Genomic DNA, 144,179 nt, shown 5'->3' with positions numbered 1-144,179 from the left:
AGAAGTTTATTTTCCGAAGGAATGCTTGTAGCTCTTTTATGTTTCTCGGATATGGGATTTGGAGGATGGCTTGTATTCTTTCAGGATCAATTCTAATCCCATCCTTTGATATGATGTGGCCAAGTAATTTTCCTTCTTCAAGGCCAAACAGAGACTTCTTGGGATTCAAGGAAATGTCGTATTTCCTACATGTCATGAAAATTTGCCTAAGATGCTTGAGGTGCTCTTCATCAGATTTGGAAAATGGGGTTAAGTCATCAAGGTAGACAACTAGGAAATCATGTATTTCTTTAGCAAACGCAATATCCATTGCTCTTTGAAAGGCTGCACCAGCGTTTTTAAGTCCGAATGGCATCTTTACATACTTAAATGTTCCCCACGGTGTGGTAAAGGTTGTCTTGTCTTGGTGATCCGGGTGAACAAGTATTTGGTTGAAACCTGAAAAGCCATCTAGCAAAGAGATTCTAGATGACCCCACTACTCTTTGTAGGATATGATCCATTTTGGGCAAAGGATAGTGGTCTTTTAAGGAGACTTGGTTTAAATTTCTCAGATCTATGCACAGTCTAATTTCACCTATCTTTTTTCTTGTGGGAACAAGATTGGACACCCATTCGGAAAATCTGATGGGTGCTATTATGCCTGCATCAAGCATCCTCTTTACTTCCTTCTCAATCAGGGGAAGAAGCATAGGGTTAATTCTTATAAGTTTCTGTTTGAAGGGTTTCTGGTTTGGTTTTAAGGGAATGGTGTGTTGGATCACTAAGGTGTCATAGGACTTCAAGTCCTCATAACTCCAAGCAAATACATCTTGGAATTCTTTGAACAAATCAATATACTTGGGCTTTTTATCAGGTGGCATATTTTTGGATAGTTTGATCATTTTTGGATTCTCTGCTGTCCCAATGTTGTGTTCTTCTATATCAGTGTTTATGGGCTGCAATTTTGGCTTTTTGGGAACATCATTAGCGTCAAACATATCTTCTAACGGAGTTAGGCCAGCAGGCAGAAAGTTATCTTTTAAGTCAATGATCTCTGCCTCTGCTTTGGCTGTTTCCTCCAAGTGCATTTGTTTCAGCTGTTATATGTTTGTTTTGTCAAAATCCATTGGGTTCAAGATTTTTTGGCTGTTGTAGCTGTCACAGCCTACCGATTTTCCTACTGATTTTTAGTTGTTTGTTGTTGGGAATCGTTCATAGCATCCATGTTAATGTTAATATTTGAAAACTCCTACTCTAGAGTAAGGAAATTATTAGTATGGGCATCACTTTCGAACACTTGCCAATCTCTAACGTTATTCGGGACAGCGGGCCTATGTTTTATTTCAGCTGTGAAGTGATGGTTTGGCTCAAAGGGAAGCTTGCATGTACTAGCGAAAGTGGCTAGGCTGTGTGCATGAATATTATGATTTCTTGAAATCTTGTCAAGCTCGAATTCAGTGAACGCATTGAGTATGTTAGTGGCAGTAGTCCTATAGGCCCTCATTCTATTGTCATTGGTAACAAAGTTACCTTTCATCTGTTGTATGATTAAATCAGAGTCACCTAGGATCGACACTTTTTCAGCTCCTAGAGTTTTGAACAGCTTGAGGCCTAAAAGCAGAGCCTCATACTCTGCCATGTTATTGGTGCATTTAAAGTTCAGTCTGTAGGCGTGACCTTCTGCATGATTATTATGTGTGTTGTGAATCCAGACACCAACCCCTGCTCCTAACTTGTTAACAGAGCCATCAAACTCTAAATACCATGTGATTTCTTGCTTGTGATTAGCACTAAGAGTTTCAGCCGTTTTAGGATTGGGCAGAATTGACATTTCTGTTTGGGGAGGTTCTTCTAGCATGCTGGTTGCATTAGCTGTTGAGACAGTCTCATCGGTATGGACAACCAATTCTTCATCGATGTGTGCTTGTTGTTCTAGAGCCAAAGGCTCATCATCAGTTGGAGGATTTGTATCATCATTAAACAAAATAAAGGAATCCATATCAGAATGGATTGAGTAAATGGGAAAATTTTCAGGCTTGCTCTCACTACTTACCACATATTTCATGAGTTTTTCTCTATACAGCCTCTTTGGTTGCCCAAAGATTGAAATAGTGGCATAGGAGAGGTCTAGTTGAAGGGATCCTTGGAGCTTTGCTCCCCATGATCTTGATAGGAGCATACCGTATTTTGGTGGGATGTCAGCCACCACCACATCCATGAGGATGGTCTTGTTGGGATATTGAACTAAGGAGACACACAAGTCTTTAATGAGGCCTAAACATTTGACTTGACTTGAGTCAAATGAAAATAGATCTTTGTAGGGTCTTGTAATATTGAGGTTCATCTTTTCCATAACTGCTTTGGGCATCAGATTGTGCGATGCCCCTGAATCAAACATAGCATTGTGCAAAATTTTGTCATGTATATGAAAACTGATATAAAAGGGAGGAACAGATCCATGTGTTGATTTCCCATTAACCTCTGGACCAAACAACAGTTCAGGGGAATCATCCAAAACATTTACATCATCCTTGTTTTCTGGGATTTGAAGTGATCTTTGAATTTGTTGCCTATACACATCATGTTTGGCAAGTTCTGAGAGAGGGACATATATCTTCAATTTAGCTATTTCTGCCTCTAGATTGAATGGCTTTTCCAATGGAGTCTTGGTGTTGAAAATGGTAGTTTTTTCTTTGTCATCTGAATTATCTGCGATTTGCTCTTGTTTATCAGCGTTTTGGGAATTGATTGTTTGCGGTTTTAGAGTTTCAGGAGGGATTTTTGGAACGCTGTTCGAGTTTTCTTTTGAGGAAGACGGTGGCAGAGGCTGATCAACAGAAGGCTGCGTGTCTGTTATGTCTTCTACAGTCACTTGGTGCGGGTTTGGGACAGGTATATTAGCTGGTTCTGTTATAACAACCTTGCTTTTAATCTTGTTGGGCTGCTTGCCATCCTTTGTTTTACTAGGTTCAGAAATGTCAATGGTCCTAGTTCTCAGCTTATATTGTTTGTGTACTTCATACACAGCAGTATCATAACCTTGTTTAAAATCAAAAGACTCACCAGATTTAGTGTGAAACTGATTACAGTCATGCTCGTCTTGGTCTTCTTGGGACAAAAAAGTTTGATGCTCACCCTTTAGATCCATCAAATTCATGTGAGTGTCCTCTATGGGTTCGCTAGAAGTGGATGCCTCAGCATAATTTTGTTGAAAAGGGGGTCTTATGTCATGGTCTGGGCTTAGCCTACCAGCATTGGTGTTCTGCATTTTCCTGAAATTTGGGTTCCTTATGGTATTGGACTATTGTCCTTCCCATGATGCTTTCCTCTCAACACTTTCTACTCTGTCTCCTAGCCTTTGCATGCCACTGATAATAGCGTCAAGCTTTTGTTCTAGGGATGAGGGTTCTTCCTTAAAGGTGGTTCTTCTTTCCATTCTGGCTCTGTTTCTCTTGGCAATTAGGTTGGCCTCCACGCTAACAGCAACATTTTGCATGTCAGCAAGGGTCTGAGGAGCTCTTTCTTTTAATTGGTATGCCATATCTGGGTCGAATCCATCAGGAAATTTGTACAAGGCAAGGTCAAGGGGAGGTCTTAAGTTCTATGGTATTGCATTGTAGACATTATTGAATCTTGCACAGTACTCCAAAACAGTCTCTTGAGGACCTCTTTTAATTGTATCGTATTCAGATAGTATGTGCAAGGGGTTTTTCTTTTTCTCCCATCTGTTGGTAAAGGATTGGTAAAGCTCATCCGGAGTGGTTATGGAATTCGCAGCAAGTGATCTGAACCAAGTTCTTACATCACCTGTCAAACTCTGAACAAAAATTATCATTCTCATGCTATCATCATCTATCTCGTAGTTTTCAAAATAGTCTTGCATCTTTTTGGTATGCTGAAGGGCTGTGAAAGGACCAGTGGAATCAAAATATGTGATTTTAGATTGGTAATCTTGAGGTAAAGCCCCAGGATTAGCAGTAGTTGCAGGGGTGCATATCTATTAGCCATATTGGCAGGGATAAATGGAACAACGGGGATAAATGGGACAACTGGGACAATAGGGATAACAGGGGTAACTGGAACGGTGGTAACAACAGTAGTGGTAATGGGAGTATGTGCAGTGGATGGAGGTGTGGAAGGAGTGCTATGAGATGTGGATGATGAACCAGGGGAAACAGGGGTTGAACGAAACAAAACCTTGACAGGAGTTGGAACACAGCTTGGGTGAGCTGTTTCAGGACTCAAATCAGCAAAATCTTCCTGTATTTCTTGCTTCCTAAGGATCTTTGGGATTAAGTTCGGATTTTTGAAAGCAGCTGGAGGGTCTGGATCTGGGTTTGATCTTGTATAACGAGTTTTCCTCTTTGGAGCCAGCTTACGAATTTGTTTTTTGGTATTTTTTGTGAACCTTTTTAGATTAGCAAGGAACCGATCAGACTTTGGAATGGCTATTTATAGCTTAAAACTAGCATGAAGATTGACTGAAGCAGCTTTTATTTACTCCTGTTAATGCAAAGCAAAGAACAGTTTCAAAGGCTTCCTGGCTGACATTCAGGCTTCATCTGTAGTTTTAAGGAATATACAACAATTAGAAAATCGATTTTTTCCCCAGTGGATTTTTCCAACCTATTTCATGAAATTAACTGAGGATGTTCCCCAGTTGAGTCGCCATTATGTTATCACTCAGGTTGTCCTTTTGGTCAGCAGCAAAAGGATACGGCCGAGGTAACCACAGACCAACTTTGGACTACAGGTTCTAGCCCACCTGCAATCAGAGAGGGCTCTTTCTTTCTGATTTAGCTTTGTTAAAATTGATTTTAGGCTAGGTATTTAGTTCAAGGGTTTTTTGTTATGTTTGTGGTGGGAAGACTGATGTTTTTCAAGTAGAGAGGCAAAGCATAGCCTGGTAAGTTTCAAACCATTGGGCATGGAGTTGAGGAGGAGGACTGCTAGTGCGTTTTCTTGGTCACAGGGAACGAGGTATGAAGCAAGATAGCTGCACATGAACAATGTTTCAGGTTTAAAAGATGGAATGACTGCTAAGGGACGAGAGGCAATTAAGAATCTCTCAATCAGATTTAGCAGAGGAAAGGGGAATGATCTGTATCTCGGGGCAGTGAAGAATCCCTAAACAACTGTCAAACAATGGTGAACTAGGGTAAATATGAGCCACAGGGAATTCATACTCATTACTAATTCAATTCAAATGAAAACATAAATAAACAGCAGAAACTGAGGATAGAGTGCATTTAAACAAATTCTAGGCTAATCTTTCTTTCTGCTATTTAGATGGTGATAAAAACAGAGATAAGACGCACTTATTGATTCATGTCGCAACACAAGAATTCTATATTCAGTTCTTCAAAACATTAATTCTCGACAAGCAGTCTGTTCTCCAAACTTTCAGCAATATTTGATTAAAGAAAACAACTCAGGTATACAGTGCGAGTCTCTAGTGAAAAACTATCAACCAACCAACCCTTAAAACAATACAGAGGGTGGTATATATAGGAAACATTCTCCAAAATTGTTTATTGTAGCTTGACCTAAACAGGTTTGAAAGAAAATGATTACTTTAACCTAATCCTATCAGAAATAAATGCAATAAGATATCTATGGGATGCGCTGAGGGTAGCCGTATCAAAACTGAATTAATGCGTTGTCCTCGGTGGCTTGGTGTAGTGCTTCTGCAATAACTGTGCATGGGTCTTTTATTTCTACTGTTCGGCGGCATTAAAAGCTTTAACTGTGATTTGAGAGCTGGGATGGGCTTACACCGCTTGATTTGACTTTGTTGGAGGCCATTCAATATTGACCTGCTTCGGGAACTGAAGATTTTCATTAAAATATTCAACTGATACTCTTTGACGCTCCATCTTTCCTCTGATACTCTTTGACAAATGAATCGGGCCGCTTCTCTCCTTTGCTGTGTATGAAACTGTCAAGTCAAAATTTAATGGCCGTTGTTCGGCCCTCTGTTTCTTTAGAACTGTCTTTGCTCTTTATTTGAACCTGTGTGAAGAAAAATCTGTTGAAATGCAGATTTTTGGGCGCTGCAGGTCACAGGGCCGTAAGGGGGCGCATCAAAAACTACCTCAGAAACTGAATCCAGGCCTCCAGAGCTGCGATTTCGCCTTTCGCACCAAAAATGATGATGACGTCAGCATGACGTCAGCGGGTGGGACCATGTACGGTGGTGACGTGGTAGACGACGTCAGCAAGATGACGTCAGCATGTACGGTGGATGACGTGGTAGGGACACGGTGGCAGTGACGTGGCAAGGGTGACTCGACAGGAGGTCGATGTGTGCAGATGACGTGGCAATGTCCTGGTGCAGTCGTCAGGGGGAAGGGCAGAAGGCGGTTTGTGGTTTCATCCGACCGCCTTCTGTACGAGGGCGGTAACTGTCAGAGCGGCTCCGACATAATCACGGGCGGACACGCGTCTTTCTGTACGACGGGAAAACCGCCAGGCTATCGGACGCTAACGGTCGGGCAATGGGACAGCTCCGAAATCGCCGAGAGTCATCGGATCTGGGAGGGGCGGATCGGAGGGCTGACGGGAGGCGGAGCTGGCGGCAGGTTTATACGGGGGACTTGCTGGAATATTCGAATCTTCATGAAATGCCGCGGGGGGGGGGGGGGTAAACTTTGGTTTTGTGGGTTTTATGGGTTTATACAAGCGGGGGAAAACAAAACTTAATGTTTAATAAAACTTTTAAACATTAACTTTGTGCAAATGACTGCGGAGGGGTAGAATTACAGGGTTTTGAGGACAAAGAGGTGGGTAAAGGTTATTGGTCTAACTAGAAGTTTAGACCAATCCCAATTTCATGACACGGATGGGTTCATAATAGTCCCAGGTGGACTATTATGTCCCAGAACTGGTAAATACATAGCTATAGTGCTATCAGGTGGGATATGTACATAGGGGAGTTATTGACATAGATTTAGTAGGGGAAGGGGAAATAGATAGGGGGCTATATGATACAGTCAGTAGTTAGTATGACAAGTGATAAGAAAGCGCTAAGGTAAAGGACCTTAGGCTATTTTGGGGAAAAGTGACTCATAGAGGAAGGATGAAAATCCTTGAGTGAAGCAGATGTTCACTAAGGTAAATGATATGGAAAATGATGAAACTAAGAGGCATCAAGCAGATCTTGACCTCTTTGGGGAAATTAGTGAGTGATTTGGGGAATAAGAAGAAGGGGGAGTTAGTTATGTCCAGCTTGAGCTCCTCCAGATGAAAACTGCATCATGACTGTGATCTGAAAAGATATAACACTTTGAAACACAAAATTGATCATAAATCATCATTCTGCAACCTCAAAAACTACCTACCCAGCCTACTTTCCTAACATTTTTTCTTCTTTTTGGTTTGGGTGCACTTGAACTTGCAGACCCAGCTTTACAATTTTTCTTTTGAATGCCTTCCTGTCTAAATATACACTTATTTCTGCCAAGGGCCCAGATTAAACAGTTGGAATCCTTTGATCCTCTACCTATCTACAAATCTGCCAAGATTAAGCTGTTTGGACAGATATCATTCTCTATAATCTAAAACAGGAAATTGAAACCTAGGGAGGCCAAGGTTAAGCTGTTTGGCCTTCCCTTAACTGAAAAAACCTTCAAAAAGGAACAACTCATCAAAATTGGAATACAACAGTGGCATTTGGACTAGCAGACTTTCATGACTACTTCTTCGGTCTCTTTCTGGAAATATGGAACCTTGCAGCATGAAAGATGACATATTTGGCATGTAAAAAATGTCAATCATGAAAGATGAACACCTGTTGCAACAGGAGGCTAACAGGTAAAACATTGGTTTGTTTGGAGAGTAAGCTTGAAGAAGGTAGTGAAAATGTTTTTAAGATCCTTTCTTCATGGTCAAAATTCACTAATGCATTAAAGAAATAGTTTATCCTTTAGCATACACCTATAAAGAAATCATGGAATGGAAAAAATTGAGACAAGGAAAAGGACAAAGCATGCAAAGCTTTACTAAATAATTTAGGAAGAAGGCATTGGATTTAAATATTTCATTATATAATCTAGAAACTCTTTTAAAATATATCGGTGTATTGCATAGTTACAATCACCATATTATTCTCTTATTTAATCCCACTAATTTGGATGAAGTATGTGTCTAAGCTACTCATCTTGAGTCTAGGTGTTTTCGGGAAAACTAGTGTCTTTTCGATTTGCTAGCCCTCTAGGATTGGCAACTATCCTAGAAACAAACAATCAAAGCAATTTGTTATTTCCTCTATGTATGATAGATAAGAAAGAGGCAAAGGAACCAACGTGGGTCTTCCACTTAACTCCTTGCTTGATCTCTCTCCCCCTTGACAGAGCTTGCAACTCCTCTCTGTACTTATCCCGCTTGGAGAGTACCTGTAGAAACACAGTAACAAAGAATTATCAAAGCATCTTGATCTATTATATCATAAACAATGTAGAATCAGAAATACATTGAACATACAATTGCATTCACAAATACACGATTGTATGGAGGAAAACTCAAAGAACTTTATTAAAGTATAAGGGAGAATTACAACCTAGTTGTCTGATCCAACATCATCCTCCCAGCATCAAAGCTCTCTTCACCTCATGAAAATCAAGATCACCCAACAATACAATGATTCTTCTCAAAGACAAACTATCAACACTTCCTTAAAAATTACAAAATTCCAGCCTCCAGATCTCTCAGAAGAGGGATCCATTTATAGATGTCTGCAAGGGTGTGAGTCATCTCTGGGTTTTTGATTAGTTTCATTCCACTTGTTGTTCTTGGTTCCACTTGGAGATTTCTTGGATCTCTTACTCATCCCTGGGCGAATTCGGAGAGGCAAGTGTCATAGGATAAGTTTCTAGAAGATTCCATGAGCATCCACTTAGCAAACTATCTCAGACATTTGTCCATTCTTGCTCATCGCACCCCACAGAAGGCCTCTTCAGTATGCATCACACCTGGCTAGTGTAGAATTCAGTATGCATCACACCCTGATAGTGGAGCAGTTAGTATGGTCCAGTTTTGGCCAGTTCTGAGTGGTTTTTCAAGTGGAACTTCTGGGGAATGATGTAATCGGTTGACCATGATCCTTTAGGGTATGAAACAAAACTTTTAGGGGTTAAAGAGCCCTTGGTTTATCAACATATAAGGTTGGGGTTGCAGTGCCCAAATATGTCTATAATAGTTGCCCCCTAAAGCATGAAGTCATAAATCTTTTGATGTCGGGTGAAATGCTTTATCATGAGGATCCGAGGTATTCGAACTAGAAGGTGACCTATATAAGATACAATACAATACATCATCATCATATCATTTTCATGATCTAGCTGAGGCGAGCATTCCCATGCTCAGCTTTATAAATTCATTTTCATGTACATAGAGCAAATAATCGTCTGCGGTTGCAGACTAGTGATTCTTTATATGTAGAGTCATCATCCCTAGTTTGGATGATCATCTGTGTAGCTTTTGTGTACATTTGATGTCTTTATATTCTTTAATATATCGTAGCCCGGATGGATGAAACGATATCCGGGGTCTTCAAACTCATTTAATCTTTGCCCGATGTACAAGTCGTTCCATGTGAAAAGATGTCCTGAAGTCGAACATGGAAAGACATCACCTGATTACCAGCCAATAATGTAAGTTGTTAACAGACGTGAGAGGAATCACCGATAATGATAATGACCCTCAAGGTACTATAGTACAATTCACATGGTGTGAATATATGATCCGATGTCGAACACTACACAAAATATTTTGGTTGAAGGCCATTGATGTCAACTTGTTAACGGAAGTGAGAAACTTTCCATTGAGGCATGCAAGCTTCAAAGTACTGAAAGGGTTGTTTCTAATTCAACTTCTTGGATAATGAGCTGATGTCGAAAAGAAGTCACTTGTCGTAGGAGGGCCTTAATGTATCCCACATCTACGACACGAAATGAAGCAAATGATTTTCTGGAGGTGAAAACGATCTAACGACACAAGGTTCAGGAATGGCGGTCATGAAAAATGGGGGGTGAGGGTATTGCAGTGGATGAGGCATTAAATGGATGGTGAATTCTCTGAATGACTTCTCTTGAACATATCAGCGACACTGAGATGGATTGGTAGCGTTAACCCCAAAATATGGATGGTATGGAGGACCAATGGTGATATGATTGGTGAACGGAATAACCCAACCCGACTCAATCATGGTGATGGAGTGTAAGTGTCATCTTCAAGAGACCTGCTACCAATAAAATTCTTCAAGTTTTATTCCCTTTTTCCCCAGTCATTGCTAACCAGTACCTCTTTATTTTTGTTAAGCTTGAGGAGGATAACATATGCTTGTTCTATAATTTGCCCTTCGGGCAAACCTGTTGCTATGTTTTAGTGATCCTAGCGACAGTGAAAGTCGTTGTTGTCTGGGTGGACAAATTTGTCGCTATTGTTTTAACGAGTTTAATGACAAGGATAACTCGGTCCTTTTCATGTTTAGAGAGTTTGAAAAGGGACGAAAAGGAAACTCCAACAGTTCTTTTTCATAGCATAATCCCTTAAGTCCGAAAAAGGATAAAATAATACAAAAGGGATGATTTTTCGATCACTTTAGCGAGCCGAAAAGACAAGCGCTCGAACTTTTTCATGAGATAATCCCTTAGGTCTAAAAAATATTAAAATATACAGGAGGGATGACACTTCCAATCACTTTATAAGCTAGAAAGGCCAATAGCTCGACAATCTTTTCATATTTAACGAGTCTGAAAATAGTTTAAAGGAGACTCGTTTTTTAGGAATGAGTGGCGTTTAGGGTAGCAACTAGTTCTGGGTAAGCTTGGAACTTCTCAAAACATGGTGATGTGAAGAGGGTGGCTAATAGGACCACTCATTGCAGCTGCTCCGCAAAAAGGTAAACAATCAAGTGGAAGCGTATGATCGGCCAAAATGGAGGTGATGGCAAGAACACAACCAAAGTTCAAAAGGCTGATGTTATGGCAATCACAAAGGTTATTTACTGAAGGTGGGTTCATTTTTTAATGAGCTTGAACTCTGGGGGAGCATATGCTTAGTGGCGGGTTTATTTTTTAACGAGCTTGAACCTTGTGGAAACATTGCTCATTGGCGGGTTTATTTTTTAACGAGCTTGAACCTTGCGGAAACATTGCTCATTATAGTGGTCAAAATGTTCAATTCACCATTTAGCACATTAGATTCTTTCATCAGTCGTTCAACCTGCTCAATCACTCCATCAAATTGATTAGAAATACATACATATGCATGAAAAATGAATTAAAACTAACATTTTACTTGAAGTACGTGAATAGTAACATAAAAAGTAGTTTTACCTTTCATTTTCATCATTTCATTTTCAAATTTGGGATTTTGGAGCTCTGGAGTGGTTTCCCACCTCAAATTTCATCAGTTGATTTCGGGAGATCTAGTGGACTATTCTCTGTGCCGTCAGGACTGGGTAGGAGCTAACCTTGAGCTCTTCATTTTCATTCCATCCTTTCTTGATTCTGAGCAAGTTTTTCCATTTTTCTGGGCCCCTGGGGTTTGAAGAACTCATTCTCCTACCATCACACCTAGCCTATATCAAAAGGTGCGATTCATATAGAGATGTACACTGTCCAGTCAGTATGCATCTCACCTTGCTCAAAGGCAAGGTGCGATGGGCATAGAAGGGAAACTTTACACAGTGATTTTTCATGAAATGTTTCCCTGTTTTTGCTCAAGTTTGGATCCTAACTTATCTTTTATTTGTGTTTCAGATATTTGTTGGATCAAGATGGTTGTCACATGGCGTGAACGCAAACATGAAGAAGAGGACATGATTTCCTTACACGACCAGGGTACAGTTACTGCATTACGAAACTGTGGCTAGCTCAAATTCTTCCGCATATCTAGCATGAGGCAACAAATTAGTTTGTTGTAGTATTTTCTCGATGCTTGGGATCTAATCAACCAGGTATTCCAAATCAGAGGCAAATCTATTCCATTGACAGTTGAGGATATTTACTTTCTGACGGGGTTATCGAGGCGTGGTTCCCCTCTTTCTCTATCAGGATCCACCCGTGGGGGTGAATCTGTGAGAGATTATATTCGTCAGTTCTGCAGAGATGGCAAGATCAATATCCGGGATGTCACTGATTGGCCCTTGAGGACCATTTTATTTACCTTTGCTAGATTGGCTGGCAGCGCGGCTCTTCATTTGGCAAACAGATCTTACATGCAGTATGCCCTGGAATGCTTGAAACCAAAGGTGTTCAACTGGTATGAGGCGGTACTTCCTATCATAAAAGAACAGCTCTCCAAATTAAAGAATGGAATATCCAAGAATTTTGGTTACGGTTCCATATAGACTGCTTTTGCCTTGGAGAGGATTCCACTGATGCAGCCTCAGTACATTTCATTAGGATTTCCAGCATCGAGGGTACCACAGATGCAGAGATGGGTTGATCTTATGGCCAGGCATGCTGGTCAGTCACAGATTTCCTTCTCTGATGCCTTCTTTGAGTGGTCCAACCATCAGGAGATGGTCTTTGTGGAGTATCCATACGTCGGGATGGATTTTCGAGACGATCTGGATTTGGCGTTTCCGACTGGCGAACAGTGGAGTGATATAGGTAAAATGATTCGACCACATATTTGTTTATTAGTTTTATAATGCTTTTTTGTTTTTAAATGTTATCAAGACTAATCAAACTCGTATGTGTGTGCATATATTGGGCCAGTGCGACCAGCGGCATGCCCACAAGCGACATCTGACGCTCCAGCAGGAGAGGCTGTAGGGAGGGCCATCCTTCGAGATCTGGACATATCGAAGACCCTGGCAGTGCTACAAGATCAGATCGAGGGCCTCAGTCTCAGTATTCAGGATGTTAGGACCGATGAGTTACCCTTGAGGTTACAACACCACACTACTGGTGTGCCGAGCCGATGGACCCAGCTCTTGCGCATGATTGCACAGGCGGTGACATGTTATCACCAGCATCATTAGCCTAGGACGCTTTTCTGCATTCATTTTGAGTTTCTGGGTCATGTGACCGATTTTGTCTTGGGCACAAAACATTTTGTAAAAAACATAAACCGTTATATATTTTTGATTTTCAGAGTTTTATATTGGTTAAGTTATGCAATCCTGATGCAAATGTTAATGTGAAATGCTTTCTTTACAAATGTTGCAAATGTCTATATAACACATAGTTTGCTAATGAATCAGTTAATGTGTTTAAGTTTATCGAAATATGTTGATATTGAATGGAATCAAACTGTCTTTCCAAAATACTGACTCTTAGTAACATGCGATAAATAGCTGGGTTCCAAACGAAATAAACGCCAGTAAGCTATAGAATGACAAGTTGCAAATCTAGCTTGACAACAAGTCGGCGTATGCCATGCGAAATGGCATCAAAGAGAAGCTCAATTAATGCACTATACTCAGCAATGTTGATCGTTGATCGACCAATACATATCCCCCTGAAACTCACTAACTCGCCGCTTGGAGAAAAAATGGCCCAGGCTGCACAAGATAGGTTCTGCATACTACGACTAGCTCCGTTGGCATACCCAACAAATGATTCCAAAAAGTCTGACATCTGCAACAAATGAAAAGTGGATTACCTGACCAAAATGACAACTCTAAAAGAAAACAAAAATGTAACAAAAGCATATATACAAAGATCGTACTACACTTAATCAAGCATAGTAATGTTTAAGACACAACCCGTTTCGGGGTTGCGACAGTGGAATCCCATCATAATCGACCAGCTTGTAGGCTCCTTTTGTCAATACTTGTTTAACAATGTAGGGGCCCATCCATAATGGTTTGAACTTACCTGCTCCCAATTTGTCAGAGTCTTGATCGTAAAGTAAGACCAGGTCACCTTCTGAGAAGATACGAGGCTTGACATTTTTGTCAAATTGCGCCTTGACACGTTTCTTATGTGCTTCGTTAGCTAGTGCGACATCACGAAGGGTTTCATCTAGGTGGATTAGTTCCAAGAAACGAGCCTCTTCCTCCGAAGTTTCGGGAAGCAGATCAATTGCGAGCTTGAGAGACGAAATTTCGCATTGAATTGGTAAGACAGCTTCCAGACTATATACCAACTGAAAGGGCGTAAATCTGGTCACATTTCTCACCGAAGTCCTGTATGCCCATAAAGCTGAGTAAAAGATTAAATGCCAATTCTATTTGTGGACTCCAATCATTCTCTGCAGCATGCGCTTAAGGACTTTGTTGATTGCCTCAACTTGTCCGTTAGCCTGTGGATAATATGGAGTAGAACTATCGTGGGATAGTCCTAATTTGGCAGTCAATTCAACCATCATGTGATTGTGAAAATGCGATCCATGATCTGTGACTATAGCCTGTGGAACACCAAATCTAGAGACTACATGATTAAAAAAGAAAAGAGCAGCTGTTTTGCCGCTATTGTTTAATGTAGGCATCGCTTCAGCCCATTTTGTAAAATAGTCGACAAGGACTATAATAAACACATGCCCCCCGGCCGAGGTGGGGTTACATGTCATGAAATCTATGCCCCATTTAGCGAATGTCCCAACAGCAACTAGTGGATGTAGTGATGCAGGTGGTAACTTGGTTTTGTGATAAAAAATCTGACAAGCATGGCAACTTCTGACTGCAATTATGTAATCTTTTAATATAGTGGGCTAGAAATAACCAACTCGTAAGATATTTTGTGCAGTTGCATAACCAAATAGATGCCCCCCACACGCTCCCGAATGACAATCATTCAGGACTTTTTCGGCCTCCTCATGTGTGAGGCACCGTCGCAGAACTGTATCGACACCACATCGGTAAAGTGTATTACCAATGATCATGTAGTCTTTGGCTTGGTATCGAGTACGTCGCTTTTCAGAGCGAGAGGTGTTTGGCCTAAAAGTTTGGGTTTGGAGATAGATCAGTATATCTCCATACCACGGATTGCTTGATGATATCAGAAACAGAGTCTCATTCACGATTGATGCTTTAGATGTTAAATCGTTGGATGACGATGGAAGGTCACAAGGTAACTCTGTGAAGACGAGAGACTTTTTTTATTTGGATTTGGTGAATTCCAGATCAAACTCTTGCAAAATGGCTATCCATTTGGCATATTTTCCCCGCAGTAATTGACGCGAAAAAAGGTAGGTCATAAGGTTGCAATCTGACACAATGGTAGTTTTGTGAAAGAGAATATAGTGTCGAAATCTCTGTACTGCTTGAATAGCTGCTAAAGCTAGCTTTTCAACATAGGAGTACTTTCTTTCTGTATCATTTAAGTTGCGACTTAAATAATATATAGGATGTTCTATTCCATTGTCTTCTTGCACTAAAACCATGGCAATGGTTGTATCTGCGGTGGCGAGATACAAGTTAAAGTCTTTTTGATAGTCAGGAGCATACATTAATGATGCTTTAACCAGGGAATCTTTTAAAGCATCAAAGGAAGCTTGCACAACCTGATCCCAGTTGAAGGGTACTTCTTTTTTCAAAAGACGTGTATAACCTTTAGCGAGTTTGGCGTAATGTGGAATGAACCTCCTCAAAAAGTTAGCTTTCCCTTGTAGTTTCTGAATTTGAAGCAAATTTGAAGGTGGAGGCATGTCAAGGATTTCCTGAACCTTAAATGGGTCGAGCTGAATTCCATCCTTAGAAACTACGAAACCAAGTAATCGACCAGAACCAACACAAAACACACACTTGTGCAGATTGAGCTGTATCTTGTAGTGTCGACAACATAGAAATATGGCTCTCAAATGCTCATCCCCAGTGAAGATTTTGGTCTACGAAACCAGAGATTCTGTGTTCAATCCCTAGCGGAGTCGCCATTTTGTCTCCAGGAAAACTAGTGTCTTTTCGATCTGCTAGCCCTCTAGGATTGGTAGCTATCCTAGAAACAAACAATCAAAGAAACTCCTTGCTTGATCTCTCTCCCCCTTGACAGAGCTTGCAACTCCTCTCCGTACTTATCCTGCTTGGAGAGTACCTGTAGAAACACAGTAACAAAGAACTATCAAAGCATCTTGATCTATTATATCATAAACAATGTAGAATCAGAAATACATTGAACATACAATTGCATTCACAAATAACAAGATTCACAAATACACGATTGTATGGAGGAAAACTCAAAGAACTTTATTAAAGTAGAAGGGAGAATTACAACCCAGTTGTCTAATCAGGCATCATCCTCCCAACATCAAAGCCCTCTTCACCTCATGAAAAGCAAGATCACCCAACAATACAATGCTTCTTCTCAATGACAAACTATCAACACTTCCTTACAAATTACAAAATTCCAACCCGCAGATCTCTCAGATGAGGGATCAATTTATAGATGTTTGCAAGGGTGTGAGTCATCTCTGGGTTTTTTATTAGTGTCATTCCACTTGTTGTTCTTGGTTCCACTTGGAGATTTCTTGGATCTCTTACTCATCCCTAGGCGAATTCATAAAGGTAAGTGTCACGGGAGAAGTTTCTAGAAGATTCCATGAGCATCCACTTAGAAAACTGTCTCAGACATTTGTCCATTCTCGCTCATCGCACCCCACAGAAGGCCTCTTCAGTATGCATCGCACCCTGACAGTGGAGCAGCCAGTACGGTCCAGTTTTGGCCAGTTCTGAGTGGTTTTTCATGTGGAACTTCTGGGGAATGATGTAATCAGTTGACCATGATCCTTTAGGGTATGAAACAACACTTTTTAGGGGTTAAAGAGCCCTTGGTTTATCGACATATAAGATTGGGGTTGCAGTGCCCAAATATGTCTATAACACTAGGGGAAAGAATGTGCAAAGTGATTTCAAACAGAAGTAAAAATCCAAGTTTTTAGAAGTCAAATTCAAAGGAAAAGGGAAAGGAAAGAAGGTTTCTACAATGAAGAAAGAAGAGACAAATCCTACATGCTCTCATTATAGAAAGGAAGGGTGTGATGAAGCTAATTTTTGGAAGTTACATCATAAACTAAGGCCAAAAATGTTTAGAGGCAAAGGAGATCAAAATACTCTTGCCATAGTGCAACAAAATTTGGGATCTATTTCAAGGGATGAGGCTTATATTAGAATTGTAGGAGTGTAAGGTAAAACATCTTCTCATGCTAGTTCTAATTCTTCTATTCCATCTCCTAGTCCTGAAAGTAGAAGTGAGTTTTTTCTCATAAGGGTGATAATTAAGCATATGAAAGTTGATAATATTTTTTATATTGGTTCCCAAGTAAATGTAATATCTGATGCAATTTTCAAGAAACTAGCATCAGAAACAACACCTCACAAGAAACCTTATCCTCTAAGTTGGGTACATGATGATGCAAAACTACAAGTAACCAAATAATGTAAGATTAAATTTTCTATCACTTCAAAACTTGTTGATGAGGCTCAATTAGATGTGGTTCCTCTTAATGTTTGTGGAATTGTATTGGGAATTCATTACTTGTATGAAATGAAAGCCATATTCTTTAGGGAGGAGAAAAAATATGACCTCACCAAAGACGGGGTTGAGTATATTGTAAGAGCACATAGCATGAAGACTAAATTATCACTTGTTAGTGCAAGGAAAATGAAGAGGATCATAAATGCTAGAAATAAATCTGTACTTATAGTTGTGAAAACAAAAGATGTTGAACAATATACTTCTTTTAAGGGTTGTGATCCTTCTCATAAGGGTGAATTAGTTAATCTTAGTTCTAACTATGATGAAATATTCCATGAACCTAAAGTATTGCCTCCCAAGAGGGAGATTCAACATGAGATTCAACTGCAAGAAAGTTCCCTTCTTCCTAATGTTGGTATGTATAAGATGTCCATAATTGAGAATGCAGAGATAAAAAGTAAGTTCAAGAATTGCTTGAAAAGGGAATCATCATGCCTAGTTCCTCTCCATGTGGGTATCCTATTGTGATAGTACCAAATGTTGATTTTTAGGTTATCCTCTAAACTGATAATTACCTCTTATGATTCCAGTTAGGTTAATGTTTTCTTGTATTCATTTATCATCATAAAGCAATTACACATAGGATATCAACAATAAAACAATATGCCAAAAGGATCATAAAGAGATAATTACACATGAACACAATCATTTACCCTAGGAAAACCCACATGGGAGAAAACCAAACAACCTTTTCCTTAGAGAAATTCTTATTTTCAACAAGAGATACATCTATACATCCTATTCATTTACAAGGTCAAACTGACCATCAAATAAAATTGGTCAAACATAGTCCAACTCAATCCTAGTCAAGTCATCTTCCCACAAAATTCGGTATGATAAGGTATGCTTAGAATTAGGCCTTCTTCCTTCCTCAGAATCCAATCCTTCCTTAGAATTTTGGTACAGATATTCATCTAACACAGAGGGCTACCACAAAGATTTAGTCTCATACAATAGAAATTCATCTAGCACAGAGGGATACCACAAATGTTTGGTCCTACACACTGGATATTCGTCTTGCATAAAGGGCTACCACAAAGATTTGGTTCTGTACAACAAAGGGAGAAATTCAATGTTCATCGTTCATCCTTCTTTCTTCTCTCCTTCACATGGATTAATAGAAGATATTATGTCTTTTATGATCAAATCCAAATTGGTGCTTGAGAAGAGGTCGAATATCTCTTATATATATAGATCCATTAGGCCAAATGGGTGCCTTTCTTAACAAAGCTGACTTGAACACTTGAAGGGGCCAATGTGACTAGGAGGAGGCTGACATGGCTTCCTTTGGAGCCAAAAATTATATATTTAAAAATTCAAATTTTCTTCTTTTGAAAAGAGCATGAAGAACATGCTTTACAAAATTTTTCTTTACAAATACATCATTGAGAAAAAATAATAATTATGAAGACCAACCATAGTTACAAAATTCAAACCAAAGAAGGATGGTACATGGAGAATGTGTGTTGACTTTCATGTAGTAAAAGAAATCTCGGTAAAGAATCGATACCCTATTCCTTGTATCAATGATTTGTTAGGTTAGTTAAAATATGTTAATTATTTTACTAATTTATATTGTGAAGTGGTTATCATCAGATTCAGATTGCAGAAGGTGATGTTTGGAAACCACTTTCAAAACAAAGAAGGGTTTGTTTGAATGGTTAGTGATTCCTTTTGGGCTTTAAAATGCCCCAACATTATGCATATGATGAATGATGTTTGTTGACCATTCATTGATGACTTTGTAATTTAATGATAGATTTTTCAGCGAAAATCACATGAGAAACCATTTGTTGACGTGTTTCGAACCAACCAGTGTGGTTCATCGTCAGGACAAGTTGAAAAACAGATCCAGCTTAGCCTGTTTAAATAGCTAGAGCAGAGACACCAACGGTTACCTAGGCAAAAAGTTGACTTAAGGAGCAAGGTCAAATTTAGTTATATTAGGTAAAAAATAAATATATATAAATATATAAAGAAAAATAAAATCAAAAAAATAATAAAATATAAATGGTAACATTAGTTAGGTAAAACTAAAGGGAAGTAGTTACGTAAGGGAACATCTCTTATAATAAATATGTAAACAAATTAATGGGTAAATTAGTTAGAATTAATAAATAAATAAATTAGAACCATAGAATAAATAAATTAATTAATCTAATAAATAAATAAATAAAAAGAGGAAATAGGGATTAGAAAATAAAATAAAATAATTATAGTAGGTTAGAGGTTATATAACGGATAAATAATAAAAATAAAAATGTAAGAATAATTAAAAAAATTTATTAGTTAAAAATTAAAGGTAATAACGGACCTTTATAATAAACAAATAAAGGGTTATTAAGATGAAAGAAGGTTGGAAATAATAAATAAATAAAACCAAAATAATAAAATAAGTTATTAAAGATAATACTAATAATAGTAATAATAATAATAATAATAATAATAATAATAATAATAATAATAATAATAGAATTAAGTTATAGAAAATAAATAAATAAATAAAATAAACAAATAAATAGTAATAATAATAAAATAAAAATAAAAATAAAATAAAATAAGAGACAAGAAAAACTATTAAATAATAGTATTTCGTAATTGTTTATTATATTACTAAATAATAGTATTTGGTAATAGTTTATAAAATTAAAAACAAATAATAATAAAATAATTAATAATTAAGTTATTAAATAAATAAATAATAGTAATAATAGTAAAAGTAATAATAATAGAATAAAATAAATAAATAAATAATAATAATAATAAAAATAAAAATAAAAATAAAATAAGAGACAAGACTAAATAATAGTATATAGTAATCGTTTATTATAAAATAGTATTTAGTAATAGTTTATTATAGTACTGTTTAATAAATAAAGTAATAGTTTAATAGTTTCTTATTTGCAATTTTTAATAGTAACTGTTTAATAAATAAAAGTAATGGATTAATAAATAATATAAATAATAATATAAATAATAGTAAGAGACAAGAAAAACGATCAAGAAGAAAGAGCTGGGACCCAGCACCTACTTATTTTCCAACCATCATCTCTATTGAGATTGTTGGGTCTCTTTTCAATCTCAATAGCTTCCCTAAATTTCCGATGATGGAAATGCGAAACCTTAGCGATAACACTAGCTTCCTCAATGCAAACATGATGATTAGTTTTTTCTACATGTTCAGCTAAAATAGAAGACTTAGCTCTTCTATGCTTAAGGTCAGCAGCGTGCTCACTAATCCTCTGATTAATGGAGCGACCGGTTTCACCAATATAAGGGGTCCCACAGGAGCAGGGGATAATATAAACCCCTTTCATATCTTTGGGGTCAATAGGATCCTTAACTGATCTGAGGGACGAACGAATGGTGCTAAGGGGCCTAAAGGTCACGGGGACACTATGCATCCTGAGAATCCTTGCAACCTTATCAGTGGTCCCTTGAACGTAAGGAAGATGGACACCTGGAATCCGTTCCTTCGGTTCCCTTTTTGCTAGAGAATTCTTGGCGGCTTTTCTGAAAGCCTTCTGACCCAAGTATCTACTATAACCATTCTCAACAAAGACATCAAGGAGATGGGATTTTTCTTTCTCAAAACTCTTATTATCCGAGATCCTTAGGGCTCGAGTGGCAAGGGTATTGAGAACACCCATCTTTTGAGTCGGGAAATGATGAGAACTGGCATGAAGATACTGCTCAGTATGATTTTTCTTTCGAAAAACCTGGTGGGCGATGGAACCATCATCATTCTTTGAAATAAGAATATCAAGGAATGGGAGGCACCCATCAACCTCCTGCTCCTTAGTGAACTTAATGGCAGAGGATTGATTGTTGAGATGCTCAAAGAAAAGATCTAATTCTTTTTGTCCATGAGACCAAATGACATTAGTATCATCCACATACCTTTTCCATAGCTTAGGCAAGAGACGGGAAGAATTCAGAGCCTTGGACTCAAAATCTTCCATAAAGAGATTGGCAACAACAGGGGACAGGGGGGAACCCATGGCTACACCACAGGTTTGCTCGAAGAACTCCCCCTCAAAACTGAAAAAGGTGGAAGTGAGGCAGATCTCAACCAACCTAACAGTGTCAGGGTCAGTTAGGCGGTAGATCACCTCCAAGGCCTCCTTAATAGGAATGCAAGTGAACAGGGATACAACATCAAAGCTAACAAGAATGTCCCCCGGGGCAAGCTTAATGTCCTTAAGTTCGTCAATAAAGGAAGCAGAGTCTTTAACGAAGGATTCCGTATGACCAACTAGGGGCTTAAGCTTTAACGCAAGAAACTTAGCGAGAAGGTAGGTAGGACCTCCAATAGTGTTGACGATGGGCCTCAAAGGAGCTCCTTCCTTATGAATCTTGGGGAGACCATAGATTCTCGGAGTAATAGGGACTTTGTAATTGTCTACTTAGATGATATTCTTTTCTTTAATAGAACTTGGGATAAACATGTCAAGCATGTTAGATAAGTATTATATACTTTAAAGGATAGGTTGTATGTGAAAATGTGTGTTAAACATACATGGATTGTAAACATCGAATGTGAAAGATAAGCATTGAATTGCAGATATTATTGCCATGATATACATTTTTAGTCCATTGATGTGACCCTTGGATTCATATTCCAAGTAGTATCTTGGACTCTAGTGGCTGTTCACATTCCACACCAACCCATAGAGGATTATGTGTCCAACATTCCCCTCTTAATCCGAAGGGGTATGTATGAGTCCAAGAAGAGAGTTGTAATACAAAATGTGCAAAAATATGGATGACAACACTAGGCTGAATGTTCTCTCTGAAATGTTGGTATGAGGGGGGTGGTTTAAGGATGAACACCAACACTAGAATGCTTAGTCTAGTTCCCAGAACTCTTCCAATTCTGGCAAGAAGCTGAAATATTTTGCAAGAGGAACTGTCCCTAATGCTTTGGAGATGGAGACATTCAACCTAAAAAAAGGGAGGTCTACAACGTGTAGTGGTTTAAGGATGACCACCAACTCTGGAATGCTTAATGCAATTCATAGAAATCTTCCAAAACTAGCAAGAAGATCATGTCTTGTGCTAGAGGAAGTGTCCCCAATTCTTTGAAGGGAAGTCTTAACCCCGCATAGATGGTTTAAGGCTGACCACCAACCGAAGGCATGCTTAATGGCATATCTGTCTCTGGTTACAACTCTGAATCTGGTATGGCAGGTTGTGGCCCAGGCTCGCTTGATGTGGATTTGAAACTTGTAGATGGCCATCACTTCCCCCCTGTTAGATACAAGGTGAGAATATGAAGAGATCTCAACTGCAATACTTTTCAATATTCGAGAACAAATCCTGTTGTTTGAGGGAAATATCTTCTTGGTTGTTGAAGCCCATTTCCAAGAAGCAATCCATCCAAGATGAATCTTTGTTCTTGTAGGAGGCTTATTTTTGAAGCATATGTGTGAAGAATGAGTACGCTGACCACAATGCTTACACGGATGAAGATCAAAACAATGTTATTTCATATGGCCAACTCAAAAGGTGAACTATCATGAAGAAGTCCAACACTCTTAAACAGGATGGGCTTTGAGTAATATTGAATATGAAAGGAAACCTCCTTATCATATCCAAGTCCTCTTATGTTCTTGTTGTGGACAAGCTCTTCTCAAGATCTAAAGATTTTCTTGGGAAGTGCAGGCTGAATTTATACTTTCGCATGCAATTTTGCTGCTTCATTAGGTATTGGATATGAATCAACTTGCTACTTATTGGAGTCTATTTCAATGTTCTGAACAGAAACAGGTTCAGAATGATGACTCCACTATTGTAATTCTGCTTACCAAAGTTGAGATTCAAGTTCCAAAAAAATTATTTTATCTTGTGCATTTTGTAGACAAGTCCAAATTTCTAAGAGAGAGCCTTTGTTGATTTGGATTGTGTCATAAACAATAGATTGTATCATGGTTTTCAAGAACTCCAATACTTCACCAATTTGAGTCATTTTCTACAATGTCAAACTTACACTTTAAAAAACTGATGACACCTATGGATCAATGAGGAAGGAGCAACACCCACTTACAATATCTAGTCACCCTTTTTCTCCAAAGTTGATTTGAAATTTACTTTAGGATGTTGATACATTTGATGAAATTTTTGCACTTCTAGTCAATAGAGTCAGATTCAGTTGATGTTCCCTGCTATAATAGGGGACTATACAGACTTCTTTACCTCTAAGTATCATACAATGAACTATGGAATTATATTTCGTGGTCCTGAAAATCCTCTTCCTCCAAATTGGTAAGCATACTTTCTTTTGAATAATGCTCACAGTGCATTGAATGTAAATAGTAAAGCTGGTTCCAACGCAGATAGAAAAAAACAACACAGTAATATATATGACCACAATACGTTGAAATAATTCATATGACACATACTTCAAAACATTATTCAATACTCATACACAACTCATGGTATTTGATTAAGGTTAATTCCATAGAATACCAGCGCACATAGGATTTCAACGCAAAGATACGATTAGTTTATAATGTAGCAATGACCAATGAACCAATGTCTTTACACATATAACATCACCATCAATGAACCAATGTTTTAAGTTTGTGGAACCACAAGAGGAACAAGGAATAGGTTGCAGTAAAGTACAAGACTGCAAATTGGGATCACCTGGTGTAGGGTTGCCTCATGCTACAAAAGCAAGACAATAGACAACAGTCAGTTCGTCTCCCTGTGATGAGTTACTTTGAAAATAAATCGACGGTTCTGTTGCTTCAAAGATCAATGCATGTATTGTACATTTTCTTCTAGAAATAGTAGAAACCATAATAATTATGGAGTCGACGACTTTCAAGAAGCTTGATGAGACTGGCTACCCATCATATTTTTAGGCACTTCCACAAATAATGGCAAAATGGTAATTAAACAGATCTACTGTCAATTAAAATAAATGACAATCAATCAGATATGCTTTCAATTAAAATACATCTTTAATGGTATATGGACAACTGAAGAAATGAATAAATGGCCCCAGCCACAACAGATGCTCTAAAATGGCTCCAAATGGGGTCTCTTCGATTTACTCAGCACGACGACCTTATAATACTTAATAGAGAAAGATTTGAACATGTTGGTGGGCAAGTTTCTCAAAATGATAGCAGAATACCCAATGTACAATCCTCGGATGTCATTGTGCTCTATAATGCCTAAAACAAATTACCAAGAAGTGACCAAATGATGGACTTTGATGTAGGAAACCCTAAAATTCGGGAAAGGGATGCCTAGAAATGAAGACCTGTATGAATAGTAGAACCAACACTTTCTCAAGAAGAAATAGACGTGAGAATAACACAATAGAGGTGTTGCAGATTTAGGCACTGGTGAAGTAATGAATCTGAAAAGAGGCAGAAGAAAGGACCACGGGAAGTTCCGGGCTTGATGGGGCGTATATTTGACAGACTCCTGAGAGTGCCCAGGTCTAGGGAAAAATATCCACTAGGATTTGAACATCAATGATAAATCGAAAGGTCTAAAATAATGCTATATTCTGCCAAAGAATAGACAGGGTGAAAGTCTTCTCATGGCGTGCGAATGGCAGACAATAAGAAATTAATGGTAAGATTATGGAATAATGCCTTGGTGCATGAGGACTACAAGAGACAGGAGGCAGTGTTTAAATGTTATTGGTACCAAAAACATTAGAGTAGGTGCAAATTTCAGAGTGTTAGACGAATTTTTGACAGATAGATTGGGGAAAGGAAGATATATTGGCAGATAGCTCGGTAAGTTTCACGCTGAGAGGTCAGATCGATAAGCGTGTGGCAAGGAAAATGGAGTGATGGGTATGCGTAGAGTAAAATTGTCTATAAGGTGGCAGTTTTGATCAAGGGAAAGGTAGAATTGACATGTATAGAGAGGCCACAAAACAAGTGGTTCAAATTGGAGTAGGGCAGGAGAATGCCCACTCTAATACCATGTTAAACATACATGGAATGTAAACAATGAATGTGCAAGATAAGCATTCAATTTCATGTATTATTGACATGATATACATTTATAGTACATTTATGTGACCCTTGGATTCACATTCCAAGTGGTCTCTTGGACTCTGGTCGTTGTTCACATTCCAGACCAACCCATAGAGGATTAGGTATCCAACAATGTGAAAGTGGGAATTTTACAAAACATCATTAGTGTACTTGGGTTATATAGTAGGGGTTGGTGAAGTGAAAATAGATCCCCCTAAAGTTGAAGTGATTGTAAACTGGCCCAAGCCTACATCAACAATAGAAGTTAGGAGCTTCTTAGGAGTAATCCAATATTGGAGAAAATTTGTTGCTAACTTCTCATTTATTGCATATCCTTTACATGCTTTAACTAGCGTGAAATAACTCTTTCAGTTAGGAGAAAAGCAACATAAGGCCTTTGATACATTGAAAGAAAAGATTATCACAACACTAGTGTTAGCATTTCCAAACTTACAACAACCATTTGAGATAGAGATCGATGCAAGTGGATTTTCCATGGGAGTAGTTTTGATGCATCAATCTAAGTCAATTTGTTATCACTCTGAGATCTTTTTTGTTAGGTCCCTATAATGATAGTGTATCCCCCTTATTGTTATTATTGTGCCCATGTATCCCCAGTATTGTTATTTTGGTGCCCCATAGAATCCCACTATTGTTATTGTTGTGCCCTTACATTATTATTGTTATGTAGGCTCTGACTATATTGTGACCCCTTAGACTCCTATATATACAAAGGAGGCCTTGTCATTTGTATCATCCAATAATTTTTCATTTATGTAATGTAAAGGAGGTTTCCCCCTCGAAGATGATACTTTTAAAGTCATTGATCTATATTTTTGTGAGTTGGAGCTTTGGATTCTAGGGTTTCACTGCTTCAAACAAGACATTGTGGCAATTCGCTATAAATTTTTTTCTATGAAGCTTCAGATATGGAAATTGTGAACACGTGGAGCCAAAATATTTGTGAACTTTGTGCCAAAGTTTCAGATCTTGGTTCTCTATATTTTCTGTGATATGGTATGAAGAAGTTAAGACTTTTGCGAGCTCCAAAATTCAGTCTCAAACATGTGACCAAGGGAAAATCATCATAACTTTCGTTTTATACATCGAATTTGAATTATGTAAAAATTAGTTCAAAGTGAATGGACTGTAGTTGTTCATGTAGAAATTTCAGGTCTGAAGGTTGAAACAATGACACATGGTATCATGTATAACTTCGCTCTACTGAACTAGTCCATAATCAGGTCCTCATGGTATATTTGACATAACCCTATATTGAAGAATCCAATATTGTTCTGAATTGTGACATTGGAAAGAATATACATAGGGTTATCATAATGATGAAGTTCAGACCTTAGAAATCCAAAATTACATTGATACAATGATTTCAATATCGAGCTCCTAAAAAGCAAGAAAAAAGTGTGTATTTTTTAAATTTTGCATAAATTTTGTTTGAAAAATCAGTTTGAATTGATTCAAAGAGCATATTGAAGCATAGATATGAGTATTTGGTCCTAAAATGCCTAAAAAAAAAAAAAAACTAAACCCATTAAGCCCTCAGAAGGCTCTACTATGATGCATGAAGAGGAAGAATTGCAACATGATATATCAAAATTATGAGATCAAGTGCAACAAATTTCGCTCTCACAAAGAGCAATCAAAGATGACATGGATGGCTTAAAAAGGGACATGTATGGATTAAAAGGTGACGTGGATGGATTAATAACATAAATAAAAGCTGACATGAATGGTTTAAAAGCAGACATGGAAGAAATGATGAATAGCAAGATGGAAGGATTGACAACGTTGTTGCAAGAAAGGCTTCCAGGTGGTGACAAGGTAATCCATGAAAATCATGATGAGTACAAAAGGAATATGAATTATGATTTTAGAGACTCCAATGTGGGACTTAAGAACCGTCACATTCCAAATATAGATATGAGGAAGTTTGATGGCAAGGATACGGTAACATGTATACTACATATGGAGCAATATTTTGATCTACAGTATGTGCAAACTTCATAAAAGGTACATATTGCATATCTATATTTAGAAACCAATCAGTTTGTATGGTATAGATGGATTTTGTAAACCACTTATCACATGGTCAATTTTTGTAGAGGAAATGATAGCACCTTATGAAGATACAAAGAGAAACACCTTCTTTAGCCAATTGATAAATCTCAAACAAAAGGGTTCAATGGCGGAGCACATTGAAGACTTCCAAAAATTGAATATTAGGGTAATTGATATTTTAGAGGAGCACATGATTGATCTCTTCATAGGGAATTTAAAATATAACATCAAACATGAGGTTCACTTTTGGGAACCTGATTCATTGGAGAAGGCATTCAGGGTGGCAAGAAAAATTTAAAGCAAAATTATGGCAACAAGGAAGTCTACCACTCACAACTATAAATATGGAAGTGTTGCTACTCCTAGTCTTCCACAAACTACAAGTTTGACACAACAATAATTGGAGGAAAAAAGAGAAAAAGGGCTTTTTTACAATTGTGATAGAAAATACAATAAAGGTCATAAATGTACTGAGAAGAAATTATTCTACATAGATTGTGAATAGGAGGAAGAAAAGGAACAAGAAGCATCAAAAGAGGAGGATATACACTAGGAACGAACCCCAGAGAAAGAAGAAATGAATTTGACCATATCTTGTAATGCATTGACAAGAATTACCACTCCTCAAACTCTCAATATAAAAGGATATATCAAGAGGAAAATGGTAATATTGTTGATTGATTCAGGTAGTACCCATAATTTTATTCATTGTAAGATAACCAAGGAATTGAATTTCTTCCTATATCCAACACTAGAGTGTCAAGTGATGGTTGAAAATGGAGGAACTATAAATTTCTTTGGAAAGTTCCATAATATCAAGCTAGCCATGGGGGAATATGTATTGAATAGTCCAATGCTTTCCATTCCAATGGGTGGTGTTGATGTTATATGGCAATGTCACCTTTGGTAATGATGCAACAAAGGAAGGGTCGACCGTGCGATTTTGAATAGGAGCTCCCGAGCCTTTGCAACCTTGCGTCCAGCTGCCCTCCGCAGGCCTCCTGCCTGGCAGCCCTTGCTATAGGGCCTCCTGCTGTAGGGCCTCCTGCCTTCCTCTACGACTCCCCCGTAGTCGGACCCCGCCCCCATCCTTCGGCCAGTGCTGCGCTTGGCTTCCTCCTGACCTTTCCATGGCTAGGAATGTTCCCTCCCAGATGCATGACAATGAAGACCAGGCTGAGATCTTTGCCTCTCTCATCTCTGAAAATGCAACCACTAGAAGCAAACCTATAGCTTCAAAGTTCGTTAAGAAACTGGCTGACATCCCAGAAATCTCCTTTCCTCCTAGTCTCCCAAGGAAGGCAGTGATATCTCTAGCAAAGAGAGGTCTGGTTGGAAAATTTACTGGCCTATGGTCCTCTCCCAGAGCTGTTCAGAAATGGGTGGAGCGCAACTGGAATGCGAACATCCAAGGAAAAATCGCCATAAGTTTCTGTGGAAGGGGTTACTATACATTCCTCTTTGAAACCAAAGAAGATCGGAATCTCATCTTCAGAAATGGTCCCTAATTCATGGATTCAAGAGGTCTTTACCTGAACAGATGGTCCCCTGACTTCGACCCAGAAATGGACATACCTAATGCAGTCCCAGTTTGGGTTCTCTTGCCCCATCTTCCTCTTCATTGCTGGGGAGATGAATCAGTTAAAGCCATTGGGAACGTTGTTGGAAAATACATCGACAAATGCAAACCAAAGGATAACATGCATGCTTGTGCAAGGTTCTGTGTTGAAGTCGACTTAGGAAAGGGCCTTCTAGAAGCAATCAAGATCAAAGTGGACCAATGGACCCATATTCAGTAGCTGGACTATGAAAAAATCTCGTTCAAATGTAAGGTATGCCATGAATATGGTCATTTTGCTAATAGGTGTAGTAAACTAAAAGAAAATGAAATGAATGAAAATGTTAAAGCTAGTGAAGACACATGGGAACAAGTCAAAAAAAAGAAATCAAACCCCAAACATTCTGGCCCTAAACCAAAGCCTCCCCCAGAATTCCAAGCTGCTCCCCTCCCCCCCCCTCCCATCTCGACTCAGCCTTTACCCTCTTCTTCAAACCCCTTCGAATCCCTGGAGGACGAAGATCCATCCTCCCCCCTTTCTCCACCTCTAGCCTCTGCTCTAGCTGTCATTCACTCCCCTTCTCAGATCCTCCCCTCACCCCCTCCCACCATAGACCATATCCTAACAAGAAACAAAGACAAAGAAGCAAGCAACAACTCAGAGCCACCAAGAAAAGCTGGCAGGAAGTTAAATAAAGAAATAAGAGACGAAACAGCAGCTAAAGAAATGGCCGCAGGTGTAATGCCTCACTTAAATCTTATCCTACAAATTTTGTTAATGTTTACATTATCTGAAAATATTGAGAAATATTGGTCTAATATAAAATTCATGATTTCCATTATTCAAATTCCCCACTTACCTTCTCAAATTGAATATTAGGTAGGATATGGTCTCCTTCCATTATTTCAAAAATATATGTATTCATTTCACATTCCCCAATGTACCCTCACATTTACTAAGGAGAAAACATGGTCCTCTCCATGTAATTACATCTCACATTCCCCAATGTACCCTCACATTTACTTGGGAGACGACATAGTCCTCTCCATTTAATTATCAATATATATATATATTCATCTCATATTCCCAAATGTACTTTTCAGATTTACTTGGGAGAAGACATGATCCTTTCCCATTAAATTCTCAATTTTATATTCATGTCACATTTCCAAATGTACTCCTAGCTTACTTGGGAGAAGAGAAGTCAACTGTAAGGATGGATGAGAAGTTAATGACATTAATGAGAGGTGGTTGAGATGGAGAAGGGAAGGAGGGTATAAAAAGGGAAGGGGGAAGGAAGAAAAAGGGGGAGGTTGGGGGTCTTGCTTATGATTGTGGGGTTGGTTGTGATTGTTTGGACTTGTTGTGTTTTTGGAGACCTTAGGAACCTGTGGAGGTTTCTTGGGTTGTTGAGAGGAGGGAAGTATTGTTATCTTGGTCTGGATCTTTCATTTGGACACACACACTACATCTGGTTGGACTTGGGCTCGGAGGGCTAGGGAACCTGTGGAGGTTTCCTGGGCTAGGGATTATTTCCTAGTTGGCTGGGAGGTAAATCCAGTTGGGTCCGTCAAGAGGAGCGTTCAGCAGGAGCAGCAGGACAAAGGTATCTCCATCAGCCACCGGTACAGGTATTCCTCCATAGACTACTCTTGTAAAGTTAATTAGAATGAAATATTCGCCCTAATTTATGTTGACTATAATGTAAATGATAAAATTTTATTTGTTTAAAAGCCGTGTAAGTAGGTAAGTTATCACCTCTTATCGCATTTAATTTCAGAAGAAATTAGATCTGTTAGTAGACCCTAGGATAGGGCTCTTACACATGGTATCAGAGCTTTGGTTCAAAATCTGGACCCAAAGCCCACTAAAACCCAAATGCCGCTAGAAGGAGGACTTGAACCTCCGACCTTATAGCTGTTAAGCTGTTGTGGTTAACAGCCTTTACCCATGAGAGCATCTAAATTTTGGTGCTCCGCAACCCGATTAGAGCATCTTAATTCTGGTGCATGTAATATTAAAGAAATGAAATAAAGAGCCAACTTATTGATCCCCTAATAATTGTCATAATGTTCAAAAGAAAAAACATGAAAAGTCATATTTTATTAAACAACAACAATCTTAACCTTAGTCTGTTTTATGGATCCACCTTAATACTGTTTAATGAAAAAAAAAAAAACCCCACCGCCCCACTCTCGAAATCCAGAGCTTTTCGGCTGAGCCAGCTGTGAAGAAGCAGAGCCTAGTATACAAAGCAAGGGCTGCCATGGCTGGCCTACAGGAGAATTGGGTCGATGTGGAGACAGATGATGAAACCCATTTAAGCGGGAGCTCAGATAGGAACGATGAGAAGGAGTTGGAGGAGTTTTCGGAGGAATGGAGGAGGAGGAAGATTGCCTGGCTCTGCAAGGAATTGCCTGCACATGACCCGGCTCCCATGATCAGAATCCTCAACCGACAATGGAAATGGATTCAGCAGGAGGATGTCAAATATATCATCATGCATCTTCTTCGAATACGCGAAAGCAATATCGGTCACAGAGTGTATAAATGGCTGATCCAACAAGATTGGTTTGAATTTGACCCTGAACTTGCTAGTAAACTAGCAGACATTCTGGCCAAGGACCTCAAGTTGTAAGATGTCGTGATGTGTTTGATGATATCATTAACCGAGGCTATGTGCCTTGTGAATCTACATTCAATTTCTCATTTTAGGCTTACAAATAAATTAAGTGCCCTTCAATCTTCTATATCCAGCACATTCAGATCATCTACTCGTGTCACACATCCATCATTGAATCCCATCATTCTTAATTGATCATGAACTGGAAGAAATGACATGCTCTTTCATGTCAGAATGTTCGATTCTCATCACTGTAGAGAGTATTCTCATGTCCTTGCAGCAAATGCAATCTGCATGCTAAGTTGTGTAGCCAAAAAGGTTCATTCTCTCTGTGCTTACTGTGTTAAAATTTCCGACTCTGTTTCAGTCTCTTTAATCCCTTCCTGAGAGTCAGAATCACTCATGGACTCAGAACTCCCCTCATTAAACTCGTCCTCTGAATAAAAATCAGTGTCTTCATTTCCTGCTCCATTTTCAATAACTCTAGCTTTAGGTTTCAAAAACTCTTTCAATGGATCCAATATGTAAGGCTCCATCAACTCCCAAACCCAGATTGCATCCTTACCTTGACATCGTATCTGAAACTACTTTCCCTTCCTTTTTATGACACAATTTATTGACTTCATTCTCAAGGCTTTCCCAACACATTCAACATCTTCAACTTTATAGTTTTGTGCATAAAATATAACATCTCCAGAGGTGCTCTTACGTCCACCATACATATACCAGTATGCTAGAACACCGGGGAGATAGCCACCGATGTATAAGCCGTGGCATTACCATCTGTCCCCCTGGTCTAAATTGATTTGCATAAAATCGAAAACTACCATGACTCACAGTAGAAAAATGAGGCGGTATGTCTTCAGCTTGAATTTTCAATCGATCAACTGGTTTCAGCCATTCATAAAATGTGTCGTATATGTGTGCTTTCAATACATCCTGTACCTCAAATTTTTCATTGAACTCAAAATGAACTTCAAAAGTCTTGTTCTCATCGTACGATTCTACCTTAGCACCAGACAAAAATATAGCAATTAAAATCTCACGCTGCTCTGCAACAAGTTTCAAGCTGAGACGCTTATTAACATTTTTGTCGCCCAAATTGAGCAACGGTTTTATTTGTAGCATCAATGTGGGCTCAACGTCATATTTCTTATGACACATTTCATCATACAATTGTTTGATCCTTTCTTCTTGACTAGCATTGAGATATCCCTCTAGCATTATGTTGCACATCTTGATTTAATACCAATTGCACCATCCCTTTGCAACTCTGCAAAAACCCCCTCAGCCCTCTCCAGCATGCCACATTTAATCAAGGATTCAAGATATATTTCATAAGCTGCCCGATTAGGTCGACACTTTGCCATACATCGAGAAAATGTGGATTCTACTTCACCATACATAGACAGGCACATATACATTTGCATCAAGTCCACATAGGATGGCTGCAGTGGCTTCAGACCACTATCCTCAAATTGCTTCATAAAATTTTCCGCATGTTCTTTTTCTTGGGCTTTTGACATTATCTCAATAATTTTCAGATAAGCAATCACACTCATGGAGACTCCTTCCTCCTGCATTTTTGTGAATATCTCCAAAGACTTCATAGGTTGTCCAGCCTTGGCATAAACTTCCATTTGATACACATAAGCCTGAGAAGTGAGACCTACAGCAGTGTCAACTAACTTTGCCCAAGTTCTTTCAGCCTCTTTTACATCTGCATGTCTTGAACAGACCCTGAGTATTGAGACAAGTAAGTCTCTACTTTCCTTAAATCCTGCTTGCTTCATCTCATTTCTTAGACAGACTATTCTTTCATGATCTATACAATCTTGGTAGCTGTGAAGCCATATTAAACCTTCATAAATATCCTCCTTTATCCTATGCCCTGCTGTTTTCAAATTCTGAAACACAGCTTCTGCTGGTCTTAAATGATGTTTCGCAGTCCCTCCTGTGCCACGTAATAGGGCCTTAAAAAGAGAATTTTGTAAGCTGAGACTTGGCTGATACCCTCCAAGTTGAATCATGCGATTGTATATGTCACAGGCTTCATCAACAAAACCTTTAACCGGTGCTTCAATGTAAGCCATAATGAGAAGAATGAATGCTAGTGAGCACACCTACAATCTTCAGTGAGAAATTATTTAATGATGATGGCAAGAACAAAGTTGATCCTATAGTGTAGAAGAGATCAAAGAATGAAGTTGATCCTATAGTGTCGAGGTCAATAATGAGGTTGATCCTATAGTGTAGAAGAGGTCAAGAACGAAATTGATGCTACAGTGTAGAAGAGATCAGTGGACAGTAATACATACCTCACCACCACTGCCTTGATGCAATGTATGCTATGAGTTTAGTTCAAGGTTTAAGCAGGATCCAAGTATATATATATTATAACAAAGAGTACACTGTGGTAAACCAATGGTACATGCAATTTTAGTATTTGTACATTCGTGAGCGCTCTGGCTTTGTTGGATACATGGATAACGATTGAGCAAGCTCCATTGCATAATATAATAGGAGCCAATATATCAACGTGAAAAGCACACAATGCACATCTCCCAGAACGATTAGGGCCTTTGTTTCCTTCACTGTTATATTTGTGTATCTTAGTACACCCAAAAGCAATGCATACCCACTAAATATAAAGGATATTTGTGGCAAAGGTGGCCTCATAATATTCTTGGAATACATAACCAGGGGTGCCCATCTTCATCTTAGAATTGTTTGCAAGGGGCCCAGTTTTCATGCTTCCAAAGCTAGAGATAATGGCCCAGTCCCTCTGAAAATATGTCTTCTCTGTACGCATGAGACATGTTTCAAACCCATCATCAGTTTTAACAGCAGGTTTCATCTCCCCTCCTTGGAAGCAACCTTCCCTGATCTTGCAACATCCTCAATATACCCAATAAACAATACTCATAGCATGTCTCCACAATCATGAGAACCATCTTGATAAGCATGAGAACCATCCTGATAAGCATGGCATCTCTATTCTTGAGGAATTTGGGTTGTTCTCAAAATTTTCACTAGACAGTCTGTCTGCCCCCTGCAAATTTAATGTGGTAGGTGACCAAACCAACGCAGGAGCATAGCCATATGCATTTGGAGTGGCTCAACCAATTCTCATAAAAATGGAAGCTGATCTGCCCAAGTGCATGTGATTATTTCTAGCATGTTCTCATGCATACGAGCCTTTGTTAGCATGATAAACTAAATGTTGGTCAAATAATGCATTTGACGAAGCGTTGAAATTCCGACATAGGTTGATTACAGATATCCTTCATTTTGGATGGCAATTGCAATAATGTACATGAGTACGAATGCATACCAAATGTCAGCCCAAGGAGTTGATGGCTTTATGAATCAATCCTTCTCTTCCAAACTTTTCTTCGCAAAATAGTATCTAAATGCAATAATGTTGATCAATTGTAAATTCAACAGTGTTGATCCATTGTAAAAACGACCAAGGTAACTTGTTTCTCCAACACCACAACCCTTTGCCTACTCCACTGTGCCATTAAAATCAATGTGCTCTAATAGGCAACACTTTACCCCAGAAAATCTCATAGCCAGCTTCAATCTGCATACTCTCTATATGCAACCTAAAGTTGTTAAGATTCTTTCATCTTGAGCATAGTTTGAATTGGCTAGTTGAGGCCCAAATTCAAGGTTACAGCCTTGCAGACTCAATGCTTTCTGGGTAAAGTGTTTGCCAACAGCATTGCATCAGATCAATGCTTCAAACCCAGAATATCAGTAATAGTGCAGATCACTATCACTTGGTAGAATAAAATGACAGAGCAGTCTTGAGCCCTAAACTTTACTAACTCAAAATTAAAACAAAAATCGTGGCCTAACTCGTTTCCATAACTGGTGAAATGGTTTTTAGTATCTGCTAGTTTATTTGTAATTAAAATTTCATATCATAGTATTTATCATCAGTTGTGATCTCTGTTTTAGAAACAGGTTTCAATTTTGTGGCTTTGTTGGTAATAGGATGGAGATGTAGTCACAATTACTATGATGTTGTTTCCTAATGGTGGAAAAACTATTGTCTGACCCATATCCCTTAGTCAGACATGCTCATGAAGATGTGTAGTGTGGTAGCAAGTTCTGGTTTAATTGTTATGATCATCAATGGATACAGTGGTCATGGCAAAACTTTTTTTTTCTTAAGCCCAGAAACTTGCAGAAAGCATCACTTTAGACAAACTGAATTCAGAAGCTTATTCTTCAATGGACTTTATTTCCCTGCGTGGTCTGTGTCTGTTTATGACTACCTGCATAAATATCAGGTTACTGTATTTTAATCTTTGGTTGATGTCCATCCTCTGCCTCCGGAACGTCAATAATGTGTGTTCTACTTATGGTGTTGTAGGGTGTTGTTCTCTGCAGCCTGCTTGATCTGTATTGGTGTATGGTTTTGGACCCTTTACCTGATCTTCGTCGTATGCTTCAGAGCCTCTGATGATTTACTTTACACTGATGTCTGTGTAGATCCTTTCCCTCTTTCATCTGCTTATCCTTGCAGGTTATTGTTTCTGAGCCTTTAACTGAGATCCATCCTTTGCTTCGGGGACAATGATGATGTACATTCTACTCGATATGTAGATTGTTGCCCTCTGCAATCTTCTTATCCTTATCAGGTTATAGTTTCTGAGCCATTTTTTGATATCCTTATCCTTTTGATGTGCAGTCCAATCACGAGTTTGTAACTTTGTGGAACATTGCCCTCTGCAATATGCTTATCCTTTGCTGAAGAACTGCCGAGATTTAGAGTGGGAGCACAGTTCTATCCTTTTTCCTTGGCCTGTTATCAAGCTCAGGGGGCCACATTTTTTCCTCTTTATAGTCCCTTTTTGCAACTTTCTGACATGAGGGATATCAATGATCATTCATATAGATAGTTCATTACCTCCTTTTATGTTTAAGATTAAATCATATTGCAGTAGCGACTGTAAAGTGTGCCTTGTTAGTGAAAGGGATTCAGACACAAACAATTTTCTAGTTTTCTAGAGCAGGAAGAAACTTAATATGCAAAATAGCACTTGGAAACTTGCACGTGATAGACCATAAAAGCTAAATAAAGAACCTGAGTACAGCCAAAGCTACATACAAATTGGATGGATATGTAGAGATTCATTGCCAAGCATTTTACTCCAGGCAACATTATTAGCTGACATAGTGTTTGGCCTCCCTAGTTAACGGATGGGACTTCATTCTGTTTCTGCTGTCAGGTCTATGTTGCTAGTAATAGTCCATGACAGAAAATAAATTGTTTCTTTGGGTCCAATCATGCTTTCCAGACTCTAGAGTCTCTCGGTTCTTCTTTCTCTAAGGGAACTGGAGCTAAAAGTAGTTCAATTTCTACTGAACGTTGTTAAGTGTTACTATCTATAGGAGCTTGCTCGCATTCTTGCAATTTTGAATATTATTGATTTTTATTGATTGTTTTTGACAAATTCTAGTTCAAACCTCCATCACCATGGGAGCAGTTGTCTTCCAGTTAATTAATCTCATCATTGGACAGTTCTTGCATGGTGACAATATCCTTACAAGATTATATTTATCTTCAAGTTGTTCTCCAAACAACCATCTTCAAGTGATTAACTGTCTTCATGTCATGAAAATAATTTGGTCTTTTGTTGGCTAGACTGAGACGATTACAGTTAGGGGATATCACCTAGGCTTGGACACATCTTCGGATCCGAGGAGTCTCCTGTAAATGGTATGTTATATTGACCCAATCGTCTAAGGCCGATCTTCAAAGAAGTTAGGGAGTCTTTTGTAGTTTTTCCAGCTTCTTTACATTTAAAAGCTCCCATATATAGTATGACTTGTTGACCCAACGCGCTTAGGCTCATCTCCAAAAAAATCTAGGAGTCCTTTGTGATTATCCCACCGTCATTACATTTGAAGATTGTTTCCCTCGTACCTTCATGGCTTCAAAAGTGAGAAAGAGGCTTTATATTAAAACAGATCTTCAACATACTTCTACTACAAGTTGGTTCTATGTTGATGTTATGCCTGCGTCAAATACATTTTACAAACAGAGCTAGATTCTCCCTTTGAATAATAATAATAATAATAATAATAATAATAATAATAATAATAATAATAATAATAAGGTCATGGCCAAGCCAGACATGAAATTGGTTTATGAGACCCCTTGTTTCTGGGACAAGGGATCCGCCTCCTTGCAGTGATTTGACTACTAAAGTCTGTGGAGGTTTACCTTCTCTACTCCCCTCTAGATTTGAATCTATGACCTCTTACAAAGAAATACATGTTCTTAACTATTAAGCCCACCAAGGCCATTATAAGCTTTATCTTTGTACAAATTTTAATCTTAACATTGCATGCTTTCTGTAGATGAATGATTATAGAAATAAGGAGATGAGGTTGTTAAGCTTCTTGGAACCTATAAATGGAGACACCAGATCTGCAATATAGTGAGGATGTCACAACGAAGACCTAAATTTAGTTTATGGTTGTAATGCTCATGACTTCCGTTGACTAGCACGTGTCATTTAAATACCCTCTACTTTAAACATGGGGATATAGTATAGAGTGGTTTGAGTTACTACGAAGCCCAAAACATGCCAAGAGTTTTCCCTAAGTGATCTAGTACTATACTTACCATTAGATAGTTTTTTTTAAGGCATGGTTAATTGGTTAAAGTGTTCTTAATTGAATTGAACTTGTCCAAAAATCGATTTTCGCTAGAATGCATCAATCTAGCATGGTGAGATTCAATGTAATGGTTTCTTCTAATACATACATATTAAGCCTAGTCTTGTAACTAAGTATGCTTTGTCATGTTGTTTGTTTATTAAGACAAAGAAATCTAGAAAGTAATCAAGAAATTAGTTAATAATGAATAGGTACAGGTAACAAGGAAAAACAATAAAACTAGCAGGCAAACAATCCAAAGAAAAATGGGCTGACATGATGTAACCTAAGGTTGAGGAAAAGAGGATGCCAACAATTATTGCATGGTGCATAACAGATGGAGGCCTGACAAAGATGGTCTAGTGGGGTAGAATTTTCTAGTGAAAACATAGATTGAATACTATGGACTTGTGTAAGGCTTACTGTGATAGTTATTTTTAATGATCTTAAATTAAATGAGAAGATCAATTCGTAGAGAATTTGGGATTTTAGAATGGAAGAAAAAATAATCTTAAATTAAATGAGAAGATCAATTCGTAGAGAATTTGGGATTTTAGAATGGAAGCAAAAATAATCTTAAATTAAATGAGAAGATCAATTCGTAGAGAATTTGGGATTTTAGAATGGAAGCTTATTTAGTCAATAAAAGACCAGTGAAAATATTAGGATACACTTTTACCCTTATTCTAGTGTTGAATAAAAATGTCGTGAAAAATAATGTGTCTCTAGTTTTGGATAAAAGGACCCTCAACTTTCTTCGCAACTTTTGTGGTCACTGGCCACTTATGAAAGGAGTAGGCATCTTTAGAAATGTGGTGCCACTTAGAGGGGAAATACTAATAGCAGCAGGGCAAAGGCAATTATTCCTTTCGTTTAATTATTTCTCATTTGTCTGGTCATATTGTGAGCTGCAGTATATATCATGAAATTGTTTTGGTACTAGTAAACAATGATTAAATATATAATAAATTTGAACCTTTTGACATTTAGAGGACATTTCTCTCAATTTACAAAAAAAAAATAAAGTATGAAAATCATGTTGGAAACAATTTTTGAAGTTTTGAGTCTTTTATTTTCAAGATTAACTAAATGGGTTTGGAAGATGAAAAACCATCAAATTGGAAGAGTGGGACTTTTATATTCACTAAGGTTTTAAAGAAATTATATGCATAAAACTTATACTAGCACCTTCTAGTGGAATTGATAGTGCACTAATCCGTTGCTTGCCATTATTTTGGTTTTGGTACCACCTTATAGCATATCCGAGTTCAAATGCTATTTTCCATGATGGACAGTTCAATCTGTTTCAACTTTAATTGTTATTGAGGGGTTCCACAAGGATGTCACATGAGCGTTTATGATGCCCATTTTAATGTAGATAGCCACCTATGTTAAGGTTCTATTTTGCAGTTCCATGTTGTTATTTATGAACATTATATACATTTGGTTGGACACGTGAAAATCAATTGATGGATTTGGTATTAATGATGGAAATGTTGGATGTATGACCAAATGTATGACTTACTTGGTTAAAATTTATCTAGCGCATGACTTGTCAGAGTTATTGTTGCATCATATAGGCTTATATAGATATGATTTATCTAATCGATGACTTAGTGAAACTATGATTTATCTGATGTAAGATTTATTTCCAGTATGAACAACAAAAATTGACACGTGGACACTAGGCTTAATAAACATGATGTTTAAGATCATGTATCTATATCTATTTTGTGGTTATGCATGGATGAGAACTAAACTACAGATTGGAAAGAACTGTATGATAACCAAGATCTACTATTCCATTGGGTAAGGTCGAGATGACCAACGAGGAAAGGTACGATGTACGTTGTCTATTACATTTGGTATCTACTTGATATGCACTCTTATGACATGAACATTGTCTATTACATTTGGTATCTACTTGATATGCACTCTTATGACATGAGTAAAATGCAAATGATAGGTGGTAAGACGACCTAACTGGATTATTCGATGACAAGTCCAAGCAGTTCTGTAGTGTGGTCTGTGTTAGGGCGTTGACCCTAGTTCTGAAGGAGGGGTGGAGGCATTTCCCACCGTGTATCCTCCGAAACCTAGAATCGTGGGAGGGCAGTGGTGGACACGCTCCCCTAGACATGTGATGACAATTGCCAGTTGCCTGCTGGGGAAGTTAGGTCGATGTATTCGACATTCCCACCATGTCGGTTTTATCAGTGGTTAGTATGGTCGTTGCCACTGATAAAGCAACAGAGGTCGAATAGGGTGGGAACGAAAGTAGGCCAGGGCAGATAGGAGGATATAGATCAGTTGGAGACTCTTGATGGGAAGAAATGTCATTGTCAGACTTATCCGATTTTATTGCTATAACTCTCTCTGGTTGCTATGCTTTCAAACTCCTTGCATCTTTTCATTCTAACTTCGGGACGAAGTTTTCTGAAGGAGGGGTGTATGTAATGCCCCACTTAAATCTTATCCTACAAATTTTGTTAATGTTTACATTATCTGAAAATATTGAGAAATATTGGTCTAATATAAAATTCATGATTTCCATTATTCAAATTCCCCACTTACCTTCTCAAATTGAATATTAGGTAGGATATGGTCTCCTTCCATTATTTCAAAAATATATGTATTCATTTCACATTCCCCAATGTACCCTCACATTTACTAAGGAGAAGACATGGTCCTCTCCATGTAATTACATCTCACATTCCCCAATGTACCCTCACATTTACTTGGGAGAAGACATAGTCCTCTCCATTTAATTATCAATATATATATATATATATATATATATATATATATATATTCACCTCACATTCCCAAATGTACTTTTCAGATTTACTTGGGAGAAGACATGATCCTTTCCCATTAAATTCTCAATTTTATATTCATGTCACATTTCCAAATGTACTCCTAGCTTACTTGGGAGAAGAGAAGTCAACTGTAAGGATGGATGAGAAATTAATGACATTAATGAGAGATGGTTGAGATGGAGAAGGGAAGGAGGGTATAAAAAGGGAAGGGGGAAGGAATAAAAAGGGGGAGGTTGGGGGTCTTGCTTATGATTGTGGGGGGTTGGTTGTGATTGTTTGGACTTGTTGTGTTTTTGGAGACCTTAGGAACCTGTGGAGGTTTCTTGGGTTGTTGAGAGGAGGGAAGTATTGTTATCTTGGTCTGGATCTTTCATTTGGACACACACACTACATCTGGTTGGACTTGGGCTCGGAGGGCTAGGGAACCTGTGGAGGTTTCCTGGGCTAGGGATTATTTCCTAGTTGGCTGGGAGGTAAATCCGGTTGGGTCCGTTAAGAGGAGTGTTCAGCAGGAGCAGCAGGACAAAGGTATCTCCATCAGCCACCGGTACAGGTATTCCTCCATAGACTACTCTGGTAAAGTTAATTAGAATGAAATATTCACCTTAATTTATGTTGATTATAATGTAAATGATAAAATTTTATTTGTTTAAAAGCCGTGTAAGTAGGTAAGTTATCACCTCTTATCGTATTTAATTTCAGAAGAAATTAGATCTGTTAGCAGACCCTAGGGTAGGGCTCTTACAACAGGTACTCAACAATTGATGGACTCTTTTTTGGCCAAGCAAAGAGGAAGCGGGGAAAAGGCAAAGGAGAAGAGCGGGGCTCACCAAAAATCCAGTAAGTAATGATTTTTGTCTCTTGGAATAGCAGGCGCTTGGGCTCCTCTCTAAAATCCAACGCAGCCCAGGATATAATCAACCAAGATCAACCAGATTTCTTTCTGATCCAAGAGACCAAAATGTCCAACCAAGACTTTCAAAAATTTACAAAAAGACATAAAAGCTTTACAGGAACAGCAACAGACTCACTGGGTGCCTCAGGAGGAATAGGCACATTGTGGAACAAGAGAAAATGGGACCTTATCAGACAAAAATCAACTTACTAGTGGGTCAAAACTGACCTCAAAAATAAAATCACAAAAGAATAATTTACCGTGCTCAACATTTATGCTCCAAACCATTACAGGGACAAAGCATACTGTTGGGATTCTATCAAATCAGAGTTGCAGGCATGTCAAAATAGGAAGGCAGTTTTGGGTGGTGACTTGAACTTAATAAGAAACATTGAAGAAAAGATAGGAGGAAAATATCTTGCTGACCCATCAAGAGATGCTCTGGAAGAAATAATAGAAACCCATAAACTCATCGACATTCCACCATGCAATGGGAAATTTACATGGAGCAATAAGAGAGCAGGAACACACAATATCAAAGAAAGACTTGACAGGATTTTAATCCATGAAAGTATAGCAGCAAGATTCTCCTCAATAAAAAGTAAGATCGTCCATGCCACAGCTTCAGATCATAAGCCAGTGGTCTTGATCCTAGATAGAATAGGAAATCTCAGCCCAATCCCATTCAAATACAATAAAATATGGGACAGCAAGGAGGATTTCCGCAAGATCATCAAAGAAAGTTGGGAGATGGAAGTCATTGGATCCCCCCACTATGTTTGGGAATCCAAATTAAAATTCCTAAGATCAACAATCAAAAAGTGGGCAAAAGAGAATGCAACAATAGAGAAAAATAAAAAAATCGAGCTACATAGAAAATTGGAAAAATGGAATCAGGAAAAGGAGGCTCAGTAAACATCAAAGGAAGAGAAAACTCAAGAAAATGAAATATTCAGGGAATTATATAGGCAGAACAGAGCTGAGGAAGAGGAGCTGAGACAAAAATCGAGGTGCCTCTGGCTCAGCGCGGGAGATAAAAACACATCTTTCTTCCATAATAATCTCAAGCTCAGAAGAGCTGGAAATCAAATAGATAAAATCACTGTTAAGGGTAAATAATTAAGAGAGCAAGAGGAAATCAAAGAGGTAGTCCACAACCACTTCAAATCTCTCTTAACTGTTGACTTTCAGCCTCTGGACAACGTGGATTTCCTCCTACCAGTAGAATGTAAAATCAATGAGCAGCAAAACAGCGAGTTGGAACAGGAAGTCTTGGAGAAAGAAATTAGAGAAGCCGTGTGCAGTATGCAGCTGGACAAGGCTCCCGGGCTTGATGGCTTCACAATTGCTTTTTATAAGACTCATTGGGATATAATAAAGAAATATTTCATTAGGATGGTCAAAAATATTTTCAAAAAAACCAAGATGGGAGAAAATACAAAAACTTCCCATTTGGCGCTTATCCCCAAGGAACCAAACCCCCTCTCCTTTGACCGCTTCAGACCCATCTCCCTCTGCAATGTCTCCTACAAAATAGTCACCAAAATCTTGGCAAATAGACTGAAAAAGCTCTTTCCCACTCTCATTTTAGAGAACCAAGGAGGATTTGTCCCTAAAAGACAAATAACGGATAATGTTATTTTGGTCCAAGAAGCAATACACAGCAGTTTGCATAGAAATAAAAAAGGTATGATCATAAAACTTCACATGGAAAATGCCTTTGATAGGGTCAATCACCAATTCTTAGTAGTTGTTCTCCGAAAGTTTGGAATATCTAACAAATTTATAAACATCATTATGGAATGCATATCAAATCCTTAGACAGCTCCCCTAATCAATGGAAGGCCTAGTCGCTACTTCCAAAGTTCCAGAGGACTGAGACAAGGTTGCCCCCTTTCACCCTTCCATTTCATCATCATGGCGGAAACCCTACGCATACATCTGGAAAATCTAAGGAAACAAAAGGAGATAACAGGCATAAGTATAGCGAGAGGAATAAAAGAAATAAATCACTCACTCTTTGCCGATGACACTCTCTTAATAGGAGGAGCCTCAAGCTTAATTGCAAGGAGATTCAAGAGAATCCTGGACACTTTCCTGGCTGTCTCGGGGGGACTGCTTAACAACAAAAAGTGCAGAATATATACTTGGAATGTCTCTCTTCAGGTAATGCAAAGAATCTCTCTAATCATGGACATCCTAGTCCAAAGAAACTGGAGCCACTTCTCCTATCTTGGCCTCCCTCTGGCAAAGGAAGTTGTCAAGTCTAAGATTTGGAATAAGCAGATTGAAAAAATGAGAGGGCTTCTCCAAAGTTGGGGACTGTCGTGGTTAAACCTAGCAGCTAGGACCATCCTCATTAAAGCTCTTCTTTCAGCCCTTCCTATTTATCAGTATGCTGTTACTTTGGCTCCAAAAATCATTCACAAACAATTGGAGCTAATTATGAGAGGCTTTCTCTGGCAAGGAGGGAAGCAAGATACAAAAATATTCAGTTTGGTCCGATGGGAATAGGTGATCCTCCCCTTCGGAAAAGGTGGCATATCCATCAAAATTCCAGGCCTAACTAATAAAGCGATGGGCTTCAGACTTGTGTGGAGAATGCTAATGGAAAAAGGCAGCTGGTGGGTTGAGGCTCTAAAAAAAACATACCTTAATGGGCAACACTCCAAAGTACTCACTGATTTGATCATGGAAATACCATGCACTCCAGCATGGAGACTTATCAAAAAAGTCATTCCCCAAATCAAAAATCATATCTCAAAGTCCCCTGGAAATGGAAAAGATATAAATCTTTGGACAGATAGAATTATGGGTTTGGAGCCAAGAAATCATCTCCAGCAGTTCAGACCCCTGAAAATATGGATGGAGGCTAAAAGCATTCATTCCTTATATGACATCTCAGTTTGGGACCACAATAGTTGGTCTACTTGGAGGGACCTCCCTCTCCCAAATCATCTCAAAAATCAGTAGGCAGATCTGAAGAGAATGCTGATGGGAGCTGCCCCAACAAATAAATCTGCTCAAGATAGCGTCGTTTGGGACCCAAGCGGAGGAAATTTCAATGTGAAAGATGGGTATCAACTCCTCCAATATAGAAACAACCTAGATAATTGGAACCTTCGGTCAGCAGTTTGGAAGAATGAATGCCTCCCAAAGATAATTTTTTTTGCTTGGACCCTCCTAAAAGGGAAGATCCTCACTGCTGAAAACCTCAAACAAAAAAGGGATTCAAGGTCCCTCAATGTGCTGCCTCTGCTGTTCGAAGGAGGAGAGCAGTCAACATCTATTCCTCGATTGCTCCTTTGCTCAACACTGCTGGCACCAAATTATCAGCCCTTTGAGGTCTCCTAGTGAAAACTTTGATCAGCTCACAACTCTTAACAGAAATTGGGAAAAATGCTACCCCAATGCAAGAAAAGGCAAAGCCATAATTACTCGAATCTGAAGATGCATTCCTTCCGCTCTCTGTTGGAAAATTTGGCTCTCCAGGAATAGCTTCATCTTCAAAAACCAAAAGCCAAACCCAGCTCTCACTCTGGTCAAAACTCCGGGCCTAGTCGCAGAAATGATAAGTGCCAAAACTGTAACAAAAACCGACCACACCAACTGGTAGAAAGAAGAGGAAGAATGGTATAATAAATTCCCGTTGGTCTACTCAAAGAATAAACAATCTCCAGTAAAGTTAGGCAAGGGAAAAAAAAATGGAAACTCAGGGGAACGCAAAATGAAATAGAACAGTGGATTCAAGAACAAAAGACTTTCACTCTTCAGTTTGATGGCACTTCCAAAAAAAATCTCGGACAAGCAGGAGCAGGGGGAATAATCACAGATCAAAATGGGCAAGTCATCACCACTTATGAATGGGGATTGGGAAATATGACAAACAACATGGCAGAGGCCTATAGCCTTTTACTAGGTACCTACATCTTGAAAATCCTTCAATCCTTCAATCCAGTCATAATTGGCGACTCGGAAATTATGATAGCAACTATGGAATCAGGGGGTGACTTCAAAAACTAAGCCCTCAATAGAATCAAGCATAGGATCGTGGATAACTCAAAACAGTTGGGGATCATTCAATTCAAACACATCATGAGAAATTATAATACCAAGGTAGATTCTCTAGCCAACAGTGCAGTCACCAGACCCATAGGGTAGGTTCGTGAGAACAACAACACATATGATAAATCAATCCCATAAGATGACCCTCCCCACAATTAGGCTCATGATCCAAGGCTCCAACAGTGATCTTAATAAAAAGTCTGCCTCTCTTTTCAGTTCATGCAGCTGGACATCCGATTCCCTCTCCACTGACAGTATCCTTTCCCACATCGTAAGCACTGTCAAGGAAATCTTCAGGCTAATGGAAAATCTGTACTGGAAAATGGATCGGGAAGAGTCCCGTTGAAATATCACTCAGAAGTTAGGCAACAGTCACTTCGCAATCCTCAGAGGCCGCTCTAGAAATATTTGAATTGACATCCAGGACAAGAACATCTCAGAGCAGTCCGATCCGCACCCAGAGGCTCTGAAGTTTGAGTGGGCTTATAAACAGCCCGTGGTGCATTGGTTCAGCCAGTTCAGTGTTGCGATTACGCTCTGCTCTCTCGGCAAAGGCTCGAGCTCCCGTCGTCCCTTCTCCAGATCGCCCCCCGTGCTCTCCAGTCGAAGAAGTTCCTCAAAGTCGGCTATGCGAGGTATAGATTCCGTCTGTCAGGATTGTATTTTCATTCTTTTCTCTAACACTCGTGTTGTTTTTGTGATCCAGCTCCATTCAACTTCGTTGGCCTCTGTTTCGCAACTCTCTATTCCTCATTCTCTCTGTTATCATCCTCACGCTCTCTCCTCTGTTCTTTATTCCCCCTTCAGAAGTTGCTTCCTCCCTCTTTCTGCGATACTTTGCTTCCTTCCCCCTCTTATCTCTGGAGCTTCGCTTAATATTCTCTCTCCCTGAACTGCTCCTCTGCCATCAACTCTCTAATCCGCCTACCTTCTTCCTCCAGAATCTCTGTTAACCTTCACTCTCATCTTTGTAGCAAGCTAATCAAGCTCTGCCTCAAGATATTCAAGATCACTCAAGACTCGCCAACAATGTCAGAAAATCCTTTGGAACGTGTCATCACCAACAACAGTTGCACCCTCTGCAAGGCGCATTGCTTCATGATTTCCCACTTCATCAAGCATTTCAACGAACTCAAAGAAGAAGTTCAGTCAAAGAACAAATCAAAGAAGAAAGAACTTGAAAAACAGAAGGCGGAAATTTAAGGCCTCAAAGAGAAATGCAATTAGTTGGAAGAAGCCATCAGTCACATAAGATCTATGAACCAAAGCTTGCAAGGGGAGGCCTCAACCAAGAACAACGATAAAAAAGAGAAGCCGCCTGATGATTCGGTTAATCAATTCTAGTGAAAATGTCTTATGCATTGTAAATATTGTTTGCTCCTAGGTCAGTTCATATGGCAATATAGCTGGTTTGCCTTCCAAGTCTTAAAAATTAAGCCTAGTGAATTGGATCAAGGGACTGTTGGCCCATTTTGGATCAATTCCACTTCGCTTCGCCTAGTATTTGTAATGGGACATGTCCCTCTAAAGAAGTTTTTATAATATAACAATATTCGACCGTGTTAAAAAAAAATGGGTGGTGTTGATGTTGTACTAGGAGTCCAATGGTTACAATCTTTGGGGACGCTAGCTTTCAAATTTCAAGAACTTTTCTTGAATATTTTTTGGGAAGGAAAGGAAGTTGAATTAAGGGGTATCACAGGGATACCAGGAAAGATAATAAACTCTAATGACATGAAAAATATTATGAACAAAGAACAATGGGTTGTAGTTGCACAATTATTCTCATTAGAGTTTTTAACATCGAAAGCATCTATTTCTCCAAATATCCAAAAAGTCTTGGACAATCATTCCAAGGTGTTTGAGACTCCCAAAGGTCTCCCACCTATTTGTGATCATGATCATTCTATTCATTTAATTCCAAGAATTGTTCCTCCAAACATCAGGCCTTACAAATATCCTTATGCCTAAAACAATGAAATTGAATGTATGGTTGCAGAAATGCTAGAGGCTAGTATAATTCAACCTAGTCAAAGTTATTTATCTGCTCCAGTAATATTGGTGCACAAGAAGGATGGATCATGGTGTATGTGTCTGGATTATAGGGAGCTCAACAAGCTCACTATTAAAGATAAATTTCCCATTCCTATCATTAATGAATTGTTGGATGAATTACAAGGAGCAATTTACTTCACCAAGCTAGATCTTCGTTTAGGATATCATCAAATTAGAATGAAGACTGAAGACATTCCGAAAACAACATTTAGAACTCATGAGGGTCATTATGAATTTTTGGTCATGCCTTTTGGCCTTACTAATGCACCTTCCACATTTCAAGGTTTGATGAATTACATTTTCAAACCCTTCCGTAGAAAATTAGTGTTAGTATTTTTTGATGATATACTAATTTACAACAAGTCTTGGAAGGATCATGTTCAACATGTTGACAGGGCACACAAACTATTGGAGGAGAAACAATTATATGTAAAAACCTCCAAATGTTGCTTTGGAGTAAAAGAGGTGGAATATTTGGGTCATATTGTATCTCATGAGGGTGTTAAGGTAGATCCTAACAAAATTAAGGCCATTAAGGAATGGAAAATCCCCACAACCATAAAGCATCTTCGAGGATTTCTCAGGTTGACAGGGTATTATCACAAGTTTGATAAGAGTTACGGGAGAATAACAACAACTCTAACATAATTACCAAAGAAAGATGCATTTTATTGGACTCTAGAAGAAATGAAGGCCTTTGAACATCTTAAAGAGGCAATGTGCCAAGCACCGGTCTTAGCTATGCCAGACTTCACAAAAACTTTTATTGTGGAATGTGGTGCCTCAGGAAATGGAATTGGTGTTATTTTAATGCAAGAAGGAAGACCCATTTCTTTTGAAAGTCATCCAATAAAAGGAAAGTATTTACACAAACCTATTTATGAGAAGGAAATGTTGGGAATACTACATGCACTAAAGCAATGGTGACCTTACCTAATGGGAAGACACTTCAAGGTAAAATAATATCATTATAGTCTTAAATAGTTTTTGGAACAAATATTATCTTTATAAGAGTAGAAAAAATAGGTGACAAAGATGTTGGGTTATGACTTTGAAATCATCTACAACAAAGGGAAGAAAAATGTTGATGCAGATGCACTCTCAAGAAAATATGAGGATGTGGAAGCATTGATTTGTGCCATTTCTATTATCCAACCTAAGTGGATAACCGAAGAAAGGGATGAATGGAAGAATGATGAAGAGGTGTGGTCACTTATTCAAAAGTTGCAGCAAGATACCAATACATCTGATACATTTAGCTGGAAAAATGATTCATTATGGTACAAAGATATCTTATATATTTGTAAGAATTCCCAACTCAAACAAAATATTCTTTTAGAATTGCACGCCTCTCCCTTAGGAGGGCACTCAGGATTTTAAAAACTTACCAGAGGGTCAAGAAGGATTTTTTTTTGGATGGCCTTAAATATGATATTCATAAGTTTGTGGCATAATTTTTGGTTTTCCAAAAAAATAAAGTTGAGACAATTAAGACCCTGGGTCTATTACAACCTTTATCCATTCCAAGTCAACGTTGGGAGGAGGTCTCAATGGATTTTATCATAGGTTTACCCAAGTCTGAAGGAAAGAGTGTCATCGTGGCGGCAGTTGATAGAATTACCAAGTATGCACACTTTTGTGCATTATCTCATCCTTTTAAATCCAATACAGTTGCTACTGCATTTATGGAAATAATTCAAAAGCATCATGGAAACCAAAAGATTATAGTAATTGACAAAGATCCCATTTTCATTGGAAATTTTTGGATGGAATTATTTTCTTGTCTTGGTACTCAATTAGCTCATAGCTCATCTTATCATCCTCAATCTGATGGGAAAACTGAGGTAGTGGACAAACGTTTGGAAGGATATCTTCATTGCTTTGTATCTGATAAACAAACACAATGGGTCAAGTGGTTACCTCTAGCTAAATGGTGGTATAACACTTCCTTCCATACTACAGCAAAAATGACCCCATCTATGGCCCTTTATGGATATAATCCACCATCCATCACATCATATTTAAGACAAAACTCTAAGGTTCAAGCAGTGGAAGATCACATCGAGCATCAACAATAAGTTCTCCAACTCTTAAAGGATAACCTGAATATGGCGCAGAATCGAATGAAACAATAGGTATATCAACATCATAGTGAAAGAAGTTTTCATGTAGATGACTGGGTATTTTTACGGCTACAACCATACAAACAAATGTCTCTCAAGCAAGCTATGAAGGATAATAAGTTATCACCCAAGTACTATGGTTCTTACGAGGTGTTGCAAAGTATTGATACTATGGCATACAAATTGGAGTTGCCTGCATCTTCCCGAGTACACTCATTTTTCCATGTTTCATGCTTAATGAAGCTTATCAGTGACAAGCTTCCAGTTCAAACAATGTTTCCAGAACTTGACGAAGAAGGAAAAGTCATATTTGAACCTGAAGCAGCCATGGAAACAATAACTCGACATCTATGGAATCGATTAATTTCAGAGTATCTCATTATGTGGAAGAACTTACCCATTGAAGATTGCACATGGGAGGATGAGAATTTTATATAGAAGCGTCCATAACTACTCAAGCATTGAGGACAACACTTTTTTGAAGGAGAGGGGCATGTTAGGTCCCTATAATACTAGTGTAGCCCCCTTATTGTTATTGTTAGTGTATCCCCTTTATTATTATTGTAATGCCCATGCAACCCCCATATTGTTGTTGTGGTGCCCCATAGGAGCCCACAATTGTTATTTTTGTGCCCTTACATTATTATTTTTATGTAGGCTCTAATTATATTGTGACCCCTTAGACTCCTATATATACAAAGGAGGTCTTGTAAATTGTATCATCCAAGAATTGTTCATTTATGTAATGTAGAGGAGGTTTCCCCCTCAAAGAGGATACTTTTTAAGTCATTGATCTATCTTTTTGTGAGATAGCTACATAACATTTTTTAAAGTTGTTGTTAATTATCTTACATATGATAAAGAGTTTCATGCATTGGTACAAAGTGTTAAAAAGTGGAAGCTTTACTTAATTGGAAAGAAATAATAATACACAAGGATCATCAACCATTACAGTACATGCAACCACTAACAAAGCTACAAAAATCAAGACATCAAATATAATAATTTCATTTGGTCAACAAATATAAGAAGGGTGTAAATATCAAAATGGTTAACATGCTATCTAGACCTCCTATCAATGCATCTATCGTCTTATATAATGATTCATTAGCACTTGATAGTTATGTTAAGAAGTATGTTAGGGATGATGAATTCAAAGATATATATGAGAGGTTAACTCATGGTTCACAAGTGGAGAATTATCATTTTCAAGGCAAGTTACTCTATCACGCTAACAAACTATGTGTTCCATAAGATGAAAGAATTCATGTAATGAAAGAAGCTCATACTTCTCGTATTTCAGCACATTTTGGGGTAGGAAAAACAATAGCTCATTTACAAATATTTTGTGATTGGACTTGAGCAAGAGAGATTGTAATCAAATATGTAAAAGGGTGTGTATTTTGTGCCACAAGTAAACCCACTAATAGAAAATTAGGTCTGTATACAACTATTCTAGTTCCTTCTCATCCATGGGAGAGCATCTCTATGGATTTTGTAAGGGGTTTTCTTATGTCTAAAAGAGGTCATGATTACTTGTATGTAGTTGTTGATATGTTTAGTAAAATGGGTATTTTTATGCCTTTTTAAAAGCAAGTGACAACTAAATATTAGAGGAAATTTCAGCCTAAAAGTGGTCTCCTAAGGAAAAATAATAAAATAGTAGTTAAAATAATAAAATAAGAGTTATGAATTTTGGAGGGAAAAGAAGAAAAATACTTTTTTTAATTGTATTTTTGGCTTATCTCCTTATAGTTTTACTCAAATTTCAAGTTTATAGACTTATTGGATGCAAAATTAAATTCCACATCCAACAAGTACCCATTATTCATACTTTTGTGAAGACCCACATTGATAAAAAATGAAGGTTCATTAAAAAAGAACACACTTTTTTAATGTATCTTTAATTTTTATCAATGTGGGTCTTCTCAAAATTATGCATAATGGGTACTCATTGGATGTGGAATTTAATTCCGCATCCAACGAGTGTCTAGACTTTAAATTTGAGTAAACATATAGGGATATAAGCCAAAAATACAATTAAAAAAAGTAGTTTTTCTTCTTTTCCCTGCAAAATATTTACATGTACCTCTTCTTAAATTTAAATGATTTTGATTGGTTTACATATTATGGCATGGAAATTACATGAAAATTTCATTGGCACTTTTAAGCTAAAATTTCCTTTAATGTAGACTACACACTTATTCTTCCAGCATGTTTAGGTTCACTTTGGATTGCCCACTTCCGTTATTTTAGATCAAGATTCCCACAGTTTGGGAATTTTGGTCGAGTTTGTGGAGATTGATAGACACAAAGTTGAATAGAGGTACTTATTTTCATCCGCAGACTAAAAGATAAAAAAATGTATTTAAGAGGATCAAGGTACATTTGGTCCAAGGATATTGTAGTAAGCATCCTAAGCTTTGGGATGAACAATTACACTATGTGCAACATGCCTACAACCAAACCTTGCATTCTTCTACATAGATCTCTCCATTCGAACATTGTTTTGGGTACCTTACAAAGTCTCCATTGAATTTCATTTTTGGGAAATATGTTGATTATGATGAGCGTAGAGATGAAAACAATGCCTGAAAATTCATTCAAAATATCTAAATGGTCCATAAGAGAGTACAAAAATAGTTGGAGAAGAGACAAGCCCAATACAAGGCTAGGCATAATAAACATAAGATGGAACATCACTTCCAATTTGGTGATTGTATTTGGTTGAATATCAACAAAGACAGGTTAAAAGGGGAAGGTAAAAAGAGCAAACCAATTTGATATGGACCATTTACTATTTTGGAGAAGAATGACACTAATTATTATTGCTTAGATCTACCACATTACATGCAGATGTATTTAATTGTAAATTTGGTGAACTTGAAACTATATGAGCCTCCAATGATCATAGATCAAGATGAGAGTATTCAAGTTCCCTCCATCAATTTCTCTTGAGTATTTGAACCAGTTGTAAGAAGATGCCATTCTAGACAGGAAGATGAGGACTTCATGATGAGGTAATGTGGAGTATCTTCGAGTGGGCCTTAATGGAATGCATCCAAGGAAAACACGATGGATCGAGATACTGAAAGTCAGGGATCAATACTCTCACCTATTTATTGAGTAATTCAACTTTTGGTGTTCCAAAAGCTTCCTAATGGGGATAATTGATTTGGGAGGATCTAAGAGGCCTCAAAATTCAGTAGTCACAAATCAATATTAAATTATCACCATGATGAGAGTTTGACGAGAGATTTCCAACACAACTTGAACAATCTCAAATGAACTTTGTATGAGAAATTTGTCACATTTTCAAGTTTTGTAAAAATAGGCAAAAGGAAGGACAAAGGTGACATGTGGTAGCTCCAGAGGGTGACATGTGGTAGGTTGTATGGAGGACACTTGGGAGACTCAAAAGAAGACACATAAAAAGAGGCTAACATGGCAGGTGACATGGAAACAATGGGAGAGGAAATGTGGTAAAGGAAATGATGTGGCATTTATGTGGAAACTAACTTAGCAGGTGATTATGAAACTAACAAAGTCTTGGGCGCTAACTATGTGACATATGGAACAATTAGCTGGTGCCAAATGGTAACCCAGGTTAGAAAAAAAATGATCCTTCCATCTGCATAAGAGTCAAGCAAGTGGTTTTAACTTGCAACCTCATCGACAAAAACCCAACTACTCATTGTTGCACCAACCATTGATGCTTACTATGTATAAGTGGAAATTTCTATTTGAAGTTATTGTAACCTACAACAAGCTTAAAATAGTGTTGGAGGCTTTTGAACCCGTGACATCTAACATGAAATAAAAGTATTAACCATAATGTCAATTGTGGTTCATATAAAACATATCAACAACGTTTATTTTTTAAAATTGTTACAACTACTTTCTAAATGGGAAAGGTCTGTCAGCTTGACCCTGTGACCTCCCCATAATGAATGGACCTATGAATACACCATGTGACAAATATTGTAATTGGATCGACCATAACTATTAATAAATTTTATGTGCTTGGAATAAAGAAATGATGGCAACAACCTGTGGGTTTGACTCCAGGTTTGTTGGCCCCAATGTTTTATAATTGGCCTAACTAGCCATTGCACCACAACTAGTTTTGTTGTATAGAGGTCCAAACCCCTAGCTTTTAAGGCACTAGTTCAAACTGTACATATTATAAAAATCAATCTTTTCCCCTTTTGGAGATCAAAAGGAGGGAGAGGATTTTGACAAAGGTTCTTAGGTTCAATAAGCAATTGCAGAGCAGAGAAATAGTATTTGAGATTGAGGATTTGATGTAAATTTGTCATTTTGTGTTGCAATTGAAGAGGCTAATCCATTGGAAGCAGAACCAAAGATGTATCTCACACTGGGTGAACTTTGTTATCAATCTCATTATGTTCTTCTTATTTCTTTGTAGTTATTTCTTTTTGTTCGTAATCCTTTTTTATCAAGTTTGGTATTCCACATTTTGTTTAATGAAGAGAAATCATTAGCTCATAAATGAAAGATCTAGATCATGAAGCGAATTTCATTTTCTTGTAGAATTGTGGTACAATACCACTTATCATGTTGCTACCAAAATGACATCATATAAAGTTTTTTATGGTCAAGAACCTCATATGAATTTGTCTATGCCTAGCAAATTCTAAGAAATGGCCTCATATTTACTTAGCACATCCAAGATTCAAGAAGCATATAACACACTTCATACCAAAGAATCCATTTGGTGTAACACACCCAACCTCCTTCTTTACAACTAAAGGAATGGGGTGTAAATTTTTTTTCTTTCTTCTTCCTGTTGTGACTGACTTTGGTTGGCACTCTTTGCCACCATTGGAATCAATCCTAGTGGTTTCTCAGAGTCACCGAGCGACCACCGAATAAGTGTATAGGCATCCATTCTTTTAATCCCTTTGTGGATTGAGTTCCCTTTTCGACTGGTGCAACGCTAATGGTCTTGTTTCTATGTGAAACGACCAAAGGCCATGTGTTAAGCCCCAGCCTCCTAGCCTCTCTTTACTTCCCTACGCCCTTGGTATGCTTCTACATGAAGTGAATGTTTAGTATCAATCCTCGTGCAAACATTACCATCCAAATCCAAACACATAAACACACAAACCACTCAAAGCATTGAAACACAGATGTACAAACCATTCAAGACAAACAACATATACTAAATTAAAGAAAAGAATGATATGATCATGCCAAACAAAAAAAATTTAATGTAAATTTTAAAGTTTATCTCAAATATATACATAATAATAATAATCTAAAAATTTAACATTGTTACTCTCAAATGATCTGTCATATGTAGAAAGATCAAATCCAAAAAAACAAACTTTACATATGAGAGATTTGATCTTCCGAGCATATACAAATCCAATATTAAATAAATCTAATCTGCTAATAATTTGACAACTACCAATCAAATATACTAACTCCACCAAGGGCATTTCATGCCATGTCAATATCATATGGGGTAAAATCTCGACACAATATCTAATAGTTCGTACAAAATCGAAATCGCAGGGTTGGCCTGTAATGAAGCGCGTTTCGAGCAATGGACCACACGTTGTGGCCATAAACCATGTGGGGTTCATTGTTGACCATCTGCGTAAATTCCACGCGGTGGATGCTTCGTGTGGGTTTCATTGTGGATGCCACGCGGAGGATGCTTTCCCTAAAGTAGAGTTGCACGCGATGGATTTTTCTTTTGAACTGATTTTTTTTTGAAGTGAATCATGAGTTATTTTGGTTGTGAACATACGTAGTCGTTTTCGAGTGAAGCCAATGCTTTCTCATTTGGGGTGGTCCATTTCGAGTTCGTGGAGTCTAAAGAATTGAATTTCAAACCATCGTTTTCCGAATTTTTAAATATGTTATAATAAAGAAAACGTGACAAAGATGGAAAATGAGCATTGACGGCCACTAATACGTGAAGCCAATGCTTTGTCATTTGGGGTGGTCCATTTTGAATTGGTGAGGGGACAAATGGATTGAATTTCAAACCATCGTTTTCTGAATTTTTAAATATGCAATAACAAAGAAGATGCGAAAAAGACAGAAAATGAGCATTGACGACGGCAACAAATAATACGGCCGTATTAGTGGCGGTGCACCCTACTCCTTTGCGGGCCCTACGCAGTGGCCACGGACTGACTTGTGGTGGAATAATTTGTAGGACCATTATCAACAACACTGTAGGACCCCACATTCACGCAATTGGCAATGGAGTAGTCTACCTGGGCGGAGGAATGGCCCGTTTTCCGGCACCGGCCGGAAAATCGTCCAGCTCCGGTTGCCGGCAATCCCTCCGCCCTTACAGAGAAATAATGCTTTAAATTTCATGACATGTCATCACCTAATCTCCCATGGTGAGTTATAAAATATGAACAGTCTAGATCTGTAAATATCCTCAAAATTTGATTCAGGAAATTCGAGTAGTTGGTATGTAGTAGAATGGACGGGTCATTAGTTCCGCTTTCGTGCATTGTTTTCATACGATTTCATCCAAAATCAGTACTAGTATTTGAGATCTGGACATCTTTTGACACTAGTTTCTTTTTTATTAATTTTAAACTACTATTTTTCTTTACTATTAATATAAATATACACACCCATGTATAGTAAAGTGCTTATTAATATACACCCCCCAATTGGAATGGAGTAGTCTACCTGGGCGGAGGAATGGCCCGTTTTTCGGCACCGGCCGGAAAATCGTTCGGCTCCGGCTGCCGGCAATCTCTGAGTGAGGGAGCAACCGCGGGATTTCGCACCTCCTCAATTCGAACTGGAGCGATCGAGACTCTCTGTTCCCGACATTCGAGCTCGTCCCCGATCTATCAGGGGATGTCAGGGTTTACAGCTGCGCCGAATCCATTGTCAGGCTCTGTCAGAATTGCCAGGGAAGGGTGGCAGCGAAGGAGGGTGGCGGAGCTAGGGAGGGTGGCAGCGAAGGAGGGTGGCGGAGTGAGGGGAAGGTGGCGGAGGGCAGAGGGATTGCCGGCAGTCGGAGCCGGACGATTTTCCGGCCGGTGCCGGAAAACGGGCCATTCCTCCGCCCAGGTAGACTACTCCATTCCAATTGGGGGGTGTATATTAATAAGCACTTTACTATACATGGGTGTGTATATTTATATTAATAATAAAGAAAAATAGTAGTTTAAAATTAATAAAAAAGAAACTAGTGTCGAAAGATGTCCAGATCTCAAATACTAGTACTAATTTTGGATGAAATCGTATGAAAACAATGCACGAAAGCGGAACTAATGACCCGTCCATTCTACTACATACCAACTACTCGAATTTCCTGAATCAAGTTTTGAGGATATTTACAGATCTAGACGGTTCATATTTTATAACTCACCATGGGAGATTAGGTGATGACATGTCATGAAATTTAAAGCATTATTTCTCTGTATCAAGATCTTGTCATGTTACATGTCGTTATCTTTGTTTGTTAATTGGCTACGGACCTATTTCCGACTATTTAATTTATATTAATCATCATATAAAACAAAAACCAGAATATTTTGATCGTAAGTAACAACATTTAATAAAAATTCGAATGTACAATATAATTATGATAAAATAAAAAGTGAAGCAATCATATTTGAAATAAATTTATTAAAAAATGATAAAACTTCATATCTAATCTTAAATTATGAAGAAAAGTGCAAATTGTTTTGTTCAACATCTCACTTTATGGGTTTCCACATATATCTGGTGTCAATATGTGTTATTATTATGTGTTGATATGATGTTTTAGTTTTCTTATTAATTGTTGTTCAAATATTCAATTTATTGGTCATCATTTGCTAAGTTTTTCATGTAATGGTTTCATTAGTTAGATTGAATAAAATAATTTAATGTCCATGAATATACTAAATTGATTCACCTCCCCCCTCTCATTTTTGTCAAGTTTTCATCAATTGGTATTAGCACCAGTTCCTTCGGTGTAAGCCTAACAGCTTGAAGGTAGTTCTAGTTGAGTCATGGATTATCAAATTGTACATGTTCTTAGTACATCAAACTTTCATGAATGGGGAGATAAGGTTAAAACCGAACTGATAACTTATGGACCTAGTGTATGGAAGATTGTATGTGAAGGTTACTGTAAAGACTCTCCCTTTGTGCAAGAAAAAAATGGAATGTTAAGGAAAAATGTGTTATATATAACAATCTTCATAATAAGGATCTTAATACAATAATAGACCTAAAATCTACAAAAGAAATTTGGGAAAGATTGGAGTTCATGCATGAAAGAGAGATTAGTAGAAACAGTGCAGAAAATGAAAGGGGAAAGAGGAAGAAGAAAAGTCTCTGTCAAAAGGAAAGTGTTTAGATAAATGAAACTTCTACTTGTGTGAATATGCCTCACTCTCATGAAGAAAAAACATATGAAAATCAAGCTAGGCTTGACTTATCATTGGCTAGTATAAAAAGATTGAAGAATGAAAACAAAGATTTGAAGAAACTGGTGCATATATGTGATGAGAAAGAGCATGAGTACAAGGAGGAAATTTTCTACTTCAAGACACAACTTGAAGAAGCAAGGAGACTAGAAGAAGTGATGAGCAGTAAATTCAAGGAGAGAGACCTACAGTGTAAAAGATTAGAAGCTGAAGTTGATTCAGCTAAAAGTAAGTTAGAAGAAAAGAATAGATTGTGTAAGAAGCTAGAAGAGGACTTGCCTCCATGAAAAACTCAACAAAGGAAACCATTACATATGATAACGAAGCAACTCTAAAAGGACCTACAGACGAAGAGTCTAACAGCAACATGTGTTGTAAAGAAAGAAAAAACAAGAAGCAATATCAAAACTCAATGAATGAGATAAAGAAATGGTTCACTAGAAGAAGATCATTCTCTCTTGAAAATGAGTTGAACAAGTTCAGAAGATCTCAAAGGAGATTATTTGCTTCTGGGAAAAACATCAAATGCTTTTCTTGCCATGAACATGGGCATGTGGTAGCAGATTGTAAGAACAAGAAGATCAAGACTATTCAGAAAAACATGCAACAAACAAGAAGGTAATATCCAGCAAGCAAACAAAGGAGAACATCAACAACCAGGTACATAAACTCTTTCTATGGTTATTGTTATATGTGTCATGAATTTGGACATAAAGTGTTTGAATGCAAAGTGTATATGAAGAAAAACATGAATGCAAAAAGAAACACATAATTTTCTATATTTATTGGCCACACAAGATGTTTTGTGTGTAATAATCTTGGCCACAAAGCCAAGGGTTGTAAGCTTCCATATATTCTAAAGAGAACTAGACAAAAGATGGAAGCAACTTCAAGAAGAGAAAACTATGAAAGAAATGCAAACAAGAGAAAGCAGTCTACAAAAGTGTGGAAGAAGAAGAGAAAGGAACAACCTGTTACTTCAATGACACAGTGCAGGCATCATGGTTTCAGGGGGAGCTGCTCTAAGCAGCAAGGTGGTCATCCAGTCAATATTAGAAGAGAAGCAACATCCCATGGGGGAGAGAAGCCCATAAAATGTGAGAAGATAATGGACATGGTGAGATCTTAAAATGTTAACAAAACAAATGCATATACATTCAGAGGAAACAATTAAATAAGTAACAGTGAGAAAGTCATAGGAGGGGTGGCAATATCATGAGGACAAACTCAATTGGAAAAAGGAGTTGGAGGTAGACTTCAATGATGAACAGGACAAAATTAATCCTGTTGAGGAAGATGTCAAAGACTGCAGGGAGGACTATGAAGCATTCAAGCTAGATGGGATGGAAAAGATGGTTCATCGTAAAAACTCATAGAGGAAAATTCATGGCCCAAAAATTGAAACAAGAAGAACTCCATGGCCCAAAAATTGAAACAAGAAGAACTTGTCGAAAGCAAGGGGCACCTAAGAATGAGGGTCATAAGAAGGACAACATAGATAAATCATCCAATGAGAAGAAAAGGCAATCTGGGTCTGACACTAATGTGAAGTAAACTACGCTTAATCAAGATTTATAGAGAAAGGTAGGAGTCTCTAAACCTCGAAAAATATGTGGAGACCAAGAGAGTGTTGACATTGAGTATCCTCCACAGGAAAAACTAAATGTAAAAGAAAGTCACTAGAAGGCCATGTCTTCATGTAGAACTATTATAAGAAGAGATATCAAGAAGCCTACAATGAGAGGAAGTCGGTCTGCAATTAATGGGGCTAACAAGAAGGTTGTAGCAAAGAAAGAGTGCAAGGGCCTTACTCCTGAAGATAAGAAAATTTTTCATGTAGAAGACATTTCCAAGTCAGTGTGATTAATATGAAAATAAACCTGAAAAACCTGTTGAGGATACTACTTCTGTGAAATATGGTCATCATATGAATGAGAGAACAAATATAGAGGATGAAGAGGAAGCAGATGCAGCTACCATTGAGTAATTGGTTTCAGTACCCATGGATGAGGAGACAATTTTTAAGGAATCCACAATTGAAATAGAAGAAATGAAAATTCATGATGAAGAGCAACTAGTCATCAAGCAGGTAGCACCCACAAATGAATGCACGTATGAAAGTCAGCTTTGAGATCTAAAGTATCTAGAAAAAGACTCAAAACTGTCAATTGAAGGTGGGAATTACATTAAACAACACCAATATGTGATTCAAATTCCCTCAAACATTCAAGTTGAAGATATACTTGACAATTTATCATTGACACAACAAACATAAAATGCAGAAACTCAACAGTTTGAGATTTTATCACATGTTAAATACTCTGGAGCTGAAAAAAAAGGATCCTCTATTGGGTTCGAAGAAGGAAGCCCAGTTATGGAGAGCTTGGAATATTTTCCTTCTCAATCTAGATTAGGTGCACTAGAAGTTCATGACCTAGAAGCTCATCTTCAAGCATCAAATATTGCATCTCTAAATGCTGAGAATGTGGAAGTACAAGAATCTGAATTTTTGGTTCATGTTGAGCATACTAACCAGGAAATCTTAACTTATGTGAGTCACATAGAAGGACACGTGGTTGAAGAGAGATTTGAAGTCTTGCGAGTTGATTCTCATTTTATATACAACCAGGAAATCCAAGACATCTTTTCCTGGCAGTGAAAATCCAAGACATTTTTTTGCAAATGATAATTTTAGAGGCATAGCTGTGAATAATGCATTTTCTCTAAGTGACTGTTTCAAAGGTAGTCACGGTGATGGCGAATTGAATCCTCCAAGGTAGGTTTTAAAAAGCAGGGATGAAGATGGTGAAGAATTTCGTCTGATCATGATTTCAAAAGTGTAGATGTTGGTAGTGAAGAATTTCCTTCAAGTGAGGATGGTAATGAATATTTTCCAAGCAACGATGGTGATGAATTTTTTAACTATGTTCATCAATATAATATTCCTCCTAATGATGATGAAAATGCTTATGTGGAGAATAATGAAATGAGGGATACGTTGCAAGAAAATATTGTATCTAGGAGTCGGAGTAGACCTTTTCATATCAATCCATAATATTCCAGTTGTATAAGGGTTAGGATAGAATATCTCACAAGTAGAAGTTCTATTGGTGATTTGATTTCAAGTGAATGTTTTCGAAAGGATTGCTTGAAACATATGGATTTCAAGTTTGCTTTGGATCAAAGGAAGAAATATTTTTCAATGAATAAAATCATGCAAAATTCATTTTTAGTGGGTTGCATGCAATCTACACTAGCAGGTTATGAGTATCATATTGGGAATGTATTGATCTGTAGAAACACTTTCAAAATGTTGCGTTCAATTGGTAATTTTCATTTGTCAAGAATCCAAGAAAGGCTGGAAAAATACCCTACATATTATTCAGAAGTACGTTATGAAAGAGAGGGTGAACCATCAACAATTACTGCAATGTCATGGATGAAAGACTTCTTTTCAAAGCATGGAGAGTGTATGCCAAATAAATACACAATACATATTCCAGATAATTTCTCAAGACAAGAAATCTACATCTTATATAGAGAATATAAAGAAGGTGTTGAAGGAGATGGTAATTTTATTACATATTCATATTTTACAAGGATATGGAAGAACGAAGTCAACAGTGTTCATATTCCTAAGAAGAGAAGGATGGTGGTTTGTAGTGCATGTGCTTCTCTTAAATCAAAAAGGGATAAATGTCAAGGGGAAGAAAGAGGTATGCATTCATAACATTATTTTTAAAATTTTTATAGCTATCAGCTATGAAAATATATTTATTTTATTTTATGTGCAGATTCCATTGTCAAAGCACTTCAAGAGCATTGCAATCAACAAACAAGTGAAAGACAAAAATTGTATAAGCATCGAAAAAAGTGTTATGATAATCCAAATAAATATTTGGGTTTGATAATTGATGGTATGGACCAAAAGAAAACACTTCTGCCACATTTTATTTGCACACTCAAAAATTTACAGGAAGAAAATTTTATTCAGTTTCACTTGGTTGGTTGTATGGTCTTTAATGGGAAGATGTTGCCAAGGGTTTACTTCACAGATCCAAATATTCATAATGATGCAAATCTTACCATAACTATAATCCATGATGTTCTTTCTCATTGGTCTGGTATTCTTCCTAAAGTTTTGTATCTGCAATTGGACAACACAAGCCATGAAAACAAAAATCAAGTTCTTTTTGGATATCTAAACATGTTTGTTCAATTGGGAATTTTTAAAAAGGTAAAGGTTGGTTTTCTTCTTGTTGGGCACACTCATGAACATATTAATAAGATGTTTAGTCGTTTTTTAGTAACATTGAGGAGGAATAATGTTGGGAGTCTGCCATCATTAATTGAATGTATTAAGAAATCATACATTCTAGAGCCTGTTTTTCATGTGCTGGAAGAAACTATTGACATGCTAAGGTTTATTATGGGATTGCATGGTGAGGAGAAATGCATTGAAATACTTAATGACATTAGCTTCCAACATCAATTTCGTAGAAAAAAATTGATGACAAAACACTTATATGGGGCAAGAAGTATTCAACTGTTGCAGAATGGGGGCCATCATCAGGTTTAGCATTTTTTAAGCTCATTCCAGATTATCTAATATTTGCATCAAAGATATTATTATTACAATCAGTTGTTGAACTCCATAATGCACGAAGGCATAAGTGAGAGATAAATTATTATGAATTCCTGGAAGAAATAAAAAGATGTATTAGAGATACATATGAGTACTTTGATGTAGCTGATTCAGTTTGGTGGGAGTCTTTTTTCAATGATCAAAGTGATATCATTTCAATATCAGAAAATGAATATACACTTTTGAAGACTCAATTTATTTGCCCTCAAAATATTCCAAATGAACAGGAGGAAAGACACATTGTTGAACTAGCTCTACCAATATTCTAACTCTAAATTTAGAGTTATACAAATAAATATAGAAACGAAATTCTAATTTTGGAAAAACATTAAGAAAATGACAAGATAGCTCAACTTACCCAGCATCGAGGCAAAGACCGACCCTGATGCAATACCACCGATTGTGACTACAATTTGCCACATCCACGTTAAAGAATTGAGAAAATATTGATCCTTCTAAGTCTCCATCTTCTCTTCTTCTCCCGCTGCAAATCACCGTCACCGTGGTATAAATAGCACCGAAACACAAACCAACCAAACCCTTGATGATAATATTTATATCATATATCATAACGATTGGCAACATATATTGGCCAGGGATTGGTATCTATCATTAATATAACATCACAACAGTGGTAAATATCCAGAACCACTCCAAAACATGCGTTGAGCTGCGTATCTAAATAAATGTATCAATACAACTTTCATTATGGTGGAGAGCATTGGTATCAACGTTCGAATCTTGGAGAATGTGTTTGAGATCATGGAAGCATTGATATATTACATGGTTGATATATTACAAATGAGGTGATATATTGGCATTGATATTATGGAGAAGATGCATTATATTATGGCATGGGATGGAGAGTGTTTTTTTTATGAAAACATTCATTTTTTATACAACACCCACTATCACAACATTATATACTCCAAAGGAGCATTACAATTTAAGAATGGAAAACATCTGCACATCATTGAAGTTTTATCGTTCCTCCAAAGTCGAAAGATTGATCTGTCTCAAGTCTCCTTTAATGTTGAAAAATAAATAAATTATGGTACATCTATAATATTATCAACTTTGTATTAGCAACATCTTCTAAGTAATTATATCATTAGTGAACTCAATGTTTATATCAACAAGCGGTTCTAAAGATCTCCTAAAGCATCAATTCCACATGTTTGGGGTAGAGTGGTGAAGCAACAACTGACTAATAGAGTTGTTATGTTAGGCATGCATGCACCTAAGACCTTGATGTTATGCTTGCTTCCCTTTCAAAGCAAAGAGGCCCATGACTATATTCTTAGGGATCAATTCTATGATGACCCTTGTATGCCTGCATGATATGAAAAATCCAGAAATAAGAGGTGCACTGTTATTATTGGTAGTCGAAGAAGTGGAGCTCTTGATCTTTGTTGTTTGGAGAGATGAGGGGACTGTAAACTTAAAATTTGTGTGGAAGATATATAAGAATTAGGTCTAAGTTGGATCTGAGAGAAAAGTAGAGAAAACAATGATATCATCAGTGCACAGGACGACGCAGAAAAATGGCACAGAAAATGAGGGGTTTGTCTCGGCATCAAAAACTACGATCTGAAAATGGCGTAGAAGACTTGGGGTTTGTCTCAGAAGGAGGCAAACATTTATATGATGCTTGTTGTTGATGTTCATCTCAGCACCAAAAAATGTGATCTGAAAATGGCACAGAAGACGGGGATTTGTCTCAAAAGGAGGTAGGAATTCAGATGATGCTTATTGTCGATGTTCATCTCAGCACTAAAAAACTGGATCTGAAATTGGCATAGAAGACAGGGAGCTGAGCAACAGTATCGGTAGTGGGAGTGGTAATGGAGGTTCTTCCACCGGCACGATAATAGATTCATACATTGGCAGTCTCATCAGCTTGACATCAAAGAACGAAATACATTATGAGGGCATTCTTTATACCATCTACACCCAAACTCCAACATTGCTTTACAAGATATGCGGTCCTTTGGGATGGTAGTATCAGGGGATGGTAGTCTCTTTTCAAGTTGAGGCTTGATAAATATCCAGTTGGATCTGGTTGAGGTAGGAGCCTCCTGTGGGTTTTCACCTACAAAAAACATATGGGAGTTGGAGATTCCTTGCATGTTGCAGCTTGCAGAAAATTGAGGTAGCAGCGTGTTGTAGGTTGGGGCCTACAAAAAAATCAGATGTAATAAGGAGTAGGAGCTTGCCTTTACATCACAACAATAATAAAATCGTGGTTTTCTCCCTTCATGGGTTTCCACATATATCTCGTGTCAATATGTGTTATTATTATGTGTAGATATGATGTTTTAGTTTGCTTATTAATTGTTGTTCACATATTCAATTTGTTGATCATCATTTTCTAAGCTACTCATGTGATGGTTTCATTAGTGAGATTGAAGAAAATAATTTAATGTTCATAAATATACTAAACCGATTCACCACCCCCCCGGTCGACCCTCGCCCGCCCAATTTAGTCAAGTTTTCATCATATTAATCATTATTGTTTAAGTTTATTTTAATGTGAATGTGTTTAGGATTTTTTACTATGAAAATTTTGTTTGTAATTTTATCAATAAAAATGAAATTACAATAATAACAAATTAAGTTGAATTGATTTATTATTTTTATTACTTTTTACAATTTACTATTATATCATGTTTTCTTATTATTAGTAGTAGTAGTTTATTTGATCCATTATTTTATGGACACTACATATCTCATATATTAAGCCAACATTTGAATGTTTACACTTATTTTTGGACAATACCATATCTCCCCCATACTGGATTGTAGATTTTGCATCCATCTTAATAAGAAAATAAGAGTATAGATGAGTGATTTGTTTGTAGATTTATATATATTGTGTTTTCTTACAACCGACATCACATTGTATTTTATTATTGTTTTTATTTATGTTAATTGAGTTGACATGTAAATGTTTACAAACAAGCGTTTACACCATTACAACATTGTCCCCATACTAGGTTGTAAAGCGCCTCTCAGAACAACAATTAAAGTTGCAACTTGCACATAAATAACATGTTAGCACCAAGTTTATACCTTTCCTAAAGGTCCAAAGGTTATGATTATCAGTTCATTGTGCAAGGGGTTATGTAATGGCATATGAATTATTTTTTATGGAAAGGTGACATAAAGCTTAGAAATATTTGAAAATATTTTATTTAATTTATATCTAATATTTCCCTAAGTTTTGCAGCAAATCATAGCCTATTGAATGCCTACAACTAGCGCTACAAAAATATTTTGTAGTGCGCTACGAAATTTTGAAAATATGAGTTTCCAAACTGATTTTCAAGCACCCAAACCATTTTTCAAGAAGATTTACCCTTATTAAACCTTGAAATGACATTTGGCAGAGTTTTCGAGCCTAAGAGAGGGATTTTAAATTAAACCCTAAAACAACAATTTGCCCTAAAATGACAGTTTCCAACAATTTTCTTGTTTTAGCCACTATGTTCAAACACATATTTCAAATAGGTGGTGATAAATTTTAAAAAACAAAAAGAGGTTTTTGTTGGGAACATGATAATTTAAAAAAAAAAATTCTTTCTGATTTTACCCAGACATCATGTTTTGGAAATTATAGAGGCATCTAAGAGGCTTATTTTTCCAATTTTGTAATTATGTTATTTTCCTGCTTTAGTTACTATTTTAAAATGCAGTTTCGAAACATATGGAGATGAATTTGTAAAACACAAAAGAGGTTTTTGTTGGTAACATACGAATTTAAATAAGACTCTATAATTTTTTACCCATATAGCATGGTTTGAAGGATATGAAGGAATATTTGTAGCTTAGCTTTCAGGATTTAGATATTTAATTATTTTCTATTTTAGTCATCTACTTTGGGTGAAGTTTTCAAGAAGATGAAGATGAATTTTCCAAATTGAAAAGAGGTTTTTGTGGGGAAGGGGCTGATTTAAAAAAAAAAAAATGTTTAAGTTTTTACACAACTATCACAGTTTGGGAGACAAAAATGCATCTTTGAAGCCTATTTTTTAGAAATTTGCCAGATTTTTCAAAATTTTGTTTCCTATAAAAATGCCAAGTCAACTGCTGAAGGCCACCTCATCAAATTCGACCTGGGGATCAGACTAAAGATGGGTGAAGATGTTTTTCAAATCCATTTATTTTGGATCTTGATGATCATTGTAATTAATAGTTTCCCAAATTTTATGGATCTCAGATTTATGTATTTTTCCAATATAATGAATGAAAAATAAGGAAGAAGGGTTGGATTTTCAAGTTTTTGAGAAGAAAATATTGCTCTGCTTCGTAATATTTTATGAGTGTTAATTATTTAAAGTGTAGAAGTACATAGTGCTTTCATACTAGAGATTCATGACAATGATGTTTTGAAGTTTGTCCCCTTTCTCATGTGTATGTGATTCCCTTCTCAGTTGTTCATTTATGTGTAAATCTTCTAAGTATTTAAACTGGAAGTAAATGTTGTAGAACTCATCCTTTGTTCGATGATCCATTTCATAAAGTTAAATACTCAAAAATTTCCTCTAAAATTACATTTGAAATTCATCCATTGCTAGATGCTTCAAATGTGATAGAATGTTAATATTTTTCTCCACTTTCATACTGCAACAATAATATTCACTGATAGAAATAATTTACCTTGCCTTTGTTTCCTGGAGCATTTTATCAGTCACTAATAATCTTTATAAACACTCAAATTTGACTCCATTTCCCAATAGTTGATATTTCTTTAACCCTACCTAACCACCACACTTCAAATCCAAAAACCCTACTAGATATCTAGCCATTATTTGAAAGCACAACCAGTTAAACTTAGTGATTGGGTTGTCAGGGAGAGCCCTCTCTATATTGAAGGGGGATAACCTTCAATCTACAATATTGGTTTGAAAAGGTCTCCTTAGGATTTCCTTTACCACATCCAATGAGATATTTCTGAGTGATAACATCTTGGAAACCATACAAGGGAATGAAAGGTTCATTTTTCCCAGAACTACGTTGAAAATTAGATCTACTATTTGAGGGTGAATATAAGGTTAGATAAAATCATTGACTTCTATATTTTCTTTGGCGACTCCAAAATATAAAGTTTGGGTTCATTTCATTAGAAATTTTGGCATATAGAAGGATCCATCCAGATCCTAATCTACCAGAAAACCTAACAAGCCTGAGAAATCTCTTTAGAAAAAGGAAGTTTGCAAAAGAAATAGGTACTGTTATTTTAGAAAAATATTTATCTCTATCTAAATATATAAAATATATTGAATGCATTCAATTTGATCTAAAATTTGAGCATAGTCTGTTCAGTTCAAAATCAGAGTCTAGTTTGTTAGAAACAATCCTTGATGAAACAAATCTAAAACCTTATATTCCTAGTATTCTTCAAGGAGTAAGTGTTTCAGAAGAGGATAAAGAAATTTGGTTATAATTTCTTAAATTAGAGAATTTGGTTCATCAACTTCAAACAATTGTTTCTAAATCTCCCACATTTCAGCATCATGTTCCATCATTTTCTGCTCCAACTGTTTCACCACCATGATACATTCCACTTTTTTTTGTTCCAACTATTCTTATTGGATCCATTACACCCATTCCATCAACTCGTAAAACAACAATTTCTCTTCTTCTGTCATCTGCATTATAGGTTCCTAGTGTTGGTTCAACCTCATCTCACACAACTATGGCTGCTAGATATGCCCCTATCAATCTTCAAGCTCCACTACATGACCTTCCCTTGAATTATGGACAATGTTTACTTCAATTTGATGTTACATGACCACTTACAACTCAACAACATGTGGAAAAACTGAATGATTTCGTGATCTAGAGGAGGTAGATCATGAAGATGTTAAACTAAGAATTTTTCCACAAAGTCTCTCAGGGGAGGTTAAGAAATGGTTCAAAACTTTACTAGCAACATGAATTGCCAATTTTCAATAGTTTGAACAACTCTCCCTTACTATGTGGAAGGTAAAGAAAAACCCTCTGCAAATATTGGTTGAATATGAGAATATGTAAATAAACCTAGGGGAGATAGTAAAGGAGCCTTCAACAAGGTTCAATAGGCTTTACAATTCAATCCCTTTTGATATTAAGCCCCCCTTGGTTTATCCTTGCTTCACTATCCTGATGGTTTTGATGTTGAGCTAGCCTATCGACTCAAAGAGAGGAATCCTACTACTTTGGAGGATATGCAAAACAATGTTATAGGAGTGGAAGAAAAATTGTTGGCAAAAAAAGAAAATATGAAGACTGAGAGAAGAGTAGTATTTAAGGAGGAACCATCTTGTTCATCATACACTAAATTTGATGTTATGTTAAAGAAAATGGATAAATTGGTCAATAAGTTTAACCCTCCCAGAGTGAGCCTCAATCTCAAGTGAGAAATCCCAATTTTAGAAGGCCACCTAGACCTCAGCCTCGCCAGAAGAATCCAGAAGATCAACAAACAGTCTGAGCTCCATTTCCTGAAAATTTTGTTGATGAAGATGATAATGAAGAGACAGAACAACAACAAATAAATTGTTTTGATGATGAAGAGACATAGGTATTTTTAACAAAAGAAGAGCATGATAGATCTTTTGAATGTTCATAAGAAAGAAATGGTGATCAGCTGATGTTTGATTCATAAATATATCAGCATGGGTATAATAATGTTGTTTCTTATTTCCAAAGGCAGTATAACCTTTGAGGTAGAAATGTGGTTGTTTCTAAGCCTCCTTCAGGGAAACTTACCATTGAGCAGAAACAGACCGAGCCCAAGAAAGTAGAAGAGCCTAAGAAAATAGTGGAATTAAAGAAAGATGCCTCTAAGAAAGGTGATGAAATCAAAAAGGAAGGAAATGTCAAAGATTTAAAAAAGGTCGAGTCTTTCCTAGTGGGTTAATGCCTCTGGAGAAATTATTTGACAACAATGATGTCGTTTTCAAACCAAGAATGAATCCTGGCAGTAATGAATCGCAGAATCTAGGCACAGAAAAGGAACCAAAGGTTGTTAAAATTTCAAATTATTTAAATGAGGAGTAGAGGGAACAATATATTGCTTTATTGAAAGAGTTTTATGATGTTTCTTCATGGAAGTATGAATATTTAAGAGTCTATGAAAAAAGCATAATTCAACATACTATAACCTTAAAATAAAATGAAAAGTCTTTCGAGCAAAAACTAAGAAGAATAAATCCTAAACTATTACCATTAATAGAGAAAGAGGTGAAAAGTTGTTGGATGCTAAAATTATAATTTCTCTGATATTTTCAAAGTGAGTTTCTAATCTTGTACAAGTAAGGAAAAAGAATGGGGAGATTTGACTGTGTGTAAATTTCAAAAATCTAAACAAAGTGTCATTAAAATATAATTCCTCGTTGCCTAAGATGGAGCACATTTTGCAAAGTGTTGTTGGATATGAGAGGATTTCAATGCTTGATGGTTTCTCAGGGTACAATCATATATTGGTGCATCCTGAAGACCAAGAAAAGGCAACCTTCACTACACCATGGGGAACATTCATGTATTCCAAAATTCCTGTTGGATTAATGAATGCAGGAGCTACATTTAAGAGGGCCATGGACATAGCCTTTGCAGACGAGAGGAATAAGTTTGTGGTAATATATTTAGTTGATATCATAGTATATTTAGTGGATGATTCAGAGCATCTAAAATGTCTTCGATAAGTGTTTTTGAAATGTAGAAAAAAATAAATAAATAAATAAATAAATTAAATAAATAAAAAAAATAAGAAATAAAAGAAATAAAAATAAATAAATAAATTAATTAAAAAAAAAAAAAAATTATTTCATTGAACCCCAAAAATCACATTTTTCTATAAATGAGGCTAAGATTTCAGGAAATATAATATCTAAGGATGGAATTAAAATTGATATAGAAAGAGTTGAAGTAATAAAGAAACTTGAGTTACCTAGAAGTAAAAAGGAGGTTCAGTCATTCTTAGGAAGACTAATTTTTTTGTGGAGGTTCATTCCAACTTTGCTGAAATTTTTAGGGTAATTAACAACATGTTGAAAAAGAACAACAAAATCAAGTGGACACTCACAGCCAAGCAATATTTTGAAGAAATCAAAACAAAAATCACTAAATCCCATGTTCTTATTAGCCCATACTTCTCCAAAGATTTCCTATTTTTTTCATTTGCTTAAGAACATACTATCCCAGGAGTCTTATAGCAGAAAAATAAGGAAAATCGGGAGCAACTAATTTCATTTTTTAGCAGAAATTTGAGAGAAGCAAAGCAAAAATACAACATTATGGAGAAACAGGCCATTGCATTGGTGAAAGCACTCAAGCATATCAAATTTTATGTTCTGCACTCTCATGTAACAACGTTTGTTCCTAATGTTATTGTAAAAGACATCATAAGTCAGCCTAACAATGATGGTCAGAGAGGTAAGTGGATTGCAAGATTATTGGAGTATTATCTAGAGATTAGATCAACAAAATTAATAAAAGGCCAAGGTCTAGGAACATTGATGACTGAAACCAATTATGATACTTTGGGCATAAAATTTTTCTCAAATTTTCCTTATGATTCTAAAGAAAGGTTGTTTCTTAAAGTATCTCATGAGCTTAGAAATCCACCCTGGTATAGTGACATGATCTATGTTTTGCAAAATTTGGAAGCCCCATGAGGGATGGATTAAACCAGAGCATGGTATTTGAAACTAAAAAGTGCTCATTTATGTTGTATGGATGGTTACTTGTTTTGGAAAGATCGAGCACTAATCCTTTTAAATTGTCTCATTGAATCTGAAGAGAAATAGGTGGTAAAATAATGTCATCAAGGAAAGCCACAACCGACAAATTCCTTAGGGAATGCTACTATTGGCCAACTCTTTTTGCAGATGTAAACAAAGAAGTAGTAACATGTTTTAAGTGTCAAATGTTTGAAGGAAAAACAAAGTTGCTATCATTAGCTTTGAAAACAATCTCAGTTGAAAGTACATTTCAGCAGTGGGGGTTGGATTTCATTGGAGAAATACATCCACACCCTTCAGGACATCATAAATGGGTATTAACTGCCATAGACTACTTTACCAAGTGGATTGAAGCTATTCCCACAAGAAAGGCTACTGATAGTGTAGTGATTCAGTTTTTAGAGAGTATTTTTTCAAGGTTTGGCTGCCCTAGAAAAATCATAACATATAATGCTCATTCTTTTAAATCTCAGAAAATGGTCAAATTTTGTGAGAGTTATCATGTTACATTAGGTCATTCAAAAACCTATTACCCCCAGGGTAATGGACCAACTGAGTCATCCAACAAAAGTTTAGTTAGAATTATCAAAAAAATGTTAGAAGAGCAAAATAAGGCTTGGTGTTATAGCTCCAAATCTCACTCGTATGGTTTGTGATGCTGGACTCATGGCCTAGGGCAACCCCTCCTTCCAAACCTAGTCCTAAAATTTAAAAAACAGTGTTTTATCCCTTATACGTGACATTTCCCTGAGTTAAACGCGTGTATACGCGGGTCTGTGTATATCCAACCCGCGTGTATGTATTAAAACACTTAAAAAAAATGCAAAATTCCTTCTTTTTGGGCGGAGATCGCGGGTTTTACCTGCTGATCACCTGTTAGTGCCCGTGGCCCAACTGTTCCCAACCAACTCCTAACTAAAAAACTAATTTGGAGATGGTATAAAAAGACCTCAAAGGGAAGGCCTAAGGGAGGAGAGAATAGAGAGAAAGGTTATTATGCTGAGATTTTTCCCTTGACCAGGTCTGAAGTCCCTTGTGCCTTCTGTACTTCCCCCATTTTGTACAGGAAACCTTTGTTTCCTTGTGTGTTGATGTTCATCCACCATTTATGACATCATGGAGAGAGTCATGGAAGGAGTTTTGTTAGAGGCTTGAGGCTGGAACGAATCCGAAAGGAAGCTTTGCTTGGAGCCTGCTGAAGGTGACTCAGGTGAACATATTCCTTTTTATGTACTTTATTTGTCTATAATAAAAGAAACGCATGTCTTGGTTCCCGAAATGAATCTTTTTTATGTTAATGATATTCATGTTTTGAATTCATGTGTAAATGGTTGTTTGGATTTCATAACTAACTACCTTTCTTTATAACATGAAGATGGTTTCTTTATAAGTTTTTGTCCATGTACTGCTGTGTTCTTTGAATTGTTTGTTTTGCAGGACAAAAGAGAAGAAGGGAACTCCAAGAAGGGTTTGGACCCTAAAGGCCTTCTCAAATGTAGGACCGAAGGTACGTACCCTTATCATAGAATTTTCTTATAATAGCATAATGGCTGTATGAATGCATGTTTCTTTGAATAGACAACTTTCAGTCTGCTAGGGTTTCACCCAAAAAGCCCTAGGGGAGTAATTCCCTCTACCAGAATTGGCGACTCTGCTGGGGACAACACTCTTGTTGTTCCTAGTTTGGGTGTTTTTCAAGCCAATCAGGGCTCAACTGCCTTGTCTGCTTGCTGTTACTGTCTGGTCTATTCTTGAACTTTAAGCTTTGCCAGTTTCTTCAGTTTGTCTTTTTTATTTTTCTTGAAGCTTTTCATATACGCTGTTTTTCTTAGATACATACGCTTGTTTCTTTGAGTGAACCCGCGTATACGCAGGTTTCCTCAAACACAGTCGCGTATACACGCAATCTGTACTACAGTACAGTCGCGTATATATTCCAATTTTCAAGATTTGTAAGTCTTTTTGGCTTCTGAAGGTTTGTCTGGTGGTTTGAGTCAGTCTGAAACAGTCATTTTCCAGTATCAGTTATTTGTTTTACAGCGAGCATCTCGTTCTGAATTCTCTCTGATTATAAGGAGTATTGGTCTTGTTTTTTGTTGATTGCAAGCGTCATCGTTTTTGGCTAAAGCACGCAAGATTTCTTGCTAGGAATCTTGGTTGCTCTGTTTCATCAGGGTAGGAAGATTGAATTCAATCTTTGTGTTAATCTTGCTTTTGGTGACTTTTTGTTTGCTTGACAAAATCACTTTTTGTGACCATCTACTTCTTTCTTTCATGAAAGTTGTTGTTTGACACTTTCTTGGAATTTGTCTTTTTGATCTTTTTGGTTTTCATTGCCAAGGCTTTCATTGCTTCTTTTGATTGTTAAGAGCGATTTCAAACACATTTATTTTTGTTGGGTTTTCATCCATTAAGTGGTGTTGATTCGCAAAAGTGTTTAATTGCCTATTCTTCAATCACAAGTTTCAGTGTTGTTGAGAGCATTTTTTGAAAAGACTTTCTTGTTTGTTTCTTTGAAGAAAATCTTTTGAAAATCTTAGTTTTGCTTTCTTGAACTTGCTTTTCATTTGGTTTCCTTTTAGAGAAGTGAAAGTGCTTTATGTTTGTCTTAGAACTTGTTTTTAGTGTTTAGATGAAATGAATGGTAACATCTCATATTCCATCTAGACATTTTAAGTGGCAAGATAAAGATTGATAAGCAAGCAACTTTCATTTTTTGTTGCATCAGCATATATTTGTTGCATTAGGATAGATTTGCATATCTTTTTAGGCATCCCTAGTTTTGTTAACTTTTGTGAGTGTGGAGGTTGAAAAGAAAAAGAAAATTTGTTTATTTCAAGTTCCTCTGAACCCTGTAGAGATTACTTTTCATCGAAAAACGCAAAAAATGCATGTGCATGTAGTTAAGTTTTTATTAATTTCTTTTGCGTCAAAAAAAACACCACTAGTTTCACTTTCGTTACCTTGTGACTTAAAGAACAGCCTAATAAAATCAAGCGCTAACTAAAATTCACCAGAACTTTTTGTTTTAGTCAGTTACACCAACAAGTTTGGGATTTTAGGGCCTTGGATTAGGCGAGTGGAGAGTTAACTCTCCAAGGCCATATAAACGTCAAACGTAGGAGTCTGAATAACGAGAGAAAATCCAATAGCGTTAGGAAGACCAGGAAAGCTCCGGATATGGGAGTTAAGCACGAGGGTTTGTAAAGAAAGGGAAGAGAGATACCCCCTCTCCTACTTGTCCGAACTTACCTCACGACTGTTCCACGTGGCTTCTGCAACGAGTTGGTATCCATAGTTGCTGCTCCTAGGGAACTACGCAGGTGGCTGCGGAGGGGAATCCCGTAGCACCTGAGGTTGACGTTGCATCACTCTCGACAGTACTACTGGAGAGCACCCTTGCGAAGCTTGGGGGCTTGCACCGGCGCAGGCTGTTGTTAGGAGGTCAGCGTAACTTCCTCTGTTACCTTCGCTGATAGGACTGGGCCGCCATTATCCCAGACTATCTTCAGAAGGCCCCTGACTCCACTTTCTTGTATTTTGGTGTCCGGTCCTCATCACCCGGAGCGGAAATACTTGGAAGTTGTTTGACTGGCTGATATCTTTAGGGACTCTATAGTGTGTGCTCTTTGCTCCTTGTATATAGTTGGCTTTAGGTATTGTTGTCTAGTCACGTTTGGACTTTGTGTTCTGAGTGACTAGCTTACCACTCTACCGGTCTTGAAAGGCTTTTGGTAGTTCTTTCGGAAGTTGTGGAGTTGCCTCCTCAAAGGGCAAAGGTTTTGATTGCCTATCTATATTCCTTGGAAAGTTATTTCTACATTCCCATAAGGGAAGGGTCTTTGGATCAGTTTGCTATGGCTAATGTTCCTATGGAAACCAACCAAGGTACCCTCCCAAAAGGGGATCCTTGTGCTTTTCCTTTCTTTGGAAACGTTGGTACTCCCTTGATGGCCACTTTGAATATTCCTGGGTTGAATGTTGGACTACCCGTTTGGCTGTGGTCCACTCCGAATATTCCAAATGCTCTTGAAGCTTCTCAGTTGAATGCTTTATTTCAAGGGCATCACATGGGTGCTAATTGTTCATCTTCTCTCAAAGAGAAATCTGGGGTTCCTTCTTCTCCTCCTTCTTGTCACAAGAAATCCAAAAAAAGGAGAAAGAGGAAGTCAAAGAAGAAGAATAATTCTACCCCTTCATCTTCAACCTCTGCAAGTAATGTTGGAGATGAGTCTTCAGCCGCTGCAAGTCATGCTGGGGGCACAAGTCTAGTCCCTGCAAGTCACACTAGCACTTCATCTTCAACCTCTGCGAGTCATGTTGGAGATGAGTCTTCAGCCACTGCAAGTCATGCTGGGGGCACAAGTCTAGTCATTGTAGATCATACTAGCACTTCATCATCAACCTCTGCGAGTCATGTTGAAGATGAGTCTTCAGCCACTGCAAGTCATGCTGGGGGCATGAGTCTAGTCACTACGAGTCATACTAGCAAAGAGTCACCGACCTCTGCAAGTCATGTTCAGGACTCTCCGCAAACCACTGCTAGTCATGTTGGCGGAATGGAGGTTGATAAGAAACCTAGACGTAGAAGTTTTAAACCTAAGTTCCCTTGTAAGATATGCAAGGGAGACCATCTTACTCATTTATGCCCTGGTATTCCAGAGGTTCAAAGGATATGGTCCGAGTCTGAAAGTACTTCTACTCCTAGATCTGATATGGTTTCTCATCAATCCCATCAACCATTGGTTGATAATGTGGTAAAGCCAGTGCAATCGCTGGCCGATTACACTCCTCTTTTGGGGGGTGAAGTGCCTAACAAAAGAGTCTGTTTTATCTCTAGTACAGAGTCTTCTAGTATAGGGGGCATTCTAGTTTCTTTGAATGTTCCCCCTCCAAGTTCTAAGAGTGTTTCCTTTGATTGGGATAGTCTTGTTGAGCCTCGTCTTCCTTCTGTTGTACCTTTCCAAATAAAGGTCAGAGTTAATTCCACAAATGTCTATCGATGTATGGTGGATGAAGGATCCTCTGCAAGTATTATATCCTCCTTGACTTGGAAAGCTTTGGGTTCCCCAAAGTTGTTGACAGCTCAGAGTCAGTTGTTAGCCTATGATAGAAGACCAGGTGAATCTATGGGTGTTCTTCCTCAATTGCCTATCACCTTAGGTGGGAAGACTGTCTTAATCGATATGATGGTGGTTGATAGCCCTTTAGACTTTAATATGCTACTTGGGTGTGATTATGTCTATGCTATGAATGCTGTGGTGTCTTCACTCTTTCGAGTAATGTGCTTTCCTCATAATGGGAATATTGTCACTATTGATCAGCTTGCATCTGATAATCACCACCCTAATTCGAATTTACTGCAGAATGCCCCTTGGTTTGTTCCAAGTGTTCAAGTAGACTCTACCCCGCCACAGGTCAATTATGTGGCATTGAATCCTCAATGTTCAATCGCTTCTAAGAAGGATCCTTTGACCTATTATTCTCCTTCTTGGGACTTGGTCCCGGCAGTTGACCGAGAGATTCTTTCTATAGGGACATGGGACCCTTTAATTCCCTCTTTTAATCCTTGTAGTTCTCATGATTTCCCAGATCTTGCTTTGCCTTCACAAGAGGAACTCTTTGAAGCCATGACTTATGACTACCAAAGGAGTCCTTGGTCCGATCCCTGCAAAGGGTTTGTCCAGAAGAACTATTATACGTAAGCCGCAAGGCTGCGTGGTCCCCTGTACCATATTGTACATATGAGGTACGCATTTTCAAGTTTTGTATTCTATAACACAAAGATTTTATATGAAGTTTATATGTGGGATGCATTAACTTCGTGTCTAGTGTTCCTATTTATGTTTACAGAACTTGGAAGATGTCTCCTTTGGAAGTTTATGGTTGGTCCGTTCTGACAGGTATTGGTTCTCGAAACTGGCATATAGGTTAGGTTTTTCCGCCTGCATTGTGCACTTATCAGTTTCCTTTACCATTTTGCCTTAGGATTGACCCCACCAAGTTATGGTGCGGAACCTTCTCATTGCTTAGAAGTATCATGACTTGTGTGGTAGAGCCTACCTTATCATGGGTGCCCTAGTTAGTACCTTGTTGTCACTTCGCACTCATGCAGATTTTCTGTCCTTATGCTCGGGAGTCCTCTTTAGTCCCACCATGACTTATGCGTTGAAGACTCATTCCTCTTAGCTTCTCCGCTTTGTTCTGGCCTTATACCCTAGAGGCTCCTTTGTGTTGAGTTGTACTACTGCATTGCATGTTGACCACTTGCACCTTTTGGCCTAGAGCCGACTTCACTTGGACTCGTGTTTAAGCCAACTTTTGACCATGGCGTCTGCAAAATCAACCTTGCATACCTTTGACTTCTGCAGCTTGACACACCTTGACCCATGGAAGGAACATACCTTTGAGTGTCACTGACCAGTTTTCACCTCCCTGCATTGAGCATAGGAACGTTCCTTTCCCAGGAACTAGATCATCTGTTTCACCGACACTCGTTCTTTCCACTGTACCATAGCATTCTTTTATTCTTTTTCCGGCTTATCAGAAAAAGACAAAAAAAATTAAATATTCCAAAAAGAGTGGGAATGAGACATTATTTCCATTTATTGTTGGCAGCTAGAGTCAGTCATGTCGCCCTTGAACAAAGCACTCAAAACAAAGTCTCCTCCGCATGGGTGGGATTTAGTTTGAATTAGGTACGCCTTAACCTTGTTATTGAGTCAGTTCTCCCCCGATTGGTTATCTCTTCCAATCATATGGAGGGTTCGTTCGTGCCTCCTGCATGACGAACTTATACAGAGTCATCATATGTTGCCACATAGTCACATTGAGTCGTGCTTTTGTTCAAGGGAAGTTAGCCTGAGTCGGCCTTTTTGCGGTGTCTCTTGACTCATTTTTTCAGTCGACCATCCCTGGTTGTCAGTGTCATGTCTATCATCACATCAGTTATATTGGTCCTTTACTCGTGCCGGTTTGAGAAGGTCCCCATTGACTTCTTGCTGGTGGGTCTTGTCCTTATCGATGACGATCCCTTGCTCTGAGGACAGGCCTAGAGCCGCACCCTGGCCCTATTTTCATTATTGATAGGTCATCTTGTGCTCAGCATCGATCAGTATCATGGGTCTTTGACTGAGTGGTTTCCCTTGTGTTCGACATCAGCTTACATTATCACACATTGGGATTCGTGCAGTACCTTGGTTTCCATTTGACCCTATTGGTGGATACCTTGCCTCTGCGTCAGCTTTCATTATTGGTTGGTTCAGAGGGTTTCTGCCGTGCGCTAGCTAAATCTTGTGTACGCCGGAAACGTACTTCGGTTGGGTTACTACATCTTTTTCATCTGATTCCTTCCACATTATTGGCCTATGGGTTACACTCGCGCTAGATTGATGAAGGATGCCTTAATGCCTTCCTTCTAGCGAATCTTTCCCTATCGACTCTGGCTCATTGCTATGGGCAAAGATCTAGAGTCCATTTGGCAGTACCTTAGGGTTTGCAGTCATTAGTGGCAGATCCTTCGCTATCGACAGTGGGAAACCATCATTGTCTCCTGATCGATATATTCTTACAGGTGTTCGACTCCAGCTCATCTATTCACACTTGCTAGATTGTACTGGGTACCTTGACGCTCATTATCATTATCGGTGAGTAGTCTCGCGTTTGTTAACGGTATACATTAATGACCGGTAATCAAACGATTTCTCACATGGTCGACTTCAGATCATTTATTCCCATGCTGTAGAAATGTACCACGGCGGTCAGTGAAGACCTCAGGTTGTATCAGCATTCATTGGTTCACTTGACAGTTGCTCATGTTGCTGCTAGTTGATACGACTCCACTTTATATGTTGCAGTCAGTCATGGCGACATTCTATATGCTGGAACCTGAGTTTGCAGTGTAGTACCATCCTATTCCATCATGTTCCGTTGGTACCTTTTGGGATCAGTCTTTGATATCAGTGATCCGTTGCATCTTTCAGCATCATTGACAGTCTTATATGTGATATTCAGACATGTACTTGTTCATTTTGATCAGATGATCCATTATGTATCTTTCAGTCATTTATACTTGTATACTTAGTGGATCCGCTTGTACTTGATATGCGGACATGCTTTACTTTTTCTGAGCATGGGTATGCCCGCCTCGGATAGTGTTTCTTTCTGATCTCCTTTGGTGGCTTGGCAGGCTGAATTCTGGTGAAGTCCTCCTCGGTTTTTGACAGACTTCCTTTCCATGTACTCGCATAATATATTTCGGCCATCATGTACCCCTTCTGACCTCATATATTAGGGGACATCTGTTATAGCTCCAAATCTCACTCTTATGGTTTTTGGTGCTGGACTCATGGCCTAGGGCAACCCCTCCTTCCAGACCTGGTCCTAAAATTTAAAAAACAGTGTTTTATCCCTTATACGCGACATTGCCCTGAGTTAAATGCGTGTATACGCGGGTCTGTGTATATCCAACCCGCGTGTATGTATTAAAACACTTAAAAAAATATATATAATTCCTTCTTTTTGGGCGGAGATCGCGGGTTTTACCTGCTGATCACCTATTAGTGCCCATGGCCCAACTGTTCCCAACCAACTCCTAACTAAAAAACTACTTTGGAGATGGTATAAAAAGACCTCAAAGGGAAGGCCTAAGGGAGGAGAGAATAGAGAGAAAGGTTATTATGCTGAGATTTTTCCCTTGACCAGGTCTGAAGTCCCTTGTGCCTTCTGCACTTCCCCCATTTTGTACAGGAAACCTTTGTTTCCTTGTGTGTTGATGTTCATCGACCATTTATGACATCATGGAGAGAGTCATGGAAGGAGTTTTGTTAGAGGCTTGAGGCTGGAACGGATCCGGAAGGAAGCTTTGCTTGGAGCCTGCTGAAGGTGACTCAGGTGAACATATTCCTTTTTATGTACTTTATTTGTCTATAATAAAAGAAACACATGTCTTGGTTCCCGAAATGAATCTTCTTTATGTTAATGATATTCATGTTTTGAATTCATGTGTAAATGGTTGTTTGGATTTCATAACTAACTACCTTTCTTTATAACATGAAGATGGTTTCTTTATAAGTTTTTGTCCATGTACTGCTGTGTTCTTTGAATTGTTTGTTTTGCAGGACAAAAGAGAAGAAGGGAACTCCAAGAAGGGTTTGGACCCTAAAGGCCTTCTCAAATGTAGGACCGAAGGTGCGTACCCTTATCATAGAATTTGCTTATAATAGCATAATGGCTGTATGAATGCATGTTTCTTTGAATAGACAACTTTCAGTCTGCTAGGGTTTCACCCAAAAAGCCCTAGGGGAGTAATTCCCTCTACCACTTGGCATGCCAAGTTCAAGTTTTCAATGTGGGAAGATAGGATCAACATCGAAAATTCCATTGGTACATCACCATTCCACTTAGTCTATGGCACATAAGTGTTTTTCCCAATTTCCTTAAGTTTACCCATGATGAGAATATTGCAGGAACATGAGGGAGAACTTGATGATTTTTAAATAAGGACTAATCATCTTACTGAAGTACAAGAGCTATGAGAGAAGGTATATCGGTAATCTCAATTATTTCAGGACAAAATCGAATAGATCCATTATAAGAAGGTCAAGGAGGATGATTTTAAGATTCGGGATTTAGTCCTAAAATGGAATGTCAAATTTTAAGAAAAGGGGAAGCATGGAAAATTTGATCATTTATGGAAGGGACCTTACATAATCACTGCTTCCAGAGGTAAGAATGCTTTCATTTTGGAATATCTAAATGGAGTGTTGTTGAGTGGAGGTCCGGTAAATGGATGCTTCCTAAAACATTTCCTGGTTTAAGATATATCAATCATTACAGTTCATTGTACATATCCATGTTAAAAGAAATTTGAAGGATTTCAAGCCCGAGGTGAAGGCCATAAGATTTTGATGAGGAGTTGTCACACTTTACAAAAATTACAGTTTTATGTTTCATTCAGTATAGAATGTTTACTTTTAAAAATAAAGCAGAGTGAAATTTTCAAAGTTTTTAGCTCAATGGATTAGGCACATGGTCAATGCGTTCTTACTTCCTCCTAGGGAAATGATATCCCCATTGGACCCAGTTTTTAGCATAAGGTTTGCACCTTTAGTTCAAGGCAATATTATCAGTTCATTTTTGCAAAATCATGGTGATGTAAAGGGGCTATTAAATGTCTGTATAATTTTCTATCTAAGCCTAGGGATATGTCTTATCAAATTTTTTAACCTAAACCTAAGCTTATCTTAAGTTTTTCACAACAAATTTGACCTATCACAAACCTATAGCTAGTGCTAGAAAATATTTTTGTAGCACGACACTATGAAATATTTTCGTAGCACGAGGCTATGAAATATTTTCGTAGTGCTCACTGAAATTTTTGAAAACTTGGCTTTTGAGCTGCCAACACCATTTTTTTGAGTGCCAAAGTGTTTGTTATAAATTTTTAGCCCTCTTTATCCATGATTTGACAACTAGCAGTGTTTTAAAGTCCAATAGAGTCGTTGAAAATCAAACCCTAATCTGCCCTGTTTACCACAAAACAACATTTTCTAGCAAACCCATATTTGTAATTTCAATGCACAGGAATATTTTTGAGCATTTTGCAACGTTTGACTACAGTTTTTTAAGGTTGGAAAAGGTGTTTTCAAAATCATTTTTTTTAATATGGGTTGATCCATTCATGTAAAGAGATTTGAACCTGATGGCATGTATTTCAAGGTCTATCCCAAGATGTTGGTTCTTTTCAGAAATGCAGGATGGGAGTCAGTGTTCCAATGCTTCAACAAACATAATCTAAATTGGTGCCATGATTTCATTTACTCCTTCGATGTCAGAACTGCGAGAATTAGGACCCTGCAATTCCCTGTGACAGAAGAATCCATTGCTAAAGCAATAGGTTTTCCAACTAAGGGTGAGAGGTGGTTCAAAAAATAGAGGTTGTAAAATGTAGATTTGAATGTTTTCCTAAAGGGGGATTGTTAGGATCAAGATTGGAATGTAGGGGTCCTCCAAAATATGTTGAAGCCTGACTGGTCTACTACACTTAGAACTATTTAGCTCTTCTTCACCTGTGAAGGCAAGTATTCTAAAGCCTACTTGTATCATATGCTGTTTCTTTGTCATTTGGCAAGTTTTAACAGGATGAACTTACCATTTTTCCTTCACTAAAGGAAGAACAAGACTTGAGCTACAACCCCATGATATTTGTCATCACGACCTAATTAAAATATTATACATTGATGAGTTAAATAAGTAGGTGGGGCATTTGAGGTAGTTGAGACAAAGAAACCTAAGATAGTCTATGCCTAGAAGATTAAGAGAGACCAAACCCTAGCTCAAGAAACCAAAGGAGAATCTAGTCACATCCATGTTGAAAAACATGATGAAAAATCCTTTAGAAAATGAAAAGATTAAAGTTTATGAAAGGAGGACTAAAAGTCAACAGAAACTGATAGTAGAAGAATAAGAGGCAAAGCAAAGAGAAGTACAAAGCAAAAAATGCAGGCAGAAAATAGAAACATAAGACGAATAAGATGAAATAGAACCTAGGGTTTATGGAAAAAGACCTCACACTTACCCTGCTAACAATATGAGTCTAAATTTCAAATCTAGAATGAAACCTAAGATTAAATAAATAATGATTATTGATGGAGAGGAGAAGACTATGAAAACTTCAAAGAATAGAAAGAGACAAAGGAAAATAGTGCATGTTGACAAAAAAGGAAAAAACCCTAAAGGCTGCGAAAATATCATAGAAACCTACTAGATGGGTGAAAAGGAGTCAGAATACACTAGATCTCCTTGTTCAAATTGTAAAAGCCATGGAGAAATGATCATTTTACTTCATGGGACAAAGAAATACACAAACCATAATTTTGTTTCACAAACCCTAATGGTGCCACAACATTTTGACCTACTCAGTTTAATATTTTTTACAGTAAATTATTTTAATATATTGTGGTAATATATCAGAGGTTTTTGTGACTGAGGGCATACAAGTCAACATGATGACATAGAGCCTTGAAAAGAGTAGGTGGTTACAGAGGTAATTACACAGTTTAGATATTATTTATGGGTTCATGCATCAATTGGCTACAAGGAAGGAAGACGAGTTTTAGCTCAAGATATCAAGCCTAAAAATAAGTAAACAATTCAAGATCCTATAATGTAGTATTGACGTCTCTCTTGTTCTAGGATACTAGCAGGAGATATGCACAACAGTCCTATATTCTGTTTTGACCAATGATATGTGCCATATTAGAGATCTGAGTAGCTAAGATTATAGGATTATTACTATTTTTGTTAATTAAATTCTTAGATTATGTACGTATATTGTAATAATTTCTACCATATTTTGAGGAACTAATTATCTCTGTTGTCTTTTTCCTATATATTACATGAGAAATATGGAAAATAGGCTAGTTTTTGAAGAAAATAATAGTCATTGTCTGTGTGTTAAAGGATTTATCAATATATAATTTTCCAAGATCAGTAGATTTTGACCAATGATACAAAGATTCATGTGATAGTATGCCTTATTATGTATTCTCTATATTTTTCAATGTTTTCTTCTCTATAATCTCATATGAATTTATTTTCTTCTGAGTATTTGAGTAAGAGTAATTAATTCAGAATTCATTCATGGTTTGATGCTCTGATTTTAAGATATTCAAGTATGCCCATCTCTATCCTCTTAAGCTACTCTAGGATTCATTTGATATGCCATAATGTAGTGGGCTATTTTCCTATTTTCTCCCTTCAGCTATAAAGATGACAAAGGTCTAGGATGTGCTATATACCTTGCCTTTACAAATCCTGATCAGACAACCAACATCTTGGTAAGTTTACATAAATCCTAGTTGCTTAACTCCATTTCCCATTGGACTATCTCCCTCAGAACCAACCAAATGCTACATATACACAATACAACTGCAAATCTAGCCACTGTGTAAAAGTACAGTCACTTTTTGATTCAGTGATTAGACTGTCAAAGAGAGAGCCCTCTCTAGATTGAAGGGGCTAGCCTTCAATCTGTAAGTTAGAGTGCAAAGGTTACCTTGGGAACTTATCTCCTACAGCTAAGAGAATTTTTTTAAGTGCTAACATCTTGGCGACCATAGTGGGGAAGAGAAACTCATCTTCCGATAACCTATTACTATTGTTTCATATATAATTCCTAATGGTGGAGAGAAATTAGGCACACAAGAGAGGTTGTACACCATTCACCTAGCAACTCCATAATAAAAATATGGCTTCCATGGAGGGTTACAGATATACAGGGTATGCTCCAATGAACCGTGAACATATACCATATTTCCGAATCATATTTCATGCATAAATTGGAAATTATATTTGCCAAAATTTAGAGATCAGAATGGGGATGATGTTGTGATTCATTTGATATAAATTTAATATGCATGTGTATAAGCTTGGGATTAAGTTTCATGAGGATTGTTTAATGAATATTTTTATGGCTACCTTGGTAGACAAAGCTAGCTCATGGTAAGAGGGCTTAAAACTAGGTAGATTATGCTCATTTAAATATTTCCACACAGTATTCATTGAGTATTATGGGGAGTCTCATCCTTCTTTGTCACTATTTCATTTTTTTGTGAATATTGTGAAGACTTGATTCAATAATTATAATATGTTTATGGTGATGAGGAGCTTATGGATGAGGATATCATAGAAACCCTTAATTAATTTTCATCCCCACAAAAAATAGTAGTTTCTTCTTTGTCTACAATAGACCAAGATCTAGAGTTTCAAATGAATTTTCCTCCTCTTAAAAATGATGAAGAGGTTCAGGTGATAAGTGACCAAGAGAGGGATTATGATGATCAATCAATAGTTTCTATTTTAGTCATATAAGAAGAGCAAATTGTTTCATATTCTTTGGAAATTGTAGAAAGTATTCAGGATCTCACATTTCTTGAAAACACAAAGTCAGAAAATTTAGAAGGTTAAGATGATGTTTTTGTTGAAGCATGTGAAGAAGAATCCTTAGTCACTCTTGTTCTAGAAGACATGGTTGTTCCATTTGTAGTGTTTAAGGAATACTTCTTTGACATAAATGATAAAAAAATAGTGTTGCAACCAACAACCTTTTCATGTCCAAAAAAATTTTGTTTGCAACATTATGATAACAATCAGATGGAGGTGTACAAGAAAGAAAATGCAGATGGAGTATTTTCATATCAGATTGACAAAAATTGGAAAAACAACTATATTAGTTTTTATTTTTTTGAGGGTCCTTTTGCAACATTTTTGGAGTCAGAAAGTAGACTCAAATTGTGCAATTTTTCCAATATCAGATTCAGATTTCAATTTGAGCTATTTGTTTTAAACATTTTCTTTCTGTTGGAAGCCCATGAGGATACAAAGAAATAAGATAGTCGCCTACTCAATTGTTTACATTTTAAATCTATAATTACTTGATTCAACAGTTGTATTCAATAGATTAGAGTAGTTTTGTTTTCAATAAGCTCACAATAGGAGCATTCTTTCAACAGTTTTATTTGGTTTTTAATTTTTCAACGTGTGTTCAATAAGGATTGACCTCAGTTAAAGAGAAGATTACAGGTTCAAGTTTAAACCTTGGGAGCAGACTGATATGTTGTTGAATGTTAGTTTTTCTATGCTAATTTCAACTTCAGAATTAAAAACAAATGCTTTTCCATTTCTTCATGTGCATAGGTTTCCTTATGGTGTTTGTGAATGTAAACAAGCAAATTTTATCAAGTTTTATGTGAAATTCATGAGAAAAATAGCATGAAAGTAAAGTGATGAATAGCAGAAGGTAAATGTACAACAAACCATCAAATTGAACACTTAACACAGTGTTTTGATGGAGGAGTTCACCCCTCGTAGGATACATCTCTTTGGTCCACCTTCCATGGCTTGGGCCTCTGTAGAAAAAGTGGTATTTACAATGCTCTATTGCCCCTGAAACCTGCTTCAATGTGCTCAGAATTCCAAATTCATCTAGGAACACCTTTTCCTAATCCCAATTTGGTCGAATTTTGCAAAAGTTATGGCAAAAACTATTTCCCCCAAGAAAACTCCAAAACTAGAGGAACTCCAGTTAATCCCACTAATTTTGGAATTCTCACCGAAATTGGAGGACCGTCGACATCTTAACTGCAAGTTTAATTAAGGGATAAGTGCATTTAATTAACAGATAAGTTAGATTAGCACTTAATATGTGGTTATGTTAAACCGTTAGTCTAGCGGTTATAATAGTGGACACATGATGATATTGAATGTCAAGTTAACTGATGGTTAGCGCAATATCCACATGGTTTCACAGACCATTAGCTGGATGTTAACATGGTGCGTTCACATGGGAGCACAAAATGCCGTAGTTTGTGGTTACAATTTGAGTTGTTTGCTAGCCATTACTGTCGGATGGAGTGTTCACATGGGAGGAGGTTGGCTAGTGGGATGGCTCCCTCCTAAACCCCAACCACAAAATGTTAACACATTAAAATCAACGTGAAACCATAGTCTTGTAAGAACTACTGAGGTGGTGTAATGGTATGTCATGCGGTTTGTTTGATGCAGTTCCCGAGCTCAACCCCCTAGCCTACCATAAAATTTTACTGTGCGCCGATATATGTGGTCCTTTGGGGAGGGACATGTGGCAGCCTCCGGGCTTGCCTCTTGTCCCCTCCTCATTGGTCCTTCATAAACCAATAAAATCGAGCCATGTCACCACACTTGTAGACCAGTAAAAACATGACACTTGGTGAAACAAAATTGGACGTTGACCATCCCGTTGACCTGCCCAGTCACTTGCCACATCAATAGTATGGACAGCTGATTGTGCAGTGACTATACTTTTTTTTGTAAAATTCCACTGTTTAGCAAAGCAGACAAAACACGAAATCTTCCTCATATGAGCTCGGTTTTTAGTGAAACTAGATGTGTTTGGATCGTATCATCGAGATGGACATGGTCATTCAAGTTTCAAGCAATTCTAAGAACTTTGATTTTTGAGCTAAATACTGAGCAGTTGATCATTCCTCCCTACTAGAATCCTTTTGGACCCCAAAAGATACTATCATTTTCTCAGCAGGTGAGGGTACAGCTCCATCACCTTCTCGATATGTAACCATTTGGCTTTAGAATACTTTTTTCCCTTCAGTCCCACTCGAAGGTATTCGACATTCCCTCTCTTTGAAGATCTGGTTCTTCGATCAAGTATGAGATCTTGCTTTAGCTCATCAAGATATTCTAGTGAGAAATCATCTGTTGATGGCAGATGAACATGCTCTCCTTGATCATCAATCAAAGGAGGCTCAAATAATCTCAAATTCTCAACATTAACAACATAGTATATTTGCATATAAGGAGGCAAATCTAGCTTAAATGCATTGTTACTAATCTTTTCTAGAATTTTTAGAGGACCATAACAGATTGGCTTCAGATTTTTACCTTCCCCTTGAAGTATATCTTTGCTAATATATAACCAAACTTCATCTCCAACTTGAAATCTATGATCGACACGGTGTTTGTCATGCCTTACCTTGTAGCTACTTTGACTTTTCTCAAGTTGTTCTTGCACTGTCTAATGTATCAATTGAATTTTCTCTATGAACTTCCTTGCCTTATCAATGTCGCTATGACCATCGATGGAAACATCTTTCTCAAAGATGAAGTCCAATTGCGATCTTGGCAAGTACCCAAAACATGCCTCAAATGGCGATGTGTCTGTGGAAGAATGCTTTACCCTGTTGTATGCATGTTGTATGTAATGCAACTGTTCATCCCACAACTTGGGATGTTTGCTGCAATATCCTCTAATAAGATGAATGATTTTTCTATTGACCACCTCAGTTTGTCCATCTCTTTGCGGATGAAAGGGTGTACTCTTCTTCAACTTAGTGTCCATCATGTCCCACAAATTAGACCAAAAATTCCCAACAAATCAAGAATCTCGACCACTTACAATGGAAGTAAGAAGACCAAAATGAACCCAAATATGTTGGAAGAAAAGATGAGTTGTTTGTTCAACTGTAATTTTCTTTTTACATGGTGTTAGAATACAAATCTTGTTGAACCTGTCTACAACTACATACAAGTAATCATGACCTTTCCTTGACAATGGAAGACCTCCTACAAAATCCATTAAGATACTCTCCCATGGACGTGAATGTACCAGATGTGGAGAGTACAATCCTAGTTTCCTATTGCTAGGCTTACTTGTTGAACACAAAGAACATCCTCTAATGAAATGAGATACATTATCAAACATGTGTGGCCAATAACAATACCTTTGGATATTCGCTAATGTCTTGCCTACACCAAAGTATCCAGCAATCAATGAAGTGTGCGCCTCCCTTTTGATATTGTTTCTTTCTCCCTATGGAATACATAACTTGCCCAAGTGATACAACAAAACGTTATGTACATGGTAATCTAACTCTTCAATTTGGTTTCCTTGCCTCAAGCTTACATACACATCTTGAAAGTCATTATCATATGCATGTTGCTCAATTTAACTTTCATGCAAAATAGAATTGTGCTCAAGTAAAATAGATGAATTTACAATAGGCCTAGAAATAATATCAGCTACCTTATTGTAGATTCCATTTTTGTACTTGATAACCAAATGAAACTATTGTAGAAAACCCATCCATATGAAGTGTCTTGATTGCTACAACTTTGACTGTGACTGTAAATACTGAAATGGTTGATGGTCAGTATGGATAATGGTCTCCTTCCCCATCAAGTAGTGTTTCCATTTTTTGACACTTTGTACCAATGCGTAAAGTTCTTTGTCATAAGTGGGATAGTTAGTCGCAGCACCATTAAAAATTTCAGGATGAAATGAAATGGGCTTACCATGCTGCATAAGAACTGCTCCCATGGCGTAATCACTAGCATCTGTTTGAATCTAAAATGGATGTCTAAGATCCAGAAGGGCCAAAACCAGTGTTGAAATGAAATTTTGTTTTAAGGCATCAAATTATTTCTGCTGTACATCTCCCCAATGAAATACTTTCTTAACACTAGTCAATGCATGTAGTGGTGTTGCAATGGAAGAAAAATTAGCAATAAATTTCCTCCAATATTGTGCTGCCCCTAGAAAGCTTCTTACCTCTGTAACTGTATTGGGCTTGGGCCAATTCAGAATGACTTCAACCCTAGAGGGATCTATCTTCAGCTCACTTCTTCCAACAATGTGTCCCAAATACACTAAAGAAGTCTTGCCAAATTCGCACTTTGACATCTTTAAAAACAATTTTTCTTTTCTCAAGACATCAAGTACTTTGTTCACATGCATGACATGTTCATCTCTAGATTTTTTGAATATGAGTATATCATCTAAGTAAACAATGACAAAGTATGGTGCAGGTAAAAATCTAAGTGCGGACACAAACAATTCCTCTAGCCCGAGAGCGGGTCTAGCCACAAACAAACAATCTATGGAAAATCTCCTTAGGCTAGAACCAAATAAGAGGGTCTACCTCTTAGTGCATTATTCTGCCTGGTGATGTTCCTGCTTCCTTGTCCCAGCTATCTCCCGTTTCCTTCTTTGGACACCTGAAACAAGTAAACAATAGCAAACAACAAACGTAATAACATACAACTTGTATTCAGCCTACTTAACAGGTCAAGAAACATTAAGCCATAAAGATGCAAATAAACACTTCATGTAGGAAATTAATCGATAGTTTCATTTATATTAGATCAAGAAGAGATTACAACCGATGTCTTGAAGTTTTCGTTCTCCTCCGACATATCCGGGTTCCCACACACTTCTTCTAGCATTCCATGGATGGCCCCAACAATGGTAGTCTTAAGGCTCTTCCCTTTAGTCTTCACACCAAACCAAACTCACAATTCTCCCTCATACACAACTAGAGAGCTACAAAGTATGGATAACTTGCTAATTACTCAAAAATCAAAACCTCAACCAAAACATAATTAGAACTAAAAGCTAGCTTATGCTTGGGAAGAAGAGAGGTTTATATAGCTTGGATGGAGGGGAGATGGTTCCTCTTCTCATGGGAGAAGGTCTTATCTCTTGAGGTAGTTCCATTCTAATAGGGTAAAGGAGCCCAAACTGACCTCCTCAGCTCCATCCAGCCTAACCATTTACCAAACTTCCGTTACGAAGCTTCTACAACTGGAAGCTTCGACTCCATATTTAAAAAAATTTCCAAAAGAGGATTGGCATGACTGGAAAAAGGCTTAGTAGCTCCGATCGGTGCTAGGGGCAGTTTTAATCCCTGCATATCGGCACGAGGAGGACACAGGTCATTAGCATCAGTCTTGTAAACTGGGAAAAACAGAAGATTTTTGGGAAATGATGCAAAAGGGAATTGTTCTGCTCATGAAGAGGGACACAATGGAAGTTTCTTTATGATGGGAAAGCATGTAGGGTTTGTTGGCCAGTAAAAAGGGTCTTTTTAACCTCTATTTACCCTACATTAATTATCAATCCAGGTACGATTTGTTATCTCAAGAGTGTACTAAGTCTGAGGCGGTCACTTGTTCAAGAGTACTGCTAGTAGTATAGTGTTTTTACAAAAGTAAATAAATTCTGGAAAAAAGCTCTCATTGTAATGGCAAGAAACTGAAATGCTTTGTAACTAAATCATTCATTTAAGAAGCTACAACAATCATCATTCAAGGATACAGTAATGATAACTCTTTCCTTTGTAAACTGATGCAAATGAAAATCAATCAAAGAGAAGATCACCAATCTGGGAAATAGACAACAATAGTCAATGTTCGCTACAGTTGCAAATCATTCTGTTCACACCAAAGCAAATACTTGAAATGACAATTCAATTAACAGAAAAAGGAACAACAACTAATCTATTGAAAAGATCAAACATCAAATCTTAACTTATAGGAATAAATTAAGCAGCAATCGTAACTAAAAGGAATTGAGCAGCAATCTTTAACTAGTAAATGAATTGAACAGCAAACCAAGAATGGAACAGCAAGCTTAAGTAATTCTACGAAATATTGAACAGCGAACTAAATCAATTGTAAACGCTCAGCGATGGAATTAGTAATCTGAGTTTAGCATAACAAGTATTAACCACAATTATAAGGGAACAACAATTTTTGTTGTAATGGAACGATAATCCGAATGAACAGCAATCACAATTATGGGTAAACAAAAGCTAAATGAACAACAATACCAATCTGTAAATGAACAGCAATGTTACTCTGTAAATGAACAGCAATGTTACTCTGTAATTGAACAGTAATGTCATTCTATAAATGAATAGCAAGAATTAGACAACGCGATATGATTTCAGAATGAACAGCATAACCTTTTCAGTTGTAAATAATAATCTTACCATTCAAATATGAATTAAATATAATAGAGCCAGTAAATGAAATGACAAGGAACAATAGATTACTGAATAAAGTAAGTAAAGGAAATCAAACCACACATGACTTGTAATCAGAAAATAATGATACAGGAAGCAAGTGATCCACTAGGGCCAGGCCCTTAGCCACCAGGGACGCACTGCTGCGGTTACTCCAGAATCAGATAACAGAACAACAACAAAGTTTATGTATTAATCATAAAAACAGAGTTATAGTGATTTCTCTTCTAAAGAGAGTCGATGATAAAAGTTCAAATTGGAACGAAAAATTCTATCAATCAACAATAATCTGCCCCTGGGCTTGCAACGCTGTCCCTTTTTATAGTGGCTAGGTGGAAATACCAAAAATATAGATAGCTTTGAGGTGGCGATCCCACAGGATCAAAGGATTCTGAGGGATTTTCCATATTGTTATTCTTCAGTTATCTCTTCGTCTTCTTGCGCTGATATGGCATTTCTTCTTCCTTTTCCCGGCCCATGCGCTCCGATCTCGATTGCCTCATCTGGATGCGGTTCCCTGTCAAAGGGACAACAGTTGGTTTTTCCTTGTCTTTTCCTCTGAAATGGCGATCTTCCATTTTCTTCATTTTCTACATAGAAAAAGGTAATAATTAGTCATTTTACATTAATCACAAATCCCCTTAACTTTATCATAATCCTTTATCATATACCCATCTTAGAATGTAAAGAAGTTATGAATTAAAGGAAAAGATAAAGAAATAAGTGGCAATTACATACCTTTTCTAATGCTCAACACACCCCCTTGCTTACCCTTTTTCATGCCCTCATGAAAACATTGTAATTGACATGCAAGGCAGTTAGGGAATAGGTTGGAGAAGGATTTTTAGTCAGTGGTCTAAAACCATGATTTCTAGCTAAGACTTCAAAAATATGCCCTATCTGACCTTCAGGAAATTCATATAATTTTCTATATCCTGGTGCAGGATACCAGATGATTGGATTTCGAAACCTACAGCTTAACCAAGATGGGACTTCTCTCAAGATGAGGTCACCATAGATAACCAAGCAGTCAGCAGTTAGCTTAAAATTCTCATAATTGAATGGCTCTTTATTTTGGATATTCCGATTGGAAGTCTGGTATCAGAATTTGGCTACTGCTATGGCAAGGTCTTTGATGGTTAGGAAGTATTCTACCCCTTGCTGGATGACTGTTATGTGAATAGGTTCCAATGTTTGGATCACACCCTGCGTTCTCATTAAGCTCCTATGTTTATTCCATAGTTGCAATGGGTTTCTAGGTTCACCCCTTACCCACAGATCTAACCCATTCTCCTGTCTCTGGAAGGTATTGTAGGCTTTAAGCCACTTTATCTGGTTGACAGCAAAAGAAATAAATGCCTGAAGCTGGATATCACCCACAAAAGGGCTAGGGTTATTTTCTGTTTCTCCACCTAACACAAGACTATGTAAATAAAGTTAACATAACAATCGTTGAACTTTCACCCCGTAATTCTTATAATAGTTTATGAAATCATCAATGGTTTTTATCTCTATAGGCACCCCTGCCTTGACAGCCTTAATTTTCAATTGTAAATATCTTTCCATAAAAAACAAAGCATAGTTTTTGGCGGGTGCCCTACACGCTAGAACATCAGTATACAGAGAACATAAGGTATCCATTTGATTCATAACTGTGTCTAGTCTATGGGTTACCTTTTTGACTTTTTCCTCTGCCCTTCGCCATCCATCGAAGGCCTGGCTTTCCGATGCATTGATGTTCTTTAGCTGCTATTGTAACTTCTAATATTTCTCTTGAGGAACAGTTTCCTCTGTGAGTTTTTCTATCGTTTGTTGGGCTTGTGCCAAATCTTTTTGCAGAGTTACTATCCTCGGGTCATTATCCATCATGACATTTTTGGGCTGGAGATCTACTTGGATCTCCTTATTGTGACATTTGGTTTTTATGGTCTGTGTTTCCTTCTCACGAACTATCCAGTTGTTCGTAATGCTAGAGGACACTGCCTCTGTCTGGACTTCCTTATCATAGACTGGTGTGTTTTCTATTTGTGTTTCTGCATTTGCAATAGCCACATGCTGTTCCTTGCAATTCTGAATAACAGGTTTGACTTGAGTCCTCTTGGTCTTCTTCTTATGGGGTTTTTCCTGGGTGGGTGCACGCTTTACCCCAGGGGTTCTTTTTGTGTTCTTCCCCATTTTTAAGACCCTTATTTGTTGGCGAAGTTGTTTAATTACATTAAGCAGTCTCTGCTGTTCCTTTCGCAACTTTTTAATTTCATTTTTTTTCTTAGAAGGAACGGCCATTTCTTTTCTTGGGCCTGGGCTTTGTACTTCAGGGATTATACCCTCTCCTTGGCCAATTTCCATGTTTCCTTCTTGGAACACTTCTTCACTGTCCTTTTGATCAGGTTTTTCGGGGGTAGAAACCTTGGTTTGTTCTACTCTCTCCTGGGCAGCTTCTTCTTCTACTTCTTCTTCATCGTGCATTTCTTCGGGTGTATTCTGACTGGGAACAGAGTGTCCCTGAGATTGTTCTTCTTCCTCCTCCTCATCACCCATCTCTCCAGATACACTCTTATCATGAGTAGAGTGTTCCTGGGACTGTTCTTCTTCCTCCTCCTCGTCGCACATCTCTTCAGATGCACTCTTATCATGAGCAGAGCGTTCTTGCAGCCCTTCTTCGGTATTGGGGTTGAGTGGGCTATGAGGTTGGACATATTTGCCCATATTGGCCAAAATTTGGGCCAATTCATCTTCTTGCAGAGGGTTTTGTAGTGGACTTTCACTGCGTTGCTCTGCTTCCTCCCCTTCTTCCTGACCGAATTGTTCAGTTTCCTCTTCCGGTTCTTCTTCTTCGTTTTCCTCTAATTCTTCTTCATTTTCCCCACCTTCAAGTTGTGGGGGTTGCTCGTCTTCTAAATCATGTATTTCCACAGGCTGGCTACTATTTCCCTGGGAATTTCCCAGCATTCCTCTGCTTCTTGCCAATCTGACAGATTGTCTTCATTTCGGTGGTCTAATTGATGTGCTGGCAATGTGTTTTCGTTTTGGGGCTAGCAAGGCCAATCCCCCATCTATCGAGAAAATCAATTCTTCCCAACTACTCTGCTATTGGGCAAGACTATAACTGACTATCAACTAATTAAACCATGATGGCTTACTACTAATTCTACATGGCGAGATTTTCTTATACTTCAGGCAACATCATGCAATAAAAATTTTAAGAACGCAGGAAAATTCACAACACATTTTTGTTTTAACATAGCTAACAGTTTGAGATGGCGTGGTCTTACCACGTCTTTTCTGCCATCGCAAGTGATGTAGCTTTGGATAATTCTTGCCAATTCTACCCAAGGCTCCCCCCAGGTTGCAGGCAGGACTCCTTTTCCTTTAACAGTAATGTTTTTCCCTTCATCCCGGAAAATGGTTATGACATCTAGCAGTCTCAACTTTTTCAGGGTCCATACAGGTCCAACGGCTGGAAGTCCCAAAACTTCAGCAATTATCTCATCTGTTACTGCTATTTGTCTCCCTCTCACCATGGAGTGATTTTCCTACAAATTCTGCAGAAATTCAATTGCCACCATCTCATTAGATTGTTGTAGACGGTTAAGGTAGGCTATCCATCCTGCCCTTGCTAAGATTTCGCGTGCAATGTCAGAGACCATTAACACCTGTGGCTCACTGCAAATTGATCTTCCTCCCATATTGTTCAAGCTTAGCACACTGTGAAAACACAGAGATAAGGATGGAACAACAAGCTGTTCAAATTTTTAACTCACTGTTAAAAAAACATAGAGAAGATGATGGAACAGCAAGCTGTTCAAACTTTAACTCACTGTTAATTTTTACAGAGCAAAACACGAAAATGGCATTTGAACAGCAAGCCATGCATATTGGGAAATACAATACCGTTAGACTTTCTATTCCCAAGTTTTGATGAAGTCATAATACCTCCAAATAATGAGCTGACACGTATGCCAGTGAATTATGGAGATCACCCGGCAACCCCCAGAAATGTGATAGGTCGTCCTCGGCCGTCAAATAAAGGAGCAACATGCTAAACTGCAATCGTACAGTGGAATAAAGGAACAACGTATAGATATATGACATGTTTACAAAAATGAGCGGATTACCAAAATCGAGGCTTATGATGGAAACCGTTAATAAATATGGAAATGCCGTAATATGGTGCGAAAAATAGAGGATAGGACAGCTGACATGAGTAAAAGTTCTTATGCGGTCATTATCCACTTCAACCATTATGATTGATTTACAAATGATTTTCATATATCAAAGATTCGAAAGGGTTATATGACATAATCTCATTTGAAATCACTATAAAGATATAAGAAGAAGGGTTTATAATGACTATTGGTGTATGAAAAATATGACTTCAATACCATCAGCAGAGTGTTGAAGCCCCGAAAATCAGGTCTACAACAAGGGGGATACCCACCCGGTCTGGACCTTGGTTAGCAGCTCCTTTTCCGTTTGGTATAGTGGGTCTGACTGGGGATATGGGACCAGTTTCCCAATTCATGTGTGTGTGTGTGAAGAATTGATATTTCCCTTCTAAAAGTTCCTAAGTGAGATGCTCTAATTCTAACTCTAATCTAACAACATGCAAATTTTATTCTAACAAATAGAAACATCTAATTCTACACTAACCTGGGGTGTAATCCTTCTGTTATGCAATCTAAAATGATTTCAAATAACAATTGGTAATAAAGATCATTCAACTGCTATGAGAAAAGAATTCAATAAAGATGAACCACTTCGTATAAAAAGTTAGACGAAACAGTTGTGAAAAACATATCGCATAATAAGCTATTCATACATTAAGCATAAATAAATAGCTATCACTGTACAAAAGTGCCAAATGATAACTCAAGCATTCACGCATAAATATATAAACAACTGAACTTGAATATCACTTTTAACACAAAGGCATAAATAGTTAAGAGATAGAAGTACCATTTATAACTAGTCCTACTCATGAGCTTCAAGTGATAATGATTTATCTCTTCATAACCCAACATCCACTAAGAGTACAGAAATGCAACATCAGTAGCAGATATTAAATATAGATATTGATAAATCCTGTTCCATTCATTCATCAAAACCTCCTCAGAGGGTACAAAAGTGCATGTTCTGGGGATAAGTTTTTGACAAATTTCAGGACCCTTCTCTAAATGCATGAGAAGGGTTTAAATACTACTAATTAAATCTAAAAATAACTTATTACAAAAATGTAGGATGCGGTTTAAATGACCGTCCTCACTTTGGGAAAAAATAAAACTAAATTAAAACTAAAACTGAATTTAAAATTAAAATTACTAACTATTTCTGTATCTGTTCTTTGAAGTTGCACGCGTTCAGCATCTGTTTGAGAAGAGTCAGCTGACTGATTTCTGATTTTCGTTGTGCTGCGAAAACAGAATCGGCAAGAGCTGGCACCATCTTCTCGGCAGAATTGATGATACACTTGAGACTTATCCACTGGCTGTGTGGCTTTAAGTTTTACTCTTTTTTACCTTTAGTGTTATTTTTTACAAATTTTTGAGCTTATAGGTAACTGAGTACTCAGAAGCTTTCCTTTTCAATACGTTTTCCTCAGCGATGCGTGATTAGCGCTAGGCGCTAATCGTGCATCGGAAACTACCTCCGTTTCTTGATCCGGGCTTCCTTGGTGCATTTTTCACCCTTTGGGTGTTTTCTTTTAGTAGATATAAAGCTCAATTTTTTTGAAAAGAATGAATTCGTAATTTCTCGACGTTGAGTCTTAAACTGTCTATCTCTGATATCCGTGTTGTCTAGTATCTATTTAATCATGTCTGTATATGGAAGAATTCTGGGTCTCGCCGCTATCCTGTGTAAGAATGAACAAGCCAGTTCTGTGATGGATGCCTCAGAAGAGCTATGTGAGCCTGCAGTAGCCTCGACTTCCATTACTCTGGGATTCTCTTCCTCAAGTAGATTGTACATGCCTTCCCAGATAGCAATACCAGGGTCTCTATTACAGGCGGTGTCTGTATACAAGGGCACCATTTCCTTCTCTTTAGAGCTCGAGGCTTTGCCTTTCTTCCCCATAGTATCGTGCGTACTGCTTTGTATCATTCTCTGTTCTTCGTTCCTACAATTTACAAGTGAAGTGAAAATAATGGTATGGAAAGGTGATGGGAAAGTCTTAAATGCTGAAAACTTATAAAATATACCACCTTACGTGAAATGACTTTTCGATAAGCATGAAACCATATTCCATTAATAACTAGCAACTAACTCATTAATTAGCATTAAAGCGCATAACCAGGTCTCGGTTTATGGAAAATACTTTTTCGAAAAACAAGCCCGAAAGATCTGCGATGAAACGATTTTGCGATTTGCTTCACAATATCACAGATTGCAACATCGTAGAATCGCAACATCGCATGGTTGCTATATTGCAAATTCATAATATCGCATTTATCGCATTATCGCATTGCCGCTCAATCGCAAAGTTGGAATATCACAATATTGGAGAAACGTAACATATGACCATTTTTGTTAATCTGTTTTTTGCAAAATGTGATTTGCGATATGCGCCATCGCATATCGGTGGTTTAAAGTTTTTGAGCATAAGCGGTCTTTGATGCATGCGATGCGACATATGTTTGTAGTCCCGTATCGTGATCTCGCAGTCTTGGAATTCAGTTTGCAAAGAGGTATCCTTTTATCCTTTTGCGATGCGATATTTCCTAAGGAATAATTCTAATTTATCATAAAACTTAGGTTTTTTCGTTTTTTCAAGGATATTCTCCTAAGTTTTCGACGGTATGTTTTATTGAAAAAGGAAATACAAGCACTAATTGATTTTTTTAAATTTTGACTAAGGCTCCCCACTTATTTAGTATTAGTAATAACACTAAATAAGAAGGGGGGTTGTTGTTGGCCACAACACAGAGCTATGTTGCCCATAGGTGTCCATAACCTTGACAGAGTTGCTTATTTCACCGTTGGAACCATAATCCTTTGCGTATGCCTAGGAAAGTTTTGTGCGATGTGTTACCAGGAAAAGTGTCTATTTAGAACTGCTCTATCCCACTAAGGTGTGACAGTTGCCTTAGAAACAAACAGAGAAAAACTACTTTTGTATTTCCTTTATGAACTATAGATAGAGAGGAATAGGAAGAACCAACCTGTGTCTTGCGCTAATCCTTTGATCCAATCTCTCTCTTCTTTGACAGCTTCCAGCTACCTGCTCCCTTACTTGCCCAGCTTCACCAAGTACCTGTAAGATCACAAAAGAAGAACACTATACAAAGACATGGATCTATATTCATAAACAACTTAGGATCAGATTTAAGTTAACCATACAAATGTAACAAGCATCAATGATACAAAAGCATGGAGGAAAAGCTCAAATAGTTTTTATTGATAAACAAGAAAAGATCCAGGAGGAGTTACAACCGATGATTCCTGACCCAGCATCAACCTCCCAGCAAAGAAGCCCCTCTTCACCTCCAACAAAGCATAGATCACCCAATACTCTGATTTTTGTCTCAAAACCAATAGCAATTCCTTACAATGTGCAAAATTCCAGCCTCTGGATCTCTGGGATGAGGGATCCATATATAGATATGTGTAAGGAGGATGAGTCAGCTTGTGATTTGATTAGCGTCTTCTCTCTGTCAGTTCTTGCTTCCACTTGGAGACTGAAGGCCTCTTACTCATCCTTGGTCGAATTTAGTGAGGCAAGTGTCATAGGAGAAGATTCTGGAAGCTTCCATTGTCTCTCCACCTCGCGGAATGACACTGCCATTTGTCATTTCTCGCCCAACGCACCCTCATAGTGCATTTAGGTGTGTTGCAACGCACCTAGCCAGTGTATTTAGGTGCAATGCAACGCACCTAGCCAGTGGAGCAGCTGAAATGATCCTGTTTTGACTTATTCTGAGCAGTTTCTGGTGGAGAACTTCTGGGAGAAGCTGTAATTTGTTGACCTTGTTCCTTTAGGGGTTAGAACAACACTTTTAGGGACTTAGGAGCCCTTGGTTTATGGAAATTTCATGCTTAGAGTTGCAAGGCACAAAAATGTCTATAACAGTTGCCCCCTAAAGTATGAGGCCGTTAACCTTTTGGTGTCGGGTGAAATGATTTATTATGAGGATCCGAAGTTCTTTCAATGCTGGGAGGAGACCTGTAATAAGATACAATACAATACATTATCTTCATACTGTTTTTCATGATCTAGCTGAGGCGGGCATTCCCATGCTCAACTTTATAAATTCATTCTCATGTACATAGGACAGACAATCGTCTGATTGTAGACTGATGATTCTGATAGAGCCATCATCCTTTGGTAGGATGATTATCTGTGCTGCAATGCTGTACATTTAATTTCTTTATTTCCCTGGATATATATCGCAGCCCGGATGGATGAAACTAGATCCGGGGTCTTCAATCTCGTCCGATCTTCACTCGAAGTACAAGTTGATCCATGTGAGAAATGTTCTGAAGTCGAACATGGAAATACATCACTTGATTACCAGTCAATGATGTAAACTGTTAACAAGCGCGAGAGGAATCACCGATAATGATAATGATCCTCAAGGTACTGCAGTACAATTCACGTGGTGTGAATAAAGGACTTGGCATCAAACACCACGCAAAATCGTTCGGTCGAAGGTCATTGATGTAAACCTGTCGCCGGAAGTGAGAAACTTGCCATTGAGGCATGCAAGCTTCAAAGTACTGAAGGGGGTGTTCCTAGACCAACTTCTTGGATAATGAGCTGATGTCGACAAGAAGTGATCCGTCACAGGAGGGCCTTAATGAATCCCACATCAATGACACGGAACGGAGCAAATGATTTTGATGGAGGTGAAAACGATCTGATGATATACGGTTCAGGGTGGCGGTCATGAAAAAATGGAGTATAATGTATGGTAGTGGGTGGGACACAGGTGGCTTCTCTGGATGACTTCTCTTGAACATGTCGGCGACACTGATGGTGATGGATTGGTAGCATTAACCCCAAATGTGGATGGTATGGTGTGACCATGGAAATGTGACCGGTGAATGAAACAACCCAACCCGAATCGGACACGGAGTGGAAGTGTCATGTTCAAGAGCGACTTGCTACCAATAAAGATTCTTTGAGTTTTCTTCCCAATTTTTCCCCAGTCATTGCTGACCAGTACCTCTTTATTTTTTTCAAGCTTGAGGAGGATAACATATGCTTGTTCTATAATTTTCCCTTCGGGAAAACCCATCGCTATGTTTTAATGAGCCTAGCGATAGTGAAACTCGTTCTCGTCTAAAGACAAGTTTGTCGCTATTAATCTTTTTAACAAGTTTAACGACAAAGATAACTCGGTCCTTTTCAATTTTAGAGAGTCTGAAAAGGTACGTAAAGGTAACTCCAAAATTCCTTTTTCGTCATCTAATTCCTTAAGTCCGAAAAAGTATAAAACAATACAGAAGGGATGAATTTTCGATAGTTTTAACGAGCCGAACAAAACAAGCGCTCGATCTTTTTATGCAATAATCCCTCAGGTCCAAAAAGATTAAAATCTAGATGAGGGATAGCACTTCCTGTCCCTTTAACGAGCTGGAAGGCCAAGGACTCGGCAATCTTTTCATATTTTACGAGTCAGTTGAAAAGAGCTTAAAGAAGACTCGTCTTTTGGGGAACGAGTGATAAAACGGGTAGCAGCTGATTCCAGGTAAGGTTTGGAATTTCCCAATCATGGCAGTGTCACAAGGATGGCTAGTGAAATCACTCTTCGTAGCTGTCCCTCAAAATGGGTAAACAATCAAGTGGAGGTGAATGATCGGCCAATGAAAAAGTGGAGGTGATGGTGCAAACATGACCAAGGCTTTAATGGCTGAAGTACTTCATTCACGGTGGTTATTTACCGGGGAATAGTTCATTTTTTAATGAGATTAAACGCGGGTGGAAACATTTGCTCGATGCGGGTTTATTTTTTAACGAGCTTGAACCTTGCGGTAACACTGCTCGATTAATCCAGTCATATGATAAGAATGTCTCATATAAAATGACAATTTTTAGAGTTTTTCCCCACATCCTTTCTTTATGCAAGTTAGGAAACGACTAATCCAAAAAATAGATAAATAATCGCTCTTTGCTTGCACTCCAAAAGGTTTGCATGCCCCCAGGTATAAAACAGAGTTTCAAGGTTACCTCTACTTCTTTCTGCCAAAACATTTGTTTTACCGAGAGAGGCCTACCTCTTACAGGTTACCCAAAGATTGTTCTATTCACAGCGCAAACAAAACACTTCTTCGGCGCTGTCTACCGAGATAAACAAAGGTGAGTGGCGGTGCTCGCCAACTCGCATAACTTTGACAAGAGAATATTGTTCTAGAATAACCCCCTCTTCCAATCACGGACGGGGGTACAGACTAGTCATATTCTCCCACGGAAACCTACTCTATACCCGAAGTTTTTCTGCCGAAGCAGACCAGGGTGCATGCCCCCTGGGTTTCAGTCATGTGCCCCCGAATTACTCGCGCTCATCGGGTGGACGGACTGGAGATTGAGACATTTCTTGCGTGAAAATACCATTTAGGGATGGTATATGACTATTTTCTATGCGTGATCCGGGAAATGAAAGCTGGCCCACGAGCTTGACCACTCTTCCTTCGTGCGGAAAACACATCACTCTAAAAAGTGATGAGACAATGGCTCCCATGCAATAAATATAGTCTCGTCCAAGGAGTAGATTGTAATCCAGGGGTCCTTGAACTACCATTACGTTCGTGCGAACTGTTTTCCTTCTCAATGTTATGGGCACATTGGGAAGGATCCCTAAAGGTCGACTGGTTCCTTTATCAAAGCCTGTCAGATTTCTCATCTCAAGCAAAAGCGATGGTGAACCAAGCGCTTTCCAAGCAGTTGAGGAAAGGATACTCACAGAAGCCCCCTCATCTATGATGGTACCAGCCATAACCATTCTATATATTTGAACGATAATTCGGAATGGTACTTTTGCTGGTAAACATGGTCTGCCTAGTTGATTCCAGTCAAAGGAGACAACTAGGTTGCTTGGAGGTGGGACCGAATAGACGGCCGGGTACGGCTCTGACGAACTTCCTTCCTGGGGTAAAGGAACAGGTAAATTTCCCCCTTTTTCATCGGAGTCTGTGTTTATGAAGAGAATTTGGACGGTGTCATCCTTGTTCTCCTCAGTGACTGTATCATCTGAAGATGAAACCTCTGAAGGCAAGACCGGGTAAACTGTCGCCTCGACCTTTTGACTTTCGTCTGGTATGGATCCAGATGGTTTATCTTCAATGATAGGTGCTTCAGCCGACCACCTGAGTGGGCCAGCCGGATTTTCAACTAGTGACGGACTCGGCAAGAGTTTTTTATATCCAGGAGGAAGTCGTAACGGTGAAACCGGACGATCATCCAAAACTCTTTTAGGTTCGTCTAAGAAGGGACAATGGTGGACGGCATGATCGCCTTCGCACAGTTTACAAGGAAATCTACATTTCCCTTTTTGTCCTGGGGCTTCATGATGGTGTGCTTTCAACATGATCATCAGAGGTTGACAACACCGGGTTGTGCAAGCGAGGAGACCAGTCCCTTAATATCCGATGGATGTAAGGACAATCTCTGTGAAAGTGGTCTCCTTTGCAAATGACACATGGCGATTTAGGCCTGGTCAGTGCAGTGTGTGGATTTTCATTAGACGACACTCGTTTTCCCCCATTCGCCTTTGGCTCCTTCTTCTTCTTCTCTTTCTTCTTCTTTTCCTTCTTCTCCTTAGGAACTTGACTTTTGGCTTTACCAGCCCCATCAAGCGAAGAGGAAGGAGGAGAGGAAGAATTAGAGGAAGTAGAAGGTTGGTGGGCAACTCTGGACTCATCTAATTGCTGATTCGATTGTTCAGGAATAGTGGTGTTCTGAACGACAGAGGTTGAGAAGAGCCATACATGCAAACCAATTGTTAGTCCTGGTGTCACACGGAATCAGTCAATAGTGCGGACACAACCGACCTTCCTAGAAGTCTAAGACATTCTAATGACAAACAAAACAAACTAGAGCTATCCTTCTCTAAACATGCATTATGATATGAGATATCAAGTGTTTTGTTCTTACCTTTGTCCAAACGCTGTTGTAGTAGCTTAGCTCCGTTGATCCGGATGAGCTCCTCCTTCTCTTCGAAACCTGCAATCACCAACAGTCAAACCATTAAATAGCACCTGATTATAACATAAAACAAAGCATATTCAACATATAGACCAAGGAGTATATGAAACAACTCATAAACAACAAGTTATTGAGAAGAATGGACTAATTTGCATTAAAGGTAACAAAAGGAACCATTACAACCTGAGCCTTGGTGTTGTGCAAGCTCCTTCCAAGGTCCACAAGGGTCTTCCTTTACTTTGACAAAGCTCACCCACCTCCCAATGGAAACAAGTAAAGATGACAATCTCTCCTCACAAGTTCTCACCAAGAGGTCCTAATTCCAGCAGCATCTACCCTTAGGAATGTTTAGCTTTCAGCCTCTCCTCCCTCTGGCCCAATGCCTGTATTTATAGTGCTCAAAAGGAAGTTATTCAGGTCCACCATCAATGGGATAATCCCCTCTTTGGATGGGATAGCTCCCTTATTCATGGGATAAGTTCCTCTTTGATAGGGGTACATGAACCATCTGGAGGCACTTCATACACGTCGAACAACCTTCTAGAATGCTCTAGAAATGACCACAAGTAACTTTTTAAAGATGAAACTTGCGCATTTTGACCTTTTCAGGGGGACGCACCTGCCCCTTTAGATACAGAGCATCTTTGGACGCAGACATCATGAACATTAGGTGCGTACCCGCAGGCAAGGTTGAGAGAACCTGCGTACCGAGAGATAAACACATTTATAAAGACTTTCTCTCTTCTTGGAGTTTGACATGGATAGCAGAGGCATAAGACTTGCTTAAGAGGGTAGTATGACTGTTGATAGAGCCATACTAACTGTAAATAGACATGGTGACATTTTTTAGTGTAACAGATTGCCCCCTAAAGTGCGAAGCCTGTAGTAGATTAGGGTTTCATAAGATCTAGGAAGGGTGAAGCGCTTTATCATTTCAAGGATTATCTCGTGGAGAGCCTGGTCAGAACCTGCAATTTTCAACACAAAATACATGTATAAGATTATATCATCACTGAGGTAGGCATTCCCATACTCAGATCAAAACTTTAACTAACAGACTAACTACTCTGATACAGGAATGATCTTGCAGTACATCATAATGATAGACTTTTGTAGACACAGTATGGGCGCAGCCATCTGTTTATGATTAGTCTACTTAGATAATGAATACAAAACTCCTCGCAGTCTGGATGGTGGAAACTAGATCCAGGGTCTTCATTCCTACTTCTCGAATTGGTACGATCCTATCCATGCGAATAAATGAGTTGATGTCGAGCATGGTAGAAACCACTTGATTACCGGTCGATGATGTAAACCGTTAACAAGCATGAGAGAGACCACCAGTGATGTCAATGGTTCTCAAAGTACCCAGTACAATCCATGAGATGTGAATTAATGAGTTGATGTCGAACATTTCACGGAATCCCTCGATCGAAAGTCAATGATGTAAACTGACGTCAAAGGCGAGAAACCTGCCATTGATGCATGCAGACTTCAAGGTACTGACGATTTCTAAGTCATCTTTCTAGATAATGTGTTGATGTCGATAGAAAGCGACCCGTTGCAGGCAGGCCTACAACACGAAATCCTTGATCAAGTTGAAGAAATGTTGCTGTAAGGACTGACTCAGGGATGGTCAAACGGAGGACAAGTATTTTGCAGATGAAAGTTTTGTTTGCAGACCTCTTGAACACATAACGACACGACAGATGGCTTGGTGATAAATGACTCAAAGTTAATCCCCGGAACCTGGTTTGAAGACTTTCAAAGTGGTTTGATCAACTGCGAGGTAAAAGATTTCCCAACCCAGTTGAATGAAAAGTGTCGTGTTCAAGAGTGGTGATAAGGTTCTTCTGTAGTAAAAGATAACAAATAGGTTCATTCTTCTCTCTTTTCCCCCACCATTTCTGGCAAGTACCTCTTTATTTTTAACAAGCTTGAGGAGGATAACATATGCTTGATTATAAGCTCATCCTTCGGATGAGTCCAACCTAGTTTTGATTCGAACCCTAGGAAGGAGTGGTTCGTTCCTGTTTGTAATTGAACAGGTCCTTTACTGTGAAATGTTTAACGAGCCCAGTATAGGAAAAACTCGACGTTTTTCAATTTTAGAGAGTCTGAAAAACTAAAGAAGACTCCACGGTGAACTTTTTCGTAAGTTTGTGTCCCTCAAGCCCGAAAAAGTATAAATTAATACCTGGGGGAACCGCTTGATCTTGCGACCAAGGAGTACTTTCATATTTAGTGTCGTTGACCTGAAAAGTAAAAAGTGATCAAGGACACGTCGTTTTATTTCCAGTATCGAGTTTGAAACGACAAAAACCCGGCAATCTTTTCCTGATTTTACGGTCAGAAAAGAGCTATAAGGGGACCGCTTTTAATTCCGTTTTAACGAGTGTAAAAGAAACGCTCGGCAATATTTTCATTTTTTAGGAGTCAGAAAAGGGCTTAAAAGATGACTCTGATATTTTTGTTCGTGAAAAATGACAATTTTCCCTCTAAATCCCTTTGTCCTGCACAAAAATGACACATTACTCATACCTGTTTAAGATAGGCAAAAATTCATTGAAAAACATCCTTTCATGGTGAAAAATAAACAAACCTAGCATTCATTTATCCAAAAAACCTATAAAAAGACTTTTTACCATGTCATTTTTACCATTTTACTGTTGAGGTTGAGAAAAGGGCTTTTGGCAAGAAACTTCCCGTGGTCATTGCGGAGAATCCGACCGTCAGAATCGAACGCCGTCTCTTCCAGGTATTTCACAACATCCTCCTTGTCAATTTCATCCATTTAAAATTTCATTTTAGGTTTCAGTTTTGATTTTTGGGGGGTTTTAGGTTTTGAAAACCACTCCGCGGGGTACGCAGGTGCCCTAAAGGGTGACCTGCGTCCCTCGACTTTTTCCTACACAGGAAAAAGGTCGGGGGACGCAGGCTACCTTCAGGCCACCTGCGTCCCGGCGCTCTGTGTGCCAAACGCGGGGTGCGTCCTCCGCAAAACGCGGAATTTGAAACCCCAAACTCCAAAATCAACCATTCAAATTTCCTAAAATTAATTCTAATGCCTATTTGTTCGTGTGTAGGGCACTTACCATGCTGGATTGGAGAGAAAGAGAGCACGAGGAGGTTGATGAAGCTGCAATTAATCACCAACCTTCCATCGATGCCCTAAGAGCATGCGGATTATACAAATACTGGGCCATACCTGGCATGAGGGCTCAGGTGAGATTCTTGGAGTGGCTGGTAGAGAGATGAAATGTTAATGAACAATGCTTTTACATCGGAGAGCACCAGCTCGAGATAGATCCCTCCGACATCTACTTTCTCACTGGCTTGCCGAATAGGGGCGAGCAACTCAATCTAGCCGGGACTAGGCCGGGTGGCCAATCCCTTGATAGTCTCCGAGCAGATTGGTGCATACCCAATCAACGCCATGCGAAAGGCATAGAGATCAAATACATCTCTCGGCGTGAACTCATGGTCATAGCTTTCACTGTTACCAGGATTTGCGGCTCAGCCACTTTACATATTGCCACTGGGTCCCAAATGCGGATGGCAATTGACTGTTTCCGAGGCACCATCTTCAACTGGTGCGATGCTGTGTCGGCCAATATGAAGGGCCAACTGACTAGGGCAAAGAACGGACAACTAAAGACCTTTGGATATGGGCCTCTAGTTGTGAGCTTTGCCTTAGAGAGAGTTCCGATGCTGATCCCTCAGCATCTCACTGTTGATATCTTGGGTCCTCGGGAGCCAAAGCTGATACGATGGGTTACGGTGATGGCCCGGCATCCTGACGAGGGTGCGGCAGTCGTTCGATTCACTGATGGTTATTTTCACTGGTTAGAGGACCAGGTGTTTGTGATCCAGGACTTTCCGTATGCCGGAGTAGATTTTCGAGGTGATCCGGACATGGTTCTTCCACAGGGAGAACAATGGGATGACAGAGGTACTTTATTTTTCACAAGTTTTTTAAGTTATGTATTTTTTTTTTGTTTTTTATATATATCGCCTAAAACTGACAGTAAAAATGTTCAAAATGCAGATGTAGGCCCACGGCGTCCAACCAATCTCCGGGCTTTCAAGAGGAGACACCCACCTGCACCGCCACCGGCCCCACAGGATGCGGCCGCAGAGATGCTAGTTGAGTTGGAGCATGACCTAGAGCGTCTCACGGTGGACATACCGGAGACGACCATAGATGACATTCCTATCAGACTGCAGCGCCATGTAGTCGCGGTCCCGGGGCCTATTAGGAGGTTTTTATGTAAGGTGGCCCGGGCAGTAGTGTCTTACAGAGATCATCACCAGTGACTGGATGGTCACCTTTTGTAGTCACATGTGACATTTTGACTTTTTGTACCTATCATTTTGCCGATCATAAGGTGTTTTAAACCTATGATCGAAGACGATGTATATTTTTGACACACTCCTATCTATATATATATCATTATTACCGGCTTATTTTGTTTAACATGTATGATGAAATGTTTATAAATTTGCATTTATGATTGTTTACAAATGTCTATTTAACATTCGAGACGCCATTGCATCTGCTAATGTATTTAAAGACCTTGGAATATGTTGATATTCAATGTAATCAAATTCACGTTCCAAGAGACGCACCCTCAAAAACAATCTCAATAACACAGGATTTCTAATGGCATAAACTCTATTAAGCTGTAATACAACGAGTTCAGAATCCAACCTCACTATCAAACTCCGAATCCCAAATGAAATAGACTCAGATAATAATTCAATCACTGCACTGTATTCTGCAATGTTGTTTATTGTTTGACCGAGGCTCACCCCATGCATAGAAACTAACTCGTCAGAGGGCGAATAGATAACCCAAGCTGCGGAAGAGATATTCCGTGTACTACGACAAGCACCATCAGCAAATCCTATGTACGTTTGGAGAGGCGTCGACATCTGCAATATCAAGAGCAAAACCAAGATAAGCCAGAATAACAACAAAAACACACTCTTCTAAACTAAGCACACTGACTAAACTAACAAACATACTAGCTAGAAAAGTAAACCTAACCTAACTAAAAATTCTCCATACCCACCATTTAAGCATAATACCTCTTTAGGTAAAGTCCATTTCTGGGTTTGCCCAAAGAGTCCCCATCAAAATCTACCAGCTCATAGGCCCCTTTTGCTAGTTTTCGCTTTACAATGTAGGGCCCATGTCACATGGGAACGAATTTTCCAGCACCTAGCTTATCGTTAGCTTGATCATATAATAGCACTAGGTCTCCTTCTGAAAAACTGCGAGGGGTCACATTCCTATCATACTGAGCTTTCATTCGCTTTGCGTGAGTCTCGATTGCTAAAGCAGCGTCACGTCGAGTCTCATCTAATTTGGCTAAGTATAACAAACGTTTCTCCTCTTCGGAAGTAGCCGGAAGTAATTCGACAGCCATTTGAAGTGATGGGATTTCGCATTCAATGGGTAACACGGCTTCCAAGCCATAAACTAGTTGGAAAGGAGTAAACCCTGTTGAGGTTTTTACTGAGGTTCGATATGCCCATAGCGCTGAAAATAGCATGTTGTGCCAATTTGACCGATGGATACCAATGATCCGTTGGATCATGATGACTAGAACTTTGTTGATAGATTCAACCAAGCCATTGGCTTGTGGATAATAAGGAGTAGAGCTATCGTGGCGCAAACCAAGCTGGCTTGTAAGCTCCGTCATCATGATGTTTCGAAAATGGCTCCCATGGTCAGTAATGATTGCTTGTGGGACACCAAACCTAGTTATAATATGATTGAATACGAAAACTGCAGCTGTTTTGCCGCTTGCGTCGAATGTAGGCATCGCCTCGGCCCATTTAGTAAAATAATCAACCGCGAGGATGATATACGCATGCCCCCCGACCGAGTGAGGGTTACAAGTAATAAAATCGATACCCCATTTGGCGAATGGACCAATGGCAATTATAGGGTGGAGAGGAGCAGGTGGTGCGTGCATCTTGCGATCAAACACTTGACAGTTGTGGCACTTCCGGACCGCAATGATACAATCTTTAAACATAGACGACCAGAAATATCCAGCGCGTAAAACCTTCTGAGTTGTGGCATACCCAGACATATGACCGCCACATGCTCCAGAGTGACAGTCATTCAAAACCGTCTCAGCCTCTTCGTGAGTTAAACAACGTCGAAAAACTAAGTCTGCCCCCTTGCGATAAAGTGTATCTCCAATAATCTTGTATTGCTGGGATTGAAACCGAATTTTTCGACGTTCTGACTTTGAAGCTTCAGGACGAAAGGTTAGGGTTTGGAGATAGATGATTATATCCCCGTACCACGGATCTAAAGTACTGATAAGAAACAAAGATTCGTCCGCAATGGGCTCCTCTGCCACAGTCTCTGTATCAGTATACGGGAAATCGCACATTAACTCAGCAAAAACTAAGGATTTCTTAGACTTGGATTTCTCGAATTCCAAATCGAACTCCTGCAGGATAACGATCCATTTGGAGTACTTGCCCCCTAGCAATTGTTTTGTCAAAATATAGGTCATAGGGTTGCAATCCGAAATCACTATAGTTTTGCGGAGAAGAATGTAGTGACGAAAACGCTGGACAGCTTGAACGGCTGCCAGAGCCAACTTTTCCACATGTGAGTATTTTAACTCGGTTGGATTTAAGGTCTGACTAAGATAATATATCACATGTTCCGTTCCGAGTTCATCTTCTTGAACTAAAACCATTCCAATGGTGGAGTGGGAGGCAGCGAGATACAAAAGGTAATCCTGGTTGTAGTTGGGAGGATGCAGCAATGGTGCATGGGTTAACGCGTGCTTAAGCGCATCAAAATATTTCTGAGCTATCTCATCCCAAAAGAATTGAGCATTTTGTTTCAACAACCGGGTGAAACCCTTTGTAATCTCGGCGTAGTTAGGAATGAATCGACGTAAAAAGTTTGCTTTCCTTGCAAACTTTGGAGTTGGCGTAAACTCGAAGGAGGAGGCAATTTGACGATAGCTTCTACCTTCGAGGGATCGGCGCGGATACCGGCTTTTGAAACAACGAAACCTAGCAATCGTCCCACTTCTATGCAGAAGACACATTTGTGTGGATTCAAACGAATTCGATAATGCCGACACCTCATGAAAATAGCTCGTAAGTGAACAGGGTGATCAGCTCGACGTAAAGAGTGAGCAGACAAATCATTGAGATACGGTTGCACAATGTGTTTGATGTCGTGAAACGCGTAAGACATTGCCTGTTGGAAAGTGGCTCCGGCGTTCTTAAGTCCAAAAGGTAATTTGCAGTAAGCAAACGTCCCCCAAGGACAAATGAAAGCCGTTTTTGGTTGATCGGCAGGTAGAATATTGATTTGGTTGTATCCGGAAAAACCGTCCATGAAGGAAAATATTTCACTGCCGGCACAATCATCAATGATTTGATCGATATAGGGCGTGGGATAGTTGTCTTTTGGACAAGCACGATTTATATCCCTATAGTCGATACAGATTCTTATTGTTCCTTGTTTCTTGTTGACCGGAACAATATTCGAAACCCAATCCGTTAACGGGATTGGATAAATGAAACCTACTTTCAACAGTTTCTCAACTTCTGCTTTAATCGCAGCCGCTTTCCTAGGGTGTATCTGACGCAGACGTTGCCGAACGGGTTTAGCGTCCGGGTAAGTCTTAATCTCATGAACAACAATGGAGGGATCAATTCCTGGCGTCTCTTCGTAAGACCAGGCAAACACGTCGCGGAACTCTTGGAATAGGGCCTTGTAACTTTGAATTTCATCATCTGTACATGAGGCACCTATATGAATGTTCTCAATAGTTCCAGTTTTGACTGAAATGTCAATGGCAATAGTATGAGAAATATTTTCCAAATTCAACTCGGAATCAGGATGTTTCATTGGATTCTGAGCGTCCTTGACATATTCAGCGGTAAAGATAGATGAAAAATCCTTTTCAAAAGCATCATCTTCAGGTAAAAATGAAGATCTGTGATGGAGATCTTCCCATGGTAGATCGTCTACACTTAGGATTTCGTGAAGCTGTTCGTCAGATGACACAACTTCAGGAAACGTTATCCGTTCTGAGGTTGATGTGAAAAGTGACTCTTCACCGACCACATTCATTTGGTCAATTTGGGTTGAACTCGTGTCGGAAAATGACTGCACTGCTTCATAAGCAATCTCATATGGACTCAAAGGCATAGCATCACCGAATGAGTCTATTTCAGTTTCAGATGGGATAATCCAAGGATCATCGTAAATAATGGTATCTGAAGTAATCATATGAATATAAGCGAATGAAGGGTCTGCATTGAGTGGAGGAAAAGGAAAAGTTCCCAGTAAACCAGAATCTTTAACTAAACCTACACCAATATCCTTGTAAGGGATAGTCGTTTTACCGACATGCTGAATACTCTCAGAAGAGGCTGGGTCAGATGAAAAATAAGCCAGCTGGTCTATGGTCACTATCTTACCATTGTATGGAAATTTTATAACTCTGAAGACCGATGACACGACCACTGTCATAGCGTAAGACCAACTTCGACCCAAAAGAAGGTTGTAGTCTAGAGGGGCATCAACCACTTCCACATCCAGACTAACGGTTTTTCCTTCAACCCCTATAGGAAAATCCTGTAGAATGCCAAACGGATGGAACCCACGGCCATCGAAGGCCTTAAGAATGGTCAGGGACTGGTTCAATGTAGGAGAGCCAAGCGATCTCCAACACTGAATCGACATAATACACGTAGAAGCTCCTTCATCAATTACAGTCCGATGAATGGGTCTGTTTTTGACTATCACTGGGATTTGGAAAGCCATTTGATGAGGGAGACGTGGTGTACTATTTTCTAGATCGAAGAATATCAGGTTCGGATCCTGAATATCAACAGCTCCTATAGCTGACAATAGTAACTTGCGATGTGCTGGACATGATTGCAGCACTTCCAAGGCCGACATTGCTGAGGGTGAAACAGCTAAGTCCTCAACAATGTTATAATTCTGAGCTGCTCTCGCATGTGGATTGAAAGCAGATTTTCGAAGTATACCCTTGGCGGGCGGTTTGATTACTAAGTCTGGGTTAGGTTTCTCGATCTGTAGTGGATCAGAACCAGGAGCTGAGGTTGATGGATTAGAATGAGAAGATTCTGCTTCTTTACCATCAACAGGACTCTTACTACCATAATCATGCGATCGAGTCGCAATCCGTACGTGAGACATCATTAATATGGGTTCTTCACTAGCATTCGAGGAAGAGCCTATCATCTTACTCTCCTGCTTTGGAAATGGATCTTTCAAAACAGCAGGAGTTGGGGAACCTTTAACGATTTTCACAACCTCTGCCCGATGAGGGCAATCTCTTGTGAAATGATCTTCTTCACAAATTAAACAAGGATATCGAGGTTTGCGCTTCTCGTCAGTAGATTCCGACTTCTCTTTTTTCTCCTTTGGAGCCTTATCTTCTTTCTCTTTCTTCTTACCTTTCTTTTTACTACCATTTTTAGATTTAGCTGTAGATGACTCTACAACGTGAATGTCGGCAGTAATTTCAGGAGAAGACTCTCCTGTCGGGGAGTCTGGTAAGGTTATAATTGGAGAAGAATTCTTGGAAGATTTCTTCTTGCTCTTTGTATTTACCGTACCAATCATGCCATCAGCAGCATGAGACCCCGAAGGAGCAGCAGCGATTTGATTCGACTTGGGAAGATCTGGGATCTTCTCGTGCAACGTACCCGACTGAGTATAAACTAAGTCAAGGTACTGGGCTTGAGCAATGACTTGCTCCTCAGTAACTACTCCGGCCTTAGCTACATCTTCAGTAATCTTTGGTAATAATGATTTTACAAACCATTCAGCTAAGATTTGGTCTGGAATAAAAACTTTCACCAAACGTCTACGACGTTGCCATTCATGAATATGGTCAGAAATATAAGTGGACGTCGATTGTTTTAGTGAAGTTAATAACTCAGTACCGTTATCGTATCTGACCGGCAACTGAAAATGAGTGAGGAAAGAGGTAGCTAACTAGCTGAAATTGTAAAAAGAGGCCCGTGGTAACTCAATGTACCACTTGGCCGCAAGACCAATGAGCGTACGCTGGAAAAGACGTAAACGGATTGAATCATCCGAGATTGAATTTGAAGCACACCAGAGGTGGTAAGTCATCACATGATTTGACGGATCCTCTCCAGACTTACCTTCGAACTTAGGTATATCACTAGGCAACTTATTTGGCATTGGCGGCCAAAACGGAAGATAATTGATTGGATCGTTCGTTAGGCGCGTCAAGTCGGGTAAATCCAAAGTTGCAATAAACGGCAATTGCCAGTTAGGATCTCTAAAATTCTGGGTCATAATACCAGTTCCAGGAGGAGGATATCCAGGATAACTAGGAATGGAAATCGCATTCGGGATATTATATCCTCCTGGAAAACCAGGATTAACCGGACCATACTGGGGTTGTTGAGGTTGTTGATAAGTATACCCAGGATACGGTTGATACTGGTAAACTGGTTGTTGGACAACAGGACCAAGTTGATACTGCCCCTGGTACTGTTGATACGCAAATTGAGGTTGACTTGTTACAACAGTACTTAAACCAAGCTGCCCTACAGGCATCTGAATTGTGGTTTGGATTGTAGGTCCAGACAACGGTACAGATGTCTGAGGAGTGGTTGTAGAGGCGGTAGAAATCGGAGCTGTTGATACTCCAGAAGTAAGTGCGGTAGACTGGACAGATGGTGCGGTAGTTGCAGCAGTCGTTTGAGATGGAGTACTAGGTGCAATGGGCGACTGAGTAACTACCGAAGTTACAGGAGTTTGAATAGTTGACTGGACAGGTTGTGGTTGCTGGGGTGTACCAGAAACTACAGTTTGCCCAGTTTGAGGTAACAACTGTATACTTCGCTGCATCATCTGCTGACCTTGTGATGGATCCCACACTATCATTCCGGGGTATTGACCCGTAACAGGTTGAGAATACTGAGGTCCGTAACCAGGTTGAGGGTAGGATTGATAATTGACAGGTACATTTCCTACATTTTGAACATAAGTTTGACCTTGAGGTGGTAGATAACCTTGAGTCGAATATTGACCCTGGGGTTGATACCCTTGAGGTAAATATTGATACTGGGGTTGACCTTGACTCGAGTACCGACCTTGGGGTTGATACCCCTAAGGTAAATACTGATACTGGGGTTGACCTTGGGGTACATATTGAGGTTCGGGTTGACCTTGAGGTAAGTATTGTACCACAGGTATATACTGCCCTTGAGGTTGCCCCCCAGACACAATTTGTGTACCCTGAGGTTGCCCCCCAGGCGGTAACTGCCCACCTTGAGGTTGAGAACTAGGAGTTGAACCTGACATCATATAGATATCCCCTACACCCAATGGCCTATTACCATGGTTTCCAGCTAATAACCCATGTTCAATGGGTTGAGGAGATGCTCCTGCAAAAATACTAGAAAGTGACTGATATCCAGGAGGAACAGAAGGACCACCATGTAAAAATGATTCAGGCGATTGAGAAAACATGGACGACTGACCAGACATATTTACAGGACTATATATACCTCTAGGTGGAAAAGGAGTACGAGGTGGAGAATAACCGGTACTTAAGTTGTCTAGATAATTAGTTAACGAAAGATACCAAGTAGTACTTCTAGGAGGGCTGTAAAAGATAGATTCACGTTCTCTTAGATCAATGGTAGGTTGATCTTCAAGAACAGGGCCTACTTCTTCTTCTGGAGCAAGTTCTTCAATAGCAATTAATCTAGAAGGAAGATTTTTGGTTATGACTCTTTCAACCCTAGGTGAATCAGGAACACTAGAAGTTGGAGTAACAGGTTCGGATATTTCAGGTTCTTCGCCTGTGTCACTAGTAGATGAAAAACTACCAACAAGCTCAGAAACTGTAACAGCTTCGGGATTATAACCTGTCTCTAGACTTTGGTAATCTGGATGGACTACCAAGGAAGATTCTCCTTCTTCAGGTGAACCTACTCTACTGCCACTAGGAGGAGTTACAAGGACCTTCAAACCTTCGTACTGACCTGGATCGTCTTCAGGAGGTCCACCCCGCGTTCTACGGAGTTTCCTTAACAAATCAGTTCCGGTAACAATCTCAGGTGACTTGCCCCGAAGTCTACGGGACTGTCTCGGTAATTCCGCCACAGTTAAAGACTTTTAACTACTACACACGAAAACAAAGTAAAATCTCAAATCAAACCACCTAAAGTCTCTAAAGAACCAAACAAATTTGAAGCACACGCCTAAAGAATCTAGGGCGTCAAACCAAGCACAAACAGTAGTCTTCCGGACCGAAAGCGCTAGTTGGTGATGAAGTCCAACCTTGCCGGATTCAGTACAGAAATGGCAGGTGGAACAGTTACCCCGACAACCTGCTTAATGAATAGACCGGCACAAGTTCCTCCACTTTAACCGTCTCGAGTGAAGTGAACCCCCCGGAAAATCCAAGTGAGTATAGCCGACGTCTGCTCCAGGTATAGTGGGATCTTCCCTCCATCGTCACCTCGGTAGAATCCTAAAGATTATGGTCACTAAGGTTACCAACAGCAACAAGTACACCTGGGGGAACAGTCTAAACTCTGACAGCACGCAAGGGCAGAGTATCAAGCTCAATCCCCTTGCCGGCTCCTTGACAATAATCCAAGGTTTACCGACAAGTGACCCCTAGCTCCTCGACAATGGTTAATCCGAGGTTTACCGTTTGTAATACGTGCGTGTCTGGCGTCGTTCCCAACGAGGGAGGATTGATCCCCTCACTGGTTCGGACACGAGCTCGTGCTTCTCCTTTAAGAGGAGCTTTCCCAGAGTGTAAATGAAACAGTTGGATTTATTCTATCACAAGATAAACTACTTGTTTGGTTTTGTTGTCTTGGAGAGTTTATTACTCTCCTACTCCAAGACACTAGCCTAAGCTATATTGGTGTTTCAGAGCCCTAGTAAATAAAAATTACTACGTCAATTTTACTTTAAGCGTTAATTTTTATGGCTTCCTTAAGACAAAAGGTAGTGGAGATGAAACTGGTGGTGTGTAGACTCGACTCGTAACCACTACAAAGATGCACCTAGGATGATTTACACACTACTTCGCTTTTTCAATGAATTTCTTAACTAAGAGAGTTGAGAGAATGCAATTTTATAAAAACAAATTTCTTAATAAAGACAATCAAAGAAACAATTTTCTTTTATCTTTTCCAAAACATGCACTCATAACCTCTAATTACTCACGAAAATTCCTTTTCTTCAAAAGGCTAGAAACGCTACTAAAGCAAATTCGATTCCAAAAGAATTTTGTATTTTGCCTATACCAACCTGTTACACTAAAAAATGTCACCATGACTATTTACAGTTAGTATGACTCTATCAACAGTCATGCTATCCTCTTAGGCAAGTCTTATGCCTCTGCTCTCCATGTCAAACTCCAAGAAGAGAGAAAGTCTTTGTAAATGTATTTATCTCTGGGTACGCAGGTTCTCTCAACCTTACCTGCGGGTACGCACCCAATGTTCACAAAAGCTGCGTACTTGTACACTCTGTATGTAAAGGGGCAGGTGCGTCCCCCTGTAAAGGTCAAAATGCGCAAGTTTCATCTTTAAAAAGTTACTTGTGGTCATTTCTAGAGCATTCTAGAAGCTTGTTTGACGTGTATGAAGTGCCTCCAGATGGTTCATGTACCCAAAGAAAGAGGAACTTATCCCATGAAGAGGGGAGCCTATCCCATTGAAAGAGGGGCTTATCCCATCCATGGTGGAGCTAATTAACTTCCTCTAGAACACTATAAATACAGGCATTGGGCCAGAGGGAGGGAGGCTGAAAGCTAAACATTCCTAAGGGTAGATGCTACTGGAATTAGGACTTCCTTGTGAGAACTTGTGAGGAGAGATTACCATCTTTACTTGTTTCCATTGGGAGGTGGGTGAGCTTTGTCAAAGTAAAGGAGAACTCTTGTGGACCCTGGAAGGAGCTTGCACAACACCAAGGCTCAGGTTGTAATGGTTCCTTTTGTTACCTTTAATACAAATTAGTCCATTCTTCTCAATAACTTGTTGTTTATGAGTTATTTCATATACTCCTTGGTCTATATGTTGAATATGCTTTGTTTTATGTTATAATCAGGTGCTATTTAATGGTTTGACTGTTGGTGAACGCAGGTTTCGAAGAGAAGGAGGAGCTCATCCGGATCAACGGAGCTAAGCTACTACAACAGCGTTTGGTCAAAGGTAAGAACTAAACACTTGATTTTTCATATTCCAATGCATGTTTAGAGAAGGATTGCTCTTTTTTGTCTTGTTTGTCATTAGAATGTCTTAGACTTCTAGGAAGGTCAGTTGTGTCCGCACTATTGATTGATTCCGTGTGACAAATTGGCGACTCCACTGGGGATCCATTGATGTGAAAGTCTTTTCCTTTGAATGAACTTTTCTCTGAGAAAATTGATTTATTTTTCTGGTTTTTGGCTGTGTGAACTTGTATTTGGGTGGATTAGCTTAGGATTAAATTAGATTTAGTTTTTCTTGAGTTTTCCAGTAGGACGCACCCTCTGAGTATTGCACAGTGTGTCCCTGGACGCACTGTCGCTGTGTGCATAGAGCGGGCCCGCACCTATCCTAACAGGTTGCCTGCGTCCCCTGCTAAAATTTAAGAAAATTCCATTTTTTGTATTTTTTCTCTTAGATTTTGCTTTTTCTTAGTTTTTACTGCCCAGATCCACTGTTCACCTGTCAGAAATCTTCACCTAAGCTTGTTTCATTGGCATTCCTGCTCTAAGCTTTCATCAATTGGGTGTCTTGAGTCTCTTTTTGAGAAATTCTTGATTTGTTTTCCTTTGGTCATTACTTGGAGGTTTCCCTCAGTCTTTTCACAATTTTGCATCTTTTTGCTTCTGTTTTTGCAAAAAAAATTCCCCCTCATTCGCCGGGGGGGGCTAAATTGTGTATGAGTGTTAATCGCCTTTGAGTGTTTTTATTTTTTGATCTTTGGAACTCTCACCCAATTTTCTCGACTTGCACTTGATTGGTTCTTAGATCACATTAGAATCATCTTGTGTTTGAGGATTCTCTTGCATAGATCACATTTGCATAATTAGAATTCTCATTTTCAGAATATTAATGAAAAATGTGCATAGATTACATTTGCATACTTTTCAAGTGAATTGTGCATAGATTACAATTGCATAGTTTACATTCTGAAAAATCAATCGTAGATTTAGATCAGCTTTCTTTGATTTGAATTTACACAAAAAATAAAAATAAAAAAAATGGTTTGGAATTGATTTGCATTAGTTTTGCTTGATGAAATTAGTGCATTAGAGAATTTGTTATATTTTCTCTTAGTGATCAATTTTTTGCATTGTTGGAAGTGAATGGAAACTCTCTCCTTACTTTAGTTAGGATTCATCGAATTGAAAAGATTACATTATCATATTCGATTGCATTCAGTTGAGTCGGGTCATAACACCATTGGTTTCGTATCCATTTACCCCTTTGAGTAATAACAGCCTTAATAACACAGCGCTTAATTAAAATTCATCTAGTAATTTTTACATTTCTAGGCTAGTGTCTTGGAGTAGGAGAGTAATTAACTCTCCAAGACAGCAAAACCAAACAAGTAGCTTATCTTGTGGTAGGATAAATCCAACTGTTGCATTTATACTCTGGGAAAGCTCCTCTTAAAGGAGAAGCACGAGCTCGTGTCCGAACCAGTGAGGGGATCAATCCTCCCTCGTTGGGAACGACTCCAGATACGCACGTACTACAAACGGTAAACCTCGGATTAACCATTGTTGAGGAGCCTGGGGTCACTTATCGGTAAACCTTGGATTATTGTCAAGGAGCCGGTAAGGGGATTGAGCTTGATACTCTGCCCTTGCGTGCTGTCGGAGCGTAGACTGTTCCCCCAGGTGTACTTGTTGCTGTTGGTAACCTTAGTGACCATAATCTTTAGGATTCTACCGAGGTGACGGTGGAGGGAAGGTCCCACTGTACCTGGAGCAGACGTCGGCTAGACTCACTTGGATTTTCTGGGGGGTTCACTTCACTCGAGACGGTTAAAGTGGAGGAACTTGTGCCGGTCTATTCATTAAGCAGGTTGCCGGGGTAACTGTTCCACCCGCCACTTCTGTACTGAATTCAGCGATGTTGGGCTTCATCACCAACTAGTGTTTTCGGTCTGGAAGGTTACTGTTTGTGTGTGGTTTGACTCCTAGATTTGATAGCGCGTGTTAATTTGTTTGTTTTTATTTTTAGAGACCATAGGTGTGAATTGTGAATTTTAATTGTTAGGTGTGAATTGTGAGTTGTTAATTTTAGTTTTAAATTGTTAATAAAATTCACTGAAGTTGAATATAATGGCAAATGTTCCGGAATTTATCAACCTAGGAACCCCTCCTAACGAGAATCCTAGTACTTTTCCTTACTTTGGAAATGTTGGTCCTCCTTATATGGCTACTTTGTCATTACCTGGATTTACAATAGGTTTACCGATATGGTTATTTTCAACTTCGTTGGCCCAAAATACTCCAATTGTTCCATCTCAACTGGATGCTTCACCTCAACAGAGTTCACCATCTCAACATCACCAACCTTCTGTTGACCCTTTACCTTCTTCGCCTAATTTTTCTTCCTCCATTTCTTCCTCTTCGCCTGGTAAAAGCCTTGATGCTAGTAACCAGGAGGCTAAGAAGAAGAAGAAAGGGAAGAAGAAGAAGAAGAAGAAGAAGCAAGATAAGAAAGAAGTCAACCAACCAACCACGACTGTAAGTGTTAGTTGTGTTGAGGAAAACTCCGACATTCATTGTAAACCCAAATACCCTTGCAGGCTTTGTAAGGGTGACCACTTCCTTGTCAATTGTCCTGGTATTCCAAAGGTCTTGGAAGTATGGTCAGAAAAATCTCATCAACTTTCCATTGATCCATCAACCAGTGATAGTCAGGTTCCTGGGAAAAAGGGTACAGTTAGGTTTCCTTGTAAGTTATGCAAAGGGAGTCATCAAACTCACATTTTCCCTCACATGTATGAAGCCTCAACATTGTTGGAAAACCTTACTGTTCCACAGCAAGAATTTCCAACTGGTTACCGTAAACTTTCTCCCAACCTACCGTCAACTGACGGGGTGATTGATCTAAATTCAAGTACAGTCGATCACACTCTTCCATTGGAGAGTGAAACTCGTGTCATTCAGGTTGATGATCCATTAGTTGATCAAGTGGTCGATTCAATTTCACATTCGGTCGATCCCACTTTCTCTTTAGAGAGTGAACTTCACACCGCTCAGGTTCTTCTTGTTACATCAGATTCTTCTATGCCAGGGGGCATTTCACCTGTTTCTACAGAACCCCCTCCAAGCACTGAGGTCTTTTCCTTTGATTGGACTAGACTAATAGAACCTTGTCTTCCTTCCTCCATCCCTTTCCAAATCATTGTCAAGGCTGGTGGTAGGGACATACATCGTACTCAGGTAGATGAAGGTGCTTCTGTTAGTATTTTATCCTCAACTGTTTGGAAAGCTTTGGGTTCCCCTCAGCTTGCGCCTATTACGCAGAATCTGAAAGCTTTTAACAGAACCATTAGTGAACCTTTAGGGATCCTTCCTAAGTTTTCTATAACCTTGGAAGGTAAAACTGTCTGTATTGATCTTATGGTAGTTCGAGGTCCCTTGGATTTCAATTTACTCCTTGGGCGAGACTATGTTTATGCAATGAAAGCTGTCGTATCGACACTCTTTCGCGTGATGTCTTTCCCTCACAATGGCAGTATTGTGACTGTAGACCAACTTTCGTTCCCTAGTCTTGTCTCAACTACCAATAATATGACACCCCTAAATGTTCCTAATTCTAAAGTGGTATCTACCCCGCCACGGGTTAATTATGTGGCAACTGATCCCATGTTTTCAGTTACCGATGTAAGTGAGCCTCTCACTGTTTGCTCATCTTCCTTTGATTTAGATCCGGTAATTAACATGGAAAACTCTATGGGATTACATGAACACGATGTTCTTATCCCTTTTGAGTCCCTTGACATGTGTTCCTTCCAGAGAACTATTCTTCCTTCTGATGAAGACCTCTTGGAAGCCATGATCAAGGTGTGCCCATTGACATGTCTTTCTTCCAGTTGGAAGCCATGATCAGTGTGTGAGGAAAGTTCCTTTTACTGTGTCAACCTCGTTAAAAAATGAATCAGTGTGTACGAGGATAGTTTTTTCCTGTATCAACCTCATTAAAAAATGAAACAGGCTAGTATGAGGATAGTTCTTTTACTGAGTCAACCTCATTAAAAAATGAATCAGCTAGATTTTAGGATATGTAGGTAGATTGTAGAAAATAGGATTTTGAGGATAGTTCCTGTTACTGAGTCAACCTCGTTAAAAAATGAATCAGGTGTGAGGAAAGTTCCTTTTACTGTGTCAACCTCGTTAAAAAATGAATCAGTGTGTAGTGAGGAAAGTTCCTTTTACTGTGTCAACCTCGTTAAAAAATGAATCAGTGTGTACGAGGATAGTTTTTTCCTGTATCAACCTCATTAAAAAATGAAACAGGCTAGTCTGAGGATAGTTCCTTTTACTGAGTCAACCTCGTTAAAAAATGAATCAAGTACGAGGATAGTTTTTTCCTGTATCAACCTCGTTAAAAAATGAAACAGGCTAGCTGAGGATAGTTCCTTTTACTGAGTCAACCTCGTTAAAAAATGAATCAAGTACGAGGATAGTTTTTTCCTATATCAACCTCGTTAAAAAATGAAACAGGCTAGCTGAGGATAGTTCCTTTTACTGAGTCAACCTCGTTAAAAAATGAATCAAGTACGAGGATAGTTTTTTCCTGTATCAACCTCGTTAAAAAATTAAACAGGCTAGCTGAGGATAGTTCCTTTTATTGAGTCAACCTCGTTAAAAAATGAATCAGGTACGAGGATAGTTCCTGTTACTGAGTCAACCTCGTTAAAAAATGAATCAGGTATGAGCATAGTTCCTTGTCTTATGTCAAGCTCATTAAAAAATGAATCAAAGATTTTAGAGCATAGTTCCTTGTCTTGTGTCAAGCTCGTTAAAAAATGAATCAAGGTTTTTAGAGTAGATTTTTTTCTTAGGTAGATTGTAGAGAGTAGTTACGAGCATAGTTCCTTGTCTTGTGTCAAGCTCATTAAAAAATGAATCAAGGATTTCATGAGCATAGTTCCTTGTCCTGTGTCAAGCTCGTTAAAAAATGAAACAACTCCCACAAGTCTTTCCAAGCTCTTGAAAGTAAAGCTTCATTCCATCCACCTCATTGAATGCAATGAAGCTTGGGCGGCATGTACCTCGTTTTGCGTCATTATGCAGGGGGCATGCAGACTTATAACAAGCATGGTTTTTCGTTTCAAGCTTGTGTAAACATGAAACTGAATCCGAGCATAGTTATTTTCCTGTGTCAAGCTTGTTAAAAAATGAAACAAATCATCCTCTAATTGAGTCGAGAGTTTGACAAGATCTTACAGATGTTAAGTTGTTTATTTAGGTTAGTTATTTCAGTTTTTTGTTTTAGGTCCAGTCTTTCAAATGATCTCGTAACTCAACCTTCATTTCATCCAACTGGTTGAATGAAATGAAGCTGGGGGGCATGCGCTCTAGCAGTTATGCTGAGGGGGCATCAAGCACAGTTTTATCTCTGTTTCAAGCTTGTGTAAAAATGAAACTACTTTGAAGCATAGTTTTTCTTTGTTTCAAGCTTTTGTAAAAATGAAACCTATCTCGAGTCAATTTCAGTTATTTTCAAGACTCGTTAAACTCATGAAAATGCCGAGTTCTTTCCGTCTTTTCCTGCTCATAAATTAAATCGAAAGTCGGCCATATGAGTACATTTTTATCATTTTTTCGAACTCATTAAAACTTACGAAAAAGTGAAAACCATGAGTACATTTTTATCCCTTTTTCGAACTCGTTAAAATTTACGAAAAAGTGAAACATCGGAGTTCTCTTTTAAGCCCTTTTCTGACTCCTAAAACATGAAAAGATTTCCGAGCGTTTCTTTTACACTCGTTAAAACGGAATTAAAAGACGGTCCCCTTATAGCTCTTTTCTGACCGTAAAATCAGGAAAAGATTGCCGGGTTTTTGTCGTTTCAAACTCGATACTGGAAATAAAACGATGTGTCCTTGATCGCTTTTTACTTTTCAGGTTAGCGACACTAGATATGAAAGTACTCCTTGGTCGCAAGATCAAGCGGTTCTCCCAGGTATTATTTTATACTTTTTCGGGCTTAAGGGACACAAACTTACGAAAAAGTTCACCGTGGAGTCTTCTTTAGTTTTTTCAGACTCTCTAAAATTGAAAAACGTCGAGTTTCTCCTATACTGGGCTCGTTAAACATTTTACAGTAAAGGACCTGTTCAATTACAAACAGGAATGAACCACTCCTTCCTAGGGTTCGAATCAAAACTAAGTTGGACTCATCCGAAGGATGAGCTTATAATCAAGCATATGTTATCCTCCTCAAGCTTGTTAAAAATAAAGAGGTACTTGCCAGAAATGGTGGGGGAAAAGAGAGAAGAATGAACCTATTTGTTATCTTTTACTACAGAAGAACCTTATCACCACTCTTGAACACGACACTTTTCATTCACCTGGGTTGGGAAATCTTTTACCTCACAGTTGACCAAACCACTTTGAAAGTCTTCAAGCCGGGTTTCAGGGATTAACTTTGAGTTGTTTATCACCAAGCCATCTGTCGTGTCGTTATGTGTTCAAGAGGTCTGCAAACAAAACTTTCATCTGCAAAATACTTGTCATCCATTTGACCATCCCTGAGTCAGTCCTTACAGCAACATTTCTTCAACTTGATCAATGATTTCGTGTTGTAGGCTTGCCTGCAACGGGTCGCTTTCTATCGACATCGACACATTATCTAGAAAGATGACTTAGAAATTGTCAGTACCTTGAAGTCTGCATGCATCAATGGCAGGTTTCTCGCCTTTGACGTCAGTTTACATCATTGACTTTTGATCGAGGGATTCCGTGAAATGTTCGACATCAACTCATTCATTCACATCTCATGGATTGTACTGGGTGCTTTGAGAACCATTGACATTACTGGTGGTCTCTCTCACACTTGTTAACGGTTTACATCATCGACCGGTAATCAAGTGGTTTCTACCATGCTCGACATCAACTCATTTATTCGCATGGCTAGGATCGTACCAATTCGAGAAGTAGAAATGAAGACCATGGATCTAGTTTCCACCATCCAGGCTGCGAGGAGTTTTGTATTCATTATCTAAGTAGACTAATCATAAACAGATGGCTGCGCCCATACTGTGTCTACAAAAGTCTATGATTATGATGTACTGCAAGATCATTCCTGTATCAGAGTAGTTAGTCTGTTAGTTAAAGTTTTTATCTGAGTATGGGAATGCCTACCTCAGTGATGATATAATCTTATACATGTATTTTGTGTTGAAAATTGCAGGTTCCAACCAGGCTCTCCACGAGATAATCCTTGAAATGATAAAGCGCTTCACCCTTCCTAGATCTTATGAAACCCTAATCTACTATAGGCTTCGCACTTTAGGGGGCAATCTGTTACACTAAAAAATGTCACCATGGCTATTTACAGTTAGTATGGCTCTATCAACAGTCATACTACCCTCTTAAGCAAGTCTTATGCCTCTGCTATGCATGTCAAACTCCAAGAAGAGAGAAAGTCTTTGTAAATGTGTTTATCTCTGGGTACGCAGGTTCTCTCAACCTTTCCTGCGGGTACGCACCTAATGTTCACAAAGTCTGCGTCCAAAGACGCTCTGTATCTAAAGGGTCAGGTGCGTCCTCCTGAAAAGGTCAAAATGCGCAAGTTTCATCTTCAAAAAGTTACTTGTGGTCATTTCTAGAGCATTCTAGAAGGTTGTTCGATGTGTATGAAGCGCCTCCAGATGGTTCATGTACCCCTATCAAAGAGGAACTTATCCCATCAATAAGGGAGCTATCCCACCCAAAGAGGGGATTATCCCATTGATGGTGGACCTGAATAACTTCCTTTTGAGCACTATAAATACAGGCATTGGGCCAGAGGGAGGGGAGGTTGGAAGTTAATAATTCCTAAGGGCAAATGCTGCTGGAATCGGGACCTCTTTGTGAGAACTTGTGAGGAGAGATTGTCATCTTTACTTGTTTCCATTGGGAGGGGGGTGAGCTTTGTCAAAGTAAAGGAAGACTCTTGTGGACCCTGGAAGGAGCTTGCACAACACCAAGGCTCAGGTTGTAATGGCTCCTTTTGTTACCTTTAATGCAAATTAGTCCATTCTTCTTAATAACTTGTTGTTTATAGTTGTTTCATATACTCCTTGGTCTATATGTTGAATATGCTTTGTTTTATGTTATAATCAGGTGCTATTTAATGGTTTGACTGTTGGTGAATGTAGGTTTTGGAGAAAAGGAGGAGCTCATCCGGATCAACGAAGCTGAGCTACTACAACAGCGTTTGGTTAGAGGTAAGAGCCACACACTTGATTTCTCATATTGCAATACATATTTAGAGAAGGATTGCTCTCGTTTGTTTTGTTTGTCATTAGAATGTCTTAGACTTCTAGGAAGGTCGGTTGTGTCCGCACTATTGACTGATTCCGTGTGACAAATTGGCATGTACCTCGTTTTGCGTCATTATGCAGGGGGCATGCAGACTTATAACAAGCATGGTTTTTCGTTTCAAGCTTGTGTAAACATGAAACCGAATCCGAGCATAGTTCTTTTCCTGTGTCAAGCTCGTTAAAAAATAAAACAAATCCTCCTCTAATTGAGTCGAGAGTTTGACAAGATCTTACAGATGTTAAGTTGTTTATTTAGGTTAGTTATTTCAGTTTTTTGTTTTAGGTCCAGTCTTTCAAATGATCTCATGACTCAACCTTCATTTCATCCGACTGGTTGAATGAAATGAAGCTGGGGGGCATGCGCTCTAGCAGTTATGCTGAGGGGGCATCAAGCACAGTTTTTTCTCTGTTTCAAGCTTGTGTAAAAATGAAACTACTTTGAAGCACAGTTTTTCTTTGTTTCAAGCTTTTGTAAAAATGAAACCTATCTCGAGTCAATTTCAGTTATTTTCAAGACTCGTTAAACTCATGAAAATGCCGAGTTCTTTCCGTCTTTTCCTGCTTGTAAATTAAATCGAAAGTCGGCCATATGAGTACATTTTTATCATTTTTTCGAACTCATTAAAACTTACGAAAAAGTGAAAACCATGAGTACATTTTTATCCCTTTTTCGAACTCGTTAAAATTTACGAAAAAGTGAAACATCGGAGTTCTCTTTTAAGCCCTTTTCTGACTCCTAAAACATGAAAAGATTTCCGAGCGTTTCTTTTACACTCGTTAAAACGGAATTAAAAGACGGTCCCCTTATAGCTCTTTTCTGACCGTAAAATCAGGAAAAGATTGCCGGGTTTTTGTCGTTTCAAACTCGATACTGGAAATAAAACGACGTGTCCTTGATCGCTTTTTACTTTTCAGGTCAGCGACACTAGATATGAAAGTACTCCTTGGTCGCAAGATCAAGCGGTTCCCCCAGGTATTATTTTATACTTTTTTGGGCTTGAGGGACACAAACTTACGAAAAAGTTCACCGTGGAGTCTTCTTTAGTTTTTTCAGACTCTCTAAAATTGAAAAACGCCGAGTTTCTCCTATACTGAGCTCGTTAAACGTTTTACAGTAAAGGACCTGTTCAATTACAAACAGGAACGAACCACTCCTTCCTAGGGTTCGAATCAAAACTAGGTTGGACTCATCCGAAGGATGAGCTTATAATCAAGCATATGTTATCCTCCTCAAGCTTGTTAAAAATAAAGAGGTACTTGCCAGAAATGGTGGGGGAAAAGAGAGAAGAATGAACCTATTTGTTATCTTTTACTACAGAAGAACCTTATCACCACTCTTGAACACGACACTTTTCATTCACCTAGGTTGGGAAATCTTTTACCTCACAGTTGACCAAACCACTTTGAAAGTCTTCAAGCCGGGTTTCAGGGATTAACTTTGAGTTGTTTATCACCAAGCCATCTGTCGTGTCGTTATGTGTTCAAGAGGTCTGCAAACAAAACTTTCATCTGCAAAATACTTGTCATCCATTTGACCATCCCTGAGTCAGTCCTTACAGCAACATTTCTTCAACTTGATCAATGATTTCGTGTTGTAGGCTTGCCTGCAACGGGTCGCTTTCTATCGACATCGACACATTATCTAGAAAGATGACTTAGAAATCGTCAGTACCTTGAAGTCTGCATGCATCAATGGCAGGTTTCTCGCCTTTGACGTCAGTTTACATCATTGACTTTCGATCGAGGGATTCCGTGAAATGTTCGACATCAACTCATTCATTCACATCTCATGGATTGTACTGGGTGCTTTGAGAACCATTGACATTACTGGTGGTCTCTCTCACACTTGTTAACGGTTTACATCATCGACCGGTAATCAAGTGGTTTCTACCATGCTCGACATCAACTCATTTATTCGCATGGCTAGGATCGTACCAATTCGAGAAGTAGAAATGAAGACCCTGGATCTAGTTTCCACCATCCAGGCTGCGAAGAGTTTTGTATTCATTATCTAAGTAGACTAATCATAAACAGATGGCTGCGCCCATACTGTGTCTACAAAAGTCTATGATTATGATGTACTGCAAGATCATTCCTGTATCAGAGTAGTTAGTCTGTTAGTTAAAGTTTTTATCTGAGTATGGGAATGCCTACCTCAGTGATGATATAATCTTATACATGTATTTTGTGTTGAAAATTGCAGGTTCTGACCAGGCTCTCCACGAGATAATCCTTGAAATGATAAAGCGCTTCACCCTTCCTAGATAATACAAACCCTAATCTATTACAGGCTTCGCACTTTAGGGGGCAATCTGTTACACTAAAAAATGTCACCATGACTATTTACAGTTAGTATGACTCTATCAACAGTCATGCTATCCTCTTAGGCAAGTCTTATGCCTCTGCTCTCCATGTCAAACTCCAAGAAGAGAGAAAGTCTTTGTAAGTGTATTTATCTCTGGGTACGCAGGTTCTCTCAACCTTACCTGCGGGTACGCACCCAATGTTCACAAAAGCTGCGTACTTGTACACTCTGTATGTAAAGGGGCAGGTGCGTCCCCCTGTAAAGGTCAAAATACGCAAGTTTCATCTTTAAAAAGTTACTTGTGGTCATTTCTAGAGCATTCTAGAAGCTTGTTTGACGTGTATGAAGTGCCTCCAGATGGTTCATGTACCCAAAGAAAGAGGAACTTATCCCATGAAGAGGGGAGCCTATCCCATTGAAAGAGGGGCTTATCCCATCCATGGTGGAGCTAATTAACTTCCTCTAGAACACTATAAATACAGGCATTGGGCCAGAGGGAGGGAGGCTGAAAGCTAAACATTCCTAAGGGTAGATGCTGCTGGAATTAGGACTTCCTTGTGAGAACTTGTGAGGAGAGATTACCATCTTTACTTGTTTCCATTGGGAGGTGGGTGAGCTTTGTCAAAGTAAAGGAGAACTCTTGTGGACCCTGGAAGGAGCTTGCACAACACCAAGGCTTAGGTTGTAATGGTTCCTTTTGTTACCTTTAATACAAATTAGTCCATTCTTCTCAATACCTTGTTGTTTATGAGTTATTTCATATACTCCTTGGTCTATATGTTGAATATGCTTTGTTTTATGTTATAATCAAGTGCTATTTAATGGTTTGACTGTTGGTGAACGCAGGTTTCGAAGAGAAGGAGGAGCTCATCCGGATCAACGGAGCTAAGCTACTACAACAGCGTTTGGTCAAAGGTAAGAACTAAACACTTGATTCTTCATATTCCAATGCATGTTTAGAGAAGGATTGCTCTTTTTTGTCTTGTTTGTCATTAGAATGTCTTAGACTTCTAGGAAGGTCAGTTGTGTCCGCACTATTGACTGATTCCGTGTGACACAACCAAGCAAATGAAACTATTTATCAAAAATTAAATTTAACAAATCTAAGGAAATCAAGCCAAAATCACTCAAAAACAAACTAAAAGGAAATTTACCTACAAGAAAAACTTAAAAAAGGACAAAAGCTTACAAAGATGATTCCCGGATGTTTTACTTGACCAAAATCAAGTCAAGGACCAGCTAATGCAGAATCAAAAACCAGTCAAAACAAAAGTCAAATCTTTTTGTTCTTTTTATAAAATGGAATTCAATACTCAATCAAAAAGTACTTTGAAATTTTCCAAAGAGACCATTCAAAGGGAGATTGCTCTCACAGGTAGACTTTATGACAGGTTTGACTTCTAGAATGCTGACAAAACCAGAGAGATCTAAGGCTTGACAACTTCTACCGCCAAAGTCACTACAAGACCTACTCAAAAATCAAACCCTATGGCTTAAACTTCTATGAAATCCACTAAAAAACTCAATGCTATCGAAACAAGTTCAGGGGAAAATCTTTGACAAGAGAGTTATGGATCTGGGCAGTAAAAACTAAGAAAAAGCAAAATCTAAGAGGAAAAATGCAAAAAATGGAATTTTCTCAAATTTTAGCAGGGGACGCAGGCAGCCTGTCAAGACAGGTGCGGGCCCGCTCTGTGCACACAGCGACAGTGTGTCCAGGGACGCACTGTACAATACTCAGAGGGTGCGTCCTGCTGAAAAACTCAAGAAAAACTAAAACTAATTTAATCCTAAGCTAATCCACCCAAATACAAGTTCACACAGTCAAAAACCAGAAAAATAAACCAATTTTCTCAGAGCAACGTTCATTCAAAGGAAAATACTTTGACATCAATGGTTCCCCAGCGGAGTCGCCATTTTGTCACATGGAATCATTCAATAGTGCGGACACAACCGACCTTCCTAGAAGTCTAAGACATGCTAATGACAAACAAAACAAACTAGAGCTATCCTTCTCTAAACATGCATTATGATATGAGATATCAAGTGTTTTGTTCTTACCTTTGTCCAAACGCTGTTGTAGTAGCTTAGCTCCGTTGATCCGGATGAGCTCCTCCTTCTCTTCGAAACCTGCAATCACCAACAGTCAAACCATTAAATAGCACCTGATTATAACATAAAACAAAGCATATTCAACATATAGACCAAGGAGTATATGAAACAACTCATAAACAACAAGTTATTGAGAAGAATGGACTAATTTGCATTAAAGGTAACAAAAGGAACCATTACAACCTGAGCCTTGGTGTTGTGCAAGCTCCTTCCAGGGTCCACAAGAGTCTTCCTTTACTTTGACAAAGCTCACCCACCTCCCAATGGAAACAAGTAAAGATGACAATCTCTCCTCACAAGTTCTCACCAAGAGGTCCTAATTCCAGCAGCATCTACCCTTAGGAATGTTTAGCTTTCAGCCTCTCCTCCCTCTGGCCCAATGCCTGTATTTATAGTGCTCAAAAGGAAGTTATTCAGGTCCACCATCAATGGGATAATCCCCTCTTTGGATGGGATAGCTCCCTTATTCATGGGATAAGTTCCTCTTTGATAAGGGTACATGAACCATCTGGAGGCGCTTCATACACGTCGAACAACCTTCTAGAATGCTCTAGAAATGACCACAAGTAACTTTTTAAAGATGAAACTTGCGCATTTTGACCTTTTAAGGGGGATGCACCTGCCCCTTTAGATACAGAGCATCTTTGGACGCAGACATCATGAACATTAGGTGCGTACCCGCAGGCAAGGTTGAGAGAACCTGCGTACCCATAGATAAACACATTTATAAAGACTTTCTCTCTTCTTGGAGTTTGACATGGATAGCAGAGGCATAAGACTTGCTTAAGAGGGTAGTATGACTGTTGATAGATCCATACTAACTGTAAATAGCCATGGTGACATTTTTTAGTGTAACACCTGGAAGCGACAATGTGGCCATATGGGGCACGCCAACATCTCCCCAAGAGGAGAAGGGACTAGGATTTCCTCCAAGGGGAATTCCTTGGTTGGTAGAATCCATTTTCTCAACCCAAGATCAACGTAGGAAAGGGTAATGAATATTCCGTTTAAAATAAATTTTAATACGCTTGGACACAACTTGTTTTTTCAGTTTTTAAGAGTCGAGAAAAAACAAAAGATGACTCTAGTCTCCTTTGATTTTTAATGAGCCTGAAGTGACAAGTGCTCAGATGGACCTTTTCCGTTAAGGAGTCTAAAAAGGAATGAAAGGGACTACTCTGGAGGTCTAGGTAGAGGGAGAACCAAACCAATCACAAAACTGCAGAATACTTTTTACGGTACGACAGTCAATCTTCTCGAATGTTGTGTTCAGTGCATTGCGATCGATAGGGCGGCAGACACGACTTCCTATGGATAAAGGAATTAAGCCTATAGGGGTCTCCCAAAATATACTCGACGGTACGTGGGAGCACAAGTCCGTACTGGCACTTATCGTCTCAAAGTGGAGGAATCACCCAACCATCAGTGAGGACAACAGTTACTAGGCTTTACGACGCCGGAATACGTCTCTAGCCTAGACCTCTAAATGTTCTGCGTTAAGTTCCAATGCATTGTTAGATTCATTTAATTTATTTTAAGTTGATCTTGCTTATGAAGTTTGCCTTTTGGGTTCACCACGAGATGTAGATGTAATTCCTAAAATGCAATCTAAAGATGATAAACAAACTTTTATCTCTTTTGTGCAATGAAAATCCTAGCTACTAGAGGAAAAGAAAGACACAATCTTTTCACAAAGAGCAAAGAGCACACTGTAAATGCACTTTCCTAAATTAAGCCAAACAGACTGTCTATATGCAAATGCACATGCATGTATTTGTTTTCGACTTTCTTAGTATTGATGCTAAAAAGAAAGTTGATGTACAAATCTAAATTTGCTTTCAAGCGACAAACACAAACAAACTTCTTTTCGAAATCAAAAGATAAAGACGATTACGACACTTTACGATTTTGAAATGAATACTCGTTTTTGACACTAGAAAATCACAAATTCAGACCAAAGGCAATAGTAAAAGTATAATCGACCATCAACAGCAATCAAACTTTCGCCTATGATCGAAATCAACACTTGCATTAGATCTAAATCAAAGGACGACAGTACGACTATTCTACTTTTGCAATGGAAAACTATAAACGACTCAACAAACACACAAAAACATCTACAGTTCTTTTGTACAAAGGAGGCGGAATAACAGCAAGGAAAAGGGGTTTTAAACAGGTATATACTGATCACAGGCAGTAAAATTCAGAGACAAAACTAGAAAGAATGAAGCACAAGAACCTCAGCTACACAGGGCTAGTCTGATCAGTGCACCTGTAACACAAAGAAACTGCATTGCAGCGCAGGTTGCCCTTTCGGGAAGTGCATTGAAATGCAGGATCTCTTAACAGTACCTACACTGGGCCAGAAACGAGAATCTGTCCCGGTTCTGGGTCACAGTTTGCGGTTTGCAGTTCAGTCTTTGGTTTTTGGCCGAGTGAAAGAAATCAGTAATGCACAATCAGGGGTAGATCTAAGGAGGGTCTAAGAGCTATCACAAGGGCAATCAGATAGTTTGTGAATCAGTTGTTCAAATCATAAACAGATCCAGTGAATGGATTGAAGCAGCAGATGTCTACTTTGCATTTGTTATGGCAAATGCAGTTCGAATGCTACTTATAAGTTTATGAAACAAACAACAAAGAGATACACAAACAAACTAATTAGACATTCTCCCTAGCGGAGTCGCCATTTTGTTACCGGGAAAAGTGTCTATTTAGAACTGCTCTATCCCACTAAGGTGTGACAGATGCCTTAGAAACAAACAGAGAAAAACTACTTTTGTATTTCCTTTATGAACTATAGATAGAGAGGAATAGGAAGAACCAACCTGTGTCTTGCGCTAATCCTTTGATCCAATCTCTCTCTTCTTTGACAGCTTCCAGCTACCTGCTCCCTTACTTGCCCAGCTTCACCAAGTACCTGTAAGATCACAGAAGAAGAACACTATACAAAGACATGGATCTATATTCATAAACAACTTAGGATCATATTTAAGTTAACCATACAAATGTAACAAGCATCAATGATACAAAATCATGGAGGAAAAACTCAAATAGTTTTTATTGATAAACAAGAAAAGATCCAGGAGGAGTTACAACTGATGATTCCTGACCCAGCATCAACCTCCCAGCAAAGAAGCCCCTCTTCACCTCCAACAAAGCATAGATCACCCAATACTCTGATGTTTGTCTCAAAACCGACAGCAAATCCTTACAATGTGCAAAATTCCAGCCTCTGGATCTCTGGGATGAGGGATCCATATATAGATATGTGTAAGGAGGATGAGTCAACTTGTGATTTGATTAGTGTCTTCTCTCTGTCAGTTCTTGCTTCCACTTGGAGACTGAAGGCCTCTTACTCATCCTTGGTCGAATTCAGTGAGGCAAGTGTCATAGGAGAAGATTCTGGAAGCTTCCATTGTCTCTCCACCTTGCGGAATGACACTGCCATTTGTCATTTCTCGCCCAACGCACCCTCATAGTGCATTTAGGTGTGTTGCAACGCACCTAGCCAATGTATTTAGGTGCAATGCAACGCACCTAGCCAGTGGAACAGCTGAAATGATCCTGTTTTGACTTATTCTGAGAAGTTTCTGGTGGAGAACTTCTGGGAGAAGCTATAATTTGTTGACCTTGTTCCTTTAGGGGTTAGAACAACACTTTTAGGGACTTAGGAGCCCTTGGTTTATGGACATTTCATGCTTAGAGTTGCAAGGCACAAAAATGTCTATAACACGATGTCAGAATGGAGGCCATTGTGCTAGCTTGGAAACCAGATGAATCACAATGACATTCACCAGGAAGGAGTGAAAGGTGGATAGGCCAGCTCGTGATGAGACCTCCTGTTCCAAGGACTTTTTATTTTTCTGATGTGCCTCTTGGATCATATCCCTGGTGTGGTGGCCATAGTGGGAATGCCACTTCACTTTCTTCCTTATGATCATGGTAGGCTAGCTCTTGATGAGACCCCCTATCCTTCATCTGACAAATCATGTTAGTAATCATATAGATATGTATCTTTTCTTTTATTTTCTTTTTTTCTTTTATATAGCACTTTCCTATTTATATACAAAGGGTGGCTCAACACTCCTTAAGAGTAGGGATGGTGGAAGAAGTCTGAACATCTCAATAGAGGAAAATATGCCCTTATTATTATTCAATAATAATGATCAAAGAGAATTATGGGGATTTTAGAAAGAACCATCATGATAAGAATAATCAATCAAATTGGTGTTAGTGAAAATAAAGACAGCAAAGTGATATAAATAGTTGTGTCCTTTCCTCTTTTCTCTTATCAATTCAAAGCAATTTCTTTAAAAATAACGATTTTTCTTTGATTTGTTGATTTCTGTATCCTATAGCTTTTGTATTCTTGCATAAATGTATAACTGTGCCTTAAATGACCATTACTCACAAAAATCCTCTAAATGGTAGAACACACATACACACAAAAAGAAGAAAAATGCACTCAAAAGGTGTTGTTCTTTAGATGGAACAACTGCTATTTCTTTAGAGGGACAACAAAAGAATATTTGCACACAAAAACCGCAGTTCCTTTAAGAGGAACAACAAGCAAAAGAAAAATATACTCGAAACTGTTGTTCCTTAAGAGGAACAACGGTCGTTCCTTAATCGGAACAGTAAATAAAGCAAGTGCAGACAAAAATGCAGAAATTTTGTTCCTTTGGAAAGAAACAGCAAAAAATGAAAGTGTTGTTCCTTCGGAAAGGAACAAAAAAAAACAAAAGTGCTATTCCTTCGGAAAGGAACAGCAAAAAACGAAAGTGTTGTTCTTTCAGAAAGGAACACTAGAAAACAAAAGTGTTGTTCCTTCGGAAAGGAACAACGAAAAAAGAAAGTGTTGTTCCTTTGGAAAGGAACAACAAAAACGAAAGTGTTGTTCCTTTGGAAAGGAATAGCAAAAATGCAGATGTGCTATGCCTTCGGAAAGGAACAACAAAAACAAAAGTGTTGTTCCTTTGAAAAGGAAAAGAAAAAATGCAGAAGTGTTGTCCCTTCGGGAAGGAATAGAAAAACAGTGAAAATGTTGTTCCTTCGGAAAGGAACAGCAAAATCCAAAAGTTTTGTTCCTTCGGAAAGGAACAGCAAAATGGTGAAAATGTTATTCCTTCGGAAAGGAACAGCAAAATGCAAAAGTGTTGTTCCTTCGTAAAGGAACAACAAAATGAAGAAAATATTGTTCCTTCGGAAAGGAACAACAAAATGTAAAAAATTGCAGAAATGCAGAAATCTGTACAGAAAGTAATTTACACAAATAGAACATAAAAAGTTATGTACAAATTTAAAAGTAATAAAATTACTTAGTGAACCAAAGGTGATGAAGAATTCTCTTCCTCAGCCAGAATCTGCATGTCAGAATCTTCCTAGAGTTGCTGGTAGAAGGATTCCCAAGTGGTTTATGGTACAGTCGCACTCGGTGGCCATTTTCTTTAAAGGTATGTCCAGATCCGTCAATAGTGATCAAAGTAATGGTGCCATTGTCATGCACTTTCTGGATTTCATACGGTCCAAGCTAGCAAGTTTGAAGTTTTCCCAGAAAATCCTGAAACTTGGAATCGTATAGGAGTGCCCAATCTCCTTCGTGTTAGATTTTCTTTTTGATCAGGGCATCATGCCATTTTTCTCTCTACTATTGAATTAATGCAGTATGTTGAAGAGCCGAGAGCCTAATTTCATATAGCTCATTAATTTGTTGTAATCTATTAGTCTGGGCCTCATTTAAATCCAAACCGACCTCCAGTGTTGTTCTTAGCGTTTGTATTTCGAACTCTATTGGAAAGATGGGTTCCTTTCCAAATACTAGCTGATATGGTGAATAACTGGTGGTGTTTCTCCACATTGTTCGGTATGCCCACAAGGCTTCCGGCAATCTTGAAGCCCAATCACGCCTGTGTGATGCAATGGTTTTTGTTAATATTGCCTCTATCACTTTATTCGTGCTTTCTACCTTGCCATTTGCCTGTGGGTGATACAGAGTGGTAATCTTGTGCTGAATATGATAGTTTTTTAATGTTGCAGCAATTTTATTACCTGCAAACTGTGGTCCTCCGTCCATGATTATGTCTCTTGGGAGGCCATATCGCACAAATATTTGGAACAGGAAATGAATGACAAAGTCCTTTGTAGCTCTTGGAAGTGCCTCTACTTCAACCCATTTGGTCACATACTCGGTTGCTACCAAAATATATGTTTTCTGGTTTGATGATGGGTTGATCAGACCAACGAAATTGAGCACCTAACGCTCAAATAGTTCGATTACTAGCTGTGGGTTTAAAGGCATTTCGTCGGACTATCTAGGGCGTCCTGCTCTTTAGCAACTCTCATAGGCTTGAACAAATTTCTTCGCGTCTTTGAAGATTGTGGGCCAGTAATACCCTGTTTGTAGAACTTTGTGACCAGTTCTTCGATCTGTAAAATTTCCGCCACATGGTCTATCATGACAGCCTTTCAGAATGTCAAATATTTCTTCTTCACGGATGCATCTTCTGATGTGCATATTTGCCCCTATATGAAATAGGTAGCCTCCAATCCAAGAAAATCGGGTACTACGTTGCACAATCTGTTTTCGTTCATTGGGGGTCAGATGCTTTGGTAATTTGGCTACTGCTAAATAATTTGCAACATCAACATACCAGGGTGTCTTGATAGTAACAACAAATAAATGTTCATCTGGAAATTGATCTTCAACTGCTACTGCATCCACTGGCTTCGGTATTCGTGAGAGAAAATTATCTACAGGATTCTCTTTCCCAAGTCAATCTTTTATTGTGATGTCAAATTCCTGCAATAAAATCAACCATCTTGTTACACTACCATTTGTAATAGGTTTATTTGCTAAATATTTTTATGGCAGAGTGATCTGTATATAAAACAATAGGATATCCAGTGATGTAATGCCTAAATTTATTTATAGCATGTATTACAGCTAAAAATTCATTTTCAGTAATAGTATAGTTTAGCTCAGCAGGAGACAAATTTTTGCTAATATAATAGATTGCATATGGATTTTTGTCTTCTTCCTACCCAAGGACTGCTCCAATAGCTATGTCTAAAGCATCTGATGAAATTTGGAATGGCTGGTCCCAATTTGGGCCTCTGAGCACTGGGGTTGTTGACACAAGCTTTTTCAGATCCTCAAAAGCACGGTCACATTTATCTGTCCAAACAAAATCAACATTCCTTGTTAGTGCATATAGAGGTGAAGCTATTTGAGAAAAATGTTCTAGAAATCTCCTATAATAACCAAAAAAATTCAAGAAAACTGCATACCTCTGTCTGTGTGGTAGGAGTAGGTATTAGAAAAATTATTTGAATTTTGGCCGGATCTACCTGTATTCCAGCCGCTGAGATTTAATGACCTAGGATGAGTCCTTCATTCATCATCATATAGCACTTTTCATGGCTCAAGCAGAGCTTGGTGGCGATACATCATTGCAGCACCTTTTCCAATGTGTCTAGTGCTGGGTCGAAATCATCTTCGTATGGTGTGAAATCATCCATGTATACTTTGAGCCCTTCATTTATTAAATTTGAAAAGACGCTGAGGATAGCCCTTTGAAATGTGGCAGGGGCATTGCATAGGCCAAAGGGTAGGACTCTGTAGGCAAATGTTCCCCAAGGATAGGTAAAAGTGGTTTTATCTTGGTCTTCAGGGACAATCTGAATCTGATTGTATTCACTGAAGCCATCCAAGAAAGAAAATAATTTATTTCATGCTAATGTATTGAATACCTGATCAATGAATGGAAGGGGAAGTCGTCTTTCTGGGTTGCTTTTTTAATTCTCTATAATCTACACAAATCCTCCACTTTCCATTCTTCTTTGGCACCACTATTAGCGAAGAGACCCACTTGCCATCAAAGATTGGATAAATAAAGTTTACATCCAAAAGTTTTTGTAATTCAGCTTTCACAATGTCTTTCAGGTGATGATTAAGTCTCCGTTGGGGTTGGTGAATGGGTCTCGCATCCTTTTCTGTATAGATGTGGTGCGTACATAGCTGGGGATCGATTCCCTTCATTGTCGAATAATCCCATGCAAAAGTTTCCTTATATTTTCTCAGTAGTTGGACCAACTTTTCTTCTTGTTCAGGAGTCAAGTTATTATTGATGTTCAAGTTTTTTCCTGGCTCAATCTCTATAGTTTTACTATTTGAAAAAGAGGTAGTGGGTATTGTTTGATCATGAGTGTCTTTGAAAGGATCTTCTTCTAGTTCATTGTCAAATGCTGCCTCTATCATGTGACATTGTACATGGGATCTGGATTCAGCTTGGTTAATGAAGTTATTAATAACATCATCCTCTGTTTGATCTTTAAAATCAAGGGCATCTTCTATGGTTAATGGGGATCTAATGTTTTTTGTGAGGTATGATACATGATGTTTGTTAGTTTTTAATATTGTTACACTTGGCTGGGCTGGAGGGTATAGGGCTAGATTCTTGATATTACTCCCTCTAGTTATGGTCATACTGCCTTGTCGGCAGCTAATGTAAGCATCAACGGTCGCAAGCCAAGGTCTGCCTAAAATTAACGGGTGTCCATCGAGTCAGTTTTTGGGGTTTATTATCAGAAAGTCGGCAAGATATTCCCAGGAATCAACAGATACCATGACATCATGTAGTGTACCTTTTGGCCTAACTATTGATCGGTTAGCCAGTTATAAAAAGGTGGAGGTTGGTTCTACTGATGTAATGCCCAGTTTTTGACAAGTGGTGGTTGTTAAAATATTAATTGCAGCCCCTAAATCAACTAAGGCATTTGTAAAGGTTTGTCCATCGATTTGCACTGTTACTATTGGATTTCATGGGTCTTCATATTTGACGGGTGCTTCTCTTCCTCATAACAGATCAGATATGGCACCAACTACTTGGATTGTTGGGTTATTTGTTATTCTCCTCGGTTTTTTTATACATAGCTCTTTGATGGTCTTTGCATATATTGGGATATATTGGATAACTTGGAGGAGTAGGATTTTTATGTACAAATTCTTTAGTTCTCCTAGAGTATCAAAGTCAGGATGATCTATAGGGCGCGGTATGATTAATCATTTTGGGAATGGGGGAGAAGATGTGGTTACTTGGTCATGAGTCTGTTTTCTGACCACATCTTCTTCTTGTAATGGTTGTTCTGCAGGTAACTGATTTTCAACTTGAACATTTTTATCTCCCTCAGTTTCTATAATGCGCCCAAACCTTAATTGAAGGTCGTTGCACTCCCTTAGATCGGTTTCTAGTTTTGGTGTTTTGATTATTTGAACGGATTGAACCAGTCTGTTATTTGGGTTTGGGTTGGGTTGGGCTAGGAGTTGCAGTCTTAAGTTGGACTGGGGATTTTGTTGTAGTGTTGGCAGTGTAGGTTGAGGGAGTGGAATGGTTCCTGCTGGCTGATTCATCGGTCTTTGCCAGTTTGTCTGCTAGGCTTGACTCTGCAAAGTGGGAGGGGACCATTGTGTTGGATATGCATTGTTTTGCCAATATGGTGGAGTGTAGGGAAAATTTGGCCAATTAGATTGGCTTGCTTGATTCGGCCATGGTGATGATGAAGGAAATGGTTGTTGTGACCAGTTTGAGAAGGGAGGTTGATTTTGCCACATTGTATTATATTGTTGAGCATGATATTGCAGAGGCTGGAAAGAAGAAGATGGATCGGGGAACATACTTGATTGTCGCGGCTGCCATTGACGGCGCTGATTAAGTAGGTACACCGGTTCTGGTTCTTCTTCCGCTTCTTTGTATACTACTTTCAAACCAAGAAGTGAGGGGTAGTTCTCTGTAGAGTGGTATTTTGTACAAATAGCGCAAACTTGAACTGCATCTAGTGGGCACTCTTTGTGGCTGTGTTTCTTTCTGCATCTGGGACAGAATATTGCCAGATTTTGCTCTGCTTCTGCTTGTTTCTGTTTTGCTTGCATAATATCGAGCTGTGTTGTCAGAGTCCCCAATATATCAGTTTTGAAATTCTCCAGTAAATTTCTGATTTCTGCGTGGGTTACTCCTTCTCCAGAGATCTTGTTGTCCCTTGTGAACCTGTCATGTTCCATTGGTTTTAGCCTCGTGTTGCCTTGTGAACTCCTGATACATAAATCAATGATGTTAGCAAAATCTTCTTGATAGATGTCTCCTTTTCCCATAATATTTAGTGTTTCAATCCATTGTTCCTTCATGCCTTTAATTAATGTTGTTTTTAATACATTGTCAGGTAAGGGTAATGATGCATAAGGAGATCTTTGAAGATTATATTGAAAACGTTCAACATATTCTTCTAATGTCTCATTAGGTCTAGCTACCATCTGAAATATTTCATCCTTTAATTCTCTAGACCGACAATAATCCTGATATTTCTTCAGGAAAGCACCTTTCATCTGATCCTAGTTGTTTATAACACCTCCACCTAACCCCATAAACCATCGTAATGCAACTCCTTTTAATGTAGAGGGAAATAGTTTCAGCTTTTGTGGATCGGTGGCATAGCCGTACCCCCTGCACAGCACATTGAATTCAAACAAAAATGCTTCTGGATCTTCTGATGTTAGGCCATGGAATGTAGGGCTATGCTGGAGAGGAATGGCCTTCATAGGTGCATTAACTGCAGTATCTACAATGGGATATTGTAGTGTGGAGGTTTGGGGGGTTTGCGGGTTCTGGGCCCTTTGGTCAAATATGTGCCAATAACCTTCTGGGATTTCTAGGAGGGTATTCCTAAGCTGCTTAGAAGGAGTAGGAATGGCCTTAACAAAAATTCCTTTGTCTGGGATGATGAGAGTTCCTTGCTGAACTAATGTCTGGGGGGATTTTAGCTCTTCAGGTTCTTCAGCTTCATTCTGGATTATTTTTATAGCACTTCCCTTATTTGGGCTGCTTAATGGCTGAACTATTCCAAGAGGAGGTCTTGTTTCTTTAGTTTCCCCTGTTTCTCCTCTTCCCTCATAAAGATTACTAAGGTTCCCTTCTTGTAATGATTTTGGGCTAGAATTCTCAATTTCTTGAAAATCTTGCTCCTCTGTTTGGTTGTGTACCTCAGCAAAGGCTACAGATGGTGATTCTGTGGCCTGAAGGGAACTAGTAGGTTGTCTAGAAGTAGGTTTTCTAGGTCCTACTAAAGGCTGAGATTCTGCTTTTTTAAGGATTCCGTCTATAAAGGTTGATCGGCCAAGGGTCACCGACCCCTTAGCTTTATCAGGCTTGGGTAGTGGTTTAAGATTCTTTTCAGGCTTTTTCTGCTTAGTCATGCACAAAAATAAAATGCTAATTTCTACCCAAAATAACAAAAAATATGCAGGAAAGCAGGTGGGGGAGCAAGGCTGTTACATGCTTTGTACGAAGGTTCTTACCTTCTGTTTTTAAAACCCAACTCTCTCCTAGCAGGTACTTACACTACTCTCAAAAGAAACAAATGGCTACACTCTTCCCCGGCAATGGCGCCAAAATGTTGGTCAGTAAAAAGGGTCTTTTTAACCTCTATTTACCCTACATTAGTTATCAATCCAGATACAATTTGTTATCTCAAGAGTGTACTTAGTTTGAGGTGGTCACTTGTTCAAGAGTACTGCTAGTAGTATAGTGTTTTTACAAAAGTAAATAAATGCTAGAAACAAACTCTAAATGTAATGGCAAGAAACTGAAATGCTTTGTAACTAAATCATTCACTTAAGAAGCTACAACAATCATCAGTCAAGGATGCAGTAATGATAACTCTTTCCTTTGTAAACTGATGCAAATGAAAATCAATCAAAGAGAAGATCCCCAATCTGGGAACTAGACAGCAATAGTCAATGTTCGCTACAGTTGTAGATCGTTCTGTTCACACCAAAGCAAATACTTGAAATGACAATTCAATTAACAGAAAAAGGAACGACAACTAATCTATTGAAAAGATCGAATAGCAAAGCTTAACTTACAGGAATGAATTAAGCAACAATCATAACCAAAAGGAATTGAGTAGCAATCTTTAATTAGTAAATGAATTGAACAACAATCCAAGAATGGAACAACAAGCTTAAGTAATTCTACGAAATATTGAACAGCGAACTAAATCAATTGTAAACACACAGCGATGGAATCAGTAATCTGAGTTTAGCATAACAAGTATTAACCACGGTTATAAGGGAACAACAATTGCATTTGTAATGGAATGATAATCCGAATGAATAGCAATCACAATTATAGGTAAACTGAAGCTAAATGAACAACAATACCAATCTGTAAATGAACAACAATGTTACTCTATAATTGAACAGTAATGTCAATCTGTAAATGAACAACAAGAATTAGACAATGTGATATGATTTCAGAATGAACAACATAACCTTTTCAGTTGCAAATAATAATCTTACCATTCAAATACGAATTCAATATAACAGAGCTAGTAAATGAAATGACAAGGAACAACAGATTACTGAATAAAGCAAGTAAAGGAAATCAAACCACACATGACTTGTAATCGGAAAATAATGATACAGGAAACAAGTGATCCACTAGGGCTAGGCCCTTAGCCACTAGGGACGCACTGTTGCGGTTACTCCAGAATTAGATAATGGAATAGCAACGAAGTTTATGTATTAATCATAAAAA

At 38.5% G+C, this 144,179-nt stretch overlaps 1 pseudogene; it reads right to left on the bottom strand.

Annotated features, from left to right (window-relative positions):
• Positions 1–32,003: 32,003 nt before the first annotated feature.
• Positions 32,004–95,163, bottom strand: LOC149213694 (pentatricopeptide repeat-containing protein OTP51, chloroplastic pseudogene; annotated as a pseudogene).
• Between the last annotated feature and the right edge of the window lie 49,016 nt (positions 95,164–144,179).

Source organism: Pinus tabuliformis, chromosome 1_1 (genome assembly GCF_031772625.1).
Source record: "Pinus tabuliformis cultivar Carrire ecotype Pingquan chromosome 1_1, CPIR1, whole genome shotgun sequence".
In the NCBI taxonomy this organism is placed as follows: domain Eukaryota; kingdom Viridiplantae; phylum Streptophyta; class Pinopsida; order Pinales; family Pinaceae; genus Pinus; species Pinus tabuliformis.
Note: the sequence above shows the minus strand (reverse complement) of the source record. Positions and strands in the feature narration are given on the sequence as shown.